General features: G+C 38.8%; 2 protein-coding genes across 7 annotated transcripts in view; both read right to left on the reverse strand.

Moving 5' to 3' along the window:
* Positions 1-10,507: 10,507 nt before the first annotated feature.
* GLRB (glycine receptor beta) lies at positions 10,508-80,461 on the reverse strand. 6 transcript variants are annotated; one of them, XM_042829767.1, is made up of 10 exons: positions 80,440-80,461; positions 55,357-55,510; positions 44,777-44,883; positions 42,411-42,478; positions 36,044-36,273; positions 33,553-33,635; positions 30,740-30,880; positions 27,365-27,517; positions 21,254-21,546; positions 10,508-12,423 (listed from the first exon to the last, which is right to left on the reverse strand). In XM_042829767.1, exons 2-10 carry the CDS (start codon positions 55,476-55,478, stop codon positions 12,127-12,129), a joined length of 1,494 nt encoding a protein of 497 aa, XP_042685701.1. In that variant the 5' UTR covers positions 55,479-55,510; positions 80,440-80,461; the 3' UTR covers positions 10,508-12,126. The 6 variants fall into 6 exon arrangements, with proteins under 6 accessions (XP_042685701.1, XP_042685700.1, XP_042685698.1 ...); XM_042829766.1 differs by lacking the exon at positions 80,440-80,461 and adding an exon at positions 59,033-59,052; XM_042829764.1 differs by lacking the exon at positions 80,440-80,461 and adding an exon at positions 56,732-56,815.
* Positions 80,462-89,571: 9,110 nt separating this feature from the next.
* PDGFC (platelet derived growth factor C) overlaps positions 89,572-144,179 on the reverse strand; it is a 117,222-nt gene continuing 62,614 nt past the window's right edge. Inside the window, exons 3-8 of the mRNA XM_042829680.1 lie at positions 139,301-139,496; positions 124,097-124,277; positions 97,860-98,067; positions 91,801-92,018; positions 91,114-91,203; positions 89,572-90,816 (exon numbers count right to left, since the gene is read on the reverse strand). Of these exons, the coding sequence (XP_042685614.1) occupies positions 90,808-90,816; positions 91,114-91,203; positions 91,801-92,018; positions 97,860-98,067; positions 124,097-124,277; positions 139,301-139,496 (902 nt within the window). The 3' untranslated portion in view covers positions 89,572-90,807. The remainder of the gene's footprint in view (positions 90,817-91,113; positions 91,204-91,800; positions 92,019-97,859; positions 98,068-124,096; positions 124,278-139,300; positions 139,497-144,179) is intronic.

The raw sequence follows: 144,179 nt of genomic DNA on the forward strand, positions 1-144,179 counted from the left end.
AGCTGTGGAATCTCCTCCATCCTCCCCACAGGGCTTGAAGGCCAGGAGCTCCACGACCACCCAGTAGGGCTGCAGCAACCACACTGCTGTTGGCCCCAACTTTGGCTTGGAGACTAGCTGGGCCTGCAGCCCATCCTGGGAAGGGGACAGGCTGTGTGCCACCCCCTTCTCTTGGGGGCATGCCCAGTTTCAGAGTGCTCAGCAGAGCATGGGTGACTGGAATGGCTACCGGCCTCTTGAGAAACATAACACAACAAGACAGCCCTTTTGCTCCATGCACTGCCACCCAGAACACAGCAGTGCAATGCACTGCAGTCACCAAGCAAGTGAGTGAAACTGCCATTTTGTTTCTTCCCCCTGCATGCTACCCTTCTGAGATCTGTGGTAATACCAGAAGGTGTGCAGGCATGTGTATGGAGACCACTTGTCACAGGCATAACCACTTCATATGGAGCTGGCAATGTAATATGGTTTTATTTGTCCTCAGGTAAGAAAATTAAGTCATCGATTAATTTATAAATGGCTTCAAGATGGGTATTTTATTTTGTGAGCATGCACATTTCTAAAAGTGAGACAAAAAGCCACTCAAAACATAGTATTTCTTTTAAAAATATAGATGTGCATGTTTAGGGTTTAAACACTGGCTATGTTACTTCAATCACCTGATCATTTTGTCACAGCTTATGTCACTAGGAAAATAAAAGCTTAAGCTACAGTAAGAAATTAAACACAGATCAATCAAGCATTCCATTATGCTTTATAAAAAGAGCAGAAAAAAAAAAAGGTATCAAGATATCAGCCCAGACAGAGCCAAGATATCCACCAAAATGGTTTCAGCAAATGTTAGAAAAATTTGTTTTTGACACAAATAAGTGAAAGACAAGTTATGATGTTGCAGAAATTACGCTGTGGTGATTGAGCAGATAGCAAAATTAAAAAATAAATTCAGTTAGTAGAACAGCTGGAATTGCCCAAGATGAGATGGTAACTCCTTTGTTCTGAAAATATCCCTCAGGTATGAAGATACTTTTGTTCAATAACCCACTGCAGGCATTTTATACCATTCTTTTAGAAAACCTATCAAAACCAGGAACTACAATTAAAAGACCATTCTGTGAGACATCAGATCTCACCCTTATCTTCATGAACCTTAAGCAACAGAAATGTCCTTTGGGTTCCCTGTTAAGTTGTTTGACATCAATAATTTCCGAGAAAATAGTTCTGTCAAGAAGTAGCCCGCTGGAGTTATCGCAGAGATGTGCAGAGCTGTGCTCAACCAAAGCTTATTTTTAGCTCCCAAGAACCCCTCCAGTGGCTCAGCCCCAGAACTAGTTCACAGTACAGATAAGAGGTATTTTTATTCTCACCTCTGCATGGGCATGTCCTCCCAGTGATACACAACCTCCTGGTTGTGATAGAAGGCAGTGGTAATGTCAAGCTTTTACAGCAGAAAAAAAATAAAATAGTAAAGAAAACAAGCAGTTCTCACGAGGCACTGAATTCCACAGTTAGGACTAGAGCTACATCTCAGGAAACGCACAGAAAACAGCTTTTTTCTAATTGCTTGATTGCTTCAAATACAGGATTTAATTGCAGAGCTTACAATGCATTTTCTACCAATAATCAAAAACAATGCAAATTATGCTGCTTGTTTTTACTGAAACTTCATTTATGTTACAGAGGAAAGTTACAGAGATTAACTGCTGGCCATTCTCAGTGTCTATTTGGTTGCCATTTAACCTGAGGCTCACCTTACTGCTTGCTAATTGCACTGCCCGAACAAGATGTATGCAGAGCAAAGATGCATGCAGATAGATGGGTTCTCAGCACTTTTAAATGTCTAGCTTCCTTCATCACAGGTCAGCATACACAGCACAGTGCATCAGCTTAAAAAGCCGTGGTCCAGAACGTTACGTTTTGAAGGGACACTTTCTCCATTCATCACTTGATTACTTTCTGTTTATGTTAATTACAACTCATCTCAATACACCACCTCATTAGGACAGCAGACAGTTTGGTGTTGTTGACAAACAACTGTGTGATACCTACAGATAATCATTTGCAACAGCATCCCATGGAACAGCAGCAAAGTGAAATGGATGGAAATCATCACTCTTTCCAGGCTCCTGGAAGCTTTTCTTTTGAGGCTAGGCTTCCTACACCTGAAGAAGGTAGCAAGCTAACTGTGATTAAGATAAATGAATCGAATTTACTTTTAATTTCTTGCATACAAGCCAGACCTCAATGATTGCATCTGCACTGGTGTGGATTCATTGTCCTATAAACAGAGTTTGTATCACCTAATCTAGCATTCCTGTCTCAAGGATTGAGCTAACCTCAGAAAATACGTTCATACTTTCTGTTACCCCGTTTATGAGAGTCATTTCTCTACTAGTAATTAACTAGAACTGCAATAGAACGTTGCTAGTACTAACAGCCTGGTAAAATAATACTAACTAATCACTGTTTTTCTTTAAAAAGGAGGAGCCATTGACTACATTACACATCACAACGTTTGTTCTGAACGTGCAACTGAAGGACTTTCTCCAGCCTGTGGCTCCACGTCTGTTGGCCCACATAGCTGACTCAATGTCATGGGAGGGGATGGCTTATTTTGCAGGAGGCTGGAAAAAAAGAAAACAGTAAAATGTTGACGTACTTCAAAAATGCTTGTCAGACAATAGTATTAAAAATGGAAAAGGAGGGTACCATTCAGTCAGTAAATGCTGACAATACATTTTCTTACTCCTAAGAATGCTACTGTACTATGCATGGACATGTATGTGTGTGCACACCTGACTCCAAACTAATAAATGTACCATTTTAGAATATACCACCCTTCCTGCAGATTCTTCTGCAGAGTTTGGATCTGAGGAAGGAACTGTTTGGTTATTTTAAGGAAGGAGTAACATGAAAGGGAGGAATGCACACATAAAGGGAGTTCAACTCTCCTCTGAGAGTAAAGCAAAATAATTACACAGTAAAACCAGCGTAAAGGATGGGGAACATCAAGCACCAAAAAATCAGAGGCAGACCACCTCAAGAAATGTTGAGACCACAGGATGACAGATATGGTTATTGCCATCATCTATGACCACAACTATTCTTAATTATAAAAAATAAAAAGTCTTTGTGTGCATCACAGTAGTGCCTTACGGCCGTGTACAATACACAGCAAGAGAATATTTTCAGCAAGGCAGAGCCAATCTAAACAAAAGGCCATTAGCTGAAAGCAAAGTAGCATTGCTAGTCAATGCAGCAGAAGGTAAAAAATAATTAAAAAAAAGGAAATAGCCAGATTTGCACAGGAGGTCTTGGGGAGAGAACCCTCTCTTTAGTTACCAGGCATTCTGCTTAGCTATGGGCCCTCACTTGGGACTTTCAGAGTAGAGCTGTTCAGACTTAGGCTATTGTTGTGCCTTTCATCATGCACCACACGCCAGCCAGCAGCAATAGCTGTGCTGCTCAGCCAAAGAACATCACTTCATCAGCTGCAGTCACGTGGCCTGAACTGGTAGGAAGCACACACTGCAGGGGAGCATGCTTACATGGCACAGGTAGAAGGTCACTCTGGACAAGATTACCTGGTTGCTCCCATCAAGCTATTTTGTTCTGTTGCAGCACACAGAAAACTACTGCAAGGTTCACGCTGTCCTGTCTTGAAAAGATGGAATCTCCTTCCAGCCAAAATAATTTATTCCAATTGTCAAAGCTCATCAGCCTCCCAGTGTGAGTCTTGCATAAATGGATTTTTTCCTGGCTGTTTCATTTGCACACTCCATGAATTTTTTTTCCACCTATTTAATTTCATCAAGACATTCTTCATGGAGACTAGTAAACTCACTGCAAGAGCACAATAATGTAAAATACACTGCCTCCTTTTTATATTCCCATGGAAAAAGATAGGATAAACTATAGCACGCTTTAACAACTCACACGCTTAGAAAAATTCCCATTTTAAAACACTGTTCCTGAAATGGGAACAGTATGGAATCACACGATAAATAAAGCATGCTTATAAGTAACTGATGATATAATAAAGTGCTACCAAATCGGATACGGATTTTCTGTTTAAAGTCTCCCACGGTGAAATTCCTAACGGTCAGAATTCCACAAGAGTGGTATAAAATGCTCCTGTGAAACTGCAGAGCCTGGGAATATTACTATGGTGCTTTTGCAGTTATTGTTCTCAACAACGTGCCTCTCTGTTGCGAAGAATGTCAAATGGCAACTGTGATGAACACGTCACTGCTGAGGCACAGGGCTTGGGAGGCTCAGTTGTGTTTTTCTTTTCCTGTTTGCAGCACATGCAGCCACCCAAGGCAGTACAAAATGGGGTTAATCGCCGTGCTGCTGTACAGCAACCGCAAGCACTTACACAGCTGTAGATGCTTTGGAGCCTTCCTGGCTTTAGCATCACAGGAGGAGCTCCAAGTCCAGAGAAAACAAGCAAGTACTTTAATTTTTGGCTGTGGAGGGCCGATGCAACCCTCTGCTACTGTTATGTATGTGTGCCTTTCCATTTGAGAAAGTTCTTATAAAAAAATTAATTTTACTCTTCAGTGAATCAACTAGAAAATACCAAGTATTAGCAGATAAAGATTAAAGCTCAACTCCATGAAGCTGGTAACAGCTCATGGTGGATGCTGTATGCTATTTGCATTGTCTTGAGAAGAAGAAGATGGTTTCCACAGTCACCTGACTCTGAAACCCCTCCAGAAGGTTTAGCAACCCAAAAAGGGCTGCAGCTGAGAGGACGTGTCAGCAGCACAAGCAGGTAGCTTAATCCAAAGCAGAAGTTGATGCCGGATTGGCCCCGGTCAAAGACATCAGCCTTTACAGCCAGCTCCTGCCAGCATCATGCCTTTGAAACAGCCAGTCTGTTAATTAATGTCTCCCAATGTGACAGCCTTTGGGAGTCAAAGAAACAAACAAATGAATCTGAAAGAAGGAGCCCACTTGACACACTGATAAATCTGTTGTGACAGCGTAGGGCTTATTAAACGCTGAGGAATATATTTCCCAAACCTCTGGGTCAAAACCAAGTTTGAAGGTTAATCAACATTTTAAAATAGTCACACGTGCTACTTTTCTTGCATATTCTGCTTTGGACAAGAAACTCATGATCCAATACATTGAACCAGAAAATACATTGCATGCAGAGAGTTATTATCCAAATAAAACAATATTCTAAGTTAAAGGGACATAGCTAAAATGACATGATGCAGCTGGCGTTACAATTTTAAAGCCCAGAAAGCCTCTTGCCATCTGTCATCACTGATCTGTTCCTGAGCATCAGAGTTGGTGTGCCTTCATGGGCTCCATCAGGTTGATGTGAGGATCCCTGCCCAGACATCATGAGATGCTGGTGTGACAGCAGAATCATCTCAATGAGGAAATAAGGCCGGCTTGCTGAAAGGAGCACTTTGCAGAACAAAAAAGCTAAATGGTGCTATTGATTATCACAAGGAATGTTGCAGAGAGAGAAGAAACAAGGGGCTGCCAATGCAAAGCTTTTCCTCTCAGCATCAGCAGCTTCAGGGATTTTTCTTGCAATTTGTACCATTAGAGGAGGGTCTCTTGCAGCTGGAGGGTCTTGGTGGAGGGCAGCTGTACAGCAGCTTGATCTACTATACTCAGGAAGGTTTCTAGGGCCCTAGAACCTCTTGACTTTGCTTTCCTAAGTGAAAAATGATTCCTCCTGTGATGCTCATGGAAAGAAACAGGCATGCACAGATGCATATGAAAAAATAACTGATCTACTCCCACAGCCTGGAAAACAGTTATTCATAACCCTGTCCTTTCTACTCCACAGCCTTCATGCTCCTTCTTTCAAAGCACGTTTTGTGGCTTATTGCCAGCTTGGGTGCATCAGGCTCAGCACTGCCTCCAGGTAAGGGAAGAGATTTTCCCCTCTGCTCAGTGCTGTGCTACCTCACCTTGAGCATTGCATGCAGGTCTGGGAGCCCCCAAAAAAGAAAGACAAAAATATATTACGAAGTATTCAAAGAAGATGGGGACTAAGAAGATGGAGAAAGATGCAGAGGGCAAGACATACAAGGAGCAGCTGAGGCTCCACTGAGGTACAGCCCAGGGCAGAGGAGGCCAAGGGGAGGCCCAATGGCAGCTACAGCTGCTCAAAGGAAGCAGACAGGCATGGAACAGGCTGCCCAGGGCAGTGAGAACAGATCCAAGCTGCTGGAGTTCAAGGAGCATTAGAATACCACTTCCAGACATAAGGTCTGGATTTTGGGTGGTCAGTGTGGAGCTGGGGGTTGGACTCGATGACCCTTGAGGGTCCATCCATCTTGGGATGTTTAGGGATACTGTGATTTTAAGATGATGATCCAATCATCATTACCAGCATTAGTGCTTTAAATAGAATGGCACTTTTAAAGGATAGTCTGTATGACTAAGATGCAGCAGGCAACCTCCTTCATGCTCAGATGGCCAAATCCCACTCACTCGTTTACACTTGCGTTGGTTCAGCACGAAGAGTTTCATTTTTGGCACTACCAGTGAACACCGTTGTCAGAACATGAAGCTAAATATGACAGAAGAGCTCCGTGACATCAAGACGCACATTTTACAGCAGCATCTCCCACATCACCAGCAAAAGAAAACAATCCAGCTCCACCCGACCGTGCGTCACATGGAGCTCATCTATCCTACGCAGACACGAATTGGTGAACACCCCCATCAGCTGACTTTAAACCTGAGCAGGGCAGCCAGGGCAGCAGCAATCTGTGTGGGGGTTAACACCAATTCTGATTGTTTTCCCACACCAGCAGGTAGGCTTTCCCCACCTCCACTTGTGTTGCCATGGCTGCTTTGCTAGCAGTCCCCAGGCAGCAAGTTTGAAGTTAATTTGGGTAAGCCTGCATTAGCTGCAGATGTTCCAGGGACTGCAGAGTAGATGCATTCATAGCAATGAAGGTTTTTCAGCAACGTTTCACAAGAGTCACGTGTCTTTCTTCTGATGTCTACCACTGCCACTGAAGGAGTGAGGACAGCTTACAAGAGGTGGACAGGCATGCAAGTTTCCAAGCCAAAATGCAAGGGCATGCTGCAAGCAGCTCAGCTACATTCTACAACGCTAGAGACACAACTATAACAATGAGAATTTATGTATTTAAGACTGGAGTTTATTTCTCCTTTATTCCAGCGTGGTCCCTCCTATGGAAAGAACTAGGTTTTGTATCTTTCTGGCACCACAGATGATTTTTTTTTTTTCTTTTAAGCAATTCTTTGTATTTTTATAAAAAGAAGGCAACCACTATACCATATTATTAATACATCCAGAAAAATTAAATTGTAGACACAAATAAAAGTACTTTTTAATCTCTCTGTACCTGAATTTCAGTGTTGGCTTTTTTTTCCTTCAACTCTATCTTTAATCCCAGAATTAGCACACCAAAGCATGAAGTAATGGTGTTCTAACATTCCCTTATCTGCCCTATACACCACATTTGTACTCATTTCAGCACTCAGTTATCTCTATAGCCTGACAAATCACTTGACATTGCGTACACTCAGGCTGCACTCTCTGGAAATAAATAATTTATTGTTATCTATTCTACAAATATCCTCAGCACAAGTTATTCAATAACTGCCATGGTAAGCTGCTTGAACTGAAGAAGAGACCAATGGTCTCATCTGTATTATGAAGTCTCTGCATAAATTACCGAAATATTTATGGCAGATTTCTTAAGTGAATTATCTTCTCACTCCAGGGTGAAATACTTTAAAGTAAATTAGGGTATGTGCTATCAGTATTTCCTTCAAAACACTAATACAAGCATATCAATCTTTGTAGGTCATGACTACTGAACTGCCCCAAAAGGCAACGTTACATTCTCTTCAATGAATAATAGAGTGTTAAATCAGTTTTCTTTTTAGTCAAAGTCTTCCGTTTCCACGATGTATAATCAATGAAAATAAAGATGTTATAATTAAGAAACACACAGGAAAGTTGGGCTAAACAAGTTATCATCCCGAAGAAGAATGGTTAGAAAGCTTACCCTTGTCCTGGGCTCACTGAAAAGACTTCAAGAAGACCAATCTCCACAAGAAACCCTTCCCTGCTGGCAGTCAGCTCTTAAATGGGGTCTAGGAGAGGTGCAGCCAGGCTCCACTCCTTCCCATAGCACAGGAGAATTGCCTTCACCTGTGCTCCCAGGGCTGACCCATTGCTCACCTCAGGTGGTCAATCAGAGGTTCAGGCTGTGATTCAGCAGTTCCCATACACAAGACCAAACTGATCCAAAGACTTAGGAGAATGAAACCTGTTTGGCAATGTTTCTAAGCGGTCGGTAAGTTGCACTCACAGAAAATCATTTCTTCACTCCAAAGATACACTGCTCACGTATACTATCTCAGACAGAATTAACAGAAGACTGAAAAAAAAGGAAGTGACCAAAATCACTGGCAGAGCTGTTCTTACAACTGGGCATCAAGTACAAATCTAACCAGCACCACAGAATAAAGTATGGATTTCCACACTTGGAGAGCCAAGTAAATTACTTCACCACAGTCCACCCCACACATCCTGGTAGAGTATCAATGCACAGTAGCTGATAACCTGCTCAGGTCACATCCTTACTTATTGTGTAGCTTCAGTTTCTGGATGAAGTTAAGTAATGGATTAATCCATATCTAAAGTAGCACTTCCTGCTAAAGAGTTCTAAGTCTGACCTATAAAGATGCTTCCAAAGCTTTGAAGGAAAGGGTGCTACCCCCCTGATGCTTTATTACCAAAAGATACTGAGGTTTATGCTAAGGGTAGAACAGAGATTTGTAACTCTCCTAATAGCCAAGAGGAGACCGTAAAGCAAATGCCAGCTGAAACACAGATGGTCTCTCCATTAGAAACAGATTTTTGAATCGTGCAGTTTGTTCACACGTCATGACCACATCATCCAGTTACCAACGTGCTCTTTATAAGCTTCACCTCTACTACCAACGTGCTCTTTATAAGCTTCTTATAACCTCTACTACTAATCAAATGTCTTATTTCCTGCATTTTTAAACCATACCGCATGGCAGGTTTCCATAGCTGTCCACTGATTTTGTGTCCAACCATTTAAAAATAATTAGCTTTTTTTTTCATAGTGTCAAGTAATATTCCATACTTTCTATACAGTCTTATACTTGCACCTCTTTCTGGAAATAAGTCAGCAGACAGAACTTTACAACTAGAGGGTGCTGGAGGACCACAATGCGATATGATACGCAAAACTCAACGACCTTTAGAGGAAAGAGGCAAAATAAATCAATTATTACTGTTCAGTAGGAGAAGTTAATACATTCTGAGCTAATTCAAAAACTGCAATATTATCTTTATGAGTAAAAAATATTATTACTTTATAGTTGATAACTGTTTTTTAAAAATTGCTATTAAACTTTGCTTCTGTCCTTAAGTCTTTGTGCTGTAATGAATGAAAAGTCTTTATCTTAGTAGTACACATTCTTTTCCTTCCTTTTGTTTGAGCTGGAAAGCAATTACAGTGAATTATTGATTAATTTTTTTTTTATGATAAAACACAAAACCCATCAAGTAAGCAGGAAAGCAAGAAGGAACAAAGATTAATTTAACAATAAAATCTGTAATTGTGATTATACAGATAAAATGTGGACATTAATTACAGATGAATCATTTAATAACATTTCTAACAAGAAAATTATCTTCCAAAAGTCATATAATTTCCAATACATATAATTGTTTTTTTGCCTTCCAATGCTGTAAGAAAAAATACAAGTATGAGAATAAATAATGTCTATAAATATAGCACTCTGATGTATGTATAAAAGTCACCCCTCCCTTCCTCTCTTTGAGTTATCCTTATTGCTTCTTAAGGTCCCTAGCAATTCTGTAAATACTTTTCAACTCTGAAACTTCATACTAGACCTCAGTGAGAACCACTTTTCCCCCAGTTCAACACTGGGGAACTCATTATTTCTCTTCCATAACATTTCTTACTTCCTTTCCATTTCCTCTTTATCAGAAAGAAATCCAAAGGACAAACTCTGGCTGCCTAGTAAAGAAAATCTCCAAGAGAAAATGGCAAGGAAGCTCAATGAAAGCATGCAACCTTATTGCGAACAAAAGACCTCTTCTGCCCAAACACGAGTTGCAGGAACAAAAGACATCTGCAGTAGTTTGTATCACAAAAAAGATGTTAGGCCAACCATCAGCAATAACTTCCAAGATGGAAGGCCAACCATGCTTTTTAGGTGGCAGTAATATGAAATACAGCCGTTGCATGGGCTCCATGCAAAACCAGTACTGGGCTGTTGATCATGAAGTGGCAGTGGCTAGAAAACCACTCTTAACAGATCCATCAGGTGCCCAGTGAAGCCAGTGTGACCTAATTCTCTCCTTCTATATTTCCACTTTCAACCTTCTGGTTATACAGGCTCATTGTACATCCACAATGCTCTCGTGGCAGGGAGCAACACGAGAATGACAGGAGTCCTTTGTCTCCCTCTGGCTCAACGCATTCTATAATAGAACTGCAGCATGACAAATGTGAATTTACCTGGTTTTTTACCTTATGGAATATTTTGGGTATTTAATCCTGTCCTTTCCAACAATCTATATTCCCTTTAATGATTTGCCAACCTATCAAGAACTGTCTTATTTTCATATTTCAACTACATTTTTTTATGCCCCAGTTTTACAATTGGAAACATGTTTCTCTACAGTATGTTGTCTAGAGCAGAAGATGTAGTCTCTTTGTGCTCTCAGGAAACATACACTACTTGGACTACTTACATACAAGCAGCTTTCATTTGAATGTATTTTACCTCATTACTTGCTCTTACAGAGTAGTATACTGTGGCACCAATGGAGACCATAGGTACAGATTCCTGCCCTATGCACCCTGGGGAATCCATTTTTCTGGTTTTCTCTGGAAAAAAAAAAAATAATAATGGAGAACAGCCCCTAATCAAACTGTTTCAAGCACAGGATCTTATTTTCCAACAAGTAGCAGCCAAGTAAATGAACTGGGGAGAGCAGTCATCAATTAATACACAGGCGTAAGAATTCATGTGTGTTTAATAGACTTAGATCCTTGGACTTCTAGCTAGCTAGATGTTAGCTCAGATCATCTGTGCTACAAAAGGCAAACAGAAAATGTGTAACTAGAGTTAAAACGGGATTTCATCATGAAAACAAATAGTTTCTTTAAACCATGGGCTTTCAAGAGGATAAACAAAGCAAAATGAGTAAGACATATCAGATTCAACAAAAAAATTAATTGTGACTTTTCGCTGTAGGCTTGCAAGACACTGGAGAAGATGAGCCAGAGAACAGACCAATGTAAAAATGTATAATAGAAACAGATACTGAACAGCATCTTGTGGTGTTTCTCCAAAACTCCAGATACCTTCAGTCTAGAAAGCCGACTGTTCGACACATCTAGCTTGTGTCTAAGGAAGAGTCAAAATTGGGCACAATGCTTAACAGTAAGCATATTCTAACACATTTTTGAAGTGTGCTTGCTTGATGGATGCAATTGCTTTTTTTTCCCCCCTAAATTTTACAAAACTGCTGATTTTGATTACAAAATCAGCAATTATCTGACCTTCATTTTTCCACATAGACAAGACCAGCTTATTCAATCCTGCCTTCACTTACGACGCCTAAGTAACAGGATTCACAACTTAGCTTTTTCTTCACCAGTGCCATCTAAAATTATACAATAACAAGATGTGTTTTTTCTCAGAAAGTCAGCAGAAAAGCTTTTAAATACTACATATACTAGAATACTGATTTTAATAATACTCAACGTGCACATCAGTTTCATTATCAGAAACACTTTAAATCTCTGTATGTTACTAGTAACTGAAGGGAGTTATTCAGCTTTATAATGTCGTATGCGTTATCTTTTATATGTTCCTAAAGCAAGATGTATGCTGTACATTTATATACAACATTGGTAGAAGCACAGACATTGCAGTGTCATGCTTTCAAATCTCAGATGCCATATTTTAAGTACAATCGCATGGCATCAAAATGCAACATATTGCTTTGCAAATGCACTTCACACGTCGGCCTTCATGACAGGGAAGGGATATGAAATGGATGTATTTTACAGGTGAAAATAATAAATAAAAGATTCATCATAAATATATGGACCAATATATGACGTTGAAGAACAAGAAGCAAAAAGGAAACAGTGCTCTCGCGTAAAGATCAATTCTCTTTGCTGCTGATGGAATGACTGGCTTGGGAGGAGGAGGCTTCTTGTTGCTCTTGGCTTGAGACTTTCCGAGCCCATTGTTGACTTCAATGGGTTTCCCATAACAGTCATAATTTGATAACTCAAAATCTCTTGGCAAGCTTCCAACAATGCTGAAATCGTTGGATCTCAGATCAGATTTCGAAGTGCAAACTTTTTTGCATCTGGTCTCACCAACCTACGAAATAAAGAGGGAAGGAAATCATGTTCTACTCACCATAATTCATTAACAAACTTAATGTAGATGCTAGAGAACACTGCAAACAAACATACAGGAAATTACTTGTTGATAGGGATACATTACATCAGCCTAATTTGCTGAATGGTTGCATTATAAAGTACTTAAGCATCATCAGTCAATCATATAAACTAATCCAAACATTCATAATTGTGTAATTTTTCATGCACAAGGTGCCTCTCGCTGTGCAACCTGCTATAGTTAGACGCCTTCATTTTAAGGTGACAGAAGAGGAGAGAATATTTTAGTAGAGAATATTTTTGGAAACAGATTCTGTGCTGATGAATCTGCAGGAAAGACACTATTCAGTGCTTACTTTTTTTTTTCTTTTTTTTTTTTTTTTTTTTTTCCAAATGCTCAGAATTAGCTCTAAAATTCAGATTTTGATCAAAAAAATTATTAAATCTGTTCTGATTCTACGTACTAGCCAGCTCAGGATTGTTAATCTCACCCTGGGTGATAACCTTGTGAAGTGAAAAGACACCTTCTTTGTACTGGAAGTCACTGACACCTCTCTAAAGAAGGTAACCAGGATGTGACAGCACTCCAGGTACTTCCTATTGATATCTGGGAAGTCACTGGAAAATGTAAATTAACAGCTGAATATATGTCTTTCCTACAGCTCTGTCAGTGTTCTTGGGTTCAAATATTGCTGCACCAACTGGTATCCCCAGGTGAATCTCCCCTTCCCACAAAGCAGACAATTCTACAAGTCTATTAGCAATATATAGAGAAAGCAATATATATATATATATATATATATAAGCATTCTGGGGGAAAAAAAAAATTCTGATCTTCCCTTCCTTGGATTTTAGAAAGATTCTATTTTAGACACAATAAATCTCAGTGAGGATCATCTCACACTATTGGGTAGCCTGAAGGAATTTGAAGACTTCTTGCAAGGCTCTGTGCTGTGTGGTTTTGGTAAATCTCTCTCACAGCATTTTCTTTTATTTGCAGTACAAAAAGCAGCAAAAAAAGAAAAAAAAAAAAAAAAAAGAAAAAAAAAAAAGAAACATAACAGCATTATTAATAATGCCATTTGTTCACATAAATGATCTGAGAGTTGAAAAACATGCTGGCTCACCAACCAGGGGATACACAGAAGCAAGTGACATTAAGATAACTGCTGGAGCTTCCTGGAATCACTGATCCACTAAACTCAGTTCTCCCCAAAGCTCCCCATTTGTGTTCCCAGCATCCTCTCTCCCCATCACAAAGACTTCAGCCTCAGCTCCCTCCATCTCTGGTTTTCTGCAGTCTGGTTCGAGATATTTGCATTATCACACTTCATAGCTTATTAAAATAATCAGAATGGAATGCAGTACCAGACTTATGAATGAATGAAAAATATCTTGAAGAATATTTTTGGCTTCTCTATGACAACTGACAAGTTATCCTTGATTAGAAGAGCTGTGATAGTCAGGTAGAGAGCTAAATTTTGGCTGGGGCTTTCACTCCCATTGCTGACAGTGATGACTCTCTGCAAGGTGGAGGAGAAGCAAGGCAGAATTGCTTCAAACAAGAGTGAACCTCCTCAGGTTTGCCAGACGTATATTTATTAGGAAAATAGTCTATTTCAAAAGCAATACACTAAAACTGAGGTGAGGGCTTCACCACAAAAACAAGATTACGGTTCATATAAAAGAGAAGTTTAATATGAACTTATTAAACTTAAACATATAAAAGAAGAAGACAGCTATTCCATGATTGTACAGCAAGATTATGTATAAAAGCTGCTGAATTTGTTTGCCTGTCTTCAAGGAGCTGACATCCAGAAGCAGTGTTCTGTACTCAAGTAAAGAATATTGTTCCTTCATTCCTTATTTATCACACTTCCTCATGGTCAAAACTGGTAACATTTAATAGGTTATATTGTTGTGAGAAATAGGTTTAATAGGTTTAATAGGTCAATATGTTGTGAGAAACAGAATCATGTAAGGAATTACAGACTTCTTTTCGGATTTGAAAACTTACAGTCCATTCCTCATACTAGCAGAGTAAAACAGTAAAACTCAGTGATGTTAATTGTTGTCTCTGTGCTCTCATAAGACAACGTGGAATATTCCTGTCCCACTCCAATTTCTAAGAATTGTTCTGGTACAGGCTTTTACAAGTCAGTTCTCATTTGCTTGCAAGGAGAGCTGAGGGAACAGCTTCTAGGTCACCTATCCCTCACAAGTGGAAGATTGCTCACAACACATTCACACAGAGCCCTGCTTAGTTTAGTACCAGCTGATTTATCATGGTGACCCAAATTTTTCTTGTAAGAGTAAAACCTGGCCCCAATTTTTCTTTTCTAAGCATATGCTTCTATTATATTTAAAAATAAATAAATACATAAAGTCTTTCATCCACACAATTCAGTGTGATTCTATTTTCTAATTCCATTGCTGCCTGGACATATTTTTTAATTTCTTCCCATTCACCCCTTCAGCTCTCCAATATTTCTGTTGCTCACACCCACAGCCTTCTTTAAACCAAGTGAAGTAATATATATTAAATGTAGATTAAGTGCATTTAATTAACCCTGACTGTGCTAGAAAGTGTAATGATACTCATGACACCTACTAAAGATTACATGGACAGTATCTGTGGAATATGATGGTAGGGGACTTGAGTAAGTCAAAAAGACTTTACCAAAGATTTGCAAACAAAGTAAAATTAAAGGCTTCCCGCATCTCTTATAAACTTTCAACTCCATGCTGACACAGAATGTGGCCCTGGAAAGGATTTGCTATTGTTTTTCTTGCCCTACCTCAGCACGGTGACCTGTGCCTGGCCAGCAGGAGGGTCCCAGATCCATAGCACTGGGGTTGGAAGCATTTGCGTGGGGACAAGGGAGTGAGTGCCACATCCAAGACAGAGCCTGGAGCTGCTCTTCTCCTGCCAGTTTAGATGCAGAGAAGGGCAGGGAAAGGCACCAGGGCTCTCTCTTGAGGCTCAGCCCAAATACAAGCTTTGTACCACAGTTCCCACCAGAGATAGGCTTCCTAAAGTAGGTCTGGTATGGCTGGTGCGCAGCTCAGAAGTATCTAAAAAGGGCTCCCAGAAGCCAGAAGGTCTGTTGCAACGACCCATTCTCACCTTCTCCAAAATTCAGGCTGGCGGGTGCTGCCCACAGCTGCAGTCCTGGATCACTTAACATTAGATTTTCCTTTAAAAACATCCCAAAGGGAGATTTTTTTTCCACCACCTTGTTCTCTACAAACATATGTGCCTTATTTCATTTCTAACCTGAGTTTATTTGGCTTCAATTTTCAGTCACGAAGCATGACCATACTTAGCCTGATTAACTGCTGGTACTTACAGACGGTAACAAATCTAACCTTGACTCTGTACAATTCAGATGATGTAATCATGCTGACACACAAAGCCAAACATTCTTCACAGTTTCATTCCTCCATTCTATTACCTCTGCCAAACAAACTGATGATCTTTAAAAAAAACCATACAATTTGATTAAACAAACGTGCAGATCACCTTTCATTTCACTGACCATTTTAAAGTAGTAACAAATAGGGAAATTAATTATGAGTAAAGTTAATCATAATTAATAATTATGAATAATTATTATTATTCGGCCCCCTGTGATCTATTTAATATTTTCCACTGATTGATGTCCATCTTGTAATTATTCAAATTATGTCACCCTGCCTTTAAAAGTACTGGAACAAAGTTAGCTTCTCACAGTCATCTGGACCCGTCGGAGGTTCGCCGCCCCATTTAAAAGGATTTATTATTAAAAAAATCAACATTTATATTCCACAGCACTCCTGGACCAGTTCTGTATAAAATCTTAGAGGAAACTTTACCTGACATCCTGGTTTCAAAATGTCTGACTTGAATAGCTACTGTTTAACATCCTCATTACCTGCTGTCAATGGAAACTAGTTCATCATTTGATTGGATGTACTCATCTTTCTCCCAGAAAACTGGAACATTTTATCAACACTTTTGTCTTTTCTGCTAACTCTTGACTGTCTTTAGTAACGGACCAATATTCTTTTTACTGCTGTTTTTGTTTTGTTTTACTGTTGATATACATGTAAAATAACTTTCTGTTGCTCTTTTGATCAACCTGTTCTTTGAGTAATCTGTTCTAGTGGGAGGCGTCCCTGTCTGTCACAAGGGGGTTGGAACTAGATGATCTTAAAGGCCCCTTCCAACCCAAACCATTCTATGATTCAGTTATGCTGACCATATATCTGCATTGTTATATGCCTTTGAGTTTCTTTTTTTGTTTTGTCTTTTTTGTTGTATCTTTTTCTTACCTATTTCCAACATTTACTGGATTTCGAGTTACATTAGCTGCTATCAGCATCTCCTTTTGCCACTAAGAATAGAATAGAAATGCTTGTAGTTGAGTTAGTTTTCAGTCACTGGAGAGTTTTCAATTGTTTTCTTCAGTTTTGTTTACAATTACTGTATCTTTCCTTCTGTTCTATAGCTGTTTTGAATGCTCTTAGCTCACCAGAATCATTCATATTTTTTGTTCAAATTCTTCCAGCTAGATGAGAAAAGAAATGATTTTCAAATATGTAAAATCTGTCCTTTCACAACACCAAAAATATAGAACTCCGCTAAATTTGTTTTGTGCAAATAGAACAAAGACTTTTCACTTCACTGCTCATCCCATGATCAAGTCTTCTTTCTCTGTGAGAATGAAGCATAAATTGGTTTCAAGGATTTATGAGATGAGAAACGCACTGTCAAAGATTTCTGGCAAATCTTCAAACATGAGATAGCAGCAGCAGCCTCTCAAGCTCAGCACGAGTCCTGAAGGTTGAAGTGCTTCCCCACTGTAGCAAAGCTTTCACTCCCTGCCCTACACAGCACTTCTTCTCTGCCACAGAATTTTCTCTTCTGTTGAACCCAAACTCTTTTGGCATGCACATGTCACTGGTCCGGCTGTGCAAGAGTCCTCCATATCAGATGAAGGAGTAGCTGCAACAAACTTTATCTTTCTTGCACTTGAAGACTGACCTGGTTTCTTGCTTTCAGCATAATAATAGGTTTAGATCATCAATGAAGTAATGACTGTTGAGCATTAGTGGGTATTCAGACTGAGTGTGTTCTGTTCTGCCATCAGCAGGAACTTGCTATCCCAATCCATATTACTGTGTTATCTGCAAACTGTCATTACCCCACTAGCAGAAAAGTAAAACAAAATATCACGCAGTCACAGCCTAGCTGAGGTTGGAAGAGAACTCTGGAGATCATCTAAGTCCAGCCCCCCTGCTCAAATTAGGGTCAGCGAGAGCAGATTGCTCAGGGCTTTTCTGCAGCCGTGTTCTGAATGATCTCTAAGGATAGATACGTGACTCACTAGAGCAGAAAGTACCTACCCTGTACCTGAAATGCTGTCAGCAACTATTAAAATAGACTGCAGCCTGTGGTTTTCCACACAAGATAAAATGCAAACTGGATTTATGGCAGCTCTATGAGAAAAATCTGAGTTTAGAGTACTACTTGAAGGGAAAACACAGAATATGAAGATCAGGTCACCACAGGTCACCACCAATGGTCCAGTATATTATAAATGAAAATCAATTAGAGATGAACAAGATGCATATCAGGTTTCAGAGCCTAGAGGCAGCTCAGACAAGACAAGGCAAGCAATAGCACTACTTCTCTTAAAAAATAACTAGGTTTAGAGCTATTACCACCACTTGCACAGACCTATTCATCACCTGCCAGAACTATTCTTTTAGCAAATGTTCACTTCAGTCATCAGTGCATTACCTGTGGGGGACAGCTTCTAGAAATGGGCTTGATGAAAATGTGACTTTTGCAGTGGAAAGGTGTTGTTATAGTTAACCATGCAATCATTCCTTGTAATCAATGCCACCAGTGAAAGAAAAAAGAAACTGATTCATCTTCCAGACATTTCCCTTTTTACTTGTTCTCATCATGTATGATGTTGCACTGCTAGGAAACACACTCAAACTCCTTCTGAGGATTCCCAGTAAAAAAAAACAGTGCCAGCAGTTACCACCAGGCTGCACCATTTCCTCCTCTGCTTGCAACTGCAGCTATGTGCAGTCTCTATGTACAAGGAGCCAAATAGCTCTCATGTCTTCTAGCCTTTACAGCTCCTAACAAAATCAGCAGAACTGCTTCTATTGAATTTTTTATTTTTTTCCTACAGTTTCAGGGTGATCTTGCCAGAATGTACCCACTGAATTTACTCACACAGACACTGATAAACCTCTGGGCTTAAGATGGCATTGATCTCTGAAGGGCTCTTGCTGGGCAGGGGTCATGAGCCAGAAACTTTGAAGCTTGGCTTGTGTTTGCAACACACAGCTTTACTTCAGCCAGTACCCAGGACTTGGCAGAGAAGAAAATAAGCTATGCATCCATAGGGGAATTTCTCAAATTGTGAACACTGTTTTCATCCTGCCATCATCTCTAATGCTGCTGGTGAGCATCAGTCACTATCACTGACTCTCCTGACACGACACAGTGCTGGAAGTGCTTTCAGCTGAGAATTTCCAGGGGAATATCGCCAGGCTCTGATACAAGGGACCACTTCTCCTTACCTTCCATTACAAACGGCATCAGGCTGCAAATTTTTAGGATGTACAGAAAAATTTTCAGCAATTAAAAAGTATTTAAGTATGATCTTTGCTTTGACTTGTTTTCTTAAATAATATGAAAAATAGGCATATTGTGAAGTGAGATAAACTTGATTCCCCTCTAACAACTTCTGGCTTTATTACAGTACCTCTTCATTAATATCTCAAATAACAAAGTGCTTCACATGGGCAATGCAATCATTCATGCTTGCTGTTTTTCCCCACTAGGAGTCTCGTGCTTCCAGATCTTTCCCGTTGGCTTTATCTTTGAGCCTCATTCAATTTCAAATCCAGCTAGTGAAATTTACAGCTATGCCCTCTCTTTTTCCTTACTATCACCTTGGTTTCATGAACTTGGTGCATTCAGATTTCTGTATGACTCTTGTGAGGAAAGAATTAGAACATCCTCAAATACTTCTGCTCTTTCCAGATATTTATCACAGTATGTGTTCTCTCCTCAAACACAAGCCTGATGAGAAACAGCTCCTGACGTTCTGGGACAGCACTCTGGCTTTCATATTCTGCCTTTCAATATACAGTTTTTTCCATTATCTGTTTCTTTAATATTTCCCTCCCTTGCATATTTGCCATATGACAAATGCATTCTTTACTTGATGGTTGCTAACTCTGTATGTGAGCCAGCCAAATGCTGTGGGGCAGACCTAGATTTGGATTAAGAGTCAGAGCTACTGAAAGATTTAGAACTATTTTGATTTAGAAGAGTAGTGCAGCCTTCCAGTGGTAAAAACTGTCAAAGTATTCCTAAGCAGTAGCTAGGGCAGAGAGGGAGCTTTCAGCTGAGTATATTTATAGTGCTCAAATATATAGGATAAGGTGCATCTACAGATGCACATGTGGGCTTAAAGTCACGTTTATCTATTTAAATGTATAATTTGTTTGAAAGATGCTAAGTATCCTAGATGCTCGAGCATCCTAGAGATGCTCAAAATCTAAAAGTAATTCTGCTTATTTATAACGTCCAAAAATAGACTCAGTGATCCAAACACTAAGCTGTGAGAAATTTGTCATATCTTTACCTTACCAAAATAAAACGCACTGCTTTGGGGGAAGTGCTTCAGTTGTAGACAAATGTTTTGTATGTGATTCTGAGCCATTTATCATAACTAGCGTTCCTCAAAGCTTAGAAATAAACTGTGCACTCAAACCTACCTTCTTGGGGAAAAAGATTAAAATATGACATGATAGCATAGATGACAAAAGTCATCATTTTATACTCCTGGATAGGACAAGCTCCCATGCCGCTTGCTGCTGAATGTGGTTGTCTGCCAAAACAGTTCTTAGGAGGCTCTATCAGATGAGAATCATGGTAGTCAAGTGCACTGCTCTGTGCCATCAGCAGCTTCTCTGACCTGGGGGTAATTAGTAAGGAGGCAATGCCAGCTTTACACTAGGGCTGGGTTTCTGCTATCCTGGCCAAATACCTTTTATTCTGCACATCTAAATTGTAGAGATACTGAAAACTGTAAGACACATTCATATTCCACATATTGTAGCATCATGTATTTTCTTCCACAGAAATGAGGGTAGATGGCCTGGGATGTCTGGTAACTCTCGAGTTATACAGAAAACTTTGGCCTAAACTAAGATGCTGAACTAATCTTTATTCATAGAATGAGCTCTGATCAATTTAGCCATACTCCATCTAGCAACAGAAGAAACGCAGGAAATGTTTGACAGACAAACAGACCTGTCTTTTATTTACAAATGCCAAGACTTCTGAATCCCTGGCTGTAGAGATTCTTTACATGCAATGCAGTGCAGCTGTGGCTGTTCCAAGAAAAGCCATGAGATGCTGATATTTGAGTATGCTCTCAACAAATACTGACTGAAAGTCTTGTCCTCTCAATAGTTACAGTTTGACAGCTGCTATTTATTATTAAAAGAAAAAGAGCAACTGTAAATCTGCTTGCTTCTTTATTTATCTAAAGCTCAGCAACAAGTACAGTACTAAGGTATTACAAAGAAATAAACATTTCATTTAGCACATCTGACACCAAATCTTAGGGACCATTTGCTTAGATGGCCAGCCATTAATTACCAACATGTTCTTAGCATCTTGGCCTCCTGTAAGTTTATGTATTGTTCAAAACTATTATAGCAGTGTCTTTCTGGAACTATGTTAATATAGGATAATGCTGATTTTGCATACACAGCTTAGCAGCTCTTACCTGTAAAGTGCTGATGTGGACAGGAGTCCCTGTGCCATTCACAGTGTTCTTCTTGGCAGCGTTTCCACCCTTTCCTTCAGCTTGTTCTGCCTTGGCAATCTTGGCTTTTTCAGCTTCAATTCTCTTTGGGTTGTTTAGCATTACCTGAACCACTGCATACTCCACCAATGATGCAAACCCAAAGAGGAGGCAAACAATCAGCCACACGTCTAAGGCCTTCACATAAGACACTTTGGGAAGTTCAGCAGCAAGAGTAGTACATTCAGATGCCAAGCTGAGCACTGAGAAAATACCTACAGAACGAAAAATGCAGCATTAATTAACACAAACTTAGCCTTATCAACACCTGCTGTGCTCCTCTTCTGAAACAGACAACACTGAATGATGAGTTGTAACAGCAAATGGGACTTGACAAAGTGGTAGGTATATTTTGCACATGTGTACATGCCTGCAGTTAATGAACAAATTCAACACTTACGCAGGATACTGTCAGTGACAAATTATTAATAATGAGTATCTTTGTTTTACAAACAGAGAAATGAATGAAGCTAAACTAGCTGCTGTGGTTTTCCTGCCACAACACTTATCATACAATCGGAAATGGGTTTTCCAGAGACTTAACTGACAGTGTGCATCTAATTCTGGGAACATAGAAGAGAAATAGATGGCATCTAAATCAAAAAACTCCAAGTCCTTTAAATGAGATTTGAAGAATCACTGCTGTCCCAGCACTGTGCTACAGCAGGAGAAGTTTTCTGAATGATCCATCCACAAGCGTAACATTTAAACCTGACAGGGCACTATTTTTAAAGTGCACCCTAAAAAGTCTGTGCTCTGTGCTCACAACTTACTGTGAAGATGAAAACACTGAGTTGACCAAAGGTCTGTGAACACCCCTGCTTGAGTTATCAGTATAAAGAGGAAGCTTTCTAGATAAAGGGCTTTTGAAGAAGCCCTTAAGTACATCCACAAAGGGTACTGAAAGGTCACACATCTACGTTTCAATAAGCACTGCTCCTCACAAAGCTTCCAAACATCACCATTAACACAGGGCTCACATCACAAGAAATAAAATACAAGCGTGATCTCAGATTCCCCACAGGCACCTGGCCCATGGGAATAGTAGCTCCATTTGGAAAAAAAACAACACAGATGTTTAAAAGTGGTTGTCACATAGAAAAAACTTATTTCCATCCAGATCAGAATTTTTTTCTGAATGCTAATGATAAAAATCATTTTCAGTTATGAGTGGGCAGCTTCATGAACTGACATCTATAGAAAGGGATGCTCAAGAGCAGATGCTCAGTTAGCTTTAATGTTTCTTATAAGGGTCACATGTGCTATACAAACCATTAGAAAAATTATTTTGTAGACCTTTTCTTTAGATCCATTTAAAGTAAGTGAAAATGTAAGAACACTAATAAAGCTGAAAATACTTATACTGGCCTACTAAAATCTGAAATTCTAGCTGATCACAACTACCAAACATTCTATTGTTACTGTCCCAGCTGGAATTCAATACGATCGATAACTTACTTTGATATGGATCTCAAGCAGGCAACTTATTAGCTGCTAAGACACTGAAGAGAAAGTGTAAGTAAATAATTATATGATTTTAAACACAAAATTTTATGGTGTTTTATTTAAAAACGTGTGATATCAATAAATAATTCTCAAGCTAGTTTTGTTTGTCCACTGTGATTAACAAAGAACGGTCAGATGTTTTCTGTTGAGTCAAAATGAACAAGGCAAATACCGAACAAATAAACCTTAGTCTCTACTCTGGCTTATTTTTGAACTACTCTATCAAGTAAAAAAACCATAAGGACAAGAAGCAAGAAAAGTATAGTTCACTTTTTATTTATTTACTTATTTATTTTCAATGACCAACACCAGCTGGTCTTGGCAGGCTGAACACTAATTATTGATCACTGTGAAACGTCATAAAAAGTGCAAATATAAAGGGTAATGTCTTTTAACACGTAAAGGACACTTCTTCCTATCTGCAGCTTTCTGCTGCTAATTTCCATTTGTTGGAAGGATGAAACCTTCATTCTCTGAGCAAGAGAAACTAAAGAAAATCTTTTAGGTTTTCAAGACAACACTGAAATAAAACAGAAATATTCTACCAAGCAGATCAGAGCTGGCCTTGCCTCAGAGACTCTGTACCAGAGCTGTAAGTCGCATTTCTGACAGTACCTATTGAATACGGTGCAAATAGCACAGCTCCAACATAGCTGAGGAGAATGAATAAATAAGCTGCAAGATAACCTGGTAAAAAATAATTCTTAAAATGAGAGTGGTGCGTCAGGGAGGAAATCTCCATGTTCTTCGTAGGGACAAAAAGGGGAAGGGCTTTAGTTCCCCGATACAAATTTGGGAATGCTGGCCTTTCTAAGAAACAAGCCTGCATTTTTTTTCCCTAGAGCACGATCCGTCTTGATCGCACAGTGTGTCCACCTGCCAGCTTTGCACAGAGGCAAGAACTACATCCTCTTTCTTTCATTTAATAAGTCACTTACATCCAGCATCCAGTCATCTCAATATAACCAAACAGTTTAACTTTACAGGAGCTGCAGTACAAGATTTGACCCGCTGCCAACATGCTATTCGTATTTCAGTGACGTAAGAACCTAATAACTAATTAATCCACTCACAGAAATTTCTTCTTCATCCCTATCATGAAGGTTAGTAGCTCACTGCCTACAGCATGATTGCGTAGAGCTCCTATCTTAAAAATACCACCAAAGGTTACACGTGTATAATATCACTAAAGCACTTCAGAGCATACTGCCAGATAAATAAATCTCCCTTTTCCAAATCTATCAAACTTAACTAGCCTCAGCACTATCTGCTGGCAATGAGTTACAAAGGTTAATTTTATGCTGTATAAAACAGCATTTTCTGTTTTGTATTACTGCTTTAAAAATGTCTGGCTCCATCTCACAAACGCTATTGAAAAACATAATATTCCATCCTTCTTTCCTCATAATTTGTTATCTGCAATACATCCACTTCTCCCATTAAACTTTGTAAACTAGAAGACATAATCTTGCCAATCTTCATACTACACTGTTCAAATATATCTCAATGTCTTTCCTTTGAAACCCTGCATTTGCTGCGGTTTCATAAAATGCAATGAGTTGAACTAAGAGCTGAGTGCAGGCGTGATGGAGGGCATGTTTGGCTGCTACATATGGGGGATATGTCCCCCATCACTTCCCCAAGCTTTTAGTTCCTCCACTGTATCCCAAGCACCCTTTCACAGGAGGCAGTGTGTGCTGTGTGACTCTTACACCCTGGACTAACGCTCCATTACTCCAGGCTACTGTGGCTGCTTGGAAGTCTGAAGTCATAGAATTGCTCAGGTTGGAAAAAGACCTTAAAGATCATCAAGGCTAGGTCATGGTCAGCACCCCAACTCTAACCCCAACTCCAACACTCTAGCACCCCAACTCTAACAACCCTCCGCTAAATCACGTCCCTCAGATGCCTACAGCCTCAGGGAAGGCTGTACTCCCTTTGGGGGTCACATGGCACTGAAGATAGGAATTTTTTGAACAGACGCTGGCACACTTTCCACTTGTAAAGAACTGGAGAATCCTCCATAGGCCTCATTAAAAGCTGAAACACAAGCATTTATTTAGAAAGAAGCACTTGATGACTCCATCTTTAAATCACTTAGCCAGAGCTCTCCAGATACGTGTCCTTTGTGGAGCTCCCTACCACTGTGTGACCTAATTGAATTCAACATTATAGGTATAAAAAAGCCTTGCAACTTACTTAGAAACTAGATGGACACAGCCTTTTTCTTTGAAGAAAAAAAACACCTTTTCCCAGAAAATCAATCAATCTACAAAATCGTTTTGAGCTTTATAGTTCTTGCATTCCTAGATCAGCTAGAAACTTCTGAGATTCCTAGGCATGGCCAACAGTGGTCCACTATACTTAACTGTAAGGATAACTGTATTAAGATACTCATATGCAAATCTGAAGTAGCTTCTCACCTAATGAGGTATCTTACCAACCATTACAATTGTAATGACAACTGGTAACACTTTCTTGTGAGCAGACATTCACTTGACACAGAAATGTTTATCTTGTTAGATTTCAAGATCAACTTTCTTTAAGGATGCAGAAAGAAGAGCCAGCTTGCTGCCCTTGTGCAAACTGGAGAAAAATAAATCTTAATGCAACCATGGCGTTATCAACCTGCATTATTAAATACTGACTCATGACTAAAGGATGGTCAGATTTAGTGTCTGTTGCTTCTCTGGGGATTGAGGAAAAGTTACATAGCCAGGCCGATGGTAAATATCTTTGAAAATGCATTATATCATGGCAATATATAAAAGGAGCAAGCAAACACTTAAAAACAGATAAACAGACAAATAAATAAGCATGCGTGTTTAGTCACAAACACATCCATGCTATATAAATCATCCCTATGCTTCTTACAAATCTCACATATAATTGATAAACCTGACTGGCCAGCTATTCGAAACACAGGATTATAAAAGTAGAAATGCTTTTATAATGATAAGGTTTTGATCATATTGGATCTCATTATATGAAAACTAACTCCAGTTCTCATTTCTATCTTTTTAATTGAAGGCATGGTATAATTTCTCCAGACTGATTTTTTTCGTTCATGTAACATCTTATGCTTCATGCTATGGAAATCATCCCTAGTAGCTTTCCTGGTGTATTTGTTACTCGCTATCAAACTAATATGAATTGTGACTGCTCCTCAAAAACTATCAGTATTTTTAAAGATCAAGAAAAATAAAGTTGTTTTGTATTCTGAAACAGTACCCTGTAAAAGAGATACATACAATAAATGTAATGAAATATGTTTTCATTACGTTTAATTGGAGAAAGGAAGCAAACTGTAGCAGAAAACCCTAAAGCAGCATTTTAGTCTTGGTGCAAGCTCTTTGTTTATTTTGGCAATCACATCAACGGAGAAGGAAGAGACATGGTAGATGTCCTGAAAGTGGAGCAGCACAGCTCAGACTAAGGCAACTGCAGGGACATTTCAACTTAACAAACCTGGCAGGAATCCTTCCTGTTCCGTGGAGATTTCAGACTCTACTGATCAGTCTGGGATGGTGACAGGGCAGACCTTGCCCCTAAGGATCTCGAGTGCTTTCAGCATGTGTTCATGCATGTGAGGCTGCACAGGACTTAGATCCAGATGAGATGTGCACGTTAACGTGTGGATGAGAGGCTTCTCAGAAAGGCCAGGGCCTGAAGAGATGCTTAAACTGCATCCTTGTGGGATGGGAAAACAGCTGAACTACATCTCCTGGGAACGTGGAGAAGACTTGGAAAATAGGGAGTGTGGAGGTGGGAGTGTCAGGGAAAGGCGAGGACAAGGAGTTCAGGGCATGAGAAAGGAGAGGTTGTGGAAGGCATGGAGATAGGATTACACATAGCAATGTCAAGATTCAAGAGCCTGGCTCCACATTTCACCATGCTCTGGTGATCTGCAGGCTGGCCCACCCCAGAGCTGGAGTCCCATGCCCTATTAAACAGTGAAGATAAGATACTATTGTTTTGATTAACTCCATGTCCTACAGTCCCATAACAAACGAACAGCCTGCCTGTTGTGCTGTGCTGAGCAGCACAAGAGGCTGAAATAGTTCATGAACTGAGTCTCTAATGAAATCAAGGATGCTAATTCTTTTCCAAACATCATTCAGTTTCTATTAATCCTCAGAAAACCTGCTACAAGAGATAGCTATTTAGATTCTTAGTCATCATCCTGCTTTCTTATTTCAAGAGTTTTTCAAATGCTCAAGTTCCTACACACTACATGCTGCCCCAGTGCCTGCAACAACAACCACAAATAAGATCTGGTAAGACCAGATTTGTCCTGGTACAGAGGAGCAGAGAGAGCATCCTCATCACATTAGCATTGCATAACAAGCAAAGCTTCAATATGGGGGTGGATTTTACACGAGTAGGAATGAGGAGGTTTCAGTGAAAAAGATGAGTGGATAATGAAAGTGAAGTTGCTTTCAGTGTCCGGCATCATGTTGTCAAAGCAACTGAGAATGGCTTGATGGTGTTAAGTGGTCTGTAACAGCATATGTGAAGGCAGGTTACCCAGTGGGACTCTTGCAGCACTTGCATCAGGATTGATCCAAAATGATAGCCAGGACAGAACAACAATTAGCAGTGTAGGAGCATAAACACCCATCATGTAAAATCCAACTTGTCTTCGTAAAGTGAAGATTACTTCTACACAAGTGTAATAACCTTTAAAGAAATAAATGCATATTAAAGTTTAATGTGCTTTGCAGGTCAACCTCTTGAGATTACTATCTTCTACTCGTTTTTCTGCTTAAGAACACAGGTTCATCGGTTCGAATTTCTTTCAGAAGGCAAATAATTTAATTTGAAATATGTTCAAAACACAAATCAATGTAACCTGTGGTTCTCTTTGTGATCTATAAGCACCCTCTGCCCTTTTCACAAAGTGTCAATAACCAGCAGCTGACACAAGCCTTATCTTGAATCTGGCTTCAACATGCAGGCCAGTTACAACCAATGGGATCTGGCAGTCATAGCAGCTTAAGCTAGTGTGAGCTTAAACTCATACGAAAATTCTACTTAGCATTAATTCACAAATAAAATGGAATAAAAACATATTTATTTAGAAAGGTTAGAATGAAAAGAGGTGATCTGAAAGTGACCCAAAGCAGAGATGCCCCCAATACTGAAAGCTGAAATAGATAACTCCTAAAATTGAAACATGCTGAATTTTTTGCAGCAAAGCTTTTAAAACATACAAACACTTCAGAAAATGTTCAACAAGATGAATTCAACAAAAAATAAAGCAGCAGATACTAGGATTTCGGTGGAGATAACAGAATACATCAGAAACTATTCTGTAATGAAGAGAAGGCATTCCTAAATTACATTAGAACAATATCAAAACTCAAGTCAATGTCCATCTGTAAAAAAAGAATTGGTGTACATCTAATTTCAAACGTAGAATCTTTGAAAAATTTATCTACTTATCTTGTGTATTTTTTAAAACAACTATCCTAGAACAATAAGTCATTTCAAAATATTGGTGAGCCTGCAGTAATCAAAACAACAACAACAAAAAATGAGAATGTTCCTTTGCTGTGTAGAAGACCTTAAATGGCATTTTGTAGTCTTCTATCTTTGCCAATATTCTCTATTTGTATAACTTCTGACTCATTTCTAGGAATTTTAGATTTTACATTCAAACAAGGGAGACTGTAAATATCATTTCTTATTCGCTTTCTGCCAGAAATGCATTCTGTGTGGCATTTCCACCACACAGATTATCTGCTGCTCTCACTGTTCAGTTGCTGAAGAACTTGTTGGATCTGTCATACATTTTGGTAAATAAGAAATAGGCTATTTGCAACTTAAATACTCAGATTATTGTTATAGACGTTCCAAATTTATTGACTCTCTACTTAGACAGGCATGATAAAACATCAGTTGATGTAAATGGCCAAAAGAATAAGTTCTCTGCAATTGGCAACGATCTCCTGCATAGGCCATACCTTAGAAAACTTGCTTGTACTTGCAACATTGCCTTTTGTTTTTCTTATAAAATCCTTAATAGAATTAATTTTAATTATGTGCATATCTGCACTGTGAAATTCCTTCAATATAAGAATTAAAGGTAAATCACACAGCTCTTGATTCCTGAAAGCAGCCTTTAAAATACTTCATCATACTTACCTATTCAATCCACATTAACGATGTATTAACTCCAGTCTTTATTATAGACTTAACATGGATGATTTTCATTTTTAAACAGAAAGGATTAGCAATAAAAGAATTACGAGAACTTTCTTAAATTTAATGTTGCAATTCCACTGAGTCTGATGGTTCTTCTAATGATCTTTTCATTAATGGTCAAATCATGTGCCCACAATAACGTGACCATCTTGCTGAGCACTTCGTAAAGTGCCATTTTAACCTGTGGTCACAAGGTGTTGGAACTTCAAAAAGCAACGCTGGCTTTCTTTCCAGTTTCATTGTAAAGCATGTAATGATTAATTCTTAGATTTATCTTTAAGATTCCAGAAATCCTAAAAATACCTAAGATGCACAAATATCAATTTTATAGATGTTTAACCTTAGGTTTATGACAAAACATAACATCATTATGCTAACTTTGACAACACAATTACAAGATAGCAATTTGGAGTAAGTGTTCCTTTCTGCCCTTGAATGAAATGGAAGTCTCTTTGTGTTACATCCAATTTTCCTATGTTTATGAATTTTACTTGGAAACTGCAAAATCAATCTATTTAATTTTCCACGACTTCATAGCCTAATTTTCCAGTAAACTCATTACTTATTTAAGAATAAAATAATTTTCTCACTGCTAAGAAACCTCTTATCATTTCCAAATTTGGATTTAAATACCAATGCTGGTTGTGCTTTCATCAATACAGCATTGTTCTGAGGAGATGTAATTTCACACTACTTTCAAATGTAAATAATCTGAGATATGGAATTATGTACTTAGTAAGCTAAGAACTCATTCATTTTGCAGATAAAAAAAATAACATTCAATTTTAATTATCTCTTTCAAACTAAATTCCTTAACTCCAAACTACTTAAAGGTTACCTGAGATCTCTTCACACTTGGAATCTAGCTCAGAAACAACTGCAAGTAACAGACTCTCAACTGCAGCTGAATGGTCAGCAAGAAACTTGAAAAGGATCTTTGCAGAAAAGCTTCAGTGCCACAGCCATCTTCATTTTAATGGGAGATTTGTGCATATGATGCAATAGCACTGACTAAAACACACACTGCTGATTTCAGTTGTTATGAAAAGTCTTGGGGTTGCCACGGAATGTGAGTAGTTTGATTAATTATAGGCAGAAATTAATTAATCAAAGTAGAAATGATACATCATTAGAAGCCAGAAAGCTCTGCAGAAATTTTTTGTCCACACTCAAATACGATCTCAGGACTGAATCATACAGAGCTGAGGACTGCAAACAGCTTTCTACAGTGACACATTTCAAGAAAACTTACAGAAAAGAAGAACCTGCAGGAAGAAACATTTAAAGTTACACTCTAATACTATCAATTTTTGGAACAAACGTTTAACGAGAAAACCCAAATTACCCTACTTTGCTGCAGGTAGCACAATTCTACATGAACTGCCCATCAGAAAAGTGCTTACAAGAACAGAAAATTACCCAGACTATAGAAACAAAATGGCAACAGCAAGATCAGGAGACATGTAAGCCAAATCAAGAAAAATATTTAATTCCATTCAATTTTCAATCTAGACTTTATGTATTTGAATTAGTTTGCAGTACTTTGTATGTATGTACTTTGTATGTATGTTAGCTAAAAGTAACCCATTTCCTCCCATAAAAATGTAAGATGTGTACTGGAATATAAATCATTATCCATAAACAATAACAGAAGGAAGCTTAGTTTTTACCATGAAAAGCACCTCTATCACCTACCTGTGCCTTTGTAGTACTTGGTACAGTTACCATATTCAATATCCTCCTTTTTAATATCAAACTGAGGCAGAGCAATTTTCTCTAACTGTACAGGATCTCCAGATTGCCAGATAAAGCGTAAGTCATCAGTTGTGTAACCAACTACAAGAAGAAAATTATTACTATTATTTAATGTCCCATCTTAAGCAAAGTAAATTCAGCAATAAAATCTAGCGTGTATGTACTTTTTTTTTTGTATTTCCTATTCAAAGAATCAGGAAAAAAAATGAGATAATCCACAACTGAATTTTTATGTAGTTCTATATTAAGATTTGCCAGGTAGGACATTATATTATTGGCAATATTACAACGATTAAGAGGTGTTTGTTACAGAAATCACTATCCAAACAAATAAAGCAGCGCTCTAGATTCCACAGCTTTAAAGTTTGCATAATCATTCATACTCCACTTCAGTAAAGCATGAAAAACATACTGAATTTCAGCTACACTCACAAGTCCAAGTAACTGCAACAGAAATTAATGCTGCACCTACTAATTTCCTGATTACCTAATTACTTGGCTTTTGTGTAAAACAACCCTTCTACTTAGTTGTTCAGGTTAAAAGCCCTGATTCATGAAATCACTGTGCTTTAGGAAATACATGACAAGAAATTCAAGTAGACATGCAGTCCTACTGAAATCAAGTCAGTACCTCAGCACCATCATAACCTCCTGAATATGGAGAGACCCCAACATACATCTAAAACATGGTTTATACAACAGCACTAGCATAACACAAGCATAACACAGTATTAAATAAATACACACTTATAGTCATGATTTTACATGCTGTTTTTCTGTTACTTTCTGCTTATTAAGAATTAACTTCACACAGAGATCAGAGAATCACAGAATGGTTTGGGTTGGAAGGGACCTTTCAGATCATCCAGTTCCAACCCCTCTGTCATAGACAGTGACACCTCCCTCTAGACCAGGTTGCTCAAAGATAATGCGCTTTATATGGGAAAAAAGCTGGGGAAATATATAAAAAGATTGAGCTGGTAGGAAGTGTTTTGTAATTCTAAGCCTCAGAAATGTTTAAAGAACCATTTTTGTTTTGGAGGATTTAAATAAACTGTTTTTATTGTTGAAAAATAGATGCCATTCAAAAAGTTAAATCGTTCATTAGCCAACTTCTTTAAGGTCAACAACAACCTAATAAAAATCACACCTCAAAGCTCCATGCTAAAAGATAATATCAAAAAATGAGTTGTCTTAAAGATCAATTCGTAAAATCAGTTTCACCTCTTTACAACATTTATCAAATCACAAAGCCGCCGAGAGCTTTTAGAATATAATTAATGGGCACTGAAAATCTTGTCCATTGGGAATGTGCTGAACTAGTGATCATAACCATAACCATACATACAGGGAACTGTTTAATAACAACTGGCTGCTTCATCTTGGAAACCTAACAACCAGAAAGACAAAAATTTGAACTGAACATATTGAAATAAAGCTGCCAATGGATAACAGAGAAAGCAAGCTCAGTGTGGGAACTGGAGGGGACAGACTGGGAGCTATAGGAGTCAAAGGAATAAAAAGGTAGAACAAAGTTCAGTTCACACTACTTTCCCAAAGGAGCAGAAAATGCATTTCTGCACCCTAATCTACATACATCAACTTAGCATGGAGAGAGACAGTAAGGTTGATCAGATTAAGTTACTGGCAACTTTTTATGAGTAGTTCTCCCTTGAAAAATTGTACTTTTTCATACTTGTAGAGAAACCCAGACTGAGAAAGTTTGAGCCAACTTCCATTACTTTCACATTAACCACCAATTTGTTTGGGTTTACCATACAAGTTTAATTCAGCTAATATATGCACAGTGGGCATACACTAAAACTCTAACACTATGGTCTTATTAGAATTGTAAGGGTAAATGCTGTCAATCAAAAACTAAATTGTATAGCTCTGATCATTATTACTACCTGGCCATCACCAGGCTGTCCTGTTCAGCTTTGTTTAACCTTGCTGTTTCCTTGCTTCTTAATCTCAGCTTCCTCAGCAGATCTGGGGCAGTAACAACAGAATAAAGCTTCTGTATTGTAGCAGCAACAGGTTGGAGGAAGCACCCTTCCTTCCCTGCATCACATTCATCCTTAGTTGAAACAAAAGGCCAGGAAAGTAGGATCAACAAGGATGGGACTACAGGACTTTTGGAATAGATGCCCTTGTACTTGGGGAGCAGGGAAGAAGATGGGTTTCAGAAGCACTTCGGCTACAACTTCCAGCATGGCATGAAAGCCTTCACTGATGAGACCTGTCTGCCCCTTTGTGAGATCAAATAACCAGGTTACCAAAAAAGGACTAGTAGGGCAGATATGCCTGCCCACATCCACAACAAATCATGAAAACATTTTGAAAAGGTTGCATACTAAAAGCTCTCAAATATTGGCATCAAGTAATTTTCTTTTCTTCCAGTACTTCAGGAGTTACCAATGACACAGTGCATCATCAACGCAAGGGGATAAAATGGACCCTGACCATGTACAAAAAAGCACAGGTTGTGGAAGTTAAAACCTCCAGGAGAAACTGTGGATTCTTTTTTTCCAAATGATACGTATCCCTGTTTTACTAAGCTTATAGCAACTGTTTTTGTAATACTAAGCAGTTGTCACTGTGCTTAACAGTGAAAGCTTGAATCAGGGTGCATGGTGACACAACCATAAGAAACGTTTTTCATGGGGAAATTCACATTGGTGGGAATCAGTGAATATTCATTCCAAGATTCATCCCAAAATGTGTTTTTAGGCAAAGATGAATTTACATACAGCTTTCCAATTGCATCTTGCAGCGCTGTGTATCCATAGGAAATAAGGTCAAGTCCAAAGGGCATGACAGAGTAATAGACAATCTAAAAATACAGAAATAGAATTTAAAGATAGGGTGAGCTGTCATGTAAGGAGTAGACTGCACTAAGAAAAAGGAAAATCCTAGGTATTTGACTTTCAGTTTCCAAAACAGTAGAAAAAAAATAACAAGTTATAATAAATAGCACTTCAAAATTTGGGAATCTAATCAGAAACTTAAGTACCTCTAAGTAGTTTAATAATGCAGTGTTAAATATACAGAATTCCACAAATTAGAGAACTACTAGTACATGGCAAAAGACATAATTTTTAGGAACAACCCAACCAAAGGTCCATACTGAAAAGAAATCTGTCTCCAGCAGTGGACAGTGGCAGACTGCTGAAGAAGAATATTAGACCAGACCAATGAGGAAATGACACTCTCCCAGATTTCCAGCAGCCTCCTTTAAGTTGTGCCTTCCTAAACCAGAAGTGAGTGATGCTTCCTTTATTTAAGACAGCTTGACAGAATTTTTTTCCTTCAAGAAGCTTCCTGTTGCTTTCTCGAATTTACTATGTAAACTTTATTCATACAAAGCATCCTGCAACAAGGAGAACACTATCCTTCACACACACTAATGGTCTCCTTTCATCTGCCCTGGCCCTGGTCTTATGATTATTCTACTGGAAAAGAAAGTGAATAATCAATGTCCATCTGCTCATTATGTGCCATTCAAGATCCCTGAGACGTCACCACAACTATCGATATCAACTACCAAAAGTTCCTATTTGCCTAGCTGTTCTAAATGGCTACAACCTGGAAAAATATGTACCTGAAAGAAGTTCCAATTGTTAAATTTTAATATTTAGAATCAAAACTGCTTTTGTAGCTCAAAGTGATTTTCTATTTTGAAATATTAATTTCTACAGACTTCAAAAATTGCTGGATTCAGCTGTAATCAGAACAGGACCTTCAGAATGAGCCAAATGAAATGCTTACACTGTCTGATTCTACGATTCCTTTTCTGACCTCCATCTGGAAAAGTCTTGAGATTTAATTTTCTCATCCTGATTTAGAATGAGCAAAAACAAACCAACACGGACTCTCCTATCTTCTTTCTAACCACTTCCACTCTGCAAATAAAAACCTCACGTATTCATAATTTCAGAAGTTGTCCCCTCTTAATGGTAAAGTTACAGTGCTTTTGGCAAATAACTTTTTCCTGCATTTTGGTGGTATGTTTCAGTTTATGCAAAAAAAAAAAAAAATACTGCTAGAAAGTGAACCTAATCTCTGCAAATCATTGCATCTATAGGCTGTAAATTTTCATTATATTCCTTTTAATTAAAAAATTTGGCTGTTTTACAACGAATCGTTGCTTTTATGGCATAGAATACTATCACGATCATAAACAAAGCAAAAACACAAAGAAGTATGCATTCATTGCAATGAAATTAAATATTTAAGGAGGTCCTCTGAAAAATCTACATTGAGTAAAGCACAGATCTTAACTGGAATCACGTCCTAGTACTTTAACAAAATATTTATATTCACTTTTTAAATTTCAGCCTTTTTTTTATATCAGTGGGAGATAATCCTTGTTTGCACTAGTTAACATAGAAACTCAGGTGGTGAGAATTATGTTACTTTGCTGAAGGAATTACTCCAAATATCACAGAATCACAGGAGCTGGAAGGGACCTCGAGATCCACTGGTCCAACTCCTCTGCTAAAACATAATGGGGATGGTCCACATCCTTAATCATCTTTGTGGCCCTCTGCTGGACTCTCTCTAGAAGTTCCCTGTCTTTCTTGAACTGGGGAACTTTCTTGAACAGACGCAGCCTCATTAATGTTGAATAGAAAGGAAGAATCACCTGCTGGCCAAGCTCTTTTTAGTGCACTCCAATTGGCCTTCTTGGCCACCAGGGCACAATACTGGCTTGTGGCCAACCTGCTGTCCACCAGAACACCCAGGTTTTTCTCTGCAGAGCTCCTTTCCAGCAGGTCAGCCCCTAACCTGCACTGATGCATGTGGTTGTTCCTCCCCAGGTATAGCACTCTGCATTTGCCCTTGTTGAACCCCATTAGGTTCTACTTCACCCAACTCTCCAGCCTGTCCAGGTCTTGGTGAATGACAGCACAACCTTCTTTCACTTCATTATGCTTCTAGAAATCTAGATAACTCTGTAAATTTTAATGCTGTTACTAGTACTAGCCTATTTAATGTTACTTTAACATGATATACAAACATGTCAAATTTTAGTACTTCCTGTGCTACCAACCTATGTGCTTTGCAACATCTCCGGATTTATTTTCACACATTTCATTTTTGACAGCATTGTTTTAAAATTGCCATATATGTTTAAATTTTAATCAAAAACTGCATTATTGAGACTAACAGCACATCTATCTCCCATCAAGTCGTGAATTGACTGAAGTCAGAAAGAGTATGAATTTATCAATAAAATACCTCATGCTGACTAGGACATCTCCATCCCGAAATATAAACAGAAGGATATTTTCTTGAGTGACATCATGGAAGTTAGCATTTTTTTCATTTGCAAAGAACAAGTCTGGTTTCCAAAGACATTTAAACATTGTTGGGTCCACTGTCAGAGTGTCTGAACCCCTCCAGTCGTTGGGCAGTTTGAGTCTGGGGTCATTCCACTTCTGTCTTAGGAAGATGTTCACTCTGTAATCCTGATGGGAAGAATACATAAGAATTAGACCAGACAAAAGTCTAAACAAAAAACAATCATGGGGAAAGAATACCATAGTATCAGACTCACAGAAGAAAAGCAATTTATGCTTTGATTTTTCTATCACAAAGGTAGGCATGAATCACCACTCAAGTAGCATTAGTACGTGGTAATTTCAATGCAATTTACTAATAATAGGTAGAGTATATATCAGATTTAGATAAAAAAAACTTTTTTTTTTTTTTAAAGGAAAGGAGCAGATTTTCCTCCCAGGATTCTTTCTGCATCCCCTCTGACAGCAGCCATGTTACATAGGCATAAAGAAAAGTAGGCAACAGCACAGAGGAAGCCATAGTTCAACTACACTGATTTACTGCAGCTGCTAACACAGCATCACTTCTACCAGCAAATCCTGGAAGTATAAACTCCTGTTTGTTATACAATTGGTTAAGTAGCATGCTGATGGCAATATAACACCTTATAAAAGCATTCTCCAGTTTGTTAAGTGGCATAGTGATGGCAATATGCCACACCGTAAAAGCAGAAAACAGACCAGGAAGACAGCAGACTTTAAGCTGCAAACACAGAATACAGCCTTGGGACCTCTAATAGTGATTTGGGGCTATTTCAGTAGGAAAATTGATGACTGTACAACATAAGGCCTGAGGCAGCTTGTGTGAAAACAGGCACAGAACAGGACACAGAAATTAAGAGTAAATCAAGACGTTACATAGAAGAAACTTTCTTCCAAATTCAGCAGGAGTTTTAGTCAAGGATGGACAGTAGTAGAACCATGCTCAATGAGAAGCAAATGTTGCCGTTGGGAACTGGAGTAGCACATGTCTCAGGGCAGAACGAAACCCACATGCATGCTGTCCTCAGTGAAAGCTGTGTGCATCCAAAGGAAAAATCTGACCTACTATGTCAGTTAGGATTTTTCAGTCTTGCATCTACATCTTTCTGCTTTTCAGATTTACATCTAAGCAAATGCTTCTTTTTTATGCAAACGTAAACCAGGCAGATCACATACAGAGAAAGGAATAAAAGTATCGTTAAAACAAAGTAAAAGACAAAAATAAAGTCAGATTCTATAATTAAGGTAAATCTATCTCTAGTCCTCCTTGCTGTATTTTATAGTGTGGTTACTTTGTTGGTTTTTTTAAGTAATTATTTACTAGGCACAAAGCATCCTGAGATTATACCTGTTAGTGCTTTGCAATTATATAAAAAAAGGCAGATATCTGTGAGTGATGGTTCATGACATATTCTTGATTTGTCAATGAACTCAACATAAAAAATTAAGAATGCAGTGTACAAACTAGTGTTGTCTCAGGCATTTTTCTGTTGATATATTGCGAATTCTCTTCTGCAGTACTTGCTATAAGCTGTATATCTACAGTCCAAAGCAAGTGCCATGTTGAGATACTTATGTTAATTCTTGATTAAGATCTCATGCAGAGTAGTTTACTCTACTGATTTCCCTTTGTTAATCCCCTGTGCTCACCTTCCCATATCCAGCCCAGGTATTTTTTTTTTACTACAACAGACTGTGTAATGTTTTTCCCCACTGCATTATAACAGAAACCAAAGCATCAAAATTAAACAGAAAGATCTCAGGCAACATCTATTAATATGCATAGCTCTGAGAGAACCGTTACTTTTTGGCAGTCTGTTTCTGGAAGTAAAAAAAAAAAATAGATGTAGTCAGATTTTTATTTGTTCAAAGACCTCTATTATTACGTCAAAGTAAAGAAGTAGCATAAAATAGTAGTCAATTCAAAGTGACTTAGAGTTGGAAGGCTTCCATAGAAAAGCTTCAGAGCATGAGGGAATTCAGGTCATCATCTCAGAATGTATTATATTGATACAATTCAAAATTTACTTGTTTGTTTCTGAAGTTCCCATTCCATATGGACTTCATGCCCAAGTGAAAGCATTTATTTTAAACCATACAAATCCTGCATATTGTTCAGACTTATAAGCATTACATAAAAATCAATTTTCTCATGAACAAGTGCATTATCCTTGTTTTAACAAAATCAAAAGTATTCTCACAGCCATAAGCAAATGATAAGCACTCTCCAACACTTGCCTTCAGTTTAGCCATTCAGGAGATGTTTAAATCACAGAAAATCCACTGTCAAAATAGGAATTGGTGGTAAGATCAGGTGGACACCACTTCCTTCCTTTTTCTATTACAAAGGAAGTCAAATAAACCAAACTATTAGATTAGTGGCAGTTTAAGATGTTGATTCTGTTCCCATTTCAGTCAGTGGAAGAGAATTCCCATTAGCCTAAAACAAGTAGGTTCAGACCTACACAAATGACTGGAAATTTCTCATAGAGCATTCACCTGGGGAGGATGGCAACCACATACTTAAGGCAGTATGAAGAATGTTTAATTAAGAGATGTCAGGAGACTTAACTTCTGTATCTACGGAAAATAATATGCACAAAGGTTTTATTTAGCAGAATACAAACTATTACATCACATGACAGAAGTACGGGCTATGATCTGGTACAAATTGAATTTAAGAGGACTGGGAACAGACTTTTTCCAAAATTGAGTAATGAATTTTCAGATTCAGTACTTGTACTGCAATTAGGTTCAATGTAGGCTTGAAAAAGTGGTCTGGATGAGTCACATGGTCTCCCTCCCATGAATTTTACAGATGTTTTTTGAATATTGCAGAATGGCCAATATTTTAAAGTAAAAGGGAGTCAAATAATAATTTAAAAGCCAGACACTAGGGGAAAAAAAAAAAAAAAAAAAAAACAACGTCATTCATTACCATTAGGGCAATGAGAACAGGGAAGGCAAAAAGAATCACTGAAGTGTTCTACAGGGCTTTGTTTTCCCATAAAACTCCAACAGAAGGCAAGCTGTTTTCAAGGGAGCCGAAAGGGGAGGACTTCTAGGAAATATTTCCAATGCAACCTACTAAAAACAGTGGGCACGTGACCAGAAAAACTCCTCAGGCCAGAAGCTAGGCATAGCCAATACTTCTCTCTCTATAAACTGGAGCACACAGTAGATCGTGAAAGGCTTCTTCTACATGACCTACAATGATGCAAAGAAAGCAAGCATAATAACACTCTCTTTAAACAGAAGAGTCGTAGAGTGCCGTCTTTTAACAGATTAGCAAAGTAGAGAATTGCATTCATAGGATTAAAAGAAGAAAAGTGAAATAAGAGCATGAACATTAAGAAGACTTTTCTGTAAGGTATGAAATTAAAGAAGAAGGAGGTGGACTTTGAGTGAGAAAAGAAAGGTTACACTGCAAATACAAACCTTAAGAATGAATTGTCATTGTAGACAGAAGATCAGATCCTTAGTACAGCTAAAACATTATAGCCTTATGGATATTTATAAAAGAATGGATCTACATCTAGAAATCCCTGACTTCAACAGTTTTGAAGTGCAACATAATCCCTGTATTACCCTATAAATCTGCACTCTAAAACAATCTCTGAAAAATTGGAAGAGTTGCCATGGGGATCCCAGACAAGTACTCTGCAAAGCCAGAAGAAAACAAGTTACAGGAGTTCAGGTAAAGGGAGCTTACTTGAAAGTAGCAGTTCTGGTATGAGCCCTTCTCTGTTTTAGCTGAAAAGTTCTTACTCGCTCTGCAGTTGCTAGTTTTTGTTCTTTTTTTCTAGTTGCTCGATACATGTGGGAACATGAGGCAATTCACTCTAGTACTCAGCAGTACAACACAAACTCTACTTTTGCTAGAAATGGAGCAATCGTTTGCCCTTCATTTTTTGCAGAAGTTTGATTAGAACTGTATAGAATGGGCATAGGGTCAATGCTGCGTCTCCACCAATCTTCCTTCTAACCTGTCAACACATTTTTACAACAAAACCGTTTCTCTCCTAAAGCAAAGCAGACTCTACCTCAGCAGGCAGTCAACCACTCTACTTTTGTTGGTGAAGAGCAAACTGCATAGCTAAGAACGTAAATAGTTCTGGGACAATAAGGATAGAAAGCAAAAGTAATTGATTCTCACCAAAGGAGCCAAAGAGTGAATTTGACATTAAGACATCAAATTATTTCCCATGTCCTTGGCCAGTGGAAGTTCATTGATACTGATAAAGCAGTCTGAGATGCTACCAGACAACTCCTCATGCCCATAGGGGACAGGCTTGCAGAGTTCTGGTCCCACTAATGTATCTGCATGCCTTCCTTGCTCTCAGTCTAGCCACAGTTCTATTCCCTGTTTTAATTCAGAATGAATCATGTGCCTGTCTCAGCACCCACCTCTGTGTCCTGCTCCATCTCTGCTTTGATATATTGACTTTCATGTTAGGATCCTCTTGTTTTCAGCTGAAACAGACTGTGCAACTTGTCCAAGCATGTAGTCTTTTGCAGAATGATTCATTCCCTTGATGTGTGAGATTCCCCATCGAACTCAGATGATGGAGAAACATTATTATTACATGAGATAAGGAAGGGAAATATGAAGTTCAGCCCTTGTGAACCAAGGCATCACAGAGATTGGCTGGACACAGAAATCTAAATAAAAGCATAAAATGAGGGTGGTTTCTGAAGCTCTAAAATATGTAGGAGAGCATGACTACCTTATGCAACATGCTAGTAAAATCTGTGAATGACTGGACAGGAATTGACAGGCAGGCCTATATGCATTGCTGTAGAGAGGGTACCTTATTTTTTGGAGAGATGCACACGCCTTACATTCATGTTCTGTTACTATTAGGATATGGCTAATTGTAAAAAAAAAAAGCCTCTGTAAAAGTCACTTTTTAAAGCATGTAATAAATTTCAAAAACTTGAAAGGGCCATCTGGCTTAATATACCTGCCATTTTAGATATTCATTTCACTCCTACTTTCCTGCCTGCTCCTTTAAACTGCAGTCCTCTTTTTGTTTTCAAGAAATAAATCTCAAAACATCTTCATCTTACATTCCTTGTTTTAATATCACTTCCTGCTAATACCATTAACTGACTTACTATCATTTTCAATCAAATCTAAATCCTTTATTCACTCCTAGCAATGAAAGGATGAAATGGCCAAGCTGCTTAAAAAAAGAAAAAAAAAAAGTTACTTCAGCCATTGCATCTGTTTAACCTTGAGCAACTCACTGAAATGTCATTAAAGGTAACACACGAGCTGGCTCTGAATTTTAAGCAGGTACTGGCTTGGATGTGCAACAAAAGGTGTTTTATTATTTATTAGCTGCATTATAGTTCATTATTTCTCTGCCATTGGGACGAGGAATGTTGCCTTAGCCACAGGAGTAGACAAGCAACCAGATCTGAGGAACTGCCCCCATGCACTGGACACAGCAGAGCACTGCACCCATTTCTTCAGTGGATGGTGTGGGAGTGCCTTGGGACCCCAGAGCTTGAGTATATGCCCTAGCTGCAGCTTCTCACATACTGACAAAACAAACTGTACTCCCCTTTGTTTTTTAAACAACAGAAAAACCTAGCCTGCCTCATAATACCTTCAATAATGAAATGTGGTTTGTTTGTTTGTTTTTCCCCCAATATTCTTCACAGTATTTATTGGAAAAGTCATTGTAAAAAGATCTTCAAGTCTCAAAATATCAGACAGTGCTTTTCTAGAATGATTTTTTTTATTTTGAAATTGATTGTTTTTCGTATAATAGTAACAACAACAACAAGTCAAAATTGCAAAGTGGATCATTTGAGGCCATTACTGACATGCTGAGATACTTTGGACTGGAAAACCTTTTTTTTTAAAAAAAAAAAAAAACAACTTCAGTCAGTCCATCTCCTTTCACACAGTAAATAAACAGCAAGGTCACCAATAGTCTACTGCTTTACTCCTTCTACTGCTTACTCCTCAGAAATCCACAGAACAGAGAACATAAATGCTTGAGATCTTTGCATGTATGTTCATTCTGCACTCATCTACCTTTCACCCACAACAGATCCTAAAAGTTATGACAACCTGTGACCAAAAAAAGGAAAGAATTAAATAGATTCACAGATTTACAGCAAAAGGCACAGTCCAATGCTAGTCCCATTACCTTACTTCTCAGTCTGTGCAGTCAAAACAATCATTTACAGTTTACGTTTCGTAATCCTCAGCCTGAATTTTTATTAAGAAAATCTGCTTGTGTGCTGCATTCAGTTCATTTCAGTCTTACCATAGTTGTCTCCTGAATTGACCCAAAGCTGTTAATGAAGATATTGACCGCCACATCGACTGGAATTCCTTTAAAAAGAAAAGATTTCTAGTCATTTGCACAACCCAGCAAAGGTACATTATCCTTCCTTTTAGTGGTATCACAATGTGAAATATTTTTTGTAACTTTGTATTTTCAAATTAATATCTATTTTGTTTTCAAAAGCTACAGTACAATCTGCTTGCACGGAAACCATGAGAATCATTTTCATAATAAAATAGAAAAAAAAAATCCTCATTCCAGAGCACCAAGCTTAAAGCATTTCACTGACCATAAATCAATGAGTCATTGCCAAATTCCATGATTTTCTGCTATCACGGAACGCACCATCCACTATTATTTTTACATGCAATGCAATTCTCATCTCTAGCAGTGGACACATTCAACTGCCAAAGATATAACAAAGATCTATCATCCCAAATAACTGTTTCTGATTTATGATGACACATTTACTTACACTGTAAGAGGATACTTCTTTGTGCAAGTGTATAAATGTAGCAGTGTACACACGGGGATAAAAACTGTTCCATGCAGCTTTCACAGCCACCTCGCACGAGAGGGAGAGAAGCAGAAGGCTGCTCCATTTTACAACGATTACCAATTTGGCAAGAAAAATTTTGAGAAGCCAGCAGCTGTGAAGATATCAAGATGGACTGGATTTTTGTCTCTTTTCCACAGCCAGGATTACTGCAGCTGAAAAGGGCTGGTGTGACAGCTGCTACATCTGCCCTCTGTCACCCTGCGGGAATGGATAGGCAGCCATCTATCTGGTGTTAACAGAGGGCTATCATGAAGTGGGGGGTAGTGGCCTGATGATTGTGAGAATCATGGTCCACTAGTTTTATTTAGCACCTGTATGTTGAGAGTGTCAGTGCACACACTGGATACAAGCATCTGTTGTCACACTGCTTAGCTGGGTGGAATTCTTTCTATTTTCAGAAGTAAAAAAGTTGTATAAGACTATCTGGACAGAGAGAACAACTATACTATAAAGCAATGTCATATTTAATAGTTTGCTCACCTACGTACAGTATTCCAGAGTATGTATGTATAAGACATAAATTCAAACTGCAAACCCACTGCACCACTGGTAGCCAGGAATCCCGACCAGATTTGAATAGGAACCACAGCCCAAGGAAGCCAGTCAAGTGTGAGGAACATTTTAACACAGGCACGTCACTTGTCAGAAAGTGTTCTTTCTTCCCCACTTCTCTGTAAGCTAACATTACATGCCCTCTCTTTTTCTTCAGACTCAATTCTTACCAGAGAGCCATCAGGGATATCAGAAATATAAATCAATCTGCAATATGCTCTACCAGTGGCTACAAGCCTGTTGTGCTGAGGAGCAGACAGAACAGAGGCTGGACATTTATTTTTTGAGACAAAATTCAGCACTGAAAACAAATAAATACGACTCCACAGAGAATAAGAAACAAGCAGGTAACCTGCTGAGAATTGAGTTTAATGCAGTTATAAAGCTTCAGATAGAATCTGAAATCTGAAACTGGTCTCTTCAAAAGCACAATAAAGATTATAGATTTCCAAAGTTCTCATGCTATTGCTACATCACAGTAACTCCTAACCTAAATATAATTAAGCTGTACAAAGAACCGATTTATATAAACTTCAATGTGTGTAATATAATAAAATTGCTGTCTTTTTTCTATCAGGAAAATAACCTAATTCCTGGAAAGTACAATTTGCAGCTGTATGATTACTAGAGGTTTTGCAGAGTATATGTATTTCAGCCTTTTCTGTATATGAAAGGAAATCACATTTGCCTACATGGAACATTCCTACAGCTCTTGCCTACAACAACGTATCCCAGAATCACACGTGCATAAACTCATCATCTATTTGAAATCCCAAACCTCATAAGCAGTATTATTAACACATCTTCCAAACTGAATTTTGCATGATTTCCAAACAACGAAACTGCTGGTCTCTCAAAATTTTATCTTAAAGGACCCCTATAGAGAAGGTAAATGGTTTAAAATGCTGTAAAGCGAGGATACTGCTAAAGCCTGATTAAAATGGAGCAATAAAGACATATTTAAAAATGCATTTTACAAAAACCTAACTCAACTGAAAAAATCTGTTAGAAAAATTTAATAATAATAATAATAAAGCATCAGACAGTATTATCTTGAAATCCCTATATATTTCAGCTTTAAAAAAAACTGTAAATACCTCCTACAGTTACAGCTTGTAGTAAAATCTTCATCTCAGAAATACAGTTGTGAATATCATTTCTGTATAAACTTTCTGTGCATAAAAGAAGGCTAAATTACAAGGATCAAATAAAAAGGCAGAAATATCTGACAAACCTTTGAAATTAGGTCTTATCCTGGGATCATAGCTGAGTAATAGCCTATTCAAGATATTGCTGGTAGAATTAGCAGGTACTCTTGCAAGGTCTTCAGCTGATTGCTGGCTGTAAAAAGAAGTGCATTCATTACCACTAAAACAGAAGCAACTGTGAGGTTAAGGCTAACTCATTTTCAATTTTGCCAGCTCACAAGCAAAGCAGTTTCATTCCATGCTTTTTTTGTGATGTTTCAGTCCTTTTCAAGAAGCTGTAACAAACACGACAGCTCTCTGAAATACCCTAACTGTAAACTTAAGAAGGACATCATTACATATACTGTAAATAAGTAAGAATTTCACTAACTGCTCCCTTACCTCTGAACATGTATCCAGAAGGACGTGATAACTGCATCAGAAGAAAACAGCCACCTGAACTATTTATAGTGGCTGTCAGATTAGGAACACAAGTAAACTGACAGGCACTTCTTAGGTGCCAAACTACACAGAGGCTTTGGCAGCTGCCTGCTTTCAGCTGCCAGTGCCAGCGAGCCCCACCAGAGCTCAGACATTGCAGAACTGGCAAGCACTGATAAAGCTTTGTTGTGGAAAGCAAGGCTTTGCATGCTGGTTGTTTTTCAGAGCAAAATATCTTAAATATCTTCGTTTACCTTGCTGTTATTGTGTTGGGTGTTAAATTAAAACCATCACTGAAATCAAAAAGGACTTGTGATGGGTAAATGCAGCTACAAGAGGGACACAAAAATGAGTGGAATAAAAAGATGCACCAGACCCCATCCCACCAATAACAGGCTGCTAATGCCCTGTAGGTGAATTTTTATGCTGTCTGTAGAATATGTTCAGTAGCAATTTCAAGTTTTGAACTCTTGTAATCAGCATTCCAACCATTTTTTGAGTACTTTCCTGACTCTCTGTCATTAGAATAACCAACACGCCACATAAAAATGCCACTAGTATGTCCTTACTGTATGTACAATAACCCTCTGAGAATATAATAGCAATTAAATAACAGCAGGGTTTCTAACCTCTTCAAATAATTGATAAATTTACCTTCAAGTAATTTTCCTTGAGTTGTGTTTATGGCTTTTCATATTTGGCTTGCATTTGGATCATCAAGTATGTAAAATAACTGATTTATTTCTGTCCCTTTACAGGTGTTGCTCAGCCTTCAGTGATGGCCTTTACCAATGAAGTGGTTGTGAGAGAAATACCATGAACCAGCTTTGTATGCTTTCCTTGCAGCTGCCACTAACTGGACAACATGGCAAAATAAAGCTAATTGTTAATTTTATTTTCAATTTTGTAACATGAAGATTGAAAAGAATATTAATGTAACTGGAAAAAAGGTAGGCAAGCACTTCAGACACTCTATCTGATGCAGAAAGATTCATGGCTTTGCTTCCTTGCAAGTCACACATCTTAACACCTAACACACCTACATCAGATGCCTACTGACATTGTATTTATAAAGTGCAAGCCATAGAGTTTGTTTCTAAATCATATATGCCCAGTATTTGTGACATATCAAACCAAAACAAATAGCTAAAGGACAGACTTACACCCCAATCTGTTTTATATTTCTGTAATGTATAATTCAAAGAAGTTCATTAAATAGTAATGATGGCAATAGTCATTAAATAAAGATGATCTGAACCACGTGGAACAATATGTACACATAAATTAAATACAGATGCTTGTAAAACGCAAAGAGGAAATGAGAAAAAAAAGCTTGAGAAATAAAACGAGCGAGCATCAAACAGCAAAAGAAAGCTAAATACAGCTGATAGTCTGACAGGTTTATTTGTCTCTTCAATTAAGAGGAATAAAGCTGCAATTTTGTAAGATCTGAAACTCACTGCAGAAGCATATTAATACAGGGTTCTGCTCAGGTTGTTTGCGAATTAGGCCAAGGTTGCCTCCTGCACAGAGTAGCCAGTGATGTGATGAAGACAGGGTGGCAGCACTGCTGTGTGGTAAGGACTACCGTGGTCACATTTGCTGCAAGTCTTTCTGTTTTGAAGTGTCACGTGCACACTTTTTTCTCATTTATATAAGAACCAAGTGACACAAGAGCATCAGCTGCTTTGAGTTAGGGAAAGAAAGAAGCCCACAGTCAGTCATCACTGCTTTTTTAAAGGTGACTTTGAATGAAGCGGCTAGAATAGCCACTGGAAAAAAGCTCTGCAGAGCTCAGCCATACTTTCACTGTGATCTTTCACAGTATGCTGTCATTGAACTGCTCACTGAGCAGCATTCCTGCTACCAAATATTTTCAAAAAGACTGGATTTCCTTCAACAAGCCTTGCTGATGAAACGTACCTGGATTTCACCTGTAAATCAATAACACAGAGGTGTAGCTTTTGGCAAACTCAAATGCAATGTCAATTCCAGAGCGACAGATTAGCTGAATGACTTTATTAGCCACAGCAGGATGATTAGGGACACAGAGCAACTGGCCAGGACAATTCAAGTCACTGAGATCCCAGCTAAAAACACTGCCACCCCTGCTCAACTGGCCATTCTGGAATTCATTGCAAAGGTGTAGACTACACTAGAAAGAAAGAATTTGAGCTGAAATCTTCCTTCCCCAAAGAAGCAACACTACCATTTTCTAAAGTCTGATTCCCACACAATACCACTCACACTAAATGAAATGTTACCTACCATCTCTTCTTATCCAACCTAGAATTTTCATGTGAAAAGCTCCTAACAAGCCAAAGGTTCCCCCTAAATTTCCACTAGTTACAACACATTTTTAATACGTTTACCTAAGCTTGCATGCATAGCTGCTGAGAAACATAAGGACATGGAAATGTAGCAACATTTTTCAAAGTAATTTATCAGTTCTAGTCAAGATGTAGTGAATACCAAGCAAAGGCTAATGCAACTGAAGTCTCACCGTGGCTGAAAGGGAAATTTAACAGAAAGCAATAGAAAGCTAGAAATGACTTATTGAGAATTTTGCCTAAACAACAATTTTGAACAACAATAAAAAAAATCCCACAAAATGTCCTCTCTTTTTCTGCAGGACATAAGAAAGCAAACAGAGTTCTCACTCTACAAACAATATCTCTAAAATCCAGAAAGAAAACTCTGAGTCAGTCAGCACGAAACTTCTGTGGGCTATGACTGGCCTCTCTCCAGTCTGCTTCTGCTATCACTGATGAATAAAAGAATGACTGTAAATACTGTTCTGCAGGGGATACACAGCGAGGTGCCCATCTCCTCTTCCTTCCACTGCAGCTGTACATATTTTCTCGCTGCCTTTGAAGAACATGATGAATATTTTAAATTGATACAATAGATGATTACCTTCATAATTCATTAATCAACATCCAGAAGTTCAGACGAGTAGATATGCATGGCAAAAACGAATCATACTCCTGGTTTGAAATTTATATAACTTCGTTACATTTGTGCCAAGCAAATACGTCAGAAGACATTACATCTCTCTCTGTTGGGTTATTATGACATCTACTCCTAGAACTCACTGAACTTACAAGGAGTCCCTATTGCAGGCAGAGCCCCGTGAGGATGACTGGAGAAAGGAACATCAACAATATTTATTCTACACAAATGGGAAGGGGAACCTCTGTCATTGTTTTCATTCACATATTGCTCTGACCCCTGTTCTTAAGGTCCCATTACCACTTTAGGAGAAATGAACACAGTTTTTACTTGTCTCGTCACAATCAGGGAAAAAAAATAAGCACGTGTCAGAGGGAAGCCAATTCACAAACCATCTTACAATGCACCACAGACCAAAGAGTCCAACTGCATGATTTTTCCATTGTCAGCATTTACTTAGAGCTCATAATCTGGATAAGCTGATGTCAAGCTTTGCCTTTGCATAGATTGCTGTATGACAGAGAAAAATATATACTCCAACTACTGTTATCTTCCACAGAAATTTCCTATGTAACACTGAAACAACAGATTTTATACTGCTAATCTAATTTATGTGATGGAAACTGTCATTTTAGTCATGTAATGTGGCAGTAGATATCTGAAAATGATAAAAAAGTTCTGGGAAACACAACCATCTGTCATCTGGCCATATACTGTATATACTACTTCCCTGATACAAACTATCACTCTTCTGCTTTGCGGGTGTTAGATTTTCTAAGCGTAGTAACAAAGCATAAAAACAGGCTAACGCAAAGCAAATAAACACTGTGTAATTCCTCTGAATGATCTCTATAATCTCTAGCGTGCTTAACAGTTAAATTTTCAAACTGTACAGCCCTGGCTTCTCCACCACGAGGGAGAAAAATTACAATCCCTTCAATGCAAAGTCAAACTACTTGAATTTTATCAAAACTACGAATCTCAGACTAACAGTTCACAAATGCTCACAAACGCAGTTGACAGCTAAGCTTTTAAGATCAGATGTGCAACTCCAGTCCTTGAATCTGGAGGTAATCCAGTACAGTGAACAAAACCATCAATCCTGCTGGGGCACCCTGAATCATGGTCTGAAATAGTTCCTTTTGATCCACTATGGAAAGACCACAAACTCCCAACATGGGCATGTAAGCAAGCTTTCTGCAGCTGGGCTTGTGAATAGCTCAGTTAGTGCCACTTCTTTGGTTCTTGCCTATCAGAAGCCCCTATATTTAGCTTGGGTTTACATTCAGCACTACTCCACGTTGAGGAGCTTTTACCCAGCACACTGAGCTGCCTTGTTTTTCCCTGAAGCATTATCAGCAGCCAAAAGTTCAAGCAGAACTACGGATATTTGTCCACACCTGTCCCCACGTCCCAATCTCTTTTTCTAGACGTGTGAACACCAAGAAGAGCAATGCACACATCCTGAAAGGAGCACCGTCTTGGTTAGAAAGCACAAATGGAGAGACATTGGAGATAATCTGCCTTTCAGAGATCTACATGGTGGTAATGAGAACGGAATGCAGTCCTATGGTTTTCCTCACCCTTAGTTATAGGGCAGTTTCATGAGCAGACCAGAGAGCATTCTCAGTCTGCAGGCTCTTTCCCTATGAAGGACAGGGCTCAAGCCTGTAAGTTTTCTGCACAATTGCATTGCCTCATCACTATAACAGCCAAAATGGAGTGAGAATTTCTCACCAGGGAGGGAGGATTACTGAAAGAGATTCAGTCTACCACAGTTAATTACTGTTTTACAAGAGAACTTCGGTTTTGCTTATACAGCCTTATCTTTTACTCCCCAGCACGCTTATCCATTCTGAATAACAAATTCCCAGACCTCCTGGAATGTGGCCCTGTCTGTCTGGGATCATGGCTTTCCATGAGGGCTACATGCTACAGGATGATTAAACCACTGACCAATTGCAGTTACCACAGGGCAGAAGAATTTTTACAGGAACCAGAAATGGGCTCTGCAATGCCTTTATTTTCAGAGTGACTGAAATGGAACTGTCCCCACAAATAAATTCAGGCTGCTCTTTCAACTCCATTCCATCTTCTCCCACAAACTGCATCAATTCTCCCATCACATCTACAAATTAAACTGCTCGCAGACTATCATTAGCGTCTTCTAGAAGATGGGAGGGAATGGTGACAGAGATGATTCCACTTTTCACCATTGGAGGGATGATCAGACACTACTGACAGAGAGACCACGTAGACCCAAGCACTTGGTCAGAACAAAATTCCATGTTCATGGGACAGTGGAGAGGATCCAAGGTAGAATACTTTGACTGACTTCAGCGTTTACGGAAAGAGCTTGTCAGAAGCTGCCAGTTAACCAAGAGAAATGTACAGAGTAGTCTTTCATACAAATCTATGCTTTAAACACATACAAAGCTTTTTTTCCCCCTCAGTCCTACCATCTTGTTTGTTTGTTTTTAAATGAGCTGTTTATTGAACCTTGGCATTTGTGACCTTTATAAGCTTCTACCCTGGCTGATGGCACAAGCCATGTTTTCTAGACTGCTTTGAGGGACATTTCACAGCTTTTGAAGTAAAGGATATGCTTTACTGAATACAACCCAAAATACAATTTGTATTCCTGTTCTGTGGGTAGAAAGTCTCTACGGGCACCGTGCATTTAATCAACCTATGTGTATATAAACCTTCGTGTGGGAAAAATGCATATAGGTGGAAAGGGACGCTACATAAAAACCACAGTCTTGAGATCAAGGGGAAAGAATGAGATTCAGAGACCAAGGCAATACTCTGTTAGACTCTCTGGGGGACCATCAGCAACTAAAAGTGTGCAGGTGAACAGCTGAGTCGCACTAAAACCGTAATTAACAGGGATAGCTGTGACTGTGAGCACGCTGCTAACTGATTTTGTTAACTGCTTTTTGGACACATATCTCTATGCCTTCTGCAACCAAACTTCCCTCTGCTTATAATTTAATTTGTGTAGAGATTGTGCAAGGGGCTTTGAGAGAGACGTCCTGGGTTACCAAGGACCGTGGGATAACAGCAACAGCTGCAACGCTGTAACATAACTAAAGAATTTATTATGACACACAAAAAAAAGGAAAAAATGTTCTTTAGCAGCGCTCTTAGAAAAAACCACAGCTGCATGTCCAACATGTTTACCAGGAACAGGTATTATGAGGAAGTTATGCTAAGGGAAAGTGGTAACATTAGACAAAATCTGTTCTGAACACATCTTCCATCCCAAACATGTCTGTCTGTACATCTTATTCTCAACATCAGTCCTCACCGTGACTAAAATGGAGCAGCTTCTTAAACCTCCTCTGCCATCTGGCAACATTTTCAAAATAATGCCAGTACTGGAAGGGAAGTCACATTCAAAAGGCTGTCTCTGCCTGGGGCAATTCAAACAAAATACCCATGTTTATCTGATCAAAACTGCCTGAAGTGTTCAGATAGGCTTAACTCACATCAACAAGAAACATAGAGCAGTCACACTTGTGCCTAACCTTTGTGGCACACTCTCACAAAGTCATAGCACAATTGCCCGTTCCCTATCCTTTTCTAGACTTTAAAGCTGGAACACTCTTTCACTGTCACCTGCAATGCCACTTCACAGCTTGTATTTTCCATTCTGAAGAGACCCTGTAGACAAACAACAACTTGTAGAAATGCAGCAATGTGGAGTAGCCTCCAAATGGGAAATAACAGAGGAAATACAGCTGGTGGACAGCCTACGACCAAGAAATAGATCGAGTGTCTGAATCCACCTGTGCCTAATATCAAGTCAGCTGTATTCAGTATAGTGAATTTCAAAATGAGCTCTGTAACCTAATCTACAGAATTCTTAAAGGATTTTCTTCAAGAGCTAGACCTGGTTCTTTTTTTTTTTTTTTAAATAATGTTTTCCATGGAGAGCTAAGGCTAGACTTTTGTTTCATCAAGGCTCCATATTATATTCCACTATGCATCTGCAGTAACGAGCTTCCTAGATTTATGTGAAAAACTCCCTGTTGTGAACTTTTAGGTCCAACATAGCAATTTGTTAGTTAATCAACAAACATCTGAGAATCTGACAAGCATAATTACTCTCTGTTCCATTTGAAAAGCCTGAGGTAAGAGAAAGTGATCAAAACTTTGATGCGATATCTTACATCTGTCTGAGGAAGTACTAGATTAAAATAAAAACAAGTGATTAAGCATCAGCTTCATGAAACCTCTCTAAAGCAAAAGCTGGGGAAAAAAAAACAGTTCCAGAAAGAAATAAAAATGACTCTTTGAACCACTGTCACACACTGTACAGAGAAATATGGCATTTATCATAGAATCACAGAACTATAAACAATCACAAGAGTGTTTGCTCTCAGATACAAAACAGTATTTTCCTAAAAGCAAATATCTGTTTATGAGACAACAATGAACTTTTTATGGGATTTCTGATCAACTTGTTCTCAGCTTATTTTAATAGTTAATTTCATGCCAGAGGTGCACATTCAGCTACAGACTCATGTGCTGGATATGAGTTAAAGTAAAAGCTCAGGTGTGCTTATTTCTTATATAAACACGCTAAACTCCAAAACCTAAACCAGCCCCAAAAACACCCATTTCTGAACATCAAACCACAGAACTCAACAGTATTATCAGACTAGACACAAATATTTCCTTGAAAAATTATCTGCATATATAGTTGAATTTCATAACTGTAAAGTTTGTTTCTTATATAAATTACTAGTGGTTTTTAAATTCTACCTCCTCAGGAAAACAGTTTTTTGCATGTTGAAAATAGACAAGAGGCTTTTTTTTTTTTTTTAAACAAGAAAAGCTTTCAGTTGTATTGCACTAGTAATCAACTTAAATTAAAGGCAGATTAAAATTTTCAACTTAAAATTTCCTTAGGAATTTGCACCACTCAGTCACACAAATGATGCAACGTGCTTTACTAGGGAACTTTTCATCCAACCATTTTCTCTGAGACTATTTTCGGTCTCACCACTGAATTCCCACTCAGATTTTGGTTTGTTTCTGAGGAGACTTCTCCCTTTCTTTGTCCATAGGAAAAAAGCATTAAGAATAAGCCATCTCTTTTACAATTCACACTGTCACCAACTACAGGCTTTGTGAAATGTTATTAGAACACGCCAGTGGCTGAAAGTTTGTCATCAACAGCTTGAGTTAGGAGAGGACAGAGCTCACCTGGACTGTTCACTCACTCACCTAAGGGTTCTGCTGCCAGTCACAGAGCCAGCAATCCTGCAGTTCCACTATCACAACTGACTGTGTCTCAAGCTGTGAACTTCAGCCAAGTGAGACACCAACAACTTGTTTGTTACTCACTACTACGGCAATTAATTCTAACAAGCAGCACTCTACATGTGGATACATCAATCAAACATGGGAGCCTGCTGGGATTATCAGAGAAAGCTTTCACTGTCACAGTGTAAAAACACCACCTAAAAAATTAGAGCATTTATTCACCTCAACTAGTGGTGACAAATGATGTCACATTTGTACATTTCCAAATTAACTGGTATCAAGAACAGAGTAACAGCAAATACTATGCTTCAGAATGGTAATTAAGATCAAGTTAATAGTGGAGAGAAGCGCTGGCTGCTTTCACAAGACCATAGCAGGTCTGGATTCTGCTCCCAGCTGTGCAACTCACTATCCAGTGACTTCAGTGCTCATGCCTGTCTGGGGAACCATGACATTTCTCCCACTGCCAGAAGTCCTTACATTAACTCAAGCAGAATGCTCTGCACAGAACTCAGCTATTCAAAGGAAACAGAATGGATGTGGGTCATTTCAAATGAGTCGTGTCACATTTCAGACCTGTATCGTAATGTTTTCAAATCCAAAGACATATCTCATCTTTAGGGTCGACAGAATAAGAAAATAAGAATGCACACATGTAGAAATTTTCTAAAAAATTGCCTTTACAGATCAACGTCAATATCAGCATTTAAAAGAATGGGAACTTTAAAAGTATCCTTTAAACACTGCCTCATTATTGTTATTCTATTTTTTTTTTCTTTTCCTCGCAATGCCTGTTACTGCTAGCCAGCCAGTTTCATCTTCTAGTTTTCTTTCACAGTCACAGTTAAAAGGTGTTTAGACTTGCCGGAGTCACTTTAGTACTTAAGGCTCAGTGCTCTTCCCACACATTGGAAACTCATAAAGCTGCACCTGTATTTCACATTTACACCACACCAATAAAAAGATGACCAACACTGGCCATGAAAATAAGAAAAAAAGGCCCTCTAAAAATAAATGCATGCATCATCTTATGTATAATCAAAGAATATTAGAATATTATAATCACAAAATAAACAAGAGAGTTAGGCAAAGCAGACTATTACACTGTGGTGTAACCAAGGTGTTACAGCTGCTCTGTGACTGACATTAAGCATGTTTGGGACTGGGTGCCTACTGATTACTGTTTCCATTTTTCTGCATTACAATTATGTTACTGGAGATAGGGCATAAAAAATAAGAAAGAGATCTGCTTCAGACATGAGAAAGAATGTGGCTGTATAATCAAAGAATATTAGGATGCTATAATCACAAAATAAACAGAGTTAAGCAAAGCAGACTATGGTAACAAAAGAGAAAAAAATGGAAGGCTTACCCTTATCCTGGGCTCACCCACAAAACACCAGAAGGAGAGATCTCTAGAAGAGATCCTTCCTCACTGGTAGCCAGCTCTTAAATAGGTCTAGGAGGGGTGCAGCCATGCAGCACAGGTGAATTGCCTTCACCTGTGCTCCTCTGGCTGCCTCATGGCTCACCTCAGGTGATCAATCAGAGGTTCAGGCCATGACCCAGTAATTCCCATACATCTTATCAAGCAACATAAAACACAGTAGGCATTAGAAAGTGAATAAATTTATTCATTTTAGCGTGAAATGAATAAATTTATTTGCCCATAAATAGCAAGACACAGGGTTGGAATCCCTCACAGACATTTCAAATCATTGTTAAGAATCTGTTTACTACTGCTTAGGCTTTTCATTAAAATAAATTACCTGCTGTAGAAGAAACAAATTCATTGATAGAACTCAGCGATGTCACCGGCCAAACCCTCATCCTCTCATTCCTACTCCCCATAACTAATCTCTCAACAGACACCACCATCTTCCTTGTCAACTGCCATTTCATTTTCAGCATTAAAATATAGCACAATTCTGATAGAATATAAAGGAAACATGGAACATACGATGGACAGAGGTATTGCTTCTTTTTTCCCTTTCCTTTCTTTGAAGACTTCTCTTTGGAATAGACTTCTTCCACCCATAAGGAGAATGAGACAAAGAAGAAAACCGCTAGCAGGAACTTCATCTTGAAGATTAGAGTTCAGAGAAATGTTTGGTCTACGGCAAAAGAAAATAAATAGGTTTACGTAAGTAAGGTTATATAGGGCAAATGAGAACACAAGTACAGAAGGTAAGCAAGTATTTCATTAAAAATATCTATCTATATAGGGGTGACACAGTGGAACAGGTTGCCCAAGGAGGCTGTGGATGCCCCATCCCTAGAGGCATTTGAGGCCAGGCTGGATGTGGCTCTGGGCAGCCTGGTCTGGTGGCTGATGACCCTGTACATAGCAGGGGAATTGAAACTAGATGATTGTCCTTTTCAACCCAGGTCATTCTATGATTCTATATTTCATCTTAGCTGTCATGGGAGAGAGTCTGCTGAGATGTGAATCTGATATTAAACTAATTTAGGTAATTCTCTGAGCATCAGATAGTTTCCTAAAGTTAAAAGAATCACAGCCAGAAACAGATTTAAGTGCAAGATAGCTTCAGTGTAGTTAAAACATAAATGAGACAACCTTCAAAGGGGACCCAACTCAAAATCCTCAGAAACCTGGTAGGAGAATTCATCTCCAAAAATACCACGTATTAATTGCATTAAACATGGCCAAATGTGACCAACCAGTCATTTACCAAGACAGAGAACTGAGAGCACTAGGCACACGTAAAAAAAAACTAACAGTTTCAATAGATCAGAAAGGGCCACGCTTTCGATCTCACAGATGGAAACGTAAACATCAGCGACTATTTTGCAAGGACTCCAGACAGAGTCAGCACTAAACGGGAAGCGTAAATGCGCCTCGAGCACAACGCAGAGGGTTCAACGTTATCCCACCGCGTTCCATTCGATGCGGGGTCGGGCGGGACCACCTGCCCAGGGCCGCAGCCACTCGGCACCCTGGGTGTGTGCTATTTTCCATTCCTCGGCTCCTTCTAACGCCACCTCCTCAGGCCGGAGACCTCACGGTTCCCTCAGCACCAGCTGCACTTCCCACTTATTCAGTTACCCGTAACGCCGCCTCTCCCTCACCTTCCGGAGGGTCATTTCCATCCCCTCGCAAAGCCACTCGGAGCACCGACGGAGGGGCTCCGCCGGCCGCAACCGAGCCCGACGCCCCCCTCTGCTCGGCCCGGCCTCGGGCAGCCCCCACCCCCGGCCACCCGCCCGGCCCCGCCGCCGCCGGGCGCCGGCCAAGGTGCTGACAGGGCCGCCGCGCCGCCCCACCCGCGGAGCCTCCACCGGCGGGGCCCACGCGGCCGCAGCCCCGCGCTCACCGCCACGCACGATCGCGTCCGGGCCGGAGCCGCCGCCGGTACTCCGCGCTCAGAGCCGGCGGCAGTCGGAGAGCCGGCGGCGCGGCATGGCGCGGAGCGGAAGAGCGGCTCCGGCCAGCGAGCCCTACCTCCGGCGGTGCTCCGCGGCCAGTGAGCATGTGCGGAGCGACTGCGCGGCGGCCTCGCAGTGAGCATGTCCCGCCGTCCGCACATGGGCACTGCGCGGCCGGGCTCGGGAGGGAGGGGAAGGGGCTGGTGCGCTATTGCCTCTGGCTGATCGTGCTCTGCTGCTGCACGGGATGCGCAGTAGCGGGACGGTGATGATGCAGAGGGGCACGGAATCACAGAACGGCTTGGGTTGGAAGAGACCTCAAAGCCCACCCAGTCCCAACCCCTATGCGGGCAGAGCTGCTCCCCACCAGCTCAGGCTGCCTGGGGTTCCGTTCATCCTGGCCTTGAGTGCCTCCAGGGATGGAGCATCCACAGCTTCTGTGGGCAGCTGTGCCAGGGCCTCACCTCTGCGTGAAAGCTTTCCTCCTAAAATGTAACCTGAATCTCCGCTCTTTTAGCTTAAAACCATTCCCTTTTTTTCCCCCTATCACTGTCTGCCCATGTTCATCCTTGCTCACTCTGTGTTCTCTGAAGCAGGAGCTGTGCTTATGCTTCGTGCTTATATTACAGACAGGCCTTTGGCCCAAATTTTCAAGCAGGCAGCGACTGCTGTACAGTCAAGTAGCCCTAGGTCATCAAATGTCCACCTCACACTGTAGTTCATAGGCATCGTCTCCCATCTGTCTCATATTCCTTTTAGCAACCAAGCCAGATAAAACTTCCTATGTCTTCCAGTTTGCTTTCCATCACTCAGTATGCACTGCCAGAGCTCCTGTCCATGCTATAATGAAAGAACAGCACAACCTGAAAGCATTACAAAAGCATTTCTATTTTTCTGAACATGTGCAGTGATTGATAAATACCTCCGCACATGCTTTCTGTAATGTCCTGTGAGCCACACCATACTTCTCTGAAGCCTCACTTGACTTTGGAGTACAAGAACAAAAAGTGGAAACAATCACAAGCCTTGCAAATGGAAAAAAAGTGGGCAAATGACCTAATCCGTGTGCCATGCCAGGCACTGAGCAGTGTGTAGGTTTGGTAATACCCACATGCTGGGTTCCCTCAGCTTCACTTTTCCATGGAGCCCTACAATCACAGAACATTCTGAGCAGGAAGGGAACCACAAATACCACCCAAAATCCAAACCCTATGTCTGAGAGCAGTATCCAAATGCCCCTTGAACTCCAGCAGCTTGTGGCCATGCCCTCTGCTCTCTGCCAAAGAGCCTTTACCTAACCACCCCCAACCATCCCTTGATGCAGCTCCAGGCCATTCCCTCAGGCCCTGCTGCTGTCACAGAGAGCAGAGTTTGGAGCCGCACCATGAGGCCTCCTCTCAGCCCTCTATGCTCTGGACTGAACAAATCAATGGGACCTCAGCCATTCCTCATACACCTTGCTCTCCAGACTCTTCACCATCTTTGTTGTCCTTTGGATGCTCTGTAATATTTTTAAGTCCTTCTTATGTTGCAGCAACCAAACCTACATGCAGTGCTTGAGGTGGGGCCAAAGAGCAGAAGGGATAATCTCATCCTTTGCCCGATGCAAATTTACCCTGGGATGCACCCCAGGGTATGGTTGGCACTTCTGGCTGCAGGGACACACTGCTGACTTAAGATAATACTCTGATGATAATTCCATGAGCTTTCTGAATCGGTTGCTATAAAGTATAGTTATATTGCCATAGATGTGTACGTGTGTGTGCATCAACATACGTGCATGCTGTCATACTCAGGTCATCTGAAGGCCACAGGACTCTCAAGATATAGTTTTTAAGCTCAAACACAGGAACTTACAAAATTAAACAAAGCCAAGTTGTTTCCTGAAACAGCAAAAGCCAGAGGCTTCCCACAACACTCTCTGCAAGCAAAAATAGAAGGTAGAGGAAGCTCATTTTTTAAAGCCCTTCTGAAGTTGAACTCAGGAATAGAAACCAAGGTGTTACAGCTGCTCTATGACTGACATTAAGCATGTTTGGGACTGGGTGCCTACTGATTACTGTTTCCATTTTTCTGCATTACAATTATGTTACTGGAGATAGGGCATAAAAAATAAGAGAGATCTGCTTCAGACATGAGAATGAATGTGGCTGTATAATCAAAGAACACTAGGATGTTATAAACACAAAATAAACAAGAGTTAGGCAAAGCAGACTATGGTAACAAAAGAGAATAAATAGAAGGCTTACCCCTATCCTAGGCTCACTCACAAAACACCAGAAGGAGGGATCTCCAGAATAGATCCTTCCCCTCTGGTAGCCAGCTCTTAAATAGGGCTAGGAGGGTGCAGCCAGATTCCACCCCTTCCGGCAGCACAGGAGAATTGCCTTCACCTGTGCTCCTCTGGCTGACTTGTGGCTCACCTCAGGTGGTCAATCAGAGGTTGAGGCCGTGACTCAGCAGTTCCCATACAGTGGTTTGCATTAAGAAAGTATTAGCGTGGAAGGGAAGCACAAGCATCTCCAGTATGCAGTAGTGGCAGCAGCAGAGCAACAAATCATTCCGAGCACTACTGCTGCAGGGCAGGCTCTCTGCACTGAGCTTCTTGCAGCATGGAGCCTGCCTGCTCTGCATCTCATTCTGACACAGAGTACAAAACTGCCTCCGTTGGGCTCGCTGCAAACCATGTGGTGTTTGCAAGTGAGTCCTGCTGCAGCCATAGGTAAACACCTAAGGGTGAGTGATAACTCACCAGGACAAAGCATGAAATAGAAAATAATACCATCCACCCCTGGAGTCGCGTAAAATAAGAGTATGTGGCTGATGTCTTCCTGTGGATAATAAAAGTGGGATATATGGACGCTTTGTTAAACTATCTATCTATGTGTATCTTTGTGTCCTGCACCTCACAAGTAATAGCAAATATTGCAAGAAATATTTCAGTAACTCATTGTTTTTAAATGCACCTAAATGAAATAGGTGTCAGTTCTGCCCACTCTGTGCCTCACTCAGCGCTGCCAGAAGAAGCCAGCACTCTCACTCGCAAGATTCTGAAGGACAGCCCATGTTTCATTCTGGTGCTGCACTGCAGTGCCAGCAGAAATCTTATTAAAGATAAATGAAACCAGTAAATAACAGTTTTATTGTCCAATGAATGTATAAGGCCAATGCCAGCCCTCTCTCTGCATTTACTGCATTATTAAAATACAGGAGTGGACCTGGATATCTTTCCTCTGTGTGCTCCTGCTGCTCTATCTGCTGTTGGGAACATTTGACTGTGCTCATTTCTCTGATTCAGGAGCGATCCCCAGGCATTCCTGATCTTAGACATTATCCTCATCTGTAGAAAACAGTTCCAAACCATAGGTAAAATATAACAATAACTTCCCTACTGAGCAGCCCAGGGACATTAAGAAGCCTTTATTTTGCAATAGTGGAACTTGGAGATCTGGAAATCCAGTAGTCTGTTATTTGAGCACTACAAAATAATGCTATTGCTGTATGAGAATTTCTTTGTCCTTTCCATTCTTTTAGGCTACTTTTTCAAGGTACTGAATTTTGTATAGTCATCTTCCCTATGCACAAGTGTTGCATATAGTTTGTTGCAAACTTAAGATTTTGTTTGACCGATTGATATCACATATTTAGATACTAAGTCCTGAATGTTTTCTAAAGACAGATGGCTGAGAAGAGAGATTCTCTACTGAAGGAAATAAGGAGGAAGAAAGGCTGGCATGAGAGTAATTGCTAGACATCATAAAATCTCCTGGTAGAAAGCTAGTGTAAACTACAAACACAAACATGCCTAATTCATAAAGTATCTGCTTTATTAGAGGAGAAATCACGACTGAAAAACAGAGCTTTAAATGTCAAGTGACAAAATTTTATTCAAGTATTTTTCAAGCTTTTTTCAGGAAACTGAATATGTGTTTTTAAATTCCTAGCAACAGAAGAACCCATATTGTAGCTTTCAGATTAATTCATTTAAAAAACCAGTCAGCCACAAGACCCATATGGATTGTAAATCAGGTTTCATTAGTTTCAATGGTCCCAAAAGTTGTTTTGGTTTGCACAATTAGAAAATATCACTTTATGAAGGACTTCGTGTACTGCAACCTTTTCAGTTACAACTGTTTTTATTTCAGTGTCACTTTTCCAGTGTCACAGAATTCTGAAGGATGCTGGAATCTCTTTCTTCTGCTTTCTTTCTATATAAACATGAATATGTCTTTTACATAAATAAGTGCTTATCTTTGTGGCCTAATAAGATATAATAAATAGGAATCTGGTATCAATGTGGGCCAGGACTGTGAAAGATACATGATTTCTCTCATTCTGACAATACTGGTGCTTTTAATTCCATTTTGAAAAAGACACTTTAAGCAGCAACTCCAGCTCTTGAACAAAATAACAGACAGATGAACAAGCAGATGAATGTTGATGTAATCTATCCTCCTTCATGTTCCAGTCCCTTGTTTCTCTTTGTTACAGATACTGGGCATGACAGATAATTCTGACAGGGTGGAGCTGAATGCTGGCAAATTCAAACTCCGTGCTTTGGTGCTCTAGAATGAGGCTTTTGGGAGAGCTGCACGTGCGCTCTTAAAATTGAATGAAATAGCAATGAGAATTGCGTGTACCTTGAAACATGATATTGCTGGTAAATAAAATAAGGCTTATGTATGTGAGGCTTTATGTATTTAATAAAGAGCTTGTCAGAACAGCAGTGGTACATATTGATTATAATAGACACAATCATACTGATGCTTGTACTTTACAGGAAGTGGCCACGTCTTATTGCTGCTGTATCTATAAAGTTGGGTCATGCAAGATGCCCAAAGCACATGTTCCTTGCAGGCATACTCATTTTATTACTTGAATTTCCAAGGTAGCTGTGGCTTTGCTGACAGATCACATGCAAAGCACTGTTTAACTGTGTGTGTGACATAAGTTATTGATAAAAATGAGTGTACTGCAGCAGTGACCCCAATGATGAGGGAAAAAAAACCAACAACGAAAGAACAGAGTACGTGTCTTGTAATCACTGGAAGGATCGTGCAACAGCTAAAGCAGAAGTAAATTAGCATCCAAATGCCCATGTGTCACACGGACAATTGAAACTGGGAGATGTGAGGAGCTGTTGATTCCGGCGTTTTGTAGTATTGTCACCTAAGACATTAAAATTTAATCACTGGAGCTGATAAGATTTTCATTACTCGTACCAGTGGGTAAAAAAAAATTAGAGAGATTTCAGTGCAATAAGACATCTCCAAAGAGATTAATTTTATAGTTCCAGTTGTGCAAATAAATCTAGGAACTAGTGCTAATTATATTGCAACGGGAAATTCTGCACGTTCCTAAAATACAGCTTCATCAGCCTGAGAAATTTGTTAACCGTCAAAAAACCACCTCTCTTCGCCTTGGAATGTTCCACTAGTGGCACTGAAGTGACTTTAACCCTTTCCGCCTTGTAGCACCCACAGTGCTGTGGGACAAAGAAAGCCATTATGAACAAAAGACCTAGCAAATGAATAAATAAGCTCAGCAGCTCCTTGCGCCAGACGTAAACACACACGAGGCGCCCGCCTCCGACATGCGAGGCAGTCTGGCAAAAGTTTTAACAAACAAAAAATACCTGTTTGTAGGCATCCACGCTCACGTTTTTCAAGAAAGCTGCTTAACTGCAATTAATTAGCTGAACACACTTTATGCCAATTTCTTTCATGGATTATGCTGTCATTTAATAATTGAGATGCAAGTCAGTGGGGAGAAGGATTAGTCTGTCAGCTTTAAAGTGCATAGAGTCAGTGTTTGTTCATGCACAAGTGGTAGACATAAATGACTTGTGAGGAGTCAATGCATGAATAATCATCGTTATCAACATGCTACAGGCATGAATGCGTGCCTCGTGAATAACTGTACTGCACCTCTGAGTGCACAAATCAGTGGAAGAACTGAAAAGAATCTTGAACAGGAAGACAGGTATTATGGAAATGTCATTCAACGCCGTTATGTTTTTTCTGCAACACAAACACTTTCTACAGGCATACGGTGTGCTACTAGGATTAAGTATCCATCTTTATTTTCTCTGCACATAGTATCAAAAGAAAGAAAAGAGGCGGTGTATTCCTGAGCATGCAAGCCCAGGCAATTGCAGTTAGTAAGAGTTTTAAGTATGACTTAGGATTCCTGCTGGCTGACTGTGTTGGAAAGATGTTCCCAAGGACAGAACTGAGAAGCAAATTTGCTTTTCACCAACCACAGTGTGTGCAGACTGCCTGAATCACACTCCTGATGTGCTTTACCATATTACTCTAAACTTAAATTCTTCTTGATTTGCACTCAGTCTAAACAGCTGTCAGCTACCTGCTAAACATATGGTGCCAATGGCCCTCAGGGCAAATTTCTTACAATCCACAAGATGCTCAGTTGCAGTCTCTGTAACACTTCTAGCACACTGTCACTGTCTTACAAGGAATGATGTCTAGTGGAGGCTTCAATTCCAAACTGGACTTGAGCTCCGAAATTCATCATGTGTCTGCTACCTAAAGCAAATCAGTATTTTTTGTTTCCATACAGAGAGCTGTTTCAGCAGAATTCCAGTATAAAGGACATGGTTTGATTCTTAGTCTGAAAAACTGGTATTCTCTACTTCTGTGCCATAATCAATCATAACTTAGGATCTGTTTGATCATCCTGATTTAGGAATTCATACAAGGTACACATGATAATAAACACAGTTCATAAGTGAATGTCTGTGCTTTCAAACTTAACACCAGCGTGTAGGATTCATACTGATTAAAGGACCTCCCTTCTTCAGGTCTTCAAAGGTGCTGTTAAACATACTCTGAAATTAAGTATTGCTTCTTTTTTCCTTTTTTTTTTTTTTTTTTCTTTTTCCAGAAAACTCAAAGAGCTGATGATACCAGATGGCCAATTCTCTGGACAAGTAGTGAAGCTAAGACTAGAATGTGTAGAGGCTCTGTTATCTATCCAGCAGTAGAAGTCCTGAATACATTCAGCAAGAGCAGTTGGCTGAGGCACCAATGCAGGTATGTGACATGATATTTAAAGAGAAATTTTTCAAGAAAATGGAAAGTTGCAGAATATTAGGGGTTGGAACAATCACTATTACATTAAACCTGTAGACTGAGTGTACTTCTGAGAGATCTGAATACAATTAAAAACATGAGAAAGGTCATGTCATCTTGGTTTGAAAAACAAACTTAAGAGTAATAATCATACAGTTGGTACCCTGCTATCACACTACATTTTATTACTCTACATTGTTCTACTAACAATTAGTAATTTCCAAAGTGGATACTTCTAAAAATATCTTACCCAGAAATCTCTGTAGAAATCCCTTCATCCTGCAGTGACAGTTTGTTATAGAAACAAGTGTTTTAGACATTACATCCCAAATATGCACTGTAAATTATATACCTCACAGTAAAATTAACTCTCATAAAGTTCAAGGAGCTGTGGTGAAAGCTCTTGTACTGCTATTTGTATGGCTAACTATAAACAGGATGACAGGTTTTAGCAATTGTGGTCACTCAGTGTTAAAGAATGTACTGACCTTTTGCTGCATTCTGGTGTGATTTTCTTCTCTAAAACACTGCTCTTGTCTTGAGCTAGGAGAAGCTTGTACATGATAATGGATCTGACATCAGTGTTGCTAGAAAGAACATTTTTTAGGCAGAAAACAACTTGATTGTTGAAGACGTACTTTGTCCTTTTCAGATTATATCTGATTATCCTTATATTTTTGACTTTACATTGGTAACGTATGATTATCATCTTTGGCCAGCCAGCAGAGCCATTCCTTTTCTAGAGCAGTTCATGTCAGTAAGTGTCATTTGAGATGCTTTGTTCAATTAGAGATCTGTATTTTATGTTAGTGCCAATCTGGAACACAGCAGCTAGCATCCCAGATCCTGCAGACATTCTGAATACAAACCTCAATGGAAATACTCTATTTTGAGAATCCAACTAAATAGGATCAGGGTTTGCCTCACCAAACATATACACTGTTAAAGCACCATTCTGTTATTCTGTATACAGTATAACAGAACAACTGTTCATATTAAGACCTTCTAGTCTATCATGGTTTAAATGATTTTTGTTATTGGTATTTTGGTATATTTTGTTATTGGTTCCATCACTCCATTAATCACAGAAACGTTCTGAACCAGCCCATTAATCGTTGACACAGTCATTAAATATTCAATGAAGATTGTCAAATGCATGTGTAAAAGAAGCCACACAACTTCAGACCACAGGAGCCCATAGTACAGCACTGTCTGCCACAAGGGTCACAAGCAGACAGACACCTGTGACTGAGTACGAAGAGGACAGGGAGATGTACTTTAATGCAGCTATTTCTGCATCTCCACATCTTGGGCACACGTTATTCCTCCTCTCTCATTAGGCCCTGCTCCATCAGACACCAGATTGTTTGGACCTTGTCTACTACACAAACTGTCCTCGTTTAGGCTCTAGTTTCAACACTGTGGTCAGACCAATCTTCCTCACTGAACGCTTGTTAAGGAGTTTCCAGCCCAGACTTTCTGTACCCATTCAAATCTAATCTGAACAACCTGTCAGCCTGTTTTCCTTCTCCCCACTGACAGGGAGGTGTGGACACTAACATGGAGCATGTGGGACACATCAGGCCTCGCACACTCCTTGCCAGCATTGGGGACATTGTTCCAAACTGCCTGGGTGGGCTCATCAGCAGAGGCTTGGTTTGAACTTAGGAGCTCTGAAGAATGATAGTTTTGGGCAAATGGTATAAAGGAGATGAGTAGCACCTTCAGATAGTCAAGCTGGCTCTCACAAGCTAGAAACCTCCCCTCCTACTTGAGTGGTGAATAGATTTTGAAGGACACCTGGTGTCAGGAACATGGCCTAAGGGAGAAGGAACAAACTGCAGCATTATAGTGAGCTAAAAGATAAGAAAGTTAAGTCAGCATTAATCAGGTTAAAATTATACCCCAATATCATTACCTCTGAAGGGATCCAGAGAGCTTTCCTGAAAAAAATCAAAGAAGAAAAGGGTGCTGATGACTAGTTTGGAAGCATGGACTGTCCTTTCTCATTCACAATTTCAAAAAAAAAATCCCTTTCACTTCATTATGGATCAGGATTTTGAGCTCTAATAATGGAATATCATTGGCAGAATATTTTAAAGGATTTTTCACTGTGATTTTCTTTCATTCCAAACAGTTTTGTTGCCAGCCAGCTATTTAAAGCGCATGTTCAGAGCAGCAGTTTTGTCACTAAAGCAGTGGTAAATAAACAAATGTGGACATAGAAGTGTAATGAAGTGTAGCGGTAATCTTTTATTAGATTAGCTAGAAATTAGGCCACATATAAAAGATCTTCTAAAAAATGTATTTTTTCCCTACTGCTTGCCACTGATGTTTACTAATTATTCAATTCAAATATAACCTGCTTTGGTTGACAAAACAACCAAGCTGGCCTGTACCTTGGTCTGTTTGGATACTGACGACCACAGGGAAGGAGATTCAGCCAGCTCCGTTTGTTGCTGATTTCTAGTAGAAGGTGATTCCTAGCTCTGAGATCCTGCTTCCTTACTCTGTCCCAACAGCAGGCCACACAAAATGAAGCTGTTTGACTTTGCTCTGGGACAGAATTGCAGTACTTACCTATCTCAGCAGTGAATTCAGCTTAGAAGTGAGATTAGGTTTTGCCTTCTCCTGGATAAATTTGAATCCTGGATAATAATCTAATCTAGACAGTAAAGGAAAATGAAAGGAAAAAAAAATTAAAAAAGGAGAAAAAGAGGGGAAAATGAAGGAAAATGGAAAAGAAAAAAGAAAAAATAAAGGAAAAAGAAAAAAGTATTTGAATAAAGTATTCTAACATTTAAATGGACTCTGTATACATGCTTGCTTCCTATTTGATTTGCCATCTGTGGCTGTCCATACTAATTGGAAAGAGAGACTCAGGTCCCTGCAAATCTTACCTTGCCTGTAATATTCACACATATACTTTTGATACATTTCCATAAATCTGGTTTAGATCTCCATTTATGTGCATGGACTATTGTGAGATTTGGATTTCTCTGCTGGGCTGATTCAAACTGGAACCATTCGTTAGACATGTTCTTCATTGGCTGAAGATCTGATCTTATCTCCAGGGACACAAGAGTTACATTTACATTATTGACTGAAGCAGATCACAAAGAAAGGAGCATGTCTCTAATTAGATACGGTTCTAGGGCTGAACAGGCACAGTGTCCCAACCAAAAAATTATGTTGTGCTAAGCCGTCAGTATATGTGCATGAAGAGATAACTGCATCTCATGCTACACGTGGGATGAGTCGGTAGGACACCAGTGAATGACTTCAATTTTGGTTCCATCTGAGGAGAAACCATTTCCCAGCACAGAAGTTGTACGCTGTGATACATCCTGCAAGACTCTAACGGTGAGTGCAAGGCAAATTCAACCCCTCTGGTGCAGTAACTCACAAATGTGCAGCCATTCCTCCCCCGGAGCAAAATGGTCATTTTGAATTAACTTCATGTAAGCCACTTACTGTCAGTAGAAGAAAATAACAGTTCTTTATATGCTCTTCCCTAGACTGTGGGATAGGAATACTAATCTATTAGAATTCTACCACAGCTAGTGGTTTTCTCTTCCAAGTTAGTACAGCTACAGTGACTGATACGTTGGGAATATAACCCCAGTCTTTGTGAACACTTTCATATTTCTTTTGATGGATAACTAAGAGACACATTATGCTTTTCCAGCAGTGTTAGTGAGTAAGAAAAACATCAACATGCACAGACACTAGCTTCATTTTGAATTAATTTTAGCAGATTTGTTTGTTTGGAATTCGTATTAAAGTTGTGAAAGTCTGTGTTTCTGCTCTATAAAAGATTTCGTCCTTTCCAGTTTATACAGAAACTGTTACTACCCTGACACCAAACTCATTTTTCTTAATGGGCTGAATCCACTGTCAGTGAAATCAATGAAGTGCATTTTTCATCAGTCTTAATGGGACCTGGACAAGGGCCTACGTTTCTAAATAAAGCCAAATTCTGGGCAGATTCTGTCTTCAGTTATATCCGTATAAACTGGAAATCAGCCGGTTGTCAATTTCTTCCTTTCTCTGTTTCATTTTCTTTTGTGTTTTGCAGTAGGAAAAAAAAAAAATCCCACTTCATTGGGGTGAAAAGGATAGAATAGCAAGATTACAGGGATGAAACTTGCAGACCTCTTTACTAGTGATGTTACACTTGATCTGTACGCCACAGCTCAAAAGGAACTTTATAAATTATCCTGAGTTCAGCATCTTGAATAATTTACAGCAGCCTTAGGCTTGATATGACTTCAATTCAGCTGCCCACATATTAGAAGAGACTTCTCTGTTAGTTACTATTGACTAAGTATAATAACATTCAAACTATACGTCTTATGTGGCACCTATGTAGGAGGCAGGGAATGTGAAGTAAAGCTATCACATCTGTTCTGCTCACCCCTTACCCTCAGGGGTTCCCTTCATTTATTTGCTTTGGCAAAGCAAAGACTCTGGCAGCTCTCTATCTCTGAAGATATAACACAATCCCTGATTTTGACATACGGGTGGATTATGACAATGGCTTATACAGCAGACAGCTTTAAAAGCAATGACAATATGTTTAGTTTTGAAATAGTGGCAGTTTCCTATGCAACTCCTTACACATACATGTAAAAGGAAAGAAAAAAAAGACAAAAAAAACCCTGTGATTGAGAACACATTGCCAGTCACCTCCACCCAGCTACCTCAAAAAATTGAAAAGGCAGTCCAGTGCCTGGTGAAATTTGCTTTCTCCTTTACTCTCTGCCAAAATTGCGTCTCATCTTTTGCAAATGTTTAGTCATCCCACATTGCATCTAGAAAGCCTGATAGTAGCTTTCCTTGCTTTGTGAAATTTACTCAGTGAGATTAAATCGTTAGCAATAGACTGATAAACTGTAGTCTCATTAACTCCCCTCCACCCTTTGAGTTCTTCCTTGAAAAAGTGATGGTTGTCATAAAAGATCTAATGTCTCGCAGGAAAACCATGGCCTTTCTGCACTCCATATCGTTAACCCTTTCCAATATGTGCAGATACAAAGACCAGTTTTGACTGTCTCCTGCATAACGTGCAGCTTATAAAACAGGAGAAGTTGAAGAATTTAAAGAAATGACTACTTACATGAAAGAGGATATAACAGAAATTGCATTTAAGGTGAAAACTGGTGAAGGAGATGGGGGAACAGAGAGGAGGCGGCCTCCCAGGCTGGCAGGCATTGATTAATCCTGTAATCCTTCTGCTCAGCAGAGGGCCAGGAAGAAATTATTACTACCCTTAAGACCCCTATCTCCCACAGCAGATTCTCTCTGTATTGTTCTGCATTTATCCATTAAGATGTTCACAAAGCACAATATGCTAAGGTCTTTTTCTTTTTTTTTTTTCTTTTTCTTTTCCAAAGAGGGCTAAATAAAGGAAGATAACAACTAGCCCCTGAAGTATTCCCTTTCTGCACTCTTTCTTGCTTCTGAACTCACAGGGAACTGCCGTTGGTTTCCATGGAAGTTGTAATCATTGGCAGAGCAGTCAGAAACAGCGAATGCAGAGGAAATGAGCTTTTCTTCACCACTTTCCACAGCTTCATTCTTTTCTGTGGGCACAGGGACCCATCTGCTTACAGGCCCATAGCCATGGCTGCCATAAACTCCATTTGGCCCCACTCACTGCCAGTACCCATCACCACCACATGCCCCATGTTCCAACCCAGCCCAGGGAAGGGCTTCATTCTAATCTGCCTGGCTCCAGAAGATCAGTTTCTGACATTTTGGCAGCAAACACAACCTCGTTTTAATTATTTGAAGAAGGAGCTGCACGAGGGACTCTGCTGCAACGCTTACTGGTGACTTAGAGAGTTGAGAGCATGTTTGACAAAGCTCTTGGAAAAAATTTTTAGTTGTGTTTCAAAGGATTATAATAATCAAAAGAGTGACAGAAACATCAGCATAAAAAAAAAAAAAATCAGTCTTTTTTTCCCCCCTCAGATGTTAATCACTATTTAGATAAACCCAGAGGAATAAAGAGCACATACCTTTTCCAGTAAAAGAATGAGAAAAAGTTTCAACAAAAGTATGTCCTGGAAATGCTTCCTGAAATACCAACCTAGAGGGCTGCAGGCTGAGAAAGATCTTATCCAGCAGCTGTCACAATGGTGATGAGTTGTGTCTTTGACATACAGAATGCGAGTTTACCAGTTCAAGTTACTGAATTGTCTAACTTCTGTCTTGCACAGAATTCAAGAGAAACTAGGCTCCGTTGAGAAATAAATCATACTCAGGCAGAAAGCACTACTGTTGGGACTCGCATTCAGGCTGATGGATTTTCCCACTTGCAAGACCTATGTTTCATCAGCTAGCTTAATTCTGTGTATTCTATGTACTAGTCTATGTATTTGAGGCATTAACCTTACCCCTTTTTCCTATTCAAAACAATTATTTTTACTTCTTTTTGTTTTCCACAGGGGAAAAAAAAAAAAAAAAAAAAGCAGTGAATGATGCAAGACCCCACAAGTGACAAAGCTTTTCCATATGGAAATTCCACCTCGTGCTAGTGCTTTCTAATTTATTAACATTTTCACTGCCACATGATTTAGTTACACATTTTCCCTGCTTTGCAAGGTAAAAATGATCTTGAAAAAATGACAGTGATGGGCATATCCGTTATGAAACCTAATTTCATGTATCGTGACTTCTTTTATTTATTCAGAAGCTCACACATTTTGGAGAGCAGCTTCAGGTGGTACAGAAATTTGAAGCATCTGTTTTTCTGACTTTTTATTTTTATTTTATATTTATTTTATTTTATTTATTTTATTTTACTGACTAACTGAGATCACTCCACTAATAATTTTTTTTTTTTTTTTTTTTTTTAAAAGAAATCAGTCCTTAAATTCTATTGGAATATGCTCTTTTTTTAGCAAAAACAAAACAACAACAAAAAAACCCACAAAATCAGTTATGCATGCATTTTAAAAGTCTTCACTGGCATAAACCTTTGATTTTAAATTATAGTAGACAGAAGTATAATCTGTGATTTCTATTACACTGGAGGCTGGCTGACTTTGTGCTAAACAGTGGTGTGTACAAAGCAGTCCACTCTATTATTAATTATTGGTGTTGGAGCTGGTGCCAAGCATAATCTTCAGTCTGAACTGAAATGTTGTGAGGGACTTCAAGGAAAATTTGCCAGGAAATTTTGTCCCAAGGGAACATCATGAAAGGAAAAGGATGTGAGAAAAATGAAAAGCACCAGCCAAATTCACATCACTACCCACTAAAATCACATGTACTCCTGATAACCATATGCATGAACACTCTACACTTCCCTACTTTTACTGCTGAACTCCTGCAGCACTACGCTTATACAAGTCCTTATTATTTACTTTCAGGTTGTAAAAGAAGAAAGGATTAAGAAAAAAAGAAAAAGAAATCACCCAGCCATGTTTTGCCCCTGCAGAAGCAACACCAACCACACGAAGCCTCATGAAAGGTTATCATAAAAGCTAAGAAAAAAAAAACAAAAACAAAACCAACAAGGATTACTCAAAAACGTAATTGCTTAGCCTACCCAGAACTGCCAGCAGCAGTTTCCTCTTTAGGCAATTGACTTCATAACCTTACCCAACCCTTCAGAAATTTCCTGGTCAACAAGACTTTTCGGAAGCTTCGTGGAAAAAGGAAGAACAACAAAAAAGCATCGGTTTTAGTCAGTTTCCTTAAGACTGAATCACTTCACAAGAACTCAGACTAAACAACTGTAAATGTTACTAAAAGTAAATTGGTTTATCCCTGAAGAGTAATAAAAACAAACAACCAGACAGGAAAGCGTGTTGGAAACAACCCCTTAGACTTTGAGCCCAAGGGAAGATTCAGATATCAACTGAATGTCTCTCTCTATTAGTAGAAATGCCACTGAAGAGCTTTTTTTAATTCTTCTTTTAAATTTCTTTTAAATTTCCAGAGATCCTCAATGGTATAAAATATTTCAAGGATTCCTTTTTTAAATTGTATTTACAATTGTATTTACAATTCTGATAATCTAGATTTTTAAGTATTTTTGTGACTAGAAGTGTAAAGCATGTTTTTCAAAAGAGTTTTCAAATTAACACACAAAGAAGAGGGAAGATACTCTGTGAGACTACACCGACTCTACATTTACTGCTGTGAGTATATTCTCATCCTCAGGGATGAGCTTGGTGGCATTATTTACATGAACAAGCTCAGATAGATATTAGCACTGGAGGACTATGTGTCCACAACAAACAGGGCTGGATCTCATATCTAGTTATAGGAAGTAATTCATATTTGAAGGGAAGATGTAACTTATGTAAGTATCTAGAGAGTTGCAAAGGCTTAGATGAGAAAGTCAGGCTCCCATTTCAGTAAGGTGCTCTCACCCATTTGCCTACACACAACATGGATAGCTGGCCAGGCTGCAATCTATTTTGCAACTTTAGGGCACACAGTACAAATCACATTCATAGTTTCAGACCTGACATCATGAGGTTCTAAATGAAGAGGTCTATATGGAATAAGACACAGAAATTACCTTCTATTTAAAGCATTAAATTAGCTTTAGATGTTCTCCAATTAGTGATTGGAAACTAGTGGCTTATGTGTCAAGAACTCTGAGGTTCTTCGTAGTTTTCAAGCCTTTAAACACAACTGAAATGTCACTTTTTTTTTTTTTTTTTTTTTTTGTAAAGTTGCAGAAAAATTGCCATTGAAAATGATTGTAGCCCAGAATGTCTAAAAGAGCATTATTTTCTCCCAGCAGAGACTTAAAGACCTCCAGGCATGGAAGAAGCCTCCACAGTGCTGCATGACAGAAAAGTAATAGAACGTAACAGGAAAGGCACCGGCCTACAGAACTTGGAGCCTAGTGAAGACCAAGGTTCATTTTCAGTCTTCTACTATTTTAGTAAGTTTGTAGAAATATCACAGGTGAGCCAATAGCTCAGTGCTTTCCTTCATAAAGCGCTGAAGGAGACGATGCAGACCTTCCTTCTCTAGAGGGCTAGCTATGCAGCAGCTGATAGAAGGCAATATGAAGTGTGGACTTGGCTCTGTACTTATATATAAACACATGCAGAAACATTTGCTTTCACCAGTGAGCTCCCAAGTGATTTTTGTTGTTTTTTTCATTACTGGCATTTACTACTTCCTACGTTATTGAAAAGATGTTCGGTTGTATTTATGCAAATAAATTTATAATAAATGAGGCAATATCCTACCAGCAGCTTGTGAACATAACTTAAGCTAAATTTGTCTATTTCCATTAAAAGTGCCTTATTCTGGTTCAGGTCTGTCAATTGCAACCTGTTAAATATGCTTGTAGCACCTTAAAGTAAATCTATTAGGAGAGCCAAGTCTGGTGCTACATTTCATGTAGGATTTCCATTTTAACAAATATTTGGCACGGTGGTTTGAAAACACAAAGCATTTCATACTGGCATTTTGTGACAGTCTTAACTAATCTCTCCTTCTGACTTCTCACTCTCCCTGCATACAGCAGGGCTGCAGAGCCATGGGCAGATGATGGTTGATTGAGCTGTAGTAGGTGCTGCTCCTTAAAAAGCATGAGTTTTATTTTTCTTTAAACTTCAAGGTCTTTTCTTGCTTCTCGTGCTTTAAAAGCTTATTGCAGACTTCCTGTCTACCTGCCACCGGCATTTGATTATAGCTTTTCCACCCATCTGAAGTATAATGAAATTCCTGCTCTGAGAGTCGCTGGTTGTGAAACGGAGGAAGAAAACAAGCTATTGTTCAGCCTGGAAGCGGCTGGGGCCAAGAACAACAAAGATTCCTCTGCTGCCACTTCTGTCACCTACATTCACGCTCCTTCCTATTCCAGTCCGCACTCATATTTGGAATGCAGGTCTCCAAAATACATAAATAGAGATAAAATTGGAGGGCCAGCACTGACAGACAAAGGTCAGGGAATGCTCTCTTGGCAGGCCAGGCAGAATGGGAACAAATAAGAGTAAACAGATTACATAACGACAGTTTTTCCTAAAGTTATTTTAGCAACACAAGGAAGAGCCTTGGCAGTTCTAAGCCGTTTAATCAGTCAACCTTTCTATAAATAAATAGGTATTTAATTTTAAATGCCATTTCTTCCCAAGATTCAGTTTTAGGTGGCTATCACACAGACCTGAGAAAGATGGTTTTTCTGAACCTCCCTTTTCTATCTTTTTTCTACTGCCTGTCTTCCCTTCCCCATATCCCTAAGCAACTGGGATTTGTGATACACTGGTTGGGCTAACTTTTGACCTGTTGTGTCTTAATCCCGCTGTCAGGTATACACATATATTAAAGAACCTCTTCTCCCTCCTATAAATTGGAGCGAGACACCTCCTCAGGAAGAGGAGTTTAAGGACCAAAATTAGCAAGAAGAGTGAAAGGGTACAAAAAGTTCACTTGATCCTGTAAAATACAGACTGGTTTGGAGTAATGAACTATGAGCAAGAGGAGGACCAGGACTTTCTTTGTAATAGTGGTGGATTGAACAAGGCTAGCCCCAAAGCCAGAGAAGTCGTGCCCCACATAACTCTTAATTCACCAGGAAATGTATATTTTATAGTCTTATAATTTTCTATTACAGACTCAAAAATCTGAGGATTTGAATTTCACAAGCTGGAAGTGTGCAATAAAACATTGCAACTTGAATAAAATATCCTCCCATACTGCAGAACAAACTTGGGAGTAGAGGCTGAGGAGCTACCATCCTTCTACCTGTATGCAAAACAAGCCTATTTCTGCTGAGGCATTTTCATCTCACAGGCCCAGAATTAAAAACGTAAGACTTTGTACTGCTAACAGCCTTCTCCTTTTTCTTACTGTTCAAGGACATCACAAAGGCAGAAAAAATAAATGTATTGGAGAGGATAATAGCTTTGGTTTCTTCAGACAACAGTGTACAATTATCTGTTGTGTCACAAGTATATCCATTACTCCTTTACTTGACTTCTGGAACAACTCCTTTGTGGCAACTAAAACCAAGACTTACATCTGAACCCAACGCCGTTAGGGTCAGTAGGCAGTTTGTCTCCATGCACGGCACCTAGATGAAACCATCCTCATGCCCAGGTTAAGTTATCCCCTAATACAATGTGACTTTTTACCAGACACAGCTAGAAAATAATAGACAGATTACAAATCCAGCTACGTGAAAACATTAGTAAAGGCACCAGGGAGCTCACTTACAAATTTATGCTCAAGTTTGCTAAATTACATAAAGACTGCCACATCCCAGCATTGTTTCTCAGTACAGCTGGTTTTCAGGCACAGTTCTGTCATGTCCCAAAGAGAAGCAAATGCATTTTCTGGGCATTTTACCATCTTGAGGCAAGAAGGTAAAAAACAAAACAAAACAAAACAAAAAACAATCTGCCTGCCACATCTATTAGTCCTTTCTTTTTACATTTTGATCCCGTTAGCATGTTTCATATGACCTCATACTTTATCCAAGGGGTCAGCACGTAACTGCAATTACATTTTACGGCTTCTCTAGATACACAGTGCGACTTCCTTATTGATTCCTTTGGCAAAATTAGCACACCTACAGACAGGATTTAAGAACTCTGTAATTGGGTACATGGCCATGGATGGAAAGATGGAAAGGAAGGAAGTCAGAAGGTATTTTTAACATATACTAAGCTGTTGCGAGCGCAGCACTTCAGTCGTAGTCACACTTGACTTGGAGCAGAGCAGATTAGAAGTCATACTCCTGGATATTGGTCAGTGCAATTAATACCTTCAAATAAAGGATCGTGTAGTATTAGTTTCCAGGATAAGTTTTTCCTAGGCAACTCTAAGGAGGTTCAAAGTTCACATTTAAAGTTGAATAACTGAGTGTATTTGAAGTTTACCCACATAAGTCAAACGCTGTGCAAATTGATGCAGGCTGGAAACTTGGAGGAGTAACCTTTTTTCCTCTCTCCAGCATTTATACCACATATATCTGCCACAATTACAGTATATCTTTAGGTTTTTTCAGGATAAAAAATTGTGTTTTTAATCAAAGTGCAGAAGTAGAAGGCAGCACAAAGACTACGCTAAAAACAGATTTGTAATCCAGATTTTGCCTGTCTATAATCTAAAAGAGTACTTAGTCATAAAATTGGAACCATTGAGTATGAAGACGTATCCTCATGCATAATCAGAATTAAAAAAAAAAAAAAAAAACACCTCTACTTTTCTGTCCCTATGTTGATCTGTATTGGTAATACAGACAAATCTCAGAAAAAACTAGATTATCCTTTGATCTCTTTCTTCTGGCTAATTTAGCTGCATCACCACGCTTACCAATAATCTCAACTTGGAGATGTTACTGTTTTATACTCAACTGGTGTTGCCTGATCCAAGAGTACCAGTTGACCCAAGTTTTTGTAAGATCCATTGGTAGAATTAATGGGAAAATTCCCATATTAACATTGCACATGAAGCCACTGACACAGCACTTCACTGTCAGATTTTGACTCCTTTCAAGCATCCAATTTGGCAGAATCCTCAGCATGTCAGAGCCACTCTTGTGAGGGTGTTGCCCTTTAGTTTATTTACTAGAATCTTCCTGAGCTAGAAATATGAGCTCAACCATAAACATGCTTTGTTCTCAATATAGGACAAAGCCTATAGACACTCAGCAGTGCATTATAATAATCACATATTTTACTGCAAATTGATCATATAAGCAATTTATTTTTTACACATAGAAAAGAGTGACTCTACATGCACTTCAAATTCCCCAGGTGTTTTCACTTTCAAAATGAAAAAGAAACATGCATCCAAATCAAGATTTTTCTTTGTAATGTAGCTGGTGTTGTCTTAAAGTGCTTCTATCCAAATTGAATTCACAGTTCTTAGGAAGCCTATGATGGAAAAAGACAGATTTTTCTACTTTGAGACAGCCACAGGTTTTTTAAAGCATGAAGTACCAGAATTACGGGCTGAGCGTGGTTTTGGAAGAGACCTAGCTTAGAAAGATGTCATGTTAATAGAAACCAATCAAAATCACACATTTTTAAAAGTCATTAATACTCATTTTACTCTTAGACTTCCTCCTCATTCTGTTTCATATTTAATTCTGAATAGGCCTGCAGATAATTGTTGTAGATCAAGATACAATTAATGCTAATACTTCTCTTAATACATCTCTGAAGACTGTATCAGATTCCTTTTAAATGTGAGAGGGCCTTTTTCCCCAAGGGGAGCAAAAAGCAGGGCCAGCTTGTATTAGTTACGATTCCATTCTGGCAAGAAGTTAAACCATTTCACTCTGGATGTCTCTTTCTAGCTCAAGTAATAAAGACAGGTCTGGAAATTCAATTACTGTCTCTTGTCTGAAATTTTTAAAGGAATCATTGAGAGAGAGAGTCAGAAAGCATATTTAAGAGGTCTTGTTTTTAAAGTTCATTATTGTATCATTACTGTTCAGAGTTCAAATTTGAAGTGATGCAATTACCAGTGTAAACACACTATATTTTAGAACTGTTAAGCCAGTTACTGATTCTTTTTTCTGGCTGCAGGACCAGAGAAAAAATTTACAGCATCTCTTTTTGCATTTCTTTGCATCTCAAGCTGAATGTGGATGGAAACATTCCATGCCTACCTAGAGGAAAGAAAAAGGCTGCTCTTCTCTCCCTGTTCTTAACGTTGTTTTCACAATATTTGTTTTGGCCATACATGCATCCCTTTTGATTTTATTCTCTTTAAGATGAGAGTGAAGGTATGTGACAAGAACAGGTGCAGAAATCCAAGTTTCTTTTAAAATAGATCTGGAAGGCCAGTTTCAAATCACAGCAGGAAAAAAAAAAATCAGTTTTTGCTTAGTCAAAACAAAGAGGCACATTTCAAACACTATTTACAGTAGCAGTTTCATACATGACCTCAACAAAAGATCACTGGAGAAATAAATTTAAAGAAACACACTGTACACAGAAAGCATGGGAAAAAGAAATGAAGGAAAAAAAATCATGTCATGGATGGTGAATTTTATTACATTGAACTTCCTAAAGAACGAAAGTACACAGAAATGGTAGCAGGGCTGATATTACAGAACCACAAAAGCAAGAATAGGAGAGCTAGGACTCTAAGTAGTAGTAGGTGGATTACCAGTACCATGGTTTCTGCCCATGAGGTAATGGCATTTCTTCCAGAGTTAGCTTGGGCAAAGATGACAAACAGTTCTTCACGTGAAGTCTGAAACATCCTTTATCTTTCATTCCCAGGTCGCATTTCTATGCATCTGTATTCTGGGGTAATTTTTATTTTATTTTTCCTTGAGATCTGCTTTTTTTTGACTCAGAACATGAGTAAGACCGGGAATTCCCCATGTTTTTTGACTCCGATTTCCTTACAGCGATCTGCAACCAGAAATTCCAGGAAAGTTCCCTATTGGAAACTATGCTTGTGGTGTTTGAAACGCCCTGTGCGGTGAGCCAGCTGGACTCCCTCAGCTTTTGGTTCCCTGACTTGAAGGCCACGTGCGGGTTCAGGCTTTCAGAATGGTTGCTCAAGGAGGGAGCTAGTGGAGTCACCACACTTCTCCTTATCCTAATGAGTCTGCCTACTGTTGAGAAATTGGACCTTATGCAGAACTACTACAACTGAAAACAAAACTGCCTGTAAGCTGACATGCCTGCACTGCTGTGACAGATCTTTCTGATTCCTCCCTTGAAGCCAAGATGTTAACAGCTGTGGACGGGCCATGGACTCTCCAGTTACACATCTGTGCAGCAAGGGTGCTTGAACAAAGCCTGGCAGATCTGCTTCAGACCTCTGGGCCCTGGAAACCCAGACACCTTAAGAGCACATGAAAACACACAGGGGTGTAGCTATTGCCAGCTGCCTTGCTTATCAGGTCCTTGGAAAACCTACTAAATCTATCTCCTTGATGTATTGATAAATACAGTTTTACCAAGAAGTTAGGAAAATTACTCCATTTTTGAGAGAGAAGACCAATACCTTGAGCAAAACTTAACTTCCCTGCTCACATTGCATCACTCTTCAAAATACTGGATAAAATAAAATTTGGCCACTCAAATTTGCCCGGTTTCCTTCAGCTCCCACTAAAACATCTTTCCGGTAAAGCACAAGCAGTGAGTTGATATTTAGGCAGATGAGTTCATCATTGGCTTGGCCCGTTAAGAATGACTGTATCAAGCAGTAGTTATGACACTCCTTTTCCAGACTTTTAGAAAAATCCAGTTGTGCTCCCTGTTAAACTGTGTGAACATTAGGAGCAACAATTTTCTCTTCTGTATTTGTTCAGCTATGCATGATTTTAACATAAAACTGTTAATGGAGAGATATTAATTATCTATAGCTCATTTAACAATTCCAAGATAAAGTTGTACCCAATCTGATCACATCCAGCTCATAACTTGAACATAATCAGGTAAGTGACAAAAAGTTAAAGTGATCATTATTTACCCTACGCTGTCTTCAACTGACTTTGGGTACGTGCTTCAATCAAGCTGTTTGTTGAGATTGTTTAAGGAAAATATTCATTTCCCTCATGTCTTTGGCTATCTGTTTCCAGAATTTGCTAATGAAGTTGGGGGCGATCGCTAGGAAAGGGCAGAATAACTTCTTGTATCTGAAGAATAACTGTGAAGCTTAGAAAAATAATTATTGAAAGGAAAGAATAGTAAGAAACTCAGAGAAAAAGGTATTAATAGGAATTTCTGCTATGATGCTGTTAGGATTAGGCATATTAGGATTTGCAACATGAAGAGATCTGAATATATTAGTGGCATAGAGGACAAGCTTCTTCTAAGGTTAAAAACTAAGTTTAATGTTTTAAGCAGTGACAGAAAAGCATTAATAAAGGAAGCAAAAAATTTATCTGGAATACTATGGTTAATGTTCCAGAAAATCAACACTAAAATACATCTGGCAGATCAGGGAGGTCTTGATGATGCAGGAAACCTCTTTCAGGTATACATTTCTATGGCTCTTGGCAAACTTTACAGTGTAACTTAGTTATATCATAAAATAACTGTCCATACAAACAAGGCAAAATGGATTTAGCCTTCTGACTGGAGCTAGAGAACAGGCAACACTGATGTTAAAATAACTCTATTTTTCTTACACAGCTCTTTGCATACCTAAGAAAAAAAGTTGTTTTCTGAGTTCTGTAAACATAGTTAAGCTAGTGAAATACTCATCTGTCTGGATGGTGAATCAAGCACACTTTGCTCTGTGTCAATCTGATATCGTCGCTCATAAATGAGGGACATTACAACTGAAGTAAACAAGATCAGCTGGCTTTAGACTAAGTACTAGCAGTACTTAAAATTACATTTGCCTCCTTTAATGAGTTCTACAGGTACTCAAGGCGCCCAGGACAGAGTTTCTCTGTGGTACCATTCTGGACTAAGCATATTGCAATCTCACAGAAGAGTGAGCAAGTGACTAAATGTTCTGCCTACAAAATCCTCATAAGGAGCTCAGTTTGGAGGATAGCATCAGTCGTTGGAAGCAATGAAATTGCTTCTAGTAAGTTTTTCACAATACCAAGCAAAACATCATTAAGAATATCTATGATCATACATAGGAAAAATTTGAATCACCTGATTGATCATGGCATCTGTAGCTGTAGAACATTCCTCCTCAGGAAGTGACCTTTATCCAGGAGAGATGCACTTGTTGGAGGCTAACCCTTAAATGAGCTCAGTGAGAAGTGGACCCAGGGTCACATGGGAAGCACAGGTGAAATGCTTGCATCTGTGCCTCCTGGGCCAATCATCAGTTCAGGCCCTGACGTAATAGTTCACTCACAGGTGTTTTCAGGGGATTCCTGGTCTACATCTACATCTGCAGTATGGGTGGGGAAGGGGGGAAATGGAATGGTGTATTATTTACTTGTTCGGGCAATGAAGAGAGAAAATGGAGTTGGGAAATTCCAGTTTGATGTTCATTTTCCTCTAAATACTGGCAGGAAATACACAATCCTAGTAACAATGTGAGTTTAGTGTTCCCTTTTCCGTACTACAAAACTGACAGAGGGAGCCAGAGCTTCCTTCTCATCTGGTGAAACAGGGATCTGTTACTTAATGCTAACGTCATTTTAGAAGTTAGCATAGGGAATGTTCTCATCTCATAGCCTGTCCAATGGGGAGATGTGATTAGGGCACCATCAGCTTGAGAAGACAATTAAACTCAGTTTTTCTGTTTACTAAGTGCTCAGACCACAATGTTGGCAGCAGCAGAAGCTCCCTATGGGACCAGCATGTCAGACATAATCCTTCCCGTTTGTCCTGTGAGTGATTCACATCCCAGGAGGACATTTGAAGTACAAGGGATGGGTCTAATATGAGACAAAGAGCCTGAAGGTTGAGTGTGTGCATGGCGTCTGTTTCCTTGAGCTCTTAGATAGAAAACATGATAGGATAATCTCCTGAATGAATGGTAAATTCATGAGTCATCTGACCTTTTTGCAATTTTCCAGACATCCTTTTGGAAACTTTCCAGTCATTGGAATGTCATTGTACCCCAAAATACCACAAAGCATTAAGGTGATTGAGAAATCCCCTCTGCACAATGGGAACTTATTTTTAGAAAAACCTTCAGGTGTCAGCTTTAATAAGTACATGATGCCTGATCTCCATGGTCACATGAGAATGAAACTTACAAGGATCTGCTCATCAAACCAAGTGTTTTTAGGAGATTCATAAGGGGAGTTGAGCACTGCAGCAGTTAAGTGCAAAGGCTCCCCTGCATGTGTGAGAGGAACCTAAAATTTGGATTCCCAACAGTACGGATTCTGAGAAGAAAATTGCTGTAGGTAAATCCCCAAAGACAGGTAAGATTTTCTTTCTGCCCCTGTAGGGCATGTCAGATATGCATGTCTAGAGTTGAAAGTTCACATAAAGAAAGTCTCCCTAGGGCCTAAACTCTCTTTCTTTGTCTGCATATACATGTAAATGATCAATGGAAGAGCACTTGCCCATACTTTCTGCTTAGCACATCAGTGTTTATGGCCTCCACATACCACATAGAAGCCCAACTCTACCATGTTTCTCAACCTTACTAAGTTTTGATCTATGCTTCCTACTACACAGCTTTAATTACCAGGTAAGTCTTTTGGGGGGATCATATCTGATCATAAAGCTGTTCTTGAGATGTACATTCAAATCCTAAAGGGCTTAGTAGGTATTGTGAGAAAAGGAGCACCAGGACACTGATTTTTTGAACTGTCCACTCATTCTTTGAGTCCAGACCTGCAAGATTCACAGCCCCACAGCTTGTCATATTGCAAAAGTTGGGATTTCACTGAGTCTGTAGGACACAGAGGTGGTTCATCACAATAAGCCTGTATACAGGTATTGCAGTTGTCCCTCCAGTCACTCTCTTGTCAAGAAGCCTCAGTCGATTATCCTCTCATAGATAATGAATGAAGTGTAGTATTATTCTAATTTGAAGGTGAGTGTGATTCCAGGTAGTTAAAATTTGCTAGTTTGTTGGACACGACATCTCCTTTCTGAATATGCACATTCTGTCCTCACTTCAAAGCTGTGAATAAAATAGTTCTAGCTTTAGCAGTGTTAGTGAAAGCACTACCTTCAGTGGTCACATTTTAAATGGCATCATTTAGTGTTGTTTCTCTGAGTTCTGTACAAAGGTGCTGAATCACAAAGCTGAGCATTTACTGTAAGATGCTGTTCTTGCCTGCGGCCCCAAGGCTCTAAACAGTGCTGCCTTCCATTCTTTGTTGACTTTACATTTCAGACTTTTAATCAAAATGCTGTTTGTACTACATCATACACTCAAATTGCTGTGAGGCGTTTTAAAACAGCACTGTTACTTTTAGCAACTAAGTGTGTAATCTCCTTAAAAAAAAAAAAAAAAAGTCCAATTAGCTTGTCAGGCTCTATCTACCATAAACAGTGTTGAACAATTTCAATTAACAGACAGAAATATAATCATCTCCATTCTCTATTTATTCTCCAGAGCCAAACTGACACATCTTTTCTTGGTTGGATCACTCCAGTCACCCCTTTTAAAGTAAGTGGGGATTTACTGATAAGGATTCAATTTGCTGTAGGACAGAATGTGACAAGAAATATGCTATATCCCACTCCCATTAAAATGGAGCTATAATCACTTGCTTTTTCCAGTTTTCCAAGACTCTTCTATTAGTCCAAGCTCTACCAAAAATTAACACAAGTGTTTATAAGCCCTTGAGACAACTTTCTTGGGTTGGGTGCAGCTCATTGAGACGTGCTTTTTTAGGTGGTTATTTTTAGCAGCTGCTGCTTAACAGCCTCCTCTGTTGCTGTTGGAATAGAAAATACTTTTCATCATAAGAGGGGATGCTGTATTAGTATTTTCCACAATAGCAGAAGCATTTATTTTTCTGCTGATGTGAATATCAGGAGAGTTCAGTAAGCTAGCATATGAGCATTTGAAAGCATGATTTAGACAATAGTAAACTAAACTCACACTGAATGGACAGATCTCTGTAATCTTTATCTGAGGATCTGTGGGATTGCAATGTAGGGAGGCACGTGATTGGATTGGATTTAAGCTGAACTGGACCCAATGGCCAAAACTTCAAGCTACGTGATAGGACTGATGCATCCATGAGGCAGAATGCAGTACTGCAAATATCAACGAGCTCACATCCTAAAAGTAGCATGGTTATGGTAGCACAACTTTGCATGCAAATTGGTTAGCCTTTGGGTAATCTCTGTAGTGATATCTGGGCTGAAATTTTCAGCTCTGCTTTCATTTTTGTAGCTATTTCAGCAGTTCTTAGGGAATGTATGTCAGACGTCATTTGGCAGGTATTACACTTCACTCACTTCATTTTCTGTCCCTGATATACCAGAGATGAGTGATGAGTGACTATGGAAAAGAAAATGTGTTGCTAGGAGTTTTTTTTTTCCTTCTGAGTGTTGCAACCTCCTATGCATTGAAATGAACAAGTTCACATCTGCAAAATGAGGTGGGAATGTTTATTTCATTCACCATTACCTGACAGATTCTTAAGCCTATTAATTTTCAAACTGTTGTATAGTTTATTATACTGCTTACTGTCTGTTTGTGGTGCCGTTGCAAGTTAGAACCTGAGTTAATAACCTGAAAATCAAAATGATATTATTTAACAGCAGTAAACACCATTGTTTGAGTAGACTTACAAAAAATAAGTTTTAATACTGCCCTAAGATATTAGTGCACTTTGTCCTAAAAGAAGGAGGAAAAAAAGCTAGGTATGAGATAAAATACTACAAACCAGAGCTAACAACTTTGGGAAAAGAAATGGAGGAGATTGCCAAAAGGTGTTCAGAACTTTCTGTTGTTTCAATGTGAAGCAGCCATTCCCAACACCATAACACGCACGTAGAATTAACAGATACAACAACTCTGGCTTCAGTCTGGTGACTGTATTAGCAGTTTTGAATGCCTATACAATGAATTACACTTTTTTCATCTATTCAGTTAACATTAAGCTCTCTAAGTTACCCAAAGTAATGTATTAGTCTCAACTGAGATTGAAGATGTTAAAAGTACATTTACAGTAACTGGGTTCTTGTAGTATACAGATGTCTGACTGGCCATGATTTGCAGGAAGAAAAAGAACAGTGAATTATCTTCTTTCACATAGTGGCTCATTTGAATGAATTGTTTCACAGTCAAATCCTTATCATTCCTTCGTGTGAGAATCTAGCCCTGCTGGAAGCATGCATATTGTCAATGATGATAAAACTAGAAGAAGAGATTGAGCATGACCTTAAAATAGATATTAGCCATCTGGAAAGTCAACACTGAATTCTCTGTACATCAACAAAATTCTGTTGAGCACTGGGTTAAAAGGGATAGATAGGCTACTGGCTGTCATCTGCTGTCTCTACCATGGTAAAATTTCTATTGTTTTCATAAGATTTAAGACACTGGTGGAAAATACAGAACTGTAACCACTTTTGAAAAATTGCTGCACAAAAAATTTTCTGCTCAAAATACATGAAACGTAGCAAATAAGTTTACATGATGAAATATGTTATATAGGGAGCCATAAGCCTATAACTATGCACTCAATAAGAAGATAGAAAAAAAATAGTGTGATAGAAAAAAAATAGCATGTGTCCTGAAGACTGAAGAAGGAGATGCTAACCTGACAAGAAAATAAGGCAGTAACTTCTCTCCTGTAACTTTACCCAGCTCCCAGAATGATCATCCTGTTTTACTAGGCTTTACTTGGTCATGACCAGGTGCTGCACTGAAACAAGAGCTTTCATTATTTCCTTCATCAAAAAGGATCAAAACCTAGTCATTATGCTATGAACAAAACAGTTGAAGAGAATGCAGGGAACCCACTGTTGGGCTGTCTTTTTCATTAATTTCTAATTAGATGAGAGACTACATGCTCTTTCTTAGCTTTGTTTTTGATTTTTTAATGAATATAATGGAATTAACATTACTCAGTTCAGTGGTTCCCAGAATTGAGAAGATATGTGCTGAGCAAGAGGATTGATTCTTATTTGCTTTATTTAGGCATGAACAGGCTTATTGATTCTATGTGTGTGATAGGACTCCTCGTGTAAAAGCATGGTTAGGCTTTCATCCAATAGTGTGGTACAGAAATGCAGAACCCCAGGATGGCTGAGGCTGGCAGGGGCTGCCATGTCCATCAAGTCCAGTCCCAGCTGCAGCAGGGCCACCCATAGCAGCTGCCCAGGCCCATGTCCAGGCAGTTTTGGGAGATCTCCAAGGAAGAAGGGACTCCACAGCCTCTTTGGGCAGCCTGTGCCAGGGCTTTGTCACTTACATGGTGCATAAGTGCTGCCTGGTGTGCAGAGAAAACGTCATGTTCCAGTTTGTGCCCACTGCCATCTGCTTGTGAATTATCTGATCTCCCCCTTTTGAACACATTAACTTCAATGTGTGGCAAAGGAAACCAGGCTTACTACACTGATGATAACCATCTCCCTTACGCAGAACATACGCTGAATTTCATCTTTCTCTGATCACTCCATGCAGAAGACGTTGCCATTCTTTAAATGTCCTGTGTTTTACAGCCGCTGGTGAGTTTATCAAGAGCTGTAATTCCAGCTCTAACTAAAGAAGTTCCAAACTGCTAACTCTTGGAATTTGGGAAGTGTACTTATAGTTTTTCATAAACAGAAACCAATACAACAAACGGAGACAAGAACACTGAAGTAGATGAACGTGTGATCTACAGCAGCACAAAGCTTTTGCTTGATTTCTTATTCACAGACTCCTAATTGTCCATAATCCAGAACCATTTAAAAAATTAAATAGAAGCCAGCCTGTTACCAACGACCATACACTGATCGTATCCTTCAGCAACACATACAAACTGTTCCCCAAAGAGTCAGATTCCAGAGGAGGTTTAGATTAGACATGAGGAAGAACTTCTTCTCTCAGTGAGCAGCCAGGCACTGCAATGGCTGCACAGGGAGGTGGTGGAGTCGCCGTCCCCAGCAGTGTTCAAGAGGAGTCTGGATGAGGAGCTACAAGATTTGATTTAATGGCTTGTGGTAGCAGTGGTAGTGGGAGGACAGTTGGACAAGATGATCTTACAGGTCCTTTCCAACCTTGTGATTCCGTGATGATGATTCTATGATGGTGCCATAAAACAGTTGAGAAAAGATCCCCTCTCACTCACAAGATCCCCTACTCCCACATGATGTGATTTTGTTGTACAAGTAAGAGAGCCTCCAGGTTTCCTTTGCCTCTGATCCTTGTTGTTTCTGCCTATATCAGAAATTCGTGCTTAAGCTCTGAGATTTAACTGTACAACATAGTATTGCGTGAGACTTGTTATGGCTTACTGAATGAATCAGAGCTCTAGTTGCTTAAGTCTCTGGATGAAAAAGCTCTTTCAGCTCAGATATACTTTGTCTTTCAACACTTATCTTCAACATCAGACATCAGAAGTGACTGAGTGGGTTACAGGAGAACAGACTTATTTTTGAGGCCTTCCACATGGCGCCTATCTCTTCTAAAGAACAGAGGTGGAATTTTGTACATTTGGATTCTGCATGCCCTTCAGCAATATAAAGTCTGCTATGACTTCACGACTGTGTGAAGCTTCCAGACCACCCAATTTCTGCTTAGCACCCCCTCAGCATAGCTATATCAAAAATCTGCCTAACATCTTTAAGGAACCACACACGCACAAAGGTGATCTACAGTAGGTGGATCACCTACTTTTCTCCACTGAAGAGTAGAGTCACAACATATATATAGTCTACCTGAAGAAAGGAGTAATTTGGGATATCCACCCTTATAACACCTGAGGGACATGTTTATTTCACTATTTTTGATGATAGAAATTCTCAACTTATGACACAAGGATACGAAATTAACAGTGACTGAAGCAGGAAAACGTGAGATGGATAAACGTGATGTATTGCTAACCTTGTTATATTGCTAGGATAATGCACAGAGGAAGAAATGCAGAGTTTACTGTGAAAGATGCAGTTGTCAAACTCCAGTCTGAATGGGAGAGATGCCATAACCCACCTGGGGGGAACCTGTCATCAGAGCTGCAGAGGAAGGCAGTGTGGCCTTCTTGAGTCGAACTGTTAATTCTGTCTTTAGTTCAGTAGATAATGTAAAAGTTTGCCAAATCAACAAGGAGGAAAAGCACTGCAGGCTGCAAAACTCCTTGGGACTCTTCTTTGAGAAAGAGAAGGGCTTTTTCTTTAGTTGCTTTGTTTGCAGAAAACATGCCTGTAAATCTGATGATTGCATTACTTGAATTCATGCATCGGAGATGCCTTAAGTGAGAGGGACAGACTCTGACTCTACTTAATGAAGACAGACGAGCTCAATAAGGACTGACACAGAGCATGATTCAGAGAAGCTTACGTGCTCTGAATCACACTTGCAAAGAAGCTGTCATCTTTCTCATGGGACTTAGCTGCAAACTTACTTTTCTTTTAACAATCTAGGTGAGTTTCAGTGAAGCAATGGGCAAACTGTGTCTTTTCTGAACAGCTTTGTCCAATTTATGCTGAAACAGTAGTCATGTTTTTCCACTGTTTTTGGCAGACAAACCGAAAAACAAAAACACTGCCATTGGGTTTGAAAGATGCATGAAAGGAGTTTGAAAGACAAGTTGTCTGATGAAGCATCCCATGCAAAAAATGATAATGAAGAGCAAACTTACTCACACTAATTTAAATATCACGTTGTCTCCAAGCAGCTCCAGAAAAGTAAGTTGGACTGCTTAGCATCAGAGTGTGGTTTGAATGTGAATTCTGCAGTTGTTACTCTTCAGGCATCTCTGCATGGGTTTTTCTGACAGAGCCATAGCATTACTACAGTATCTTCAGAAGTAAAACAAAAAGTAAATGTTTCCAAATTTTAATTCCAATTTTAATTGGAATTAAATCAAAATGAGACCATCTGAGCAGCAAGCATTTGAATTGCAAACTTAGATGCTTTAACTGAGTTCTCTGTTAAAAAGGAAATAAAGCAGCAGCACACATTAGCTGATGCAGTATCTGCTAAATAAGGTAGCTTTGTGCTTCTCTATTTTCCTTCCATGCACTCTGCTGTATGAGGCAATTTTTTTTTTTCTCTTTTTGCTGAAAAATTGTTAGCCTATGCAACCAGGCAGAGAAAGAGTAAGGGAACTTACAAGCAACATATCTGCAGTTAACACCCTTGATAATGTAGTTTTAGTGCTGCTTCCCATCATCCCCATGCTGACAACAGCTGACAGAATGGTTCCAGGAATGTAAATAGCTGCAGAATCCATAAAAACAAGGCTCAACATTGGTAAGCAACTCCCCACTCCATCTGCTTTTCCAGATGAAGGCCCACACCGCCAGGCCACCAGGGTGCATCATCTGTGCTTGGGGCAGCAAAGGGAGGTCAAAAACCAAGGACAAGGCAGATGAAGTGAGAAGACACAGCTTCAACATGGAGCTGAGGACAGAAGGTGCTCAGCAGTGATAGGAATAGCAAACAGAAGCAGTGGCGGCTTTGGATTGGGTGAGATTCTGGAAATGGTGCTGCAAAGAGAGTTCAGATGCTGCACTGTGGGCCTGCAGAACAGAATTACATTTCTCAATTCTTCTGCTGAACCAAAAGCTGTGATTCCTGCTTTTATCTCTACTTTTTAGAGGCTCGTGACATCACAAAGAAATCACATTATTAATATAAAAACAAAATAAAAGAAACCTCCCGAGGACTCAGAATTCAAGAGATGCAAGTTTCTTGTGCGTTCACTGTTCTGCATTTGGAAATGGGTTAATATTCAGACTGGATAATCGGATACTGCATTTACAATTGACATGTCTTGCTCTGTAGGTGACTGAGGGTTGGGCAAAACAGAACAGCTGAGAGAATCAGATTGCACCTGACAATTTGCTGGAAGTGATAGCAGAAATTAACACCAACGTGAAAAATGCCCACGTTCTCAACAGAACTCATTTTCATGACAGAAAAAGTGGCAAATGTTATTTCAACTTGATGGTTTCAAATCCACTCAATTTTTAACATTCTGAATGTTCATACGAATACAATCACATTTCTTTCTTCTTTTTTCTTTTTGTCTCAGAATTACAGCTAAGCAGAACCGACTAAGCAAACAGAAAGCTCAGTAACAGGAGGCTTTCATTTTTTGATGACCTGCAAAAGAAGTAGAGTACAAACCTTCCTGCTTGCTTCTGTTTTTATGTATTGACCAGATACAAATACGTAGTCATACAAACATTTCTCCCAAAATTAGCATTATTACTTTATTTGGTGATTCATTACAATCTGCAAATCCAATAGTAAAAAAAAAAAAATAAAATAAACTAGGCATAACGTTAAAGCATTTTACAAGCAAAATATTTTACTGCTTTCTTTTCAATTTGAATAGGTTGGGATAAGTGTATTGGTTAGAGGATATAAAGTACAGAAGAAACAAAACCATAGTTGATCTAGCTGTACTGAAGAATGCTACAATCCCATGAGTGAACAGGATTTAAACAGCGATAAATGTCAGTGGAAAACCATACACTTCAACATTAACAAGGCTGCCTTCCCATGACAATGATGCATCATGAAGGCTGTAAGCCTCTGAACTCACTGTAGATCACCCTACTTTAAAGAAACTGAAGAGTTAAACAAGCCACGATGCATCTATCTATGCTCATCTCTTTTCTACTGGAACAAAGGCTAGAATGGAGAGAGGGAATTTTTAACATCAGCTTGTGAAACCACTTATAGTAATGTCCATCTCTTGTATATTCGGTATCATGGAGCTAGCAAAGCTTTGAGCTTTTTATTAGCTTTTTATTATTACTGTGCTTGCAGGTTTAAAAAAAAAAAAAAAAGTACTTTTTCACTGTGTAGCAACAAAGTAAAAATATAGTGCTCCTATCCCATTGTAATCTCTTCTATGTTCCTCCAGCTGTACAAATCCGTCTTTAAAGTTTCATAAAACTAAAAAATAGTTGATCTAGATTGTAATAAAAAAGAATATTAAATACCTTTGGTAAAAATAGATATATTTAACAAGTTTAGAAAAGCAAATAGTTATATTGTCAAAAGGAGAGTATAAAAATGTACACAATAAAAATAACAAACAAACAAAAAATCATCGGCCATAGTATTAAGAATAAATGCATTGTTCTTTTCAACGTTTTCTTCCTTAGCTCACGTTACTGTCCAGTCTTCTTTCTAAAAGGCAGGAGCTTTACTAGAGCACATGGAAAAATCCAGTCTTTCCTACCAGCGTTAGACAAATTAAGTTTAATTCAGAACAAGGCAGTCTGGTATAAACCAAATTTATAAAACAGAGAATGCTTTGAGTACATAGGAGTAGTTGAACACAGAAAGGAAGATTTCAGATGTTTTCAGCCAGAGGCCAGATGTTCTGGAGCTGTAGAAATGAAACAGCCAGCAGGATCCAGTCTCCATGATGTGAGCCTTCTAACTTTATTTTTACTCCTAAATTATAAATCCATGTATTGTCAAGAAAACTGTAGGGGACAAAAAAAAAAACACATGTATTTTACATCTCTCATTGATGCCTTTCTCCCATCCTTTCACTGGGCCTCCAAACAGAGCTGTCATACATCACATAATCCCAGTTTTGCTTCTCCTCTTTTTAGAGCTCACTGTAAATCTTGAAGATGGAAGTTCCCCAAAGCAAACAACTGAGATTACAGAAGGAGATAATGCACAAGCCCCATAATAGAATCAGCAAGGATTGAACGTGCTTCAAAGAAAACAGCACAATTAAATCATGTTTATCCTTCAGTATTCCCTTTGCATACACAGTCACACTCCTCGTGGTGTTCCAAGGGCACATCTGTCAGCGATTTATGCAGTCCGCGGACACCACTCCTTGGCTTCAGCTGAAGAACCTGAAGGAGAAGAAGTCAAGCATCAACAGAACAGCAAGTACTTCATCGCACACCTAGGCTATGAGTTAGACTGCACTGGAAACACACTGGATGGCAGGAAAACCATTAAAAGAAATAGGCTTTTCTCAGCTGAATTTCTTCATTTATTCCACTCACTAATTTTTACTTTGGCTTTTACACCAAACCCTTCACAAAAGTTATTAAAACATATAGTTAAATCAGTTTATTTATCAGGTAGTTCTACAATAAATACTGTTAGTTATAAATTTATCACAATGAAAATGGGACAGATATTTATATCTTCTTCTATGGAGTATGTATCTACAACTGAAGAAAGCTGAACAAGGACGTATGGATGTCATGTGCCCAAACTGCACTAGTAAACAAGGGCTTCAGAAGTGACTCAACGGTTTCACAGAAAAGCATTTTAACAAGGAATGTGTTATTATTTTTTTAAAATTTGATATATTGTTAAAAATGGTTTAAATATATATATTTATTGTGAGTGCACTACGTGCAATATTAAAAAAAAATTCCTATAGTAAAAAGAAGTTCTTACACTGGCTTCCATACACGAAAATGTAGAAAAGTGCTTACCTCGTGGTATTTTTTGGTGACTTTTGTTGGTATACATTGGCACTCATTGCAGTTCTGATGACAACAGGCACAGTTTCCACCACAACGCTTAACCAGAAGACACAGTGGCCAGAAAATGGTGTCAGTTCTCTTCAGCTCCTCCCTCAGTGACACTGAGAAGTTGCGAGGGGTGCAACTGTACAGCCGCACTTCCTCCTTTAGCAAGTTGAGATCAACCACTGCAAAGAGACAAATGGAAAGATCTTTGTTTAGCCCTCACCAATTGTTTTGTAACTCTGGAGGTGTTAGTTCAAATTAGACAAAGCAAGCCTTGGCTGCTCTGTTCCAATTCAATCCTGATGGAGTTCCCTTTGCTCACGCTGAGTTTGAGTGTTGCTGTCCTGTATTAATAGCGGGTTGGAAAGATGCTCACAGCAATTAAGGCTAATTGCAGTATATTCCATTTTTCAGAGGTCCCCTCTTCCTCCATAGCAATTTAAATATGAATCACAGAACCTCAGAATGTCAGGGATTGGAAGGGACCTCAAAAGATCATCTATTCCAGTCCCCTGCCGGAGCATGCACACCTAGATCAGGTCACATAGGAATGCATCCAGGTGGATTTTGGATGCCTCCAGAGGAGGAGATCACACAACCTCTCTGGGCAGCCTTTTCCAGTGTTCTGTTATCTTTACTGTGAAGAAGTTTTTTCTCTTATTTATGTGGAACCTCTTATGTTCCAGCTTGTACGCATTGCCCCTTGTCCTATTATTGGGTGTCACTGAGAAGAGCCTGGCCCCATCCTCCTGGCACTCACCCTTCACATATTTATAAACATTAATGGAGTCATCCCTCAATCTCTTCCAAGCTGAAGAGACTCAGCTCCCTCAGCCTTTCCTCAACAAGGAGGATCACAAATCTCTACTGATTCCCTAAATCTCATTTTCACTTGATGTGCCTTTAAATATAGTTACTCTTTCCAGGCATCCACCTTGAAGAGCAAGTTAAATTTATTCACGCAGGGCACCTGTTTTCCTATAATCTGGTTCCACTGTATCACAGTAAAGCTTTACTATGCCAATGGTTAAACAGCTATCTCACAAAAAGATCAGACACAGGGCACACTGCTTCAGGTTCCCCTCAGCTGCCCAGCCAAGAAATAATAGAGGCAATTAAGTCTGGAGAACAAGGACTGATTTAGAGGGGAAAAAAAAAAAATTAATACATTTTCTTTGCTTTGGTGAAAAGCCATTTAATTTCATTTCTTTCAGAAAAGCCAGACTGTAATTATCATGTTCTGGGATATTTTGTCTACGCTGCTTCTCTCCAAACCTACCAGCATTAAGGAATATCAGCAGCATTCAGTTCACAAACATATTCCAACTGGTTAGTATTATTTTATCCTTCTGAACAAAATAACTAAAACCCTGTGGTAATATGGCTTTTGAGACTGTTGTAATAGAAGACTCAAAGCAGCACAGAGCTTCAAGCCAACTGCTTTTGAGCTAACTCAAATATAAACTAGGAGTAAAAAGTATCCCAGTACAGTTAAAAAATCAGAGTGTTAACATTACTTCACAAATCTTTTATATTTACTGCTAGTAGTTTGTAAATTAAAAAACCCTGCAACATAAAGCTGAAATATGTTCCTGATCTGAATTGTTCAACAGAGAAATACCTTTTTTCCAACTTATATAAGACTCTTTATTATATAAGGAGTCTCCAGAGATCACCAAGATCTTCTGTCTACCAAGGCAAGATATTGCCCCTCAACTCTACTGAAACGTAGGAAATTAAGAGAATTTAGAAGATTCACTTCCTCAGCAGCAATGCTCACCAGTTCTCCCTCAGAAACAGATACTGAGCAGCAATTTCATTCTGTGTTTCTTAAAATATTTCCTTCGCAGACCATGTCCATACACTGGTATCCCTAAGTCAGGCCTTACTGCTGTGAAGGGTCAGTTAAACACACTGAAGCTTTTTCTCTGCTTACGTTTACAGTGGGTGCCAAGCTGGGGCACTTCATTCCTTTACTATCAGGTTAACATAGGGTCCAAATAAACAACCTGATTTTAAAAGTCAGGAGTGTGTAATAACTCCAATAAAGTTACTGACGGGATGCCAGCCTGCCTCCCACACTGTAAGCACATTCCTTGGAGAATGCTGAGAAGGGAGCAGAGGAATGGAGACAAAAGTTAGTGGGGAGAGATTTGCTGCAAGGAATTAAAAATTATTTAAGGTCTTCTGATCAGCTTATAGCTGCAGGCTGAGTCATTCAGAGGGTGGACATGTCTACCTGCATTAATCGAGGACTGTGGAAAGGAATCTAATACTTCTTGCCCGTGTTACACTTTCAAACACACAAGAACTGAATTGTCAAAATGAGAATAAAATGCCTAAAATGCAAGAGAAATAGTTCTGCTCATGCTGGAAGATTTCCAGTAGGACTGAAATTTGGTACAGTTTGGCTTGTTGCATTGAATTTGAAGGCACTTAAGCATCCTACCACATCCAGATGGCCCTTCAGAAGCTGAAAACAGAAATCGGGCACCGATGCTTTTTTTCCCAACAAAACCATTGACCCACAGGAGAGAGATGCCTGTGTGGCATTCAGCTTCCCTGATAACTCCTGCCTGCTCTCAACAGCAAAGGAATGCAGCCATCTCCTAGTCCTAGCTGAAGTTACAGGATAGAGAAAGTTATGTGCTAACATGGGCAGAAAGTGTATTGTACATTTTACCACAGAATCTGAGTGAATTTGAGCTGAACCCTTCAGACGTGCAGGCTCAAAAAATTTAAAAAGATTCTCTGCAAGAACTCATTCAGCACTTGGCCAAAAAGTTTCAGTATGCTTTGCTGTAACAACAGGGTTCTGGAGAGATGAAAAATGCCATGTTTGGTTTCCATGCTTTACAATGCATGAAGGTATATTGCTATTATACCTTGCCATGAACCTTTGCCCTACCTTATGTAATTCAATTTCATTAAAAGGTCTGTGGCAAATTTATCTAGTGCTTATATAATCACTTCTTTGAAGTGTGTGAATGAAGCTGTTATTTTTTCAAAGAGTATTTGTCTGCCCAAAATTTATTTTAACGCACTGTGGGCATGAAGCTAGATGAGAGAATGTATATATTCCCTTAAAAGTGTTTACTTAACCACAATAAAAGGTTATGTGGATTTCCCAAGTGCACTTAGTTACAGTACCTGTTATAATGTGAACATTTAAACACTCTTTCAACTTGGCTGCCACTCATATATCATGTTTGACACAACAGTCAAAGTTCTTTTGTTTAGCACTAGCTCAGGAGGAATGGAAGGTTCTGTAGTAGCACGTGAATGGGAGATAATATAAAACTAAAATCAGTGAAAAGGGGGAAAAAATGGAGAAAAAACACAGATACAGGTAAAACCTACAGTAAAACCTGTTTCTAAAGTGCACCTTTATTAGTACAAACATCTGAAGTACTCTGTGTTCACATCTGCCTGAAAATATCTGTGTTCTACAGCTGCCATTGCAACTGTCTAGCATCTTAAATTCTCGTTGGGACACTTGTGTGTAAGCACAGATAGGAGCAGAATGGTTTCAGTTTCTAAGCACTGCTGGTTACAAGCCTTCAGTTTCTAAGGCATTCCTGGAAGTGTGGTTTCCTATAATAGGTCAGGGCTTTTACAAAACTGGTTCCCATGCAATTTTTGAACTGCAAACAAGGATAACAGAAAAAAAAAAAAAGAAAAAGAAACAAACTCATAACTTTTACATTTGAAAAGTATCCACAAAGTAGTATGGTTGGATTATGACTGTTCTTAAGCAACTTTCTGAATATGACTTGATGATTATACAAAAATTTATGTGGGAAGTGATGGGATCACTTTTTTGCACAGCAATATGTATTTTATTTTTAAGTATGTTTAATATTATAAAGGAATTTAGGACTATATTTAGACATCAAAGCCTCTGAACTCGGTGTTTCTTTTTTCCTGGCTAGTTTTTGGAAGCATTTTATCCAGAAAAAAAAAAAAACCATCAGAGACAGAAGCTCTGTGGAATTGAGGTTGTTTACATATAGTTTTTTCATATGAATTGTTAAGTAGGAGTAAAAGACTCTTCACAAACTAACATACACTTTTAATTACATTTATATTTTATCTTACGAAAGCAGGACAGCAATTTTAGATTTACCTAACTATGGAATCTGAGAGTTTGAGGGGGAAAAAACCCCTACAGAATAAAGCAAGCAAACAATAAAAACATTTACGCTATGCACATTCCCAAACGTTTCTTAAATAGATTTTGAAATACAGCAAACCTTCCACTAAATGGAAAGTTAAAAAAAAAAAAAGAAGTTTGTTTTCCATGTCTCTTGAATAGACCTAGCAGTTAATGTTGTGTCATCTCAACTGGACACATTTTCTTCTCCAAGCTATTACATTACACACTCAGTAATGCAGTCTGAGGGTGGTCTCCTTAAGATGAATGTGGCAATACTGTTACATGTTTATTCAGTGGAAAAAATCTATTTCAGCATCTAATTAGAAGTCCTTAAAAGATTTACTGTCATCATTTCTTTCAAAGATATGTCTTGCAGAGAGTCACCTTTTTCTGCATAGATGTTATCTATCTAACACATGCATTTTAGTTTATGTAAGGTTTCACAAATTACTTTTTTTTTTTTTCTCCCACTTACTCAATGCTTATGGCATATATTTGGCAAATACTGAAACTCTTTAATTAGACAAGTAATTAGGCAAGTGCTAAATGACTATCTGAAAGACATGGTTCACTGCTGGAAGCTTTTAAAGAGACTTCCTCCTCTTTGACTCTTGATTTAGTCTTTGTGTGCCAATCTGTAGTAATAGAGGTAAGGTTGAAGGGTTGGTTTTTAGGCTCTGATCCAAAAATCAGCCATCAAAAACTTAAATTTGAGTTATGAAAAGTTCCATCTCCTCCCTTTTCTGACTGATCAGATGACAATCTAGTTTAAATTCACTGACAGAGGACTCTATTCAGTTACTCCTGTAGGTCACCATTTTCATACTGTTAATGGGCAAGGAAGGAGATATTATGTTATCCCTCCATGTGGAATCACAGAACGGCTTGGGTTGGAAGGGACCTCAAGGATCATGAATCTCCAATTCCCCTGCCACACGTAGGGCCACCAACCTCCCCATTTTATACCAGCCCAGGCTGCCCAGGGCCCCATCCAACCTGGCCTTGAACACCTCCAGGGATGGACGGGGCATCCACAGCCTCTCTGGGCAGCTGTTCCAGCACCTCACCACTCTCTTGGTAAGAACTTCCCTCCTTCAACTTCAAACCATTTCCCCTTGTCCTGCCATTATCTACCCTTGTAAAGAGTTGGCTCCTCTCCTGTTTATAGGCTCCCTTTAGGTATTGAATCCCTTTAGGTACATGGAATCCGTAAACACGAAATCGAGGGCAGCATCTGGACAATATGTTGAGAAAAAACTCATTAAGGCCAGATTTGGATGGAAGAAAATAACTTGCTGAATGAGAAACAGCTCCACATATACATAGCCCATTTTACATCTGATTAATGCAGTTGAAAACTCCATGTTTAAACTGGACATGGACTTAGGAATTTCATGAGGTATTATGGAAGAGACATTTAGCTAACTGCACCGAGTTCACATGGTGTAGATGCTGGCACAATCTAAGGAAGCAAACCTGTGATACAGGTATGTATCTATATGTATGTATCTATAAAAAACAGAAAGTTTTTGCCCTTTATAAAAAAAAGAAATCCAGAGAGTTAGGTTATGTGACTCAGCCAGGATACCCTGCCACTCTGTGAAAATGAGGAGCTCCCAGTTCCCTAGAGTAAGGTACCTTACCTGCTTCAAGTACTTTTTCCTTTGTTAGTTTATACTGCTAAATTCCTTTAATTTCTGACTTCAGCTATTGTTCTTTTCTAGAAAATATAATTGTGAAGATAGCTAATAACAATTATCTCCAATTCTTCTCTTGGAATCAAGGTGATGAATACTCTTAATTACTTTTTACTGCCACGAAAACACACCTGTAGAAAGCTGCAAGGCCAAATAAAAGAGTGATTTACCTCTTGATTTTCTCCCATGAATATATGCCTTCCCAAGAAGTTGCCACGTTGGCCTGTACAAGTCTTCCAAATCCAGCTGCCACCGATCTGGTTCAAGGTACCGGATAAGTTCTTCCACAGTACTGAATCCAGCAACAGCATTGTTTAATACATCTAATGGCAAAGCTGATGGGGGCAGCGATGGTGGGCTAGGTGCTTCTGTGTGGTGCTGCAATCAAAGCCAAGAGAAGAGTACCAGTCAGAGGTTTAATGGATCTGCTTTGATGAAGTGTTGTACTTCAGACGTTACATAGCTGGGAAAGTTTATACGTAGCTAGTTTGTTTCCAGTGCACAAAAAGACAAATGACAAGAGTCAAAAAGTGCCTAATTATTCTCCGGCCCTAAGTGTAAACAACTTTCCACCAGACAGCTTTCCCATTTCTTACATTCCTTGCCTTAAAGATAGCATGTTCATATACCTGTTCTTTGAAGAAATTCACTACGTGATGGACAAGATTTTTGAAACAGAATGATTTGCAAATATGGCCCCATTATGGGCAATTACTGCAACCTTATAGAAATCTGGAGAAACACATTTCACACGTTGCCTTTCCTATAAAATTTAGCCACAGTCCTTTTGTTCCCAGTTTTCAATGTAAAATTTGAACATCCCCACTACGAAGATAGCGAATATTCATGTTCTCATCTATAAACAAACAAAAAAGCAGCAGTGTTGTTATGTATTGTGCTAAAAATTGTATTTCTAGCTACGCAGAAGACTTTTACTTAAGAAAAATAAAAAGGTATTCCCAAGGATTTTAAAAAAAAATTTAGACACTGAAACTCAGCACTGAAAAAAACCACTGTACTTTCCTGCAGCACAAAACTGACTCCAAAACTTGCACTTGCTGGTTCGGGGCTATCAGTAGAAGGCAGTTAAAACAAAGTGAGACTTCTCATTTTATTCTCACTACAGTCTGCTTAAAAATTCTGCACTGATTTGTATTTTCAAAAGACTTAAAAAAAGCAAGAAGGGAAATCTAGGCAGGAAGTTCTGCAACACCATCTTTAGGTTTTTACATACACAGACATCACTACAGACACCAAGTCCACAGCACTGCACTAAGGCAATTTTCTGGACCACATAAGAGTAAGGACTGGAATCTGATTAGAGGACAGGAAGGACAAGAAATCAGCAAGCTAAGTGCATAATATGTATCACTGCATTCAAGTGTGGTGCATGTAAGATTTGGGGAACATATCACTATAAGCACATTCAAGCTTTGGGAAAGGCTGTCCAGAGAGGCCAGTGCATCAGCTAATATGCTTTGTGGTCAGTGTTGTGCAGCAGGGAAATGGGATAAGATCTACACTAGTTTATGTCATTATGATATTGCCACTATATGCATACACACATATACATACAGCAGACGTAGTGTCAAAATGGCCCTCTCACTACTGCAATGAGAAATGTAAACATAATTTCATTTTTTCCATCTGTAATGACAGATCAGTTGTATTTCTTTATCTTTACAAAAGGAGTACAGAAATAGATCAATCAGAAATGTCTGGCCAGGCAGAAAAAAATATATTTAATAAAATAATTCTTGTAATGCTACACACTATGCAGAAATTTTCTAAAATACATAAATGCACAGCTATATTTCACACAAATAATTACATCCTCCCTTCTATGCTCTCAATTCTATTAAACACGTATTTTTGCCTTCAACTGTATCCGCGGTTGGAAGGGCAGCAAAAAGGGAAGCATCCATCTTACTCTTCCTATTTTTTGCTTCAAGGGTTTTGTCTCTCTCCACCTTCAAGAACTGGCACTCACTAGAGTGACCTGTGCTGCTTTTTAACAGGGAGCCTTGTAAAGATAACAGAGAATATAAATCTAATGTACTAATTGCTAACTTTACTGTATTTTCCTTTTGCCTTTCTTGCTCTGTTTCCAATAGAGTGAATGAAGTAGTTACTTCTCATTCCATGTGGATGTGGATTTCTAATAGTCAAAGCATTTCTTTCCCTCTTCTCTCCAATGGCCATAATAAAAATAATAACATACTGACCCATCTATTAGGTTATGATAATAAGGCAACAGATTCTGGTCTATAATTTAAATATTTGCTCTTAGCAAAACACGCCACTCAGCAAGTTTCAAAATAGTGCTGTGACACTGTAATTCAGATGGTTAAAAAAAAAAAATTACAAAATTTTTCTTCCTGTTTTTAGCCATAATGATGTATTTGTTAACTTCCCTGGTTTGAAGGCGGAGGAGTTTGCTAAGGGAAAAAATAAACTAAGCCTCAAATGGTGGAAGTAGTACCAGAAAAAAAGTTCTTCTATTTGTTTCTAACAGGAGAAAGTACTTCGGTTTCTGACTTCTGTTGAGACCTTTTGCTTCCAAGTGAAATAGATGGACTCCAGATAAGAATCTGTCTGTCTAGAAGCTACCTCTACATTTCACAACCTTGAACATGCACACCCAGCAATACACACATTGGAATTCATTGATTAGTGCTGTTCTGGATTCAGTAGGCATTTGCCAGTTATAATGTTATGAAGAGATGGTGAATCATCGTGCTCAACAGTAGCACAATTAAAGTTGTCATCGCTTTCTAATCATTCTCATAGCAAAATAAAACGTGGAGAAAAGTAACCAAAACAGCTGAATTGCACAACTTTCTGAATAAAGTGGTTGAAATCAAGATTAATTATGTATTTTCCAATAATCTCTTAGTCAACTTAAATTCCATAGTTAACATACATCAAAGATTATAGGTAATCAATATCATAAAGTTATGTGTTGTAATTCATATGCATAATAATTTTAATGAAATCTCAAATCAATAAACCTAAATAAAAATGTCAATTAAAGTTATACTCCACATTACTCTTCCTTGCTAATAAGTGTTACTTAATTTGTAAGTTAAATCTCTTGGATGGAAAAGAGCAGCAAACTGGTACTTCTTCCTTTGACCAGAATAATCTGTTGGAATTTCATCAATATATAATTTCACTCAGTTTTCCCAAACTCGTTCTCTGTTCCATGCATCCTCAAATAATACTGATGTTTTAGGCTTGAGCCTTTTTATGCATGAGGAGGTATAATTTCCATTAAGACATTAATGGAATCCATTAAAATTACCTCAGCAAGTTCCATATGTCAATGTGACTCCTCCAATTAACAAAACACTCAATGGATTTTAGTTTTGTGTCCAGGAAACAACTTCAACTTACTTTAATAGGAATAAAGATGCTTAAAAACAAGATAGAGCTAAATAGTTGTATATTTAGTGTTACTAAAAATGATTTAGGATTAAAACCAGAGCAGAAAACTTAGGATTTCTGCTGCCTTGCAGAACAGCCAAGAATGACAATCAGTGTTGGATCAAACAGAGGTTTCAGAAGGTCTTTTTATACCATATTTCTGTGTTTGTACTTGACTCTGTCAAAACAAATACCTTCTAGAAATTCTCAGAGGTGTTCACAAGCATTAAAGACAAGCAAAGAGATCAAATTTAGGCTACAGTTTTACTTAGGGGCTTGGAAAAAAAGAAGAAAATAATACAAAGGCTTCACAGACCAATCCAGCCCTGGAGGTTATACATAACAGCAGCACTCAGGAAGAAATCTAGGGAGTAAAATGCATGTTTGTGTTCTCAGAATAGTAGCGGTGCCCTGCTGGGGTAATCAAAGCCTTCCCACCTAGCCTCTTTCCCAAAGGGGAAAGGGTCTGACACACACATGGGACAACGAAAGTGCCCATTGGTGAAGCAGTAAATCTGAATAAAAACTACGACACGTGAATATGAAATTACCTAGTTGAAGATAAGACCCAAGGACAATGTAGTTTGTAGTCTAACGAAGACTTCATTTCTTTGATTCATTTGATTGATTCATTTCTTGCTCTGAGACATATTTCCTGTACAATCCTGAGAATCTGACTTAGGCTGCAGCTTCCTGGTGCAAAGCTTCTGGCAGCAGCATCTCCTTGTTGCATCAGCATGACTGTGTATGCAGCTGCATCATTAACAAGAGCTAATCTTTCTAAAAGAGAACATTGCTCCTCTCCATTTTTCTTTAAACCCATGTTTGTTCACAGCCTAGACTTCCAACAGCTAAACCATCCCAACCAAAAGTACAGTGGCCAATAAGACAAACGTTGTCAGATTCACTGTGGCATCGGGATCTTCATACCATGACCACGTCAAATGTGTAAAATAAGCAAAATGTCAATTCCTTGATATCATAAGCTCTATGAGAGAATGAATACAATAAACATTATATTAATAGTTTATCTGAAGAATACGTAAGTATGAAGAGTAAAACTTTGGATGTGAGACAGCATTTTGCTATCCGTCTGTTCTCTTGCACAGATCCTGATCCAAGGATCAACTATTCAGAGCAAAACAGCACTCGCCTACCAACTACACAATATAAACTCATAAGCACAACTGCAATCTAAGCAAAGCTTACCTTTTGCTCCTGCCTTTCTGACTATCAAGGTACTGACACTACCCCCTTCCAGTTAAAGGAGAAGAAAGATGTAATCTTCTTCGTGCGCTGCTGCCAACAGTGATGAATTCCACATTTAATAATGCAATGACTGAGTTAAGACTGGAACACCAAAACCCAGTCAGTCAAATACCTGGCATGACAGCACATTTACAACTGTCCTGAAGAAAACATTGTCAAGATGTTTTTGAGTGAAAACTCATTCATCAGCTGGCAGAGTTTGGAGAAACTATTAAATATCGGTGTGGTTTCATCGAGCAAGAAGGCACTTTTGTAACCAAAAATCAATCAATCAACCAAACTAAGGGGACTCCTCTCCTCCACAAAGATTAGAAAGAAATTTGAAAGATTTCTTCTAATTAGGTATTCTTATAGCTTTATTACCATTATGATAAAATAATAGATTTAGAGGTATGCTGTTGAAATTAAAAGCACATGTACATTATTGTAACACAATGAAGAAAGCCTATTTTGTACTTTTATAGGTAGCCCTCCTATCAGCCTCTTTAGAATCTATGAGGAAGAGCAGATATCCAGCTCAGAAGGAGTTTACCCTGAGGACATAGAAGCTTCTTGGCATCACAATAGTTCTTTTCTCCAATTAACAGATGCAATAATGACTCTTAAAAGCCTCAATAAATCATCACCTACCTACAAGCACCAACTTATGCACAAAATGCTAATCCACCTGAGAAAGCCTGTAACCTCCAAAGACTCACACTCTCTGGGCCACTGCTACACAGAATGGCAGATCTCAAGTGAGAGACGTTAGAAGGAAGTGAAGTTGCTCTGTGGTTCAGATTGTGGGCAACCGCCAAAGCAGATGAACTAGATTCTAGGATCTGTTTCTCCTGCCTCTGGCAATGAAGTGGAAAAACAGAAGGAGCAAAGACAGATAATCCATGTAGGCTGCCAAAGCCATAAGGCTTTTAAATAAAGCAAGAGTGTTTCCTTGCAAGTGACAGAGATGTAAGCCAGGAAGGCCAGCACTGTTCCCATCCACTGCAGAACTTGCCTCTGTTGCTGAAGTTCCTATCACAGCAGCAAGGATGATAAAATAGGCTCTAGTGGCACTGAAGTAAAAACATGCACGTTGTTCAGCTATCCTTGCTGCTGGGATGCAACTCCTGCCAGTCAAACGACTATTTCTCATGGAGCCTCCAGCTCTCTGCCTTTTGCATACTCCTTGACTTTTTTCTTATCTAAGCCTCCCTTTGTATGCATCCAGGATTTTCCTTTTATCTCATCAGTGACCTTACTTTCTTAGCATCCATGTCCTTGCAGTAACTTACATCTTGAAGCCAGAGAGTTTTCTAAACTCTACAATCTCTTATTTTTTAAAGACCCTTCCCAAGTTGTATAGAATTTCTGCTCTTCTGCCTGTAATCCCCAACAGGAGAAAGGTTACAAGGGAATGTGAATGCGTTGCTTCCTTTCTGTCTTTGCCTGTCACAGATATTAATAAAGAATTAATGACATGTAAGAGTAGTGTTGGGAACAGCCTATCATTTCCTCAGGCTACCTGACAGTGCTGAGATAAAATACATCCAGAAATATTCTAAATATTCCCCCAACCAGACTTTCCGTGCAGTTCACAGAATTCTAATTGTGCTGGAAACAACTGGGAGATGTTCTCAAGGAAATTGGCAGCAAGAAAATTGCACAGGATGTCACTAATCATCAGATTTCTTCCTCCAAATCACAGTTTTTTTGCCTGAAGCCTGTACACCGTCACACCCGTTGAAATATACTGGTGAGAATTACTCATCTGAAGCCAGAACTGACACCCATTTAGAACAACTTCACTAATTCTCAGAAGATGGTATTTACAGCAATAATTTCTGAAGCCATTTTCAAATAAACTGTAAAAGTTAATGACCTATACTGACATGTATGCTTTTGCATGTTCATATCTGTATGAAAATACATTTCACTTTTTCTTGTGGTCCCCCACAGGATTCATTTAGAAAATTAGAAGGTGGTAAAAAGAAAACTAATGCTCACAGTACTGTATTGACAACAAGGCCTTCCATACTCCACGCTTCATTTAAAAGCAAGCCTTTAGTGCTGCAATGAATTGGGCCTAGTAGTATAGAAAAGTTATGACAAATACCTCTGTGACAAAGGAAGTTCCAAAATAAAATCAATAAGTCAGTTTTCAATGGCAGTCCATCCATCAGAAACATTCTTTTTGTTGCTGTTTTCAGGTTAATTTAGGTACTCAAACTAACTTCAGGAATGCAATCTCTGGGCTTTGATTCCTTTAAAGTACGTTTGTGGAATATCTAATAATATCTAAACCATAACTACATCCAAAACCATAATCCTTAATGAGCACTATCTTCTTGTTTATAAATCTCTCTCTTCTAAATAAGACTTGAAATGAAATGCAGAGCAAGCTCTCCCCACCCCATTTACCAAAAGAAAAAGTAACTCTATCTTCTATATCCCAGTAACTACTACAGAATATTCTCATTTCTGAACTTCCAAGAGGCTTGGAACCAAATGTGCAGCACATTTAAAATGAACCAGATATGCATTTGCCTCCTGTAAGCGCAAACAGGACTATAACTGCAACTTAGGAGCTAAAATCTAGTTGATAGTTGTCGTTCTTGTATTATTTGAGAACACAATAAAAACAAACAAACAAACCTGAGTCTAATTCAGACAACGGGCAATACAGATACATCTATACACATTACGAAGAGTAATGATGGTGGATGGGGGGGAAGCCACAATGTCTGCATAGCCATTCCTGTATCTGTGATAGGCTGTGCCCTGGACTATCAGTATACAGAGGTCATGCACAGCTCCTTCCAGATCCTGACCACGTGTGATGTATGTTTCTGTCATATTAAAAATGAATGGACTCCACAGAATCACCAAGGTTGGAGAAGACCTCCAAGATTATCTAATCCAGCTGTCCACCTGCCACCAATATTTCCCCACTAAACCACATTCCTTAATACAACAAGATTTTGAGATACGCACTGTATACATTCATTTTTTAAGCTGTAACTACATGGTCATAACCTGATTAGAATACCAGGTGAATAGGCTATACGTACAAAATATCTGCAGAAAACAACTGAAATTAGATTATGTATACACAAAACGAAGTCCCAAAACAATTTTCTGAAGTACACTTTCTCTAACCACAGTTTCACAGAATCTTTGCTTGGAGAAAGTCCTGCAATATACCTGCTGCTTACAGCATGGGGATAAGTCTTTAAGTCTGATAAAGTTTTCTTTAAATTCATAGAACATTATTTTTTCCAGTACAAATCAAGATCTGCAATTAATCATTTGTATCCTTTGTATCCTTGCTAAATTTGGCTGAACCACCATTAGGATATATCAGCAGTTTTCTGCTTCAATAAACCTCTTTTCAATGGTAGAGTGTTAACTACTGATGTCAACTGCTATGATGCCTGCTTCCTGGACGCTAACTTTTGAAAACAAACACTATTTTCCTGAATGATAACTCCGTCCTCCCTGTTTTACCAACTTGCTCTTCCTTTCCACACAAAGCACTTGTCACTGTATTGAAGAACATTTACAATTTGTCGTTTCATGGCTGTCATCTCTCCCTATGACAAAGACCATCCGTATCAGTCCTGGTGTAGAATTCTACTGATTGCTTGTTGTGTTTTCCAACAAATACACTGCCTTCTCATTTTGTTTCACTGCGGATCTCAAGTAGAACTCTCCAGAGACCTTTCCAAAATTACTTCCCCATTTCATTGCTTTGTAGCTTCAATCCATTATCACCTTTTATATTTCAAATATAGACTTGAGTGATAACTGGCTTTTTCTTTTGTGTTCCAGTAGTAATTAAGACAGTAGGATACTTTGTGACTCTTTATAAGAGCAATAACACTTCACAGAAGAGTATTATTTCATAGCCATACAAAGATACTTGAATGCATGCAAGAGTAGAGAGCCAGATAAGAAGAGTTTTTCAACACTTGAATAAATAAACCCTTTGTAAACCACTGGTACCCTTGTAATAAACCCTTATAATAACCCTGACAAAAAAACACTCAGTGTATTTTCGTTCATTACATAATATTTTCTGGAATGTTCTATTTTGCTGAATGCCGTCTTACACTTGCAATTCCTTCCTAGAAGAGAAGTCTTATAAACTATATTACATATCAAATGCTGAGAGATTCTCATGAGCACTAGGATCTCATTATGGGTGAATTCTTCTTTCATAGTTCAGACCAAAAGTCAAATTTAGTGCACAGAGAGCTTTGGCTTCAATATTCAGCTGAATTTTACTGTATCTGTTGTAGACTGAAATGTGGAAAAGCTTACACTTCAGTTAAGAGAAGATTTGCAAGAGAGCAATCCAAATTATGCTTAAAAGGAGAATTTATCCTCTAAATGGAGAAGATTCATTGCTGGACAAGCAGTAATGTAAGAGCCTCAGTGTACAAACGAGTCAGTGCAAAAAATTCCCAGAATCACAAGATTGCAGTCAACATTTGCATATAATGTAAGAAATATTACCTCAAATCTTACTGCAGATTGGGTTACCATAATTACTAACGACCTCTTTGACAGACACGCACAAAATTCATACAGAAAGCACACTTGCATCAGGTACATTTATGATTTACAGAAGGATTTTTTTGGTTCTGTACACAAAGCTCTATTTCTTGCTAGACAGACAGTAGTTTATAAGCAATAAACAGTTAACACAAGCGCAGCTGTTCTGAACAGCCATAAGTTTCTGAATGCACTTCTCTGACAGGGCATGTGGTCAGTCATAATGCAAAGGCATCATGTTTGTGGGTCGTTTTTCTTTTTCTGTTTTTTTAATTAACCATTTCTGTCAAATACTTTTTAAAAAATACTTTAAAAAATAGAAAAACAGCCAGTGTTTGGAGTCAGGTAATGAAGTGCTCTAAGTTCCCTCCAGGTACTGGAAATGGATAGCTGTTACAAAAATGTTTACTTTTCCCAGTAAGTTCGTAGGTGAGTTCATCAAACGTTAAACATTAGGAACGACTGTTTATCACAACTGGAAAGTGTATTTGGCAGGGCAATGAAAATGCCTTCTACAGCATGTGCAATTTTAAGGTGCTCCTCTGGAATACATGCTAAATTGCATTCCACAACAGATTTCTGTTCATTTCATATCACAATAAAAGGAGCACGCCCCAAATTCCTGTGCAGCAGATATTGCAAATCATAGCTTGTCCTGCCTCGAGGGTAGAAAGTCTTTGAATAAAACATCGCTCTGAGAGAAAGGAACCTCAGCTCGTGTATCCATTCCTTAGCATCCTCAAACATGCTGGAAATTTACTATGTTAAGATCTGTGATGAGAAGTTATTTCTATACATTTGCTTTGTGTATAACATACATATCATAACCCAGTGACCGTCTATCCATAGGCAAAGGCTATGACAGCATCACCCACAAAGAGATTCTCACCCTGATTGAAAAAGCCAGACTTCAGATACGTGAGCTAGCTTCTACTGTCCTGTAGTGTTAGCCATAATGTTCTAACATACTCTTAATGTCCAGCTGGATTTCTCTTACCTTTGCATTTTCTGCTCTCTTTATCTCCTAATTCCCATCTCATGTGACTTCAATATAATTTCACACATATATATAATGATAAATGATGCACAATAGCATAGATTAGGAGATTATACAAGAACTAGCAGACAAAATGAATGGGAAAATTATGCGTACGATGAGAAATTTAGAAAACACATATTCCAAATCCATGTAAGAGGAAAGAGTTAAAAACAGTTCAAAATCATAAGCACTCAAATAGAGATACAGGAGACCAAAAATTGGATGGGAGGCAACATGATCCTGTTCAGAAGAAGACAAATCTCAGGCAGATGCACTCAGAACATACTGCTAGGCTACTGAGCTGCTAGAAAGGCATCAGCTAAAGTGCTTTGTTTTTACCTCCAGCACATTTAAGATACAGGCAGACAGAGGACACTCAGAGAAAAATCAAGAAGAGAAAGAAAACACAAACCATGATGAAATTGAGCAATACAAGTTTTTTTTTTAACCTAGACTGACAGGAGATGCAATAGCATGTAGTAGAGCAACAGATGATCAGCTGTTCCCCAGTCCATCAATCACAGGAAAAAAATGCATGCTATGTTAAGCAGTGCAACATATGATCAAGGTCTGTGAAATCTTTGTCCCTGAACTTCAGGAACTGTACAGATATCTAGCAAGAATAAACTCTAATCCTTTCTTGGAGCGGGACGATGGCTCAGAAATACCCTACCGAATCCCCTTTCAACTCTGCACTTTTGCATTTGCATTACACAGCAGTTATCCAGCTACCTCACCATGTAAGATCATGCTGAGGAACATTCTGAATTCTGGAAATGAATGTTAAATCATTTTGCTATCTGCCGTGTTGACTTGATACAGCACAAACTCTTCTGCAAGCATAAGTAAGCTCTAATACTCCCTCAGCGACTGTTTCTTCATTGGTACCCTTTCTAACCCTTAAGATTTATTATATTATTATTGTAATAAGACATGATAACTGAATGACTGTATGCCTAAATATGGAATATCCAGAAAAAAATAGACAGTTTTGTTTGCAGGTTAGCCGAGAAGCCCTTATTCACGCGAGAAAATGGAAATTAATAAAACTACTTCCTATTTTGGAGTTTACTTTAGTTGCTTTCTCTTGACGAAAACTAGGCAGTCAGATGTTACAACCAGGCCTTTGGAGGAACAGGTTTTTGACAAAAGTTGCTTATTCTGGTGCAGCAGAAGTTCCTTTGGCAGTATCATTTACAATTTCTTTGAAGCTCCGAAATAGTGTGCAATATAACCCACTTAACAAGATGGTTTTACCATTGGCCGTAAAATAAAAGTAGACACATTTCTGCCATGCTCCACTTTTCAATCTCTGTGGCTGCTATTTAAAATGGAGCCTTCAAGGACGGTTTGAAAGCAGAGCGCTTCGTTCTATTTCAAGTAGTCTCCCATGAAATGTTGTGCTGCTTACAGCATGAACAAATCCATTAAATAAGAACAGGTTACATTTTAAGATGCTACATGCCTCAGTCTGCATCTTCTTATTATTTAAAAAATCATAATCGCTGCAACAAGCAGTTTAATTATTTTTACTACAATGCAGTAATATATTCCTACCTTGTACACACAATTCTTTCCCATCCCTTTCCTTTATACGTATAAACAAAGAAGGAAAAGAAAACTGCTGAGTAATAAGCTCACAGTATGGACAAATCCACTGTGTTAAATGGCAAGGTCTGATTCTCCTGAGGACTGCAAGTAAATCAAGCAGCTTTCATGAAGCCTGACAAGTTTGGTTATAACACTGTCTCCTCCACAGCTGTGGTTGAATTATCTCCAACTGATATGGTCAACTAGATCATGTCTTTTATATTATTTTTAATTGAAGCTTGCTGACATAGCATGAGGAAGGCTGGCACTCTCTATCAAAAATGATGGAAAAATCACGGTGACTTTTTTTTTTGAATCAGTCCATTAATTTTCCCTACAATATTTTCCAAGAGGTTATTTTGGGTTATCGCTTATGGCAGCCACAACTGCCAGTATCACCTCCAAGGGATCTCATCTGTGTGCAGAGTTGCTGTTTCCAGTGTAGCTCTCTGTTCTCGTGCACTCATCCTGCTTGTAAAGCTACAAGCTCAGATCCAGTTATCAGCACAAGAAAAAGCTGACACTGCACCAATCCTACTCTTTTTCAGAGCATTCTTTATCATCACCTAAACACAGCAAGTTCTTGTTGTTTCATTTTGCTTTGTTATCCCAAATGCATAATTTTAGGAAAATCTGTTCATCCTTCTGCAGAGCGTCAGCATTTCCTTAACTTTTCATGTTCCCATTTTATAAAGTTGTTGAAAATATCTATTTGAAAATGAGTATTCATACACTTAAACATGCTTTTCAGCTTCTATTTTGTTTTGCTGGAGTTTGTTTAGATTTAAAACGTTTTCTTCCTCAGCCTCCTTTCCTGTTCACTGAATCAAGAATACTGTGCATTTCTGGTGATTTCATGGGGAATACATGGAAGTGATTATAGAATACAGACATCAAAAAATGTGGTTTTCCAAGCTTTCATGAATTGTGGCTTCATGGGCTGCTATTCATTGCAATCTAGGAAGTGGTTGGATATGGGGTTTACTATCAGTTTAAATAAAGAGTGTTAGGCATTGGCTTCACCTGGATTTTCCAGCTCATAAAAAATATGATTTTCTGTGAACTGCAGATGTTGTTTATGTTCTGTTGAATCCAACAATACATAAAGTTATTTACTGCGTTAGCCTAAGGTCTGAAAGATCTGGTTGGATCTTTCTAACCACGAGACATCTGTTGATCCAGACAGAAAATGTGCTTCAAAGACTGCAAAGCAGACCAAACTTCTGATCTACGTGCGTCATTTGAACACTTGACAAAACAGTTTCACAAATCTGACAAAGAAGATAAATAAAGTGATAGCAAAAGGGTATCATGTAAGAAAGAAGCACTTATTACTCAGTGTGCATCTCAGTGCATATCACAGTTGCTCTGGGCATTTATGACAGATGCTGCAATGTGATGCAGAAGAAGAGAAACAAGAAATTTTGCAAGGGAATCAAAGAAGACTCACTGAAGATATTTGTGAGGCTACTGCAGGTGGGATTTCTTCCACATGGCCTGCACAGTGAATCCGATTAGACAATTTCTTTGTATAGAGAACAGAAACCAATTCTGGAAGCTTGCAATAGCAATCGGTATTGACAAATCCAAAAATAATGCCTCTATTTATTTACATAGAAACTAGAACAGATACAAAGAGCACAACGCTACTACTTCATAGAGCAAATACTCAGCTATTTTCTTACAGTGTTTTTCAACACAGGCTATGTATTTCCATCAGCCTTGAACAACAGCTTGCATGTCACACTCGTAAAAATGAGCACCAGTGGAGGCAACCCACTGTTGCAGTTGCCTCGACTGAAAGGCACCACTGCTGCCTCACTGTGCTCACATCCACTGCTTGGTCTCCACAAATGTTCAGCAAGCATTGATGCATGTGCCATTTTTTCCTCATGGAAGAATTCAGTGACATGCCACTCCTCCACTTGCACCCCCACACCAGACACCATTTTGTCAGACTGCCCCTCTGCTGCCATCTGCCACACAGCACCAACATGTAATGGAATATTGGTGGGGAGGTTCAGCCTCTGCTGACATACCACCACTACCTCCGACACTGTGGGCCAACACAGTAAATAGGAGGCATTACTTCCTCGTAACAGGTACTGCAGAAACTATCCTTGAGAAGAAATGCCAAGAAGTCAGCTAAATTGACTACAATGACTGCTGATGATAAGAGTCAATTAACTATTTTTTATTAAATCCCTTCTTTTACAAGGAGTTATACAGGGAAGGCACCTAATTGCCAAGGTGACATTATTAGCATGCTCCTAGGTTTCTTCAATTATACACTACTTAATTTGAAACTGTTTTGCATTTTTATGTGTGCAGTCCCACTAAACAAAAGTGAGGATTTGCATGAATTATAATTAATAAATGATCGTGTCAGCACTTGGGAATGGGATGGAAGAATTATCATTTAAAATACATCAGCATAAACAATGTAATTTGACTGAATTCCTATCAGTAAAAAATTCCCTCTGTAAAATTAAGTTCCATTTTAAGACAAGATTTTGCTGTTTAAGGCTGTAGCATCTGCTCAAACAATATCAATGTGAATTATCTTAGCAGTTATGGATTGTAAAAGAATTCTGAGGAAAACAAAGATTTTTAGTAAGAAACTAAAATACATATTGACATTTTTTTTTCTCTACTATAAAGTACTCTACAGAAAATTAAACCAATTGGATTTTTAGAGATAAATACTGATCTTGATCTTAGTAAAGCAGTTTCAGTGCTAACTTGAACACAATTCCCAACAAATTTACAATTGTGCTGGTAATCTTTACTTCATTATTAAACCAGTCTCTGGTGTCTTATTCACTCGGTTAGGAATTTTGAGGAAGAGGCAGCAACTGTAAAATCAGATCACACAGAGCAGAAAATTGTTCTCAACGCAATAAATACTTAAAGGGACAATTATTTGCCACCGAATTTATCAATACGTGTATACTTCAAATAATCTATTTACCCTTGGGTAACATGGCCATTGATTTGCTGGGCAGCATTTTTCTGAGTCCAATACCTAACATTTCCTGTTGAGGGCAATGGGCTCTGTTTGTTTCAAAATCTGCCTGACAGCAATCGCACCACCTGAACAACAGAAAAGAGCTAAAATGAAAACATCCAGAGATTTCAAAGGCCTATACGATAGAAAGAGTGCTATTATCTACCACTTCAATTTTAATTGTGCGCTCATCGCGTTAGAAATAATGAGCATTAAAACTACATGCAGCAATGAAATGAAAGTTCACACCGTATCAGAACAATGCTAAATGAAATTATTCTCCTTGTCAGAAACTACAGGAATACCATTTGTAAACAGAATGATTCAATCTGTCAGCATGACAATTGCCCAGTGTCCCTCCTCAGGTAACTTGACTGCAGTTTTCACTTCCTACCTCAGCAGCTAGCAGTGCTCCCCAAAAAAAGCTACCATCCTTTCCTGCAGCAGAAAATATCAGTGAAAGCCACGAATGCCTTATTGTGAGGAAGGAATGGCCCGTTACGTACCATGCACTATCCCCACTAAAGCCTCCACTAAAGCAACAGACAAAGGAGGGTATAGAATACTCATAATGAAAAGTTCATGTGCTGTGCACGTGTTTGATAGACTTGTTCTTGCTTCTCTTTGGGAGTTCTCCAGTTGCTAGACTAGGGCAGTGCTTTTTGTGAGTGTTTGATTAAAGGAATAACAGTGTGGAGTCCTTCAGAAGAAAAAAAAATACTCTGATATCACTAGGGAATTGGATTTAAAGAGAAGAGAAGAATGGAAAGTCGTTGTTTTTCTTAAAACTGTGTTGTTAAAATGAGTTGCTTCTGGTTTCAGATTTTTGTGGTATCACTTTACTATTTTGCCACTCCTCCAAGCATTAACCGTGAAATTTAGACCAGCCTCTAACTATAAATTATCCACTGGCACTTTTGTATAGCACTAGCTTTGTGTAGCTTAATTAATAGTGTTCCTCAGACTGGCATCATTTCAGGTTTTCCAACTATCATTACTATGTTTTCTCTTTTGAACACCCTGAAAAGCAAAGGTATCCTCTGTTCACACTCAGGCAGCTTTTAATTTGTCAGTGTTTTAAATTGCTCTGTAATTTGTAAACACCTTCAGATATTGAAATAGCAAACTCTCTTGTGGAAATGTCATCTGTTTGTTTACTTTTATGGCAGCTTTCTTCTAAATTAAAGCAACAGCTTCTTAGCACAATTTTTAAAATGCTAGGTGCGCAATTAAGAGATAAAAAGTTCACAGAAAATGATGCAAATAAATGAGAAAAAATGGTTAAAACGATGGTCAACAGCCACAATCCCACAAAACAATCACAGAAGACCCTTCAAGTGCACTGATTATCTGCATGAAAATCTGCAAAAAAAAGTCACTATTTACTAACAGCGTTGCACACAACCGTTATGGTTTACTTCCTCCTCTTCTGTTTAACCTTAATTCTAAACAAACACATAAATAAATCCTTACCTACACAATGATATGTAAGTAGCTTACAAAAGTAGCAGCTGAATTTACTTCGCTCTTCCCCCATGACACTGCTTCAAAGGTGTTCTTATGATTTTAAATTAAGTGGGATTAGAATGCTGCTTTGCAGTATGTACCCAGTTTGGTTTACTGCAGCAGAGCAGAGGGCTGACTAAAGAGTGCTCTGCCTCCATACAGTGGGCTGTGAGCTCAAGTTCACCCATATCCCACATCTGTAACCTATCAGGCATATCTGTCCTCTCTATCACATCATAGATGTGCTGCTTTGCCCCTTAAGCTCTCATACTTCTTGACGTGCTTTGTTAGCAAAGCAATAAGTTACTTCCAAACTAATGTGCCATCTTTCATCTATCTAAATATTTAGTACTAGAAGTAATTCAACTTTTTTGTTCTTAATGAAACAAAATTGAAAAACCATCTGACAATTTTCCATTTGTCTTTGTATGATGGATTTCACCATCTGTCTAGTTCTTCATGAAATGCTAGGCTCTATTCTGAAGTGTTTCATACCAGCAAAGTGCTGGTTTCAGAGTTTCTTGTGAATCCTAACTCTACCTCTACGTTGCATCAAAGATGCACTGCTATTTTGAACAACTAATTGCTATAGGGTGTTGGGGTTTTCCCCACATGAAAGCTGCCTGTAACTATTTTAATCAGAAAAGCAATTTTTAAAAGTAAATACAGTATTTAAAGTTACAAATATTGACAGAGTGCAAACAGGAAGAGAACAATGACAGGATTTTCTTTGACTAAAATATATGAATTCCAAGACAGAAAGGCGTTATGCAGGTGACTCAAGAACGGTAAGTATTTCATTATTAACTTTTGGTTGCCTGGTACACCTCACACTGAAAAGCCAGAAGACAAATACGCACATGCAGATCAGAAGATTAGAGTGGTTTTTAAAAGCTAGGCAAGAGCAACCCTATTAACAACCTACATATTAAAATCCTACGTATATGAGGCTAACTGCCTGCCAGCAAGCATGTTAAAAACATTGTGGCATTTGCTCCTGTCTTCCAAAGAAGTAAAGGTGATGTCTGAATGAAACTCTCAGATGCCTTACTCTCCTCACCTACCTAATCATCTTGGTTTTGACAGCTAGCAGAAAGTTCAACAAGTTCAAGTTGCATAGAATCAGCAAAATTTGTCTATGACACAACTTCAGAGGTTTTGAAACTTTAAAAATACTGCTGTTTTTACATTCATATATGTATAATAGCATAAACAATCTTTTCAGTAAAGATCTGAACTGAAATGTATTGGAAACATCCTACTGCCAGATCCAGACAATTCCTTTTGACACAAAAATATTTGGAATAAACCTACTGAAACAATACATTTGCAAATTCAGTTCTAGGGAACCATATTTACTATGCCAACTATTCACCAAACCATGAATACAGGGACTTCTGCAAGAACCATCTTAGGCTAGGATGCCTCGTTAAAGATGATCACATTGTTAAAAGAGTATTTGTCATGCTATTTGAAGAATGGTTCGAACAGATCTGCCAAGAAGCTATTAAGCTAAGAGCTACCAAAAGATATCAGGGCGACATACTAGACAATAAAGCATAAGAGTGATTGAAGTATGTACAGCACTCCACTGAAATTCCCCTCACCATCTAATAGAGAACCTGAGAACTGTTGTGCATGATGTCAAGGCTGAGTATTATGGAGGGATCCTTATGCAGAAGAAAGAGAAGGGTTATTTGGAACTAACAGTTTCACAATGTCTTCAAGGTTATATGCAACATTTCTCCTAAAGGCTGCACCATCTGCTTTCATGCGTTCACTTCTCAAGTGCCTTTAAGCCAGGTCTTTCATGCACTAAATTGCTCCCTTCAATTTGAAGCCCTGCAGTTTAGTTCTCCTCATAAAAAAAGATTTTTAGCGATTTTCTTCCTACAATTTATTGCCCAGCTCAAAAACAGAATGCAGCCTGAGCTTCTGGAACTGACTTGCCAAGCAGAAATTGTTCCCTGTTCTCATGCACAAGGTTTTTATTTGTCTTCATTTTTTAAGCAATTAATGTGTACTGGCTACCAGTAGTCAGCACAGAAGGAACTCTCTTAATTCTTTCTCCACCATCCTAGTCAGAGATAATTGAAAGACCAGATTCATCACCTTTGTCATTATGTAGATTTTTTTTCCCCATGAAAACAAAACCAGAACCATTTGAACAAAAATCCTGGCTTCTTCAGCCAAACCTTTCATCATCATCATTAAAAGTTTTGAGCACTTATGAGAAGCTAACAAATGACAGCTCATAATCCCCATCTGTAACACCAGAGGCCAGGTACTGTAAAGACAAGACAGGTGCAAATTTTGGTATTCCCACAGTGCTTATTATCTGTCCCTTTTTAGAAACAAAAGGATTTCTCTTAACACTACCACCAATACCCCACATTAATCTTTCCTCAAGCAAACTCTTACCCCGAAGCTACTACACAGTGCTATTACTCTGTCAAGAATTTTTTTCTCCTGAATTTAAAAAGCTGCTTCCACCGGTCTATGTTGTCAGGCTGTGCTGTCAGTCACCTACAGAAGCTGCTCCACTATTTCATTCTTTTTCTTGTGATTCTGCTGTCCCTAAGGGCCCTTTCAGATATGGAACACATGCACAAAAAAATGGTCAGAGAAACTGCACTAAGTAACTCTTCTTTGTTCTGTCCTCAAATTTTCCCTTTCATTCCTGTTTTCATCTTTCCCTACCAGAATTATGTTAACAAAACTTAGCAGAGTACACACCACTAAAGTTTTGTTGATTTGTCTGTTTGTTGGGATGAGGCAATGCGACTGTGACATAGCCATTAGAATGCATAGGGAGATGACACAAATGAAGCTAAAATAGGAAAATTTAAAGTTATGGTACTGGAATCTAGCATCGAATGTACACTTGCTTACCTTTTTTTTGACTAGCAAGCATGTCAGGAAAAGTCCCTTAGTATTTGAAAGCACAATAAACCTAGGACTATGCCAGTTACACAGGAGGTTACTTTGAGAATGGAACAGAGTCCCTCTGCTTTGGGATTTGTAGAGAAGCCATCAGCATGCTTTCTCAGAAAGGTGTGAATAACACGCTGATCCTGGAAACTGGAAAAGGGATTGTCAACTAGACAGTTATATAATGCTTGAAACAGAAAAAATAAAGATAAAAGTTCTCTTGGTAAAAAAAAAAAAAAAAAAAAAAGCTAGAAGAATATGGGAGGAAAGTGTTTGGGTTGATTTTTAAAAGTAGCTTATTAAACAATTTTAAAAAATTAATTAAAAAATCATTGGTGATAGAAAATGCAGTCTTTAGAACAGATATGACCAATAAATTGAACAAATAAATCTGAGCCATGATTACAGAACCATTTTAAAAGGCTAAAGGAACATTAGGAAATCAACGTGGAATATTTATTTTGACGTAACATCCAACAGCTACGATTACATGGGACCAGTGTTTGAGTGGCATGTTTTACACACGCATTCCTTTCAAACAAAGGAGTGTTTTGATGTTTCTTTTATATAAGGTTCCAATACAATCTCCACATTCTGTAGGAAAAGAAGTATTCAAGAAGTTAATCAAGTATTTAGATACTGTCTCAATGTGTATAAAGAAGAAGAAATGTGTTCTAACACAAATGTGTCTCTGCTCAGACACTAACTTCATAATTTCAATAAACCAATGTTGCCTTTCAATCCCCAGTTGCCTTCATCCCCAGTTTTTCAGGCACTTGTCAATCTTTTCACCATTGTGCTGTGTAAAATCCTGCCAAGCCATGACTAAACAACTAGTCCTGCAACCAGAGAACTGCTAGCAATCAATCTGCTTCAGGGCTAGAGACTTAATAACCTCAAGAAGTTTGTGGGAAGTGAAGAGTTAACCACTGAGAAGTGAAGCATCAACATGAACTTCACACGATCCTGGCAATCATGCCAATTTCCAATTCCAGAGGTGCTCCAAATGTAGCTTTCCATCTTACTTCCATCTCACCATCTGCTACTCTGCTGCTGCTCTCAATGACCTAACACCCCCAAAAAATTGCCACCAGCTGCCCCAACCCTGAAAAATCTCCCTCCACCACTTTTGTTACACAACAAATTCTGGTATACTTGGCTATCCTTCTGATATGTCCGATTCCGACACAGATCTCTTGCTATTAGCAAATTCTGTACCATTATCTCCAATGCCTTGCAATTTCAAATGGGTCCAAAAGGCTACTAAAAGAATGATGAAAGATTTGTAATGGCTTGCTGATAAAGAATGATTGAACAGTTTGGGATTAATCAGCAAGAAAAGGGCTAGCAGTTTGAAAAAGATGGGTGGGAACAACTGTTCTCTGCCTCTCCAACTGTAAGAACTAGTGGCCATCATGTGAAGCTACTGGTAGCATGGCTCAAACAAAAGGAAGTGGTTCTTTATGTAAACAAGCAATACACCTGTAAGACTTTTTATCAAAGGATGCTGTGAAACCAAGAATCTTGCCTGGGCTCAAGGGGAAACTGGACAATTATTGTCAAGGAAGGTTGGTTACAGATTACTAAACACATAAAGCATACAGGGAATTCCCTCCCTTCTGCAGAAAACAGCTTAAAAGTGGAACAGAATAGAAATCACAGATGAGGAATCACAGAATTGCAGAATGGCCCGGGTTGGAAGGGACCTCAAGGATCACGAAGCTCCAGTGCCCTCTGCCACAAGCAGGGCCACCAACCTCCCCATTTCATACCAGCCCAGGCTGCCCAGGGCCCCATCCAAGCTGGCCCTGAACACCTCCAGGGATGGACGGGGCATCCACAGCCTCTCTGGGCAGCTGTTCCAGCACCTCACCACTCTCTCTGTAAAGAACTTCTCCCTGACATCCAACCTAAATCTTCCCTCCCTCAACTTCAAACCATTTCCCCTTGTCCTGCAGTTATCTACCTTTTCAAAGAGTTGATTCCCCTCCTGTTTGTAGGCTCCCTTTAGGTACTGCAGGCTGCAATGAGGTCACCCAGCAGCCTTCTTTTCTCCAGGCTGAACAAGCCCAGCTCCCTCAGCCTGTCTTTATAGGGGAGGTGCTCCATCCCTCACATCTTCTTGGCCTCTTCTTAGCGCTCCTTAATCATCCATTTATGACCACCACTGGTAACAGATTCCTTAAAGATTTGGTTTAAGACATGCTGAGATGTCTTGAGAAACAGTGAAAGGTGTAGAAACTTAGCCTTACTTCTAACTCTGCCAAGTAACACATTTTCAAATTCACATCCCCGCAAGCATAACAGATTAAATGCTTGTTTCTATTACTACTGACTGATAAAAGATTATTTTCTTTTCATCGTAGCTCGTTTTTGTACTCTGTAGTTTTTTTTTTATTTTTAAGAACTGACCCTGAAGCATGTCCCACCTATCTATGTATTTGTGGGTAATCTTTCATATCTTATGTAAAAAATTTAAAGGGAATTTCTCTTCAATCCTCAGCTTAGATCTAATGCAAAATGAAATCGCCAAGGGAGAACTTCGTCCAAAAACCTCCCTTGACTTGCAACATCATTCTTTGCCACAGACAAAAACTGAATCAAGGGATTTACATGCTTGAGCATCTTTAGGAGCCTGTTGATTTATCTGAGCTTAGGATTCACCATACATAGTGGAAACTCTGAACGCAGAGTTTATGTTTAAGAGCCTTTCTGAATGTATAAAAGATTTTCACAGTCCTCTTTCTTCTCATGTAGCCATCCAAAGCACTGCCTAACACTTACATACTCTCCTGCTGTTTCATACAACCTTGGCTCTGGCTCAAAAAAACCCCTAAAATCATATTGTTTCTTTTCCAAATACTTTTGATTACTTGTTGAGATAACGCCTTTCCTTCACCTTTGCTTAGGAGATGAATAATATCCTTTTGTGATGTTTCTAGATGGGTTTTCAGTTATTGCAGCCAAAATTAGGCCTCTCTTGGTCTTTGGTCCTGATGTAACACATACACATCTGACATTTCTGAAATGGATGAAAGGGAAAGCCAGGTAAGAGCTTTCCTTTCTCTCTTATTAGTACACATTTTTCTACAACTATTTACATTTTATCAGCATTTTCTCATTAAACATTCTCAATTTAAAGAGATTTCACAAACAAAATGAACATAACCCTAAAAAAGATAAAGTTTAGATAATTCAGAGGAAATGAAGTAACAATTATTACACGGCCTTAAACAGATTACCTGAGGAATATTAGTCCTTCTTGAAGTCAACTACAAGTTAACAGTTCCTTACGGTTACCAGCAAGAGAACTACAGACATCATCTCTCCATCAAAAGAACATGATCTCTTTTGGATTGAAACCCAGGTAGCCATACAGGTACTGCACCAAAATCACAAAACACCTTCCAAGTCACTTTTAAACCAGGTCAGTCTCGTAAGACTCCCTTTAGATTTTGCTGTTTGTCTTCACTTGCAGAAAAGAGGGTTAAGTCTGTTCTTAGCAAAGATTTTTGGCATGATCTTGCAGACATGCTGCCATATGCCAAAAAAGAAAGGGAATATAGTCACCCCCAGCTTCGACTTTAACTGGAGCTGCTTTGTTTTGAGTGCCCTGAATAATTAATAACTACTTTGGCAATCAGTCATGCATTCCTTAATGGCACCTCAGGCATCAAGTATCCCATTCACCCGCTCCCCCAAGAAACAATGGGCTTTATTACATCAAGTTTTCTATGCCAAACTTGTAACTGACATAATTTAAACTAAACAAGTCTCTGGAAAGACTGAAGCCCAAACTCATATTGTAGGTGTTCATGAGGTTTCTTCTTAATTGCATATGGCTACTATATGGATCAGACCTGTAACTGGGGGCAAGTGAGAAGGAGGGGAAAAGAGATGAAATATGGATCGTTTTTGCAGTATATTTCTAGGTGGTTTTGGATTATATAACACTGCCAAATACACGACTTTTAGTAAAGGCATAGCTGAACAGTCAAAATGCAGAACAACCACTAAACAGCCCTTAGTGAATAATGCAGCCCACCAGTAAGCACTGACTAAGTGATAGGGTATAGCATGAAAAGAGTGCCTAAGAATAACAACTGTGCTGAAAGTAGCAGGAGAACTCTGAAATAAGACAAGCTAACTTTTCTTAGCAAAAATAAGCTTTTTCAACACTTCCTTGCACTTTACAGTGTTCCAATTAACTTGCAACAAAAGAACACAGTTAAAAATAAAGAGAGCTAACCCAAAATTAGAGAATGTTCTTCTGAGATGTACCCATGACACACAATTTAAAATGGAAGAAAATCAGATAATTAAACTGCAGTTATCTAGATCCTTAAGAAAAGCTGTGTGGTTGTCTCGGGAAACGTTCTGCTCGTATACAGCGTACCCACAGCTTTTAAGCAGTGCCTTGCAATCCTGTGTTAAATGTTCCTGTAAAGCCATGTTGTTCTGAGTGCCATTGGAACTAATGGTAGTACTTTTGAGCAGCTATATCTTAGGAGAAAGGTAATCAGATCAATAGTCATTCTCCTTCTACTTATTAATCATAGAAAAGTTAGTTTGAAATATAATATACAATGTTAAATATATATATATACAATAAATTACAGGAGTGTTCAACAAAGCTATTTCTCTTGCTCTTTAAAAGACCTGAAAATGTGTCCAGTGCCCTTCTCCGTGTGTGGCCTCCAAATACAGAAACAAGCTTGCACTGTTTTATTTCAGTTTTGCTTCATTTCTCCCCAAACAATCTCTCATTGCTAGTCTACCAGGCATCTCCCCCTCCCCCTTTTCTTAAAAAATGAAAAAAAAAATAAAATTAACTGTTTAGGACCAATTCATAAAAGCGAATCACTAAGCAAATCAGTGATGGTTTTTTGCAAAAATCACTTACAAATTACACTCATTCCTGTAGCTGACATTTTTCACACGAAGGAGGAAGCCGTAAATTTTAATTTATCTTGAAATGTAGGATGATAAAGCATTAGATGTATATGCATAAATGAATAAGGAGAGAGAGACAGAGAGACAGAGAGCCTTCAGTTTTCTATTGCTTGAAAACCAGAAGCAGGTCTAATCCTGCAACTTATCAATAAGGATTGCATTTACAGTCTCTACAGTTAATTACGCAGTCTGAAATGTGAAACTTTATTTTCCATGGCTTATTAAAATGGATTGTTTTGAAGAAAAATCTCTCCATTAGAAATTTGGAAAGTCATTCTCACCAACCTTTGAACAGTTGTTGTACTGTGCATTTTGAAGCTAGCTCTGCATTCCTGTGACATGGTGGGGATTGCTCTTTCCTCTTACATAAGTGACAGATAAAATAGCTTGTTCTCTGTAACAGTTTGTATGCATACATCTTAGGCATATAAACTTAATTAATGGAGGAAAAGAAGGACAAAAAAAAGGCATAATACAGTGTCAAGAGTCTCTGTTTTTTGTCTACTTAGCAGATATTCATGGTTAGTGATCTAAATATTCTGAAAATTAGAGATTACTTTTGCGAGTGTTAATAATTTAAAAGTTTTCCCCGTCAAGTATATAGGAATAAATCCAGCCCAGCAACACATGAATATAATTATATGTATATTCTGGTAGTTTTAGGTGCATTTGTTTTAGGTGCATTTGTTTAAACCATTCCAGAAAAATTTGATCAAACGTCAGATAAACGTGTAGCAGGTAGGATGCAACACTAGAGCAACTGCAATGAAATCTGGCATCAGCTCACACAACATCTATTTAGGGATCTTCTTTTTACTATTTTCTAAAAGTAAACATACTCATTACCTTCTGCCCTTTGGTATTACAAGTTCAAACCTGGCCATATTCCAAGATGGTTTAGAGACTGACTGATGTGTTTTCTGATTTCAAAATTCATTCATCTAGCTTACAAAAGAGTCAAACAGACTTGCCCTTAGTCATTTTAGAAATATTACTTAGGCCTAAATAGTTACCAATACTGAGAGGCATACAACAGGAAACAGCATGTATATACACAATACAGCACTTAAATAACTTCACTACCAGTGTACTAAACATGTAAGACAGGAGATGAGGTGTTATCAAAAGATGCACAGAATTAGTCTTTGATTCTCCTCAATAAATGGAGTTTTGTGAAGGAGGACAACAGGCAAAAATGGAAAAAGAAGCAAGTCAAATGCATTGAGTGAAGTGCATGTCAGCAGGCTTACAACATGGATTCCTTTGATCAGTTTTTTATTGAGCTTGCAGATGTTTTACACTAACCAAATACCACAAACCACAAGATGACTGAGGAGATTCACAAAGTGAATTATAAAGCTTGCAACAAAAATATTCCTTACTCTCTTTAAATATGGAATATCTAAAACAAGTCAACTCCTGTTCCACTCAATCCTGAAGTTCAGAACATCGTCTCACCCCTAAAAACTTACAAATCTTGTTTTGCTAGCACAGATCTTTCGCTTGTTGAAAAAAAAATAATAGAAATCTGTTGATGGTGAAAGCAGCCATACTTCAGACAACAATTAGCATTTAGTTCCTGTGAGTTGCAGGTGTTAAACAACATTAAGAGAAGTCTAAAGTACATTTTCCAGGAAAAATGCGGTGAAAAATAAGTATTGTGCTTCATCTGCTTTGCCACTATAATAAAACAATTCAGAATAATAAGGACTTTTTTTTTTTTTTTTGAGCTAGGTATAATCATCCAGCTCTGCATGGCGTAGCTGACTTAGAAGAACATAAATTTCTTCAGTCTCACTTGCACTCAATGTTCTTTACAGGTCACACAGCTGATTCTTACGCTGAATTTGTTCATCTCAAAGCAAGAAAAAGTGGCTTATTTCACTGCACCGTAATAGGAATGCAAACATTTTATTCGAGTTTCCATATAAACAACTGAGCCATCAACTTCCCAGTCCAAAGCCATCCAAGATCAACCACAAAAACACTCAGTTAGTTAAAGAGCAAAACGTACAATTCTGGCAGACAAATTATTCACTATTATTATTACTATGAAATAAACAGTAATTAACCCTAAACTACGTAAAGATTCTTTTGAGCCACCACTTCAAAGACGTTATTTTTCTGAAATGCTCCTGAAACGTGTTACTTACTGGCACAAGAAGGGTATAATGGATGCAGAATCCAGGTTGAGAAGGAAAATATTCATCAGACACAAATCTTATTCTGATCTGGTTTCCTTTGGAGATTTGTCTGCTTGGCACACTACTGGAACCGCACCAGCGCCCTAGAACAGTGCCATCACTAGGTTCTTCAACTTCTACAAAGTCATACCTGAGCAGAAAAGAAAATTACATGTTTATTTACTGGTAAATTTCTACGAACATCCAATTCTAATGCATAAACCAAATTTCTTATTATATTTTTATTATTTCTAAATGCTGAAAGTATACTACCAAAGTTAGCTCTTTTTAAAAAAGCCTCCAACTTGCTACTGGCTTAAATACATAATAAAATCACACAGTGAGGTTAAAGAAATAAGAGCAGAGTTAGCGTTTTGAATAGACCACGAGTATGATTTAGCCTGTTCCTTTTATGGGGAATTAGAATATGCAGGATGGGGCAGAAATAATTCAGACCAAAAAAACCTGTAATTAGCCATGTGTGGCACTGTAATATCATTGGAAATATATTCCATGCTGCCAGTGAAATTTCAGAGGCTTTTGGTAATGCAATCTTGCCCCCTTGTAATACCAGGGATGAGTAAGCTCCGGAAGGTTAAGGTGGTTTAGGGAAACTTGGAAGCACATTTGGAGCTTATGCACATCCCAGTGAGACACTTGTTAAGCAAAAACATAAACGCACCATGTGTCAGAAAGAACCCGATCCGTTGGTAATACCGACAGGAGAAATATGAGTTGGGAGCTTTGAAAGAACAGAACATAGAAGGTTTGATTTAGTTTCATTGGTTTTTAACGTGTGGTCTGGGTATCCGTGGGGATCAGTGAACAACTTCAAATAGGTCCATGAAAGGAACTAAGGAACGCCCGTCAGTTGTCACCCATAAGCTTTAATACACCACACAAAGGTCCTTGCTTCCACTGCAGAATGTTTAGGGGGTTCTCAAGTCATAAAAACACTGAAAACCACTACTCTAGAAGGCACGTCTGGTTTTAATATTTCAACCTGTTTCATGTCAATTCCCCAGATGCCTACTGACAGAATAAACAGTAGGAATTTCTGTCGCTTTTCCCCTGCCGTCGAGCTTGAAAACCTGTGAGCAGCAATGCTCCTGGGCTCAGAAAGGTAGAAGTGCAACCCTCGGGCCCCAGCTGGCTTTGGGAAGCTTACTGCTGCCCCAGCCACTGCTCTGCTACATGACCACAGCACCTCTGCTCTCCTACCCCAGCCTAACACACCTCTAGGAAAGTTTCGACAGTTTGGAGAGCGTTCTGCTCTCTTACAGCTAAAGCTGTAAACAAAATGTATTGCTCATAGAAATCTAAGTTGGTAAATGTTACTGAATCCTTTTCAAGGGTACAAACAGTCCTACTAGCCCCGATGACAGCAAGTAACTGTATTTTAAAAAGGAAAACTCACTCCCACTCTGCCAAGAAAAATTTAATGGGAAAATTATTACCTCAAACATTTTCTACTGGAGCTTTTTGTCAATTTTTTTTTTCAGTAAATCTAATCTTTATAATGACTCCCAGTTCCCTAGTTAGACAGCAGGTAATAAATTCTGGTGTTGCATGTTTGTGCAAGACTGACTTGCACATTTATTATCTCCATTTAAAGGACCAGTATTTTTTCCACTTAATTAGAAATGAACGCAATGAATATGCTCATTAACTGTGTTCAAAATGTATTACTACCACGTCCCATAGTTTTAAATCTTTGTTGAACTTATGATACTAATTACTACATCACCATATTTTTTCCCAGTGAAACACTAATTCCTTTACCTGATTCAAAACTGCTTTAACTTTATGATCAGCTTTACAAGTGACTACGAAGACAACGTGTACATTAATCGCAGTAAGACTTCGAAGCTCACCATATTTACTGAATTGATTTTGAGCACTGAATTTTAGCACACAAGGGCTGCTCTGAAAGTAATGCTCTCATTTTATTCTGCTGGCTCATGACATCAGAGGCGGATGCTGGTGGTATGACAGTAGAGGCTGAACTTTCCCACCAATATTCCATTACATTGTGTTGCTGTGTGACAGATGGCAGCAGAGGGGCAGACTGGGATGTGTCTGACATGGAAGTGTGCATGAAGCAAAGGTGTGGCACTAAATTGCTCCGTGTGGATAAACTGGCACCCACTAACATTCACCAGCACTTGCTGAATGTGGATGTGAACACAGTGAGGCAGTGTGTGGTGTGTTTCAACAGTGACTGGATTACAAAATTTCCAATTTCCATCTTTTTATGTCTCTGGTAGATAATTATCCATCTATTTTTTTCTGATTTGTAAAGAATTAATAATTTAATCATACTTCAACAATTTCAGATGCTTGTGGGGAGTCAAATACAGAACAGGCATTAGTACTTCTACCATAACTTACACAGCATTTCTATTGCATCTTTGTTCTCCTTGTACCCCTGAAATAAAAGTGAAACAAATTTCACATCAACTAAAAAAAGCCCCTTGCACATTTTCTGGACACGCTGACTGAAGATAGAACTTGCTGCAAAACACAGCAAAGCAAAGTGGTTCAGATGCTTTAAGCATTTACAAGACTGCACTGCACAGTTCTGAGGCTTCTTGTCAACTGGCAGGGACAATATCACAGCCACCAAATTTCCCAGCAAGGGAAGCTTTTCCTTGTAAAGCAAGAAAACTTGGATAAGTAACCAGGAATTGAGAAACAGAAACTTTTTTCTATCCACAACAGAGTTAAAAAAAAAAAAGTTAATATGCTAATTTAACAAAATAATCCTTTTTCTGCAGTGTACAAACCAGAAAACACAATCCTCTGTGGCACAGTGACTAAAGTAATGCTCATACATATACACATTCAGTACTTTACTCAAAAATTACCAAAAGTTCTGACCAATAGGTAGTCTCATCTCTTATCCAGGGATGAAAGGTGCATTTGCCTTTAGTCAACACTTCCCATTGTACCTTCCCATATATAACTTGCAGAATATGTATTCCTCTTCCCTATGGCTAGGTGCCCAGGACTCTGAAATGAATTAACGACCTGAACAAAGGCAATTTATTTGAAAAGGACAAAGAGGTAATGTAAGGGACTCTGAACTTCAATACTTTTCAAACCAGGAAACGTATTCTCTAAGGAAATGTGTTTTCCTCTCCGTTCTCAATTTTTCTGTGGTTTACACCATTTGCTAAATATTTTCTGACAGGGTGTTTACCTTGGCTTACAGTTTTGTGACCTTCGTGTGGCTTCCCTCTGCCTTCAGAATCCCACAAATGTATCAATGAATGTAAGGAACAGAAATCCGCATGGTAAAATATTTTGCCATACTGGTGACACTGAATCTTTCCATCTGATACAGATGTATGCTAGACAAAAAGCTAGACACTCACCATGAGAAAAGTGAAATGCATTCTTCCTCCCCTCCTTTGATGAACATTGACTTCATTTTCCATTAAGTGACAAGAAGTTGACAGCAACCCCTGACATTTTTTTCCCTGTGGGATGCTGCAGTATTTCTATTCCATTTTGTTGAAAAGCATTAGGAATCTCAAGGTTTTCCCTGTGCTATGGCAGCATACAAAAATTACCTACCTCAGACTTGGACCTAAAGCACTGAAGGTCCTCGAGCAGTTCATTAGACAAAATGTTACTGAATAGAATGCTGATGGTTTATACTTGGGCAGCTTCATTTTGGAAACAATAGAAATTACAAAGAACTGTCATCCCGAAAATATTTTCTAAACAAAATTTCAAAAGGACAGTTTTCTCTCCATCTTCCGTCAATATTTAGAATCATTTTCATTTTTACTTCTGAAATATTTAAAGCTCCTATGGAATAAAACTTTAGTGTCCATCATTCAAGTTAAACTGTATTGTTCTACACACAGAAGTGTCAAGGCACTGGCAATAATTCACGGTACTCTTCACCTCTTAGATCACTTAAATCACAGCTGCAAGTAATCATAGTGCTTATTTCACAAAGAACAACATATTTAGAGAGGAAAGAGAGGCCAAGCATTAAGCTTGAAGACATTGTCTTTCAAAGTTTGTGTGCCTCACTTGTAACAAATTTTGGAAGAAACAGAAATCTCCAGCAATACTTCAATGGGAAAATTCACATTTATCTGAGTGGAAAAGGGAATATTGGAGCACAACAGAGGCATCAAACCCATGGCACCTGATGGCAGAACCAATCTGTTTAAGTATCCTTGTTATTGCCTATAGGTCAAGGCATTGTGTGGCCTCCAGCAAAAATCACAGGATGAGACATGGAGAATGCAAAGTTCACCATGAAGAACTGAGAGAAAATGGAAGGATCCCAAGAAGGAAAAGAGCATAGAAGGATAGTGACTCTCTGAGTCGGAGCAATAAGAGTGGATTTCAGGCAAACTACAAACCTACTGCTGCAGCAGTACAGTTGTAGGAAGAGGAGCACACACTGCGCCATTGATTCAACAGGAGAAGAACTTCTTTTCTGTCACTTGCACGTCCCTCCATGAAGACTAAAGGAAATGCTCCTCAAACATTGACACACAGAGGAAGAAGCTAACGTGTGAGATTAAGATCAAAATACTAAAAGAAATTAAATAGTAGGTAATAATGAAACTGCAGGTACATGCACGCTATTTTTCAAGTTGTGTAAGATGAAATCTTAGTTTTGGTAACTTTTCTCCTCTGGTGCTGCCAAGCTGTACAACTCTTACACAAGTTTGCAAGCTTCAGAATAGCTATTTAATTCCTTCACCTTTCAAATTCATTCATTTATTTTATAGTATTTTGTATTTATTGCCAGTAAACCACCTGAACCTAGACTAGGAGAGATTGGCCCATCAGTTAAGCCCACCACTAACAAGTAGATAAAATGTTCCTGAAATCACAGACCTTGAACACTGCACATCTGTACAACTTTGCTGTTAGTAATTCAACCTGCCACCAGAGGTAAGGAAAAAAAAAACCCTCAAATGAGACAGAAAGCAAAGTTTCCTGGATGAAAGGAACGGAAAGGGGACCTTGGCTGAAATCTTGACTCTGTGTGTGCAGCACCAACAAATACTCAATTGAGGGAATGTTTTTAAACTGAAAAAGGGAAGATTTCGGTTAGATGTTAGGAAGAAATTCTTTACTCCGACTGTGGTGAGGAACTGAAAAGGTTGTCCAGAGAAGCTGTGGAGATGGAGATGCCTGGAGATGTTCAAGGCCAGATTGGATGGGCCCTGGCCAACCTGGTCTGGTGGGAGGTGTCCTTGCCCACCTCAAGGACCTTCCAAGCCAAGCCATTCTAAGATGCATTCTAGGATTCTATAAGTCTTCAATAAAACTAAATTCATTTGACATGAACAGAAATGTTTGACTGAGGGCTACTTTAAATGACAGTAAAGATGAGTTATTAGAAGAAACCTGCTTTTCAAAGACTACCAAATATAAATTTTAAGATATTTTATATGTTCCCTCTTGATAATGCCTTTACAAAAGGAAGCCTGCAAAAAAAAAAAAAACAAAAAACACTCAAAAGCAGATGGAGTCAATTGACTCCAGTTGCTGAGGGGCACAGCAGCAGTTTCCTCGAGCCACTTTGGGAAAACTTATCAGAGCCACCAAGGAGGATAGCAGATGAGCCAACAGTTAAGAAATGAGTCATGTTCCACTTAGCAGCTTACAATTTTGTTATGCTTGATGTTTTAACGTAAAAAGAGACAGCACTGAAACAGCAACAATTTGATGCAAAATGAATTTCCATAGCTGTAACTGTATCTGCTGATCCTGACATACTGTGTTTTAACAGTCACTGTTAAGAAATAGCATACCCAGAAATAACTGATGTAAATAAAGTGATGAGGTCAGTTTTCGTACTCAGAAAATGATGTTTAATTATACACAAACATCACATCCAGCAATAAACTTCACTTTTGGCCAATGTAGCAAATGAGTATTATATAAAACAACAAGTATCTTTCCACGTCTACATTTTTCATGAAATAAAGATACTCCAAGTATAAACAGAGAACATTTCTAACTTCCATTCCCCAAATATGGATTTTCGTTTCTGTGCCAACCTACGTTGAATACATCTATTTTAGAATATGCAGTGCTGTACATTAGGAGCTGCCTTATGGAAACACATATTCATTCACAAATGTTATATGGTTGCCATGGCTCAATTTCATCTTTCCTCATACTGATTAATAAAACCTTGAGGCTTCTAACAGAACTGCATATTTCCTTCTGTATTTCTATCTTGCTATCTTAAATTTAGGATACATTAAAAAAAAAAAAAAAAAAAAATTACTCATCAGTAGTTTCCTTCCCCTTCACTCACTGTAAACAGGTTTGATAATGACTATACATCACTGCAAGTGAAAGGAAAAAAATGAGACAGTTTAAACCCCCAAATGCTACTCTTCAAACAGCCCAACACTTTTCACAGAAAGGAAAAGATGCAATATGGTTGTCTGATTGGGAGAAAATACCTGCTGTGTAACTGTCCTCCTGTCTAGCAGAAAACACATTTCCAATTTCTGTGGACCTGCTGAAAACCCGAGGGAGCAGCTGATGCACCTACATTTCAAGTAGTAGCTTAGCTTTTGTTTCTTGGGAACAAAGCAGCATATTAAAGAAAATAAAAATCTCTTACTTCAGAGCTAATTCATAAACAAAGCACTGCTGAATACACATCCTTCTCCTCACGAGCAGCATTGGCACACAAACACAGTATGAAAATAAATCACAGCGACTGGCATTTACGTGCACTGGTGAACACTCAAGTGTCTCCAGCTCAGGCATGTGAATACTGCAGACCCTGAAGATAACTTCTGTCTCATGGGGAGAAAGGGGCATTAACTTTTCCACAAAATGGGAAATTGCAAACTAGATGCACTGCAAATCTTCTTCAGGTTTAAGCCAAAATAATTCTATATTCAGACAGCAACAACGCAGTAAATATTTAAGTGTACTTTAAACTTGCCATACAGATAAAACGTGTAAATAAGTACTTTCAGGAACATAGCCGCCACAGAACACAGATCTAGATAGCCTGTGCCATGAACTTAAGTTGCACAAGTTTAATTTCTAATGAGCCTTTTCTCTCAATCACTTGAATAACAATCCTAGAAAGATATACTATAATCATGCAGGTAAAAACTTGAGGTATGAAGGGAAAAAAGACTCCTTCTTTTAAGACTGATTGTTAGCTTTCTGAAGTACTTCTGATGCCACCCGTACTCACACTGTTCACCATAGACAGTGCACCTCCTTCAGCTTCTCTGAATCCAAAACTATTGTTTTTATCGCTGTTTTTTGAGCAGCATTTTACATATTCAGTCTGGTATCCCAAATCCTGTATGCACAACCCCTTATATCCTGAAAAGTGGTTACGGATTGAGTCAGTGACGTGAAAACTACTGGTTAAGCAACTTCTTAGTGATATCCACAAGTAAATTTTAGAAAGCAGCAACATTGCTAAGGGGTATTTTAAGCACATGAAGGCACTCACAGGCCAGTGCAGGCAGCACCCCTCCCCTGATACTCAGCAGCATCGTGCACCTGGTCAAGTCTCTCCTCTTCATTCCTCCTGCTTCTTGCCTCTTCACTGGAGAGTGGGGCTCTACTTAGGCTTATTTAAATGAAAACACTTCTTTCTTTTGTTTAATGATATAACTACATATGGTTTCTTGCCTGCTACAGTAGCACACAGGATTTACCAATCCAGCACAGCCCATTTATCACCAAATCCAATATCCTGCTTCGGGACAGGCTAATAACTGCTACTTGAACAGAAAGTGAAAAATCCCTGTAATGTAACTGAGGAGTTGCAAAACACTGCAAGAGGCAGAAAAATGTGTTCCCAACCCTAACAGGAGATCAGTTTACACCTAAAGCATGCAAAGAGTTTCCTCTCACTTCAGTTTACCTAGTTATAAATTAATGGACGTAAAATTATGCAGACCTATTTTTAATCCAGCCACAGCATACCAATCAGAGCCCAGTATGAAACAGAACTTCCTAATAACTGCTGTTCACTGGTTTTATTGTCAGAAGGAGAAAAATATCTATTTATTTTACATTATAAACACCCTGGGATACTCACACACGACCACCCGTCCTTTTTCAGGATAAGTAATCCTGCTTTTTGCAGTATCTCTTCCATGTGCATCTTCCCAAATATCCTGATAATCCACATGATTTAAAGCACTGTCTAGATGATGCTTGAATTCTGGCAGCCTGGAAATATGGCCACTGCCTGTAGGCAGCCATGAGCCTCCTCTGCTCTGGTCTGAACAAACCAAGGGACTCAGCGGCTCCTCATCCTCAAGACCCTTCACCATCTCTGTGGCTCTAAGCAGGGGAAAGCTGCAGTACTCATTTACTCCTACATTTTAATTAGCACTGGGGAAGGAGCAGAGAACTCCATTAGCAGTAGCTGTCCTCAGAGCATCCCAGAGACAGGTAAGACCTAGCAGTGCCTAGCAGGAAATTACTTCATGCCACTGGAAACACAGCCAGCTTTGGTAACGTGAAACAATTTTAGAAGCAATAAATTAGGATTAGGACTGTTTACAAAATATTTTGATACTGTGAACACAGTTTACTTCATTCAAACAGCTTGCTTGAGATTGAAAGGACCAAGAAGGAATATTAAGGAGCCTAAAATGTTTTCTAAATCAACGAGTGATAGTCTCTAGTGTGAACAAAGAGTAAGGGATTATGTCAGCTACCCACTCAGCAGCAATCACTCTCCTAACACTCATCAGAGCTGTGAAAATTGGTAGGCAAGAATGCCACAATAGTCCCTAAGTTTGTGCAGCTCGTGCTGTGCAGGCTGTGCTGTCCTCCATTCCAACCGTGGAAGCACCTTGTCCTATTTTCCTTTCTTGTGTTGAACTCTGATTTACTTACAGAGTACAATTTTGCAGCTATAAACCATTTATACAGAACAGTGTTTAGTCTTTTTAGAAGCTTAAGAAACGTGTTGCAGAGTAGTGTTGGCAACAACTGTACTACTCGAGCTTTATCTTCTTTTACTGCAATATCTGCTTTGTCACATTTACAAACCCATCATCATATAAATGGTATTAAATGACTTTTAATATTCAGTAGAGAACCTAAATGAATGCTTATATTTAGAAGCCAAATTCAGATTACAAAATTGGGTAATATTTTTGTCTTCTGCCGCAAGGTTAATCATGATCCTCTCATTTTAATGAATCCATCTACTTTGAGCGTATATTGGCAATTGTACCACAGAGTTTAATAGCAGCAGGAGCTTAGGAGAGGTTTAACTCTGCCTTCCTAAGTCTGGAGCTTCCACTGACTTCCCTCTCTTCTGGGCACGAGACATGCCTCTGCCAGCACCAACTACTGACAACAGTTAAAGAGCAGGATAGGAGCAGCTCAAGGATGAGTTACTGTACAAATCATCATTTGGGAATTTAAGAGATGAATTTTCTGGAATCATGGAATATTCAAAAGAAATGTCTTTCTAAAGTAAATAAATACATAAAAGGAACCACATTTTTGTCCAATTCGGAACAGTGATAAATTTTTCTAGTGCTTAATTTCAGAAGTGAGCCTAAATCAGACTGGCAGAAACAGATATGGTTACTTCTTCTGATGGAGACAAATACTCTGTTGTTCTTCAAAACATAGAATCATAGAATGGTTTGTGTTGGAAGGGACCTTTGACATCATCTAGTTCCATTCCTTGCTGTAGGCAGGGACACCTCCTCCAGAACAGGTTGCTCACGGCCCCATCCAGCCTGGCCTTGAATGCAGCCAGGGAGGGGGCATCCATGACCTCACTGGGCAGCCTGTTCCAGTGTCTCATCACCCACACAGTAAAGAATTGCTTCCCAATATCCAGTCTAAATCTACCCTCTTCCAGTTTAAAGCCATTTCCCCTCATCCTGTTGCTACCTGTCCTAATAAAAAATCCCCCCCCCCCAGCTTTCCTGTAGGCAAGTAGGATTCATGAGTGTACTGGATTCCTGTGCATCCATTAAACTGAAATGATATTGTTAGAATGAAACTTATATGAAATAAACAACCTTTGCACTGCTGATTATTTTCTTTATATGTAAAATAAAGGTTTAGATAATCAAAAGACTTTGCCAAAATTAATTTAACTTCTCAAAAACTTTGATCCCCACACTCCACTCTCATCCTCCCTTTGAATCCATTCAGCATTTAAACCTCTCCTGAAATGCTACCACTACTCAGCTGTCCTGCAACAAATGGACTGAGAAAATAGAAACCAAGAAAAAATAAATAACAAGGGGAAAAATACTCCACCTTCACTCAAGCCTTGTGGCACACGTTGCTCCTAAAATGCCACCTCCCTGCCAGCAGTAGGACATCAGTGATGCTACCAAGAACGTCAGCTTAAATCACCTGTTTCAAAATAATTCCTTCTTATCAGTATTTCACTTAATCTAAGGCTCTTGAATACTAGAATTCGTTCTGGCTATTTAAATTATATGACTCCCCCCTTTCAGACTTTGAATAAAAGTGATTAACAAGGAGTTCATATGTCAAAAAAAAAAAAAGGTAAAATGAAGGACTAGTAAGCTTTTTGTTATTCCAGTTGTTAACGGAATAATTTCTATCCAAACGGATCTAAGTGTAGAAGACAGCAGTAATGGGTTTTAACTTTAATATGACTTTATTTATGCTTATAAATATATGTATAGCCAGTGATGAAGGAGACATTTAAGTATCACAGATGTGGAATCATCTAAGTAGAACTGAGGCCATCTACGTTCATTTCTGTTCTCAGTCTGGATTGGTTTTCTGTTTTTATTTTTCTCCATAATTTGAAGTCTTAGAGATTTTGGGGGACTCCTCCCTGCCATTTGAGTTTTCAAAAGAAGGTGGAAACGGCAAACCCTGGAAGTTCAAAATGAGAAGAACAAACAAAAATCCTCAAAGAAACCAGCAGCCTGTCTACTTAGTGACGTGAGTCACCGTGAACATTGACAAGTTGAACTTTGCGGTGACTTCTCTACCTGTAGCTTTGCACAGGTAGTGTCACTCTTGCAACAAAAAAGTCCATCAGAAGTATTGAAGACTGCCAGGCAGCAAGGGCAGCTCACCAAATGTCAAGAAGTTATGTTTCTTTCTGAATATTTGATAGTATGTTCTTAGTACATACATTAATATTGTCTCCACAACGCACTCAAGGCAAAAGAAAAACAACAATATGAATGGGTTTTTTCCCCTGTAGGTTGCAGTACAGAAAGATCCTAGAACTTTTCTTTCCTGCACATGCTCTGTTGACACAGTTAGGTGTTACCATGGCACGGGCCAAAGAGAAGTGAAATATCTATTATCTTTTTACTTAAACACCACGCGGCTGCAGCTGCGCATCTGTATTTAACTCCAATGTTAGATGGAGAGTTTTGTTGTAATTAAAAGAAAGTTCCATGTGCTCCATTGGGTCCTACGTTACATGGAAAGCTCCCTTTAGAAAATCATGTAACAAAATGTTTAGCTTTCATATAGTGCTTACCATAACTCACCACCAGACAGAATGCATTTGACATAATTTATACCAAAGAGACAGCTAAGCAAATATTTTCCTTCTTCATAGCCAATGACTACAGACAGTCTCTTTATGTTGTTTCTTAAACACTTGTTTCAGCCTTGTGAGACTGAGCCGAATCTTCAAGATTTTTAATCAACACTTTGCTAATGATACATTCATTAGGAGCTGTTTAAGCAGTTTGGATACGGTTTCCTGGAACCTAAGAACTTTGACGTTCCCTGAATGGAAGGGAACAGCTTGGGCACAGTTTGATCAAAAGATTTGAAGTGAAGGAGATAGCATACAGAAATGTTAGGAAAAAGGGAGGCAATGAGCTTAGTGCTTTGTATCTTAAAGCATCATCTTAAGTACCCCCAAAGAAAGAACGTTCCTGGAATTGAGATATAAATATTGAATTTCATGTGAGGACAGTCAAAAACAGTCACAGTGCTACTCATAGATTTTATCCCACGTTACCCCTGACAGCCATTTTCAGCTTTACTCATTTTCAACAGGCAAAAGTTCTATATACTGCACATTAACTAGACAAGTTTTAGAGATTCATTCAAAGCTGTACAGACAAGTGCTTCGCTTGCATAACTGCAACAACAGATTCACATGTGTAGCTGCTAAAAGCTTCACATGAAAACAAACAAAGGAAAGCCTACAGAACAGACTATAGTTCGTACTTAAATCACTAGAGCACTGAAGAGACTTGTAAATGCATGTAGTCTTCCTAAAGTGAAGATGAGCATCAAGTGCCATCGAGTATTCAACATTCATTCAGTTCTGCTTGTGGATCTTAATCCTTATAATCTGATCTATAGTAATTGCACTATGCATTTTTAACACATTTCTGTGTTTTATTATACGTAAGAAAATTCAAACAGATTGGAATCATCTGATAATTAGAACAAACAGCTGCCACCACCACAAAATGAACAACTATAGCCATTCTGTGCACAGCATGAGAGTGAATTTGGCACACATCACTATTACAAGAAAGGTTTTTGTTATTTCATGCTGCAGTGTAGAACCAACTCAAAACATCAGACTGCCTCTTAATGGCAACTGTAACACACACGTTCTTCAAGGAACTTCAAGCTAAGTCTGTGCCTTCATAACTGGAGGGGTTTATGTAAAACTTCTGCCATTGTATATTCTCAAAGACAGAACACAACGATTTCAGACAAGCAAGAGTTGAGCAACAGTTATTCTGAAATAAATGCATGGATTGTTTCATATGTAAAATGGGCTTTGTGTACACTTTTGACAAGGCACAATTTTAGTCACAGAGAGGACCCAGTGCAGGCGAAGCAGAATTACTGTTAATAAATTATTAGCTGCATGTTAAACAGTGCAGAGATGAACTACAGAAATGTAAAGCTATTGCAACTGTAAAGCCTGGGCAAAAGTCACCTGGAGAAATATGGGCAAAAAATCAGATGTTTATTCTGAAAAGCCAAAAACAAACAAAAAACACCCAAATAGTTAAAACTTTTGAAAAGTAAAAGAGCCAACAACTATTCTTTACACTGGTGAGTATCAGCACAGCAATTAGGACTATGGAAGTTTTATGCTTCCAGGTGAGACTGGGTTCTGATGGCATAAACATAAAATTTGCTGTAATGCAAATAATTTGTTAGCACATTTTCTGAGTTGAATCGCAGGTAAAAATGAAGTGGAGAACAGCTGTGCAGGATAATGAAATTCAGATTCTGGAAACTACTTAAAAGGGAGGCTAAACTGGTACCTTCAGCGTACCTGTAAGATGTTAAAATCCTTCTAGACAAGAAGCATAGCTGAAGTGTCAGAACTGACTTTGGAGAAATCCAAATATGGCCAAGCCAGCCAGATGTTGGCTTCTAGACACAGACAAAAACATGATCCATGGAATAGAAGACCTCTCCTAAGAGGACAGGCTGAGAGAGCTGGGGCTGCTCATCCTGGAGAAGAGAAGTTTGCGAGGTAACCTGACAGCAGCCTGTCGGTATCCAAAGGGGAGCTTCAGGAAAGAAGGGGACAAAACTTTAGCAGGTTCTGAAGTGAGAGGGGAAATGGTTTCAAGCTCAAAGAGAGGAGATTTAGTTTGGATATAAGGAAAAAAAGCCGTTTACAGGGAGGCTGATGAGACACTGAAACAGGTTCCTTAGCGGTATGGTTGATGCCCTGCCTCCAGAGATGCCGTGGGCAGCCTGATGGAGCTGTGGTGTCCCTGTTCTTCACAGAGGTGTGGGACTGGCTGGCCTTCAGAGGTCCCTTCCAACTCTAAGGTTTCATGATTCTATATTTTATTCTGTTCTTTGTCATATAAACTTGGTCTTGAGAAACCACTCTTGCAACAACAACATTGATTTTTGACCGTCAAGATGGCAGAAACAGAGCAGTCATAAATAGAATGCAGGCAACAAAAACCCTCAGCTTTTCTGCAGAAGGTAGAATGAAGATGAAATAACTTTAGTAAGAACAACAAGAGCTAAGAAGCAAGACATTACTTATGAAGAGATATTACTCTGATAACTCAGTAACTTAACTGCGCTGTGTAGAATTGTTTTATGCAGTTAAACTCTGCACTTTTATTTCCTTGTCAATTATTTGTACTGACTTCACAGAAGAAAAGATACATATTCCTTTCCTTTACTGACAACATTACTGAATTTAAACTATATAGGAACATTATCTCTGCATTTTCTTTGTTAAAAACAACAAAATTTCTTTTTCAGAGGGTTGAATCTTCAAAGTTAAAAAGACAAATGTGTCCTCGAAAGTGCACACGTCAGGATTTGCACACATCCAGCTTCCTGGTACACAAGCATGAATACGAGCACGATAAGATAACGAGTGGGTGAAGATTATGAGTGACCATATGACTGCTTTTTAATTTGATTAGTACTTTTGCATTCATCACCTTGTTTACTTTAAATAAATGTACTCCCATTAAAATACTATTCAAGCTTTAAGATTGAAAATACTTTAACTTATCTTACTTTTTTCTTTGCAAGTGGACGAATGAGTCACCCTACCTGGATTTTCTTTCACCTCACTTCACTCTGCCACATGCAAAGAAAAGAAAAAGCAAGCTAAGTTTTCATTTAAAAAGGGAGTGCATTCATCCGAGCAAACATGTGCTTATTGTACTTGGTATTTTGATATATTTACATAGCCTTGACAATCACTCTCTTCAGAATTATGAAGGTATCTGTCCATCCGTTATGAACCACAACTTCCAAAATAAGAATAAGCTCAAAAGTAACCCCTAAGAAATCCAAAATTGAAAAAAAAACCAACAAAAAACTGATATGAGATATACAAACAAATGAAGACTAATCAATTAGAAAAACTGAGACATACAGAGCAGTAAAAAAAAACCAAAATCTAAAATAGGGGGGGGGAAATAAAGCAAAAAAAAACCTACTTGGAAAGGAAAAACTGCTGTGAAATACCTCCCCAGGAACACATCAAAGCAGGATATGACATTCAAATGATATTTCAAGCATGAAATGCTTTCCTAGCACTGCAGAAGAAAATCAGTAGCTAATACATCAGAGTTGCATTTTCACAGATAAATTGACGTGCAGGTGTAATACTTTTCCAAAACCTGAGGAATACTCTTGTTCCATCCCCCACGTCTTCTTTAAGATATTTTGTAAGTTAAAGCAAAAGTCACTTACTTGCAAATGTCATCTTCTGGGTCCTCAAGCCCAAATCTTTCATCAAAAGTAAGCTGTATCCATACATTTTCATCTACTGCTACTAATCTCCACACTAGTACAGTATTGCGCGGGTATGTGTGTGGAAACTTGGGGCTGTGAATACTTCCATTAGAAGTGACAGTTATTATCTTCTCATGCTGAGGATCCTGCACTCCTGTAGTAAAAAGAGAAAACAGACACATCAGTACTGTATTTCTTTCCCTTCTCCTAAAGAGCATAGCATGCATAGAAAAAGTCCCTTTCTTCTGATGGCTTTTTTCTTCATTTTGTCTGGAAAATCTATTTAGTAAAAACAGATTAAGAGATAAAGTTTGCTTTGCTGATGAAAAATCAATCAAACCCAAGCTCCAACTGTTGGTCAGAAAACAGAACGCAAGTTCAAGTGGAGGTAAGAGAAATGTGACTGTATAGTTCCTTCAACTCCAACATGTAAATGCAAGACTGGAGCCCTCACAGCATTCCAGCAGCCAAAGGGACTTAATCATGCAGGCTGCTGATGGCTCCAGTTCTTTGCTACTGGGGAGTGCAGAGAAGTCAGCTGAGGGTGGAAGAACAGGCCTGCTCACACTTCATGCCTACCACACAGAAGGGCTGGTTTAAATTTGTCTCTCATTAGAGGAGACTTTTACATTTACTGGGTCCAACAATCAGGATTTTGATGGCTGCATCCATGCCGAGGGCTGTACTGGGCAACGATAGCCTGATGCAGGAGCATGTCTAGGATGTGCTATTTGGTAGTTAGCAAGTATATGAAATTAGACATTTACTGACAATTTCCGATAGAGGGCATCCCTTAAAATTCTTCAGCTTTGTTAGACTACAAAATACACTTAAAAATAAATGTTTTATGTGGCAGTAAACGAACTCAAAAGAAATACGCTGACTACATTTGACTCGAAACCACACAGAAGCACTGAAACAGTTTCTTTGGGTGATGAATTCACAACTGTGAGGAGTTCCCAAAAGGAAGGGACTCCTCTGGTGATTGGTCACTGTGACTGTCAGGGATACAACTCTCCTCACAATAACTCAAACAACCTCACTGCCAAATGCCCAGCATTCCCAGGAATTCATATTCAGCAGCTGGAATCAGTCTGTATGGAAGACTCAGCTGCAAACAGGAGGCACTGATCTAATCCGAATACTTCTCAACATCATGACACAAAATGATGAGAACTCTAAATGACAAAATTTAGTTCCATGAGCACATCAAAGGAAAAAAAATCTTTATGCTACAGCACAAGACTTCTACTGTCTTTGACCTTTTCTAAAAATCTGTGTATAGTCAAGTTTGACATAGCAGTCAGTAAACCATAGCAATCCTCAGTTACCTAATTAATAACCTTAGTAACTAAACACATGTATAGTTTTGTACTGGGGAGTAATTCATGTTATTTTCTTTTTGGCAATTAGTTTTGTCAGTTAGTTACTTCATTTTGTTTGTTATATAAACAGCATGGTGATGAAAATACATTTGAAACTATGTAAAAAGTCTGTGCTTCAGTCTACCATGAAAACATGCACTGCAATCATACCTCATTACAGCAACATGTAAAGGCTGACAGCTAAATGAATGTACTGCAAGAAAAGAAACCTATACAAACAGCATTGCAATTTTAAAGGAATTAATCTATATTTAACTGTAATTTAAAGTCTGACAGACTTTTGCCTTCTATTCTGACGGACCCATGCCTTCTACTTGTGGTATGAAAACGGATTTTTTTCCTTTAAATGAATTGATGCTTACATAAACCTGAAGGAGTGTGGTTTTGCCAGTATTCACACACAGTTACAGAGGACTGACAGCCTTGCAGACACACAAGGAGAACAACATGCAGTAATAAGAAAAAAAGCACAAAGGACGCACAAGAGAGATTCTTAATTTAGACACCTCCCTGTTTTTTTTTTTGTTTGTTTGTTTGTTTTGTTAGCTAAGACACAAGCATTCTCTCTTTGAAAAGAGAGGCAAAGGAACAAAAAGGCATGCTGTAAATTAATGAATGGGACTTGCAGCATCCCCAGCATCTCCAGCTCCTCCGTTTGGAAAGGAAAAATGTCTTTTACACAGCACTGTTCCAAAAACATATCAAATTCTCACACATATCACTTGCTCCATTTCAAATATTTGCTCTCACACAGTGGAATTTCTTCTGCAAAAGAATTATTTTCTATGGCCACAAAGGAAAGTAACTGTCGTCACTGGAGAATGAGGCTTGTTATTTGTTTTCAGATAAGCTGCAATATTCTTTGTCATCCATTCTACATAAACTAATTGTACCACCACACTGCAAAAAACTAGCCTTCGCCTATTGATTTTGTGCATATTCAGAGAATTTCTTTTGGGTAGCTTGTATGAGGAGCACAGCCACCTGAATGTAACTAAGTTGAGACTACAGTTTCCTGTTCTCCTCTGGAATGACTTCACAATTTCTGGCTTTATTTCAGGGTTAGGCTTAAAAAGGAGTAACAAGTTCATCCAGATTTACAGTGGTCAGCTGTGTAGATCAAAAGCTATACATTTATCAGTCCTTACAGCTGTGACCTGTTTGCTTTGCTATTAACATCTCATAGCCCCCTCAAAAAAAAAGATAAAAATGGATCATGATTTTTCAGACAGCACAGATCAACTTGAGAAGCATCAGTCCAGAAGAGGCGAGGTGCCACCTTAGCCTTAGTGCAGCACTATCGCACGAGGGAAGGGGGAGAGACAGGGCTTCAAAAAGTGAGCAGAGATCACCTGCAGGAGAAGGTCCTGGAAATGGGGCACAGCAGATGGGGAAAACCCCTAAGCTGACCCAGGGACACGGCGTGGTTACACTTCTTAGGGAAGGACTGTATGAGCATCACAGGGCCCGAAGCTGAAGAATGAGTTGCCACAGTAGTCTTTGATGTGGTGCAAGATGCTATCACCAGATTTATATATCAATGTAGAAAGCCCGCACCTGAAAATTACAAGATTCCAGACATTCTGAATGCACGGCGGTGCCTAACCCCTCCACTGCAACGGTAACACAGATGAAAAACCACGGTATCACCAAGAGATCAGCAGATGCCACTGTAAACTGAAATTAAACCCACCGACGAGACAAGCTCATTCCTGCCTACTTCAAAGTAGGCCTCTTCGCCCATGGGCACAATACATTTCACAAAGATGAGTGCTGACACTTCTTAAATATAGCAAATACCTCTTCCTAGTAGGTTGTAATCGCTATGTTTTGGAAGGGGTCAAGGGTAAAACTCAGACAAATCAGATGCAGTTATGGAGCATCGAGGAGAAACAGCCTTGGCCCCTGGGTGCCACTCTGAGGGTGGATTTTCGTTGGAGGTACAGCACCGGTAATATCAGTTTTTAAAATGCTTTTTGTTAAGCCTTCACTGATTTCTCAAAGTAGTTTTTTTCTGTAATTAGGACAAGATCAGAGTCCTGCCAATCACGGATTGCTCATAGATAATCTTGTTTATTTCATTCTGGAGTCCTTAGCTACGAAAAACAACTTCTAGGCTTTGAGTAACAGCCATATAAGGCTATCAACGCTTCAAAAAACAACGCCAAGTTCAAATACAGAAAATTCAACTCTAAATATTTACAGATTAAGATTAGAGCTCTTTCTGATATACAGCAATGCAATACGTGCAAGTCTTCTGCCTTAAAACTCGCCAACAAAAGATAGCTATTTGTTCATTACTGTAGAACTTCAAAGGGATGCATTCTTTTCAAATATTATCATTATTTGAAAGGATTTCCTGCAACAATCCCATGCAATTTCTACAACTCTCCGCACTATGTACAGAAACAAGCTTTGTAGAAGAAGCCCTTTGAAATGTAACATAATATGGTATTTTTTCCAAACTTTCGAAAAGCAGCAAGCCTACTTTCAGAAGTAATAACTAAAGGAATATGAGAATACCTCTTTCTATCCTCTGTCTCTGGTTCACTTGCCTCCAGGCACTTCATAGCTATTATCTGAATGTAGCAGCAAAATTTAACTCTTTTTCCAGGCACAAAGGAAAAACTGGAAAATGGCCTGTTACTAGCAGAAAACAGCAGGCAAACAGCTCAGCTTGATATTGTTCACATGTACAGTGGGAAAACATTCAAAATCGTACAAATGCTGCTCTGTGGGACCTGCAGTCCAAGCTCTTGGTCGGGTCATAATTCCTGCTCACACCACAGCATGTCACACATTTGATGGCTGGCATTTTCTTGTCAACTCTCAGACTTGCACAGATATATTCTCCATAGTGTCTTTGGATAACTTGCTCCAGTGACATATTAAATTCCAATATAAGATGTTTTTCCTCATCTGAATCTGAACCTTTCTAGCTGAAATCCTGATCAGTTCTTTTTACTATTTTTATTTTATTTTATTTTTTAGAGGACAGGGTTGCTTTGGCCACCAGGTCATGCTTGTAGCTGTTTTTAAATCTGCTGTCAGACTGCCCCTTATGGCCCTTCCTTCTGCCCATAAACAAGGCCATCTTTGCCACCTCCTCTCACTGTCTAGGCACCAAGTCTTAAAGCCTGGCAGTCAAGCCAACTTCACCCTATCCAGCAAGCAGTCTATTCTTCCAAACCATCATGCCTCAAGTACCACGAGAAAGTACCACCTTGTGCTTTTGAAGCACAAGGGCTTGTTTTCATTTTCACCTTTTCAACTAGTGAGCAAAGGAAACTTCACACAGGCCTGCTGTATCTTCTAAGATAGCTTTAAGTAGTATGGCTTGTGGTTTTCTGGGTTAAATTTCTAAGACACGTCATGCCTTTGGTGGAGGTTTGATTCTGAGTTGCTTCCATGCTTTGATATAGCTACCTATTTGAAATCTTAGTGTGACTCTT

Source organism: Centrocercus urophasianus, unplaced genomic scaffold, assembly GCF_019232065.1.
Source record: "Centrocercus urophasianus isolate 14NV4802_14NV808 unplaced genomic scaffold, USGS_Curo_1.0 seq_32, whole genome shotgun sequence".
Lineage (NCBI taxonomy): Eukaryota > Metazoa > Chordata > Aves > Galliformes > Phasianidae > Centrocercus > Centrocercus urophasianus.

Bases quoted from the DNA above. Each gene is read 5' to 3' on its own strand.
- GLRB (XM_042829767.1), bottom strand. From the start codon at position 55,478: ATGAAGTTCCTGCTAGCGGTTTTCTTCTTTGTCTCATTCTCCTTATGG. The intron at 21,547-27,364 runs GTAACCTGCCTT...TTCGTTCTGTAG, and splicing joins TGCTGCAAGAGTCCCACTGG to GTATTTTCTCAGTGCTCAGC. The intron at 12,424-21,253 runs GTAAGAGCTGCT...TTTATTTCGTAG, and splicing joins TCCACATCAGCACTTTACAG to GTTGGTGAGACCAGATGCAA.